We start from the raw sequence: 137,562 nt of genomic DNA, 5'->3' as shown, positions 1-137,562 counted from the left end.
AATGGAGCTCAGCCCCATGCAGAGGTCTGGGAGCAGCAATGGAGCTCAGCCCCATGCAGAGGTCTGGGAGCAGCAATGGAGCTGCAGCCCCATGCAGAGGTCTGGGAGCAGCAATGGAGCTGCAGCCCCATGCAGAGGTCTGGGAGCAGCAATGGAGCTCATCCCATGCAGAGGTCTGGGAGCAGCAATGGCGCTGCAGCCCCATGCAGAGGTCTGGGAGCAGCAATGGAGCTCATCCCGTGCAGAGGTCTGGGAGCAGCAATGGCGCTCAGCCCCATGCAGAGGTCTGGGAGCAGCAATGGAGCTCATCCCATGCAGAGGTCTGGGAGCAGCAATGGCGCTCAGCCCCATGCAGAGGTCCGGGAGCAGCGCGGAGCTCATCCCGTGCAGACCGAGGCCGGGGTGCGGCAGCTCCGGGGGCGCAGAGCAGCCTCGGCACCGCGCTGCTCCCACTGCGGGCTCAGCTCCAGCCCTGGCAGAGAACGGGAGGGGATGCGTCCCCCTGCAGGAGTGGGTGCTCTGCCCCCACCTCGCCGTCCTCCCCACCCCTCCATGCCCGCCATCTCCTCCCACTGCAGGGGGATCATTGGAACGGGGCGGCCAGAGCCCCCGCGGTGGTCACGCTGCCCCGGCTGGCGGGGCGGATCCCGCAGGCGGCCCCCGCCCGGCCCCCGCCCGGCCCGGACCAGCGGCCCCCCCCGCCTCGGGCGGCTCCCGGCAGAGCCGGCGGCTCCAGCGCGCGGCCCCGGCACACCCGGCCGGGCCCGCGGCTCCCGGAGCACGGACCGCCCGGCGGGGCCTGCGGGGCCGGGGCCGCGCTCCCCGGGCAGCGGCGGCTCCTGGCGGCGGGAGCGGGCACGGGCGGGCTGCAGCGGGGACCCCGCAGCGGCACACACCGACACACGGGCCGTCAGCACATCAACACACCGACACACGGTGCGTCAGCACACCGCACACATCAACACACCGACACACGGTGCATCAGCACACCGCACATCAACACACCGACACACGGGCCGTCAGCACACCGCACATCAACACACCGACACACGGGCCGTCAGCACACCGCACATCAACACACCGACACATGGTGCGTCAGCACACCGCACATCAACACACCGACACACGGTGCATCAGCACACCGCACATCAACACACCGACACATGGTGCGTCAGCACACCGCACATCAACACACCGACACACGGTGCATCAGCACACCGCACACACCAACACACCGACACACGGTGCATCAGCACACCGCACATCAACACACCGACACACGGTGCATCAGCACACCGCACATCAACACACCGACACACGGTGCATCAGCACACCGCACATCAACACACCGACACACGGGCCGTCAGCACACCGCACATCAACACACCGACACATGGTGCGTCAGCACACCGCACATCAACACACCGACACACGGTGCATCAGCACACCGCACACACCAACACACCGACACACGGTGCATCAGCACACCGCACACACCAACACACTGACACACGGTGCATCAGCACACTGCACATCAACACACCGACACACGATGCATCAGCACACCGCACATCAACACACCGACACACGGTGCGTCAGCACACCGTACACACCAACACACTGACACACGGTGCATCAGCACACCGCACATCAACACACCGACACACGGTGCATCAGCACACCGCACATCAACACACCGACACACAGTGCATCAGCACACCGCACACACCAACACACTGACACACGGTGCATCAGCACACCGTACACACCAACACACCGACACACAGTGCATCAGCACACCGCACATCAACACACCGACACACGGTGCGTCAGCACACCGCACATCAACACACCGACACACGGTGCATCAGCACACCGCACACACCAACAGACCGACACATGGTGCATCAGCACACCCCAACACATGGCACACCAACACTCACGTGCACTGACACTCGCACACCAACAGACTGTGCACCAACACACTGCACACACACACCAACACACACCCCCCCCCCCAACGCACCATGCATACCCCAACACACTGCACACAACACGCACATGTGCACATGCACACTGCACACCAACGCTCACACATACCCCCCAGCACACTGTACACAAACACTGCACACATGCGGGCACACCAGTACACACATGCACATACACTGCACACAACACGTGTGCACACACAGTGCACGCAAACACTGCCTACCAGCACACGTGCACACACCCCACGCATGAACACACCAAGCAGTGCACATCCATGTCGTGCACAGTGGAAGGCATGCACGCTCAGCGTGCACACACACAAAATGCCCACACACAAAGCACACTGCCCTGTGAACACACGGGTATGGTGTGCACACCCACAGGCTCACTGTACCACACTGCAGGTGTACAGTGTGCATCAAGTGTGTGTAGAGTGTGCATCCACAGTGTATGTCCTCTGCATTCACTGCGTGTGTATGGTGTGCACACACAGTGTGTACAGCATGCATACAGTGTGTACAGCATGCATACAGTGTGTACAGCAAGCATACAGTGTGTGCACAGTGTGCATCAAGTGTGTGTGCACTGTGCATCCAGCGTGTGCACTGTGTGCATCCACAGTGTGTGCACTGTGCATCCAGCGTGTGCACTGTGTGCATCCACAGTGTGTGTGCGCTGTGCATCCAGCGTGTGCACTGTGTGCATCCACAGTGTGTGTGCGCTGTGCATCCAGCGTGTGCACAGTGTGCATCCACAGTGTGTGTGCACAGCGTGTATCCAGTGTGTGCACAGCGTGTATCCACAGTGTGTGCACTGTGCATTCAGCGTGTGCACTGTGTGCATCCACAGTGTGTGTGCGCTGTGCATCCAGCGTGTGCACAGCGTGTATCCACAGTGCATTATGCATAGATGGAAAGTGCAAGGAGACACTGACTGCACCCACACGTGGTGCACATGGGCACACACACACAGAGCACACCAGCACACCGCACAGACAGATGTACCAGCACATGTACTCCCACACGTGTGTGCACCGCGGGGAATGCCGGGCTCGTCCTGCTCACATGTCACCGCGCGCCTGCTGCGGCTGTAACCAGATGGGCTCCGGCAGCCCCACGCGTGTGCACACTGCCGGCAGGAGCTGTGTTCTGTGGTGTGTGATTCGGGGAAGGACCTGGTGGCACAGGCTGCAGCGAGCAGCGTGGCAGCGAACCTCCCGAAGAGGCCGCGGTGCCACTCTTGGGTTTCTCCGCCGGCTCGCAGTGGGCAGTGCTCGGAGCCGGGCGCTGCTGCCGGCAACGGGGCCCGCACGTGCTCATCGTGCAAGCAGAGCGTCCGGCGGGTCTGACGGGGGGTCCGATCCCAGCTGCTGCCTCCCCTCCTGCTTGGAACCCCCCGTGTCACCCCTCCCCCCCAGGCCAGCGTGCCCAGCACCCGGAACCAGCAACTCTGTGACATCAGCCGCAGGGCCACGGGCACCGCGGGCAACGCCAGAACTGTGGGCACTTGGTTGCTGCACGGGTGGCAACGAGCTCTCGGTCCCTGCGGCTGCCACGTGCTGCTGGCAGCCATGAACCTGCTGCCCCTCCTCGTCCTGCTGGCCGCGTGCTGGCCCGCGCACGGGTGGGACAACTGCGGGTGAGTGGCCCCAGGCTCTGGGAGGGAGCGTGGGAGCCCTGATGGGGTTCACTGGATCACTTGTCCCCCGCGGCCACGCCACGGCTTTCCAAACCGCTTTGGGGGAACCTCAGGTCCTGCCAGCGCTCCGGCTGCTGCACAACCTGTCAGTGCGGCTGCGGCAGGAACGGGGCAGATGGACACACACCCATGGGGTTCCCTGGCCCGTCAGCGCTTGTGGGGAGGGCAGGCACTGAGCGTCAGCACGGACAGCAGCACGCCACGGGGTAGGACAGTCACGGGTTTCTGCTTACAGAACCTGCGGGCTCCGGCCCAGGGCTTCTTACGGCTCGTCACGCGTTGTGGGGGGCACGGACGCCCAGCCAGGGGCCTGGCCCTGGATCGTCAGCATCCAAAAACCCTGGAGAACAGCCACAACACATGTATGTGGAGGGTCCCTCATCAGCTCACAGTGGGTCCTCACAGCAGCCCACTGCTTCTTCAACGTCTGGTAAGGAGCCACCGCTTCCGAGCAGCCTGCAGCCGCACGTTCCTCCAGCCCAAGGCGCGCCAGGGCACTCGCGCCCCGCAGCGCTGCTTTCCTCGCAGCCGCGCGGCGCAGCTGGCGGGAGCTGCTGGGCTGTGCAGACCAGGCTCCGCTCCTCTGACCCGCTCTCCATCTGCCTTCAGGAACCTCACGAAGTGGCGCGTGGTGCTCGGGGCCACCCAGCTGTCCCGGCTGGGCCCCGAGGCGCAAGTGCGTCGTATCAGGCAGTTACTGTCTCACCAACATTACGACAGTAACACGGACAGGAATGACATTGCGCTGCTGGAACTGGACCAGCCTGTCCAGTGCAACGACTACATACAGCTCGCTTGTGTGGCCGACTCCACGGTGAGAGTGTCCGAGCTGACATCCTGCTACGTCAGTGGCTGGGGTTCCACGTCGGCCAGAAGTGAGTTCCCGAAAGCACTCGTGTGCGGAGGGCACCGGGCACGGCGGGGAGCCGGCTGGGCTTCCTGACAGAGCCAGGGCTGCGGGGACGGGTCTCCGTGGAGAGATGGGCCTGACCCGCTGCCCAGGGCGAGGCGGGAGGGAAACTCGGTGTGCGGGTGCAGAGCGCAGCCCTGGGGACGAGGTTCACCCGACGGGGAGAACGGGGAACCAGCAGCTGCGTGTCAACTCCTTTCTGTGCCCACAGATGCAAAAGCCAGTGACGTGCTGCAGGAGGCCCAGGTCCACCTGATCGATCTGCAGCTCTGCAACAGCACGTGGTGGTACGGAGGGGCCATCCACTCCCACAACGTGTGTGCGGGCTACCCGCAGGGCGGCATCGACACCTGCCAGGTAGGAGCGCGCTGCCAGTGTCCCAGCGGCGCTGCCAGTGTCCCAGCGGCGCTGCCAGTGTCCCAGCGGCGCAGGCAGCCCCGTCACAGCCGCCCCAGCGCTCCCAGCGCCGGCTCTGCCCGGCACAGCACCTCCCAGCGCCGGCTCTGCCTGGCACAGAGCTCCCAGCACTGGCTCTGCCCGGCACAGCACCTCCCAGCGCCGGCTCTGCCTGGCACAGAGCTCCCAGCGCCAGCTCTGTCCGGCACAGCACCTCCCGGCACCGGCTCTGCCTGGCACAGCACCTCCCAGCGCCAGCTCTGCCTGGCACAGCACGTCCCGGTGCCGGCTTTGCCCAGCACAGCACCTCCTGGCGCCAGCTCTGCCCAGCACAGCACGTCCCGGCACCAGCTCTGCCCGGCACAGCACCTCCTGGCACCGGCTCTGCCTGGCACAGAGCTCCCAGCACTGGCTCTGCCCGGCACAGCACCTCCCAGCGCCGACTCTGCCTGGCACAGCACGTCCCGGCACCAGCTCTGCCCGGCACAGCACCTCCCGGCTCTGGCTCTGCCCGGCACAGCACCTCCCGGCGCCGGCTCCCATCGCCCCTTCCCAGCTGCAGCTCCTTGCCCAGGGCCCCCTTGTCCCACAGCCCTGGGTCCCTGCCCAGAAAGCCCCTCCAGGCCCCGCCTGACCGCGCTCTCCCGCTGCAGGGGGACAGCGGGGGCCCTCTCGTCTGCAAAGACAACAACGCTGAGTACTTCTGGCTGGTTGGAGTGACCAGCTGGGGGGAAGGTTGTGCCAGACCCTTCCAGCCCGGAGTCTACACCTCCACCCAGCACTTCTACGACTGGATCCTGGTGCAGACGGGGCTGCACGCTGCAGAGACCGCTGCTCCAACACCACAGCACTTTGTCACCTCAGCCCCCCCTCAGACACAGAGGCCCACACAGGGCACATTTAAGCCCTGTCTATTTCCACGCGAGAAGCTGGATGAATTCTTTAAGAAGCTGCAGGAGCTCCTGCAGTACCTGCAGGGGAAAACTGCCTGATCAGCAGGATGGACAAGATCCAGCGCAGGCTGCAGCGCAGCACAACCGTTTCCTTCTGGGCTGTGTCTGTGGATCCAAAGGCACCTCGGTGCCCAAGGCCAGCTCTGTCCTGCCCGCTCTCTGCTGAGTGCGCTCAAATGCTGAAGCTGACTTAGTTCTTGAAATAAAGTTTCCGTTTTTCACAGCTACCCACGGTTCTGTCCAGTCCAGCGCCCTGTGCAAGGCAAGGGCTCCCTTCCCCGTCCCTGCAGGACCGGGCTGCAGGCGGACACGTGGGGCACGCAGCGCTGGAACCGTGCCCGCGCAGACAGGAGGGTGCTCGGAGCCACCATGGGACGGACAGGGTGGCACATCATGGCTGGAAAAAATGATGCGAGTTGCAGAGAACTTTGAGGGTGCGCGTACGGCACAGCGCGGGTGGTTAGGGCCCGGCACGAGCCTCGTCTGCCCCAACAGGGCCAGGGACCTCCTGAGCGTGGCAAGAGAAACAGCTGCCCATGGCAAACAGGGTGAGAAGCTGGAGGAGGTTCAGTGCCACAAGAGCCAGTTGCACAGGCGGTGAAGGGGAACCGATGTGAGAGGCGGCCACCGTCACAGATAATTGACGGAAGAGTTGGGGTCACGCTGGGGAGAGGGATCTGGCAGGGACAGCAGCACCCAGGAACTGTCACACCGTGGCAGCCCAAGGTGACCTGGCAAACAGCACCTGAAACGCCAAATCTGTTCACAGATGTAGCAACCCGGGAGCAAGCAGGGGAACAATAACTGGGGATAGATCCCTTGTTTGGGGGGAAGGTTGTGCCAGATTGTTTGGCAGGTGACGGGTGGAGAAAGGGAGGGGCCAGGGAAGATGAGGAGGGTGTACCAGCATGGCAATGGTGAGAAGGCGGGGATGAAGGAGCCAGTCATATATAAGCAAGTTGCTGTTCGGTTTGTTTGACAGCTCTGCATCTGATCACCACACTGTGTCCCACCTTCTTTTCTAGAGTGATTCCAAATCCTTTTCTGGGTGGCCCCACTCTGTACTGGGCGGGGGTGGCTCCAGAGGCAGCAATGGCAGAGGGGACGCAGGTCACAGGGACCCAGCAGCTGGAAACTCCAGCGCCATGCTCGTCCAATTCACTTCTGAGCTTTCAGCCGGACTAGCTCAGGGGCAAGAGGCCGTTTCGGTCACGAGGACGGCGTGCGGGCGCAGCCCACCTGTCTGATCAGCCCCATCCACAGACTCGCCAGCCACATCCCCACCCCTGCAGTCCCAGAGGACGTGCGGGTGCCTGAGCACGCACACCCTGAGCTGCTCCCCACCCAGGCACGTCCCCTCCGCTCCAGCTGCACCAGGTGCTGCCGCTGCAGGTGCCAGGACCATCCAGCCCACCCTCCTCTTGCTGTGCTCTTGGCCCTGGAAAGTCCCCAGCCAGGGGTGCGCAGCGCGCCTCCCGCTGAGCTGGGTCCCCGCACACTGGAACGTGTCCTTGGCTTCATCTTGGTCACAGTTTGAAAGGAGCCATTCTGGCTCTGGACATGATGTTGTAGCACAGTCCCTCCCTAAACAGCTCTGGGTTTCTCTGTCAAGCAGTCGCAGCTTGATCGCCCAGCACAGGGTCTGCGGACCCACGCTCCCGGCAGGGCTGGTAACGTCCCCAGCCCGCAGTGCGTGACCCCAGTGCTCCGTTAGTCAGGGTGTCACTGAGCCACAGCTCTGGGGTAGCTCTGCGGCTGAGCTTGGTTAGTCAGGGGCTGGGGGCACGTCTGGTGTGTTTGGGATAGGGCTGCAGTGTGGGTGACGGGGCAGCGAGAGGCTAGGAGCAGCGGCAGCAGGAAGGCTTAGGAGTGCAGCTCGGCGCGCAGCAGGGCTGCAGGGCAGGATCCTTGCCCTTCCTTATCTGGCTTTCCCCAAACTCCATGCGCTGTTCAAAAAGCACTTTCTGCAGCTCGATCTCCTTGAGGACTTGCAGAACCTCTGGCCCTGCGCCGCTCTGCAGCAGATCATAGTTCTCGGCTGGGTCTGACTCCAGGTCGAAGAGCAGTGGTGGCAAGTGAGGGGTCAGCGGGGTCAGTCCGTGGCAAGCCTGGTCTGGGGTCGTGTCACTGTGAAAGGAACCTGCAAAGAAACCCCCAGCTGGTGTGGCTCAGTTTCTTCCCTTTGAGCTTTGGGCAGCCAGGCCATAAAGAACTTCACAAAGCTGCCGCGCAGAGACGAGGAGGCAGCACCAACCTTGTGTGAAGTAGTGGGCCTTGTACTTCCCAAGCCTGACAGCAAAGGCGCCGTGCAGCACATCAGGGGACGGCGGGTAGAAGAACATCGCCTGACGGGGGCTCTGTGGGAAGCAGCAGAGCTGAGCTCACCTGTGCAGCCACGAGGCCAAAGAGCCTGGAACGGGACCAGGCAGAGAGCCCAGGGAGTCACGCAGGAGCCCTGATACCCCAGACAGAACACGGCCAGAGAGGGGGAAGCCAATGAGCAGTAGCACCCCCTTTGCTCCCTACTCAAAGCTGCTGGGGCTGGGCCCATCCACCGTAGCCACGGGGCTTGGGTGTGAGCGCTGAGCAGCCTGGGGAAGCCAAGAACCCCATGGCACCCCCCGGGCCTGACAAAGTCCCAGCTCATGGATCCCCCCCGACCTCCCGCTGGTTCTCCTCATCAGGCACACAGCTCCAGCCCCACACCAGCCTTTGTGCAGCCACAGGACTCACCTTCCCTGACCCAAACAGCACTGGACTCAGGTCATAGCCATCCAGGGCAACTTTGGGAAGAGCTGCTCCAGCCAGGGTAGCCAGTGTTGGCAGGATGTCCAGGGTGCTTGCCAGCTCATGTGTCACTCCTGTCACTCATGACAACAAGGCACAAGGAAAGGTTCGAGCACCTGATATCGCTCCCATTCCTGCCACACTCACTTCTCTCCCACCCTCCGCTTGCCCCGGGGTGGTCGAGGTGCCACGACACCCCTGCCTTGGCTGGCACCAGCACCGAAGGCACAAGCAGTGCCAAGTCGCACCTGGGCTGATACGGCCTGGCCAATAAGCCACTGCTGGTTCCCGCACGCCGCCTTCATATGTTGTGCCTTTCCCACACTTCAGAAGGCCAGAGCTGCCCCCACGCGCCATCCGCATGGTGGAAGGGCTGTGGAAGAGAAGAACCACCTACCATCAGCGCCACAGGTTCCCGCCAGCCCTTCCCTGGCACTGCCAACGCGGCCATGGCGCCAGCGAGCGGCACCGTCACCCTGCTCGGGCTCGCCAGGCAGGCCTGGGGCAGGTGACGGGGCCAAGGTGTGCGAGGCGTTTGAGCAGGGCTCCAGAGACCGACAGCGCCCACACGAGAAGGGCACAGGGGTGCACTGGGGCTGCAGGCTCCTGGCCCGAACCCTGTGAGGTTCCTGCCCATGAGGGGCACAACTGAGCCACAGGAACACGGGGCACATTGTGCACTGGCTCCTCTCCCAAGCAGCATTCACCTCTTACTCACTTCAGGTCACGGGGGTCTCACCTGGCAATGCCACAGCACATCCCCTTCGCCCCAGTCAACCAATGCCCCGCTCCAGTCCCCCCACACCAGGGCAGCAGAACCTCACCCGTGAGGAAGTGCCCCGCCGAGCCCACTCACCCGTTGTCAGAGGTGAAAAACACCAAGGTTGTGTTGGCGAGACCATTTTCCTGCAGTGCCTGCAGCAGCTCTCCCACCGAACCATCAAACTCCGAGAGCGCGTCACCAAACGGCCCACGCCGCGACTGCCCTGCGTACTCCCGGCTTGCAAACTGCGGGTAGTGTGTGTGCTGGGGAAAGGGCAGAGAAGACTGATGCACAAAATCCCAGAGCTGCATCTGGTTCCCAGTTCACGTGGGGACAGTGAGCACCGCAGCGGGGACATGGAGCCATGTGACAACAGCCGTGAGATAAGGCTTGTTCCCGAGCTTCAGACGCGTCTCTGGGAAATGGCACAAAGGAGCTGAGCCCCAGGAGGGGCTGCGGAGACCCGGAGTGGGGAGTTCTCCCAGGTGGACTCCTGGTCCAGAGAAATGGGCAAAGCTCCAGAAAGAAGCAGCTTGATAACGTTATCGGAATGGTGCTGCCACAAGCCCTGCGCATGGGAACAGCAACGCCAGGTCATCCACCGGCAGGTAACGAGGGCTCGGCACAGCCTGGGGCTGCAGGAGCAGAGGTGCCTCCTCGCTTTCCCCACAGGACAAAGGTTCCCTTCCCCACCCCTGGGCACGGAGCAGCCCTCCCCTTCTCCTACGTGTGAGGCGTAGTAGAGCAGGAAGGGGACACCTCGTCGGGCACAGTCAGCAATGAAGTCCCGTGAGAATTTGTTGTAGCGTGGCACCAGATCAGGGAAGGAGACCGGCTGCTGTACAATGCTCTGGTTCCAGAGCAGCGGGACTGGCACTAAGCCTTGGTCGCAAGTCCCAAAACACTTGATGTCGGGTGGGAAGCAGGTGAGATTCTGGCAGGGGCCCTAGAAAGAACAAACAACACTTTGTCTTTTATCTGTGTTGCAGGACACTGAGGGGAGCAAAGGGTCTCACAGCGGCCCAGCACCAGGTCCTACAGACATCCTTTGGGCAGCCACTTCCAGGTGTGTGCCCACCCTGGAAGTGCCCAAGGACCACGCTGCTCCAACATCATTTTCCCCTGGCAGCAATTCAGGTGTTTGTTTTTAGCCCAGAAGCAGATGCTCCCTCCCTTCACAAAGAGCCTATGTCTGTACGCACAGCTACCCACCACGTTCTGCAAGGCTGCTCTCACAGGAGCGCCTCGGGCAGCCTTTCCTCCCCAGCGCCCGCAGCCCCACAGCCAGGCAGGCACCGACCCGCGCGCTCTCACACACGCCACCTTTCAGCCGTGCGCCCCAGCTGGCCCCGGGACACCCGTCAGCGCTTGACGGGCCTCTCACCTGGTCATGGGAGTAGGGCACCCCCAAGAAGTGGTCAAAGCCCTGGTGGATGGGCAGGAAGGAGCCGTTAATCCCTAGACCCAGGTGCCACTTGCCAACCATGGCTGTGGCGTAGCCCTCAGCCTTCAGCAGCTCGGCGATGGTGACCTCGGACAGCGGCAGGCCCCCCCGCGACCCGGGGTCGAACACGCCGGGGTAAACTCCCGAGCGCATCTGGAAGCGGCCGGTCAGCAGCGCGGCGCTGCGGAGAGAGGAGCGGGAGAGGAGCGGAGAGAGGAGCAGGGAGAGGAGCGGGAGAGGAGCGGGGAGAGGAGCGGGGAGAGGAGCGGGGAGAGGAGCGGAGGAGGAGCGGGGAGAGGAGCGGGGAGAGGAGCGGGAGAGGAGCGGAGGAGGAGCGGGGAGAGGAGCGGGAGAGGAACGGGGAGAGGAGCGGGAGAGGAACGGGGAGAGGAGCGGGAGAGGAACGGGGAGAGGAGCGGGAGAGGAACGGGGAGAGGAGCGGGAGAGGAGCGGGGAGAGGAGCGGGGAGAGGAGCGGGAGAGGAGCGGGGAGAGGAACGGGGAGAGGAACGGGAGAGGAGCGGGGAGAGGAGCGGGAGAGGAGCGGGGAGAGGAGCGGGAGAGGAGCGGGGAGAGGAGCGGGGAGAGGAGCGGAAGAGGAACGGGGAGAGGAGCGGGAGAGGAACGGGGAGAGGAGCGGGAGAGGAGCGGGGAGAGGAGCGGGAGAGGAGCGGGGAGAGGAGCGGGAGAGGAGCGGGAGAGGAGCGGGGAGAGGAGCGGGGAGAGGAGCGGCGCTGGGCTGAGCCCGGCGGGACCGCGCCCGCCAGCCCGGCCCCCGGGCCCACAGCCGCCTCCGCCCCGTCTGCCGGGACACACGGCTCAGAAACCCGCCGGACCTCCGGGCCCCCCGGGACACCGCGGGTTCATCGCCCCCCGCGCCCCCAGCCCCGCGGCTCCCGAGCGGTGTCCCAGCCCTGCCTGACACCGCCGCCCCCCGGGGCCCTGCGCAGCGGGGCGGGCACGTACCGGGACGGGCTGCACACCGGGGAGCTGCTGTAGAAGCTGGTGAAGCGCAGCCCGCGGGCGGCCATGCGGTCCAGGCTGGGGGTGGCAGAGGACGGGTGCCCGTAGCTGCCCAGGTCCCCGAAGCCCAGGTCGTCTGCGAGTATCAGGACGAAGCTGGGGGGCGCACCGGCCGCTCCGCGAAGGGCCAACAGCACCAGGACCCACGGCAGCACCGGGACCCGCGGCAGCACCGGGACCCGCGGCAGCACCGGGACCCGCGGCAGCACCGAGACCCGCGGCAGCACCGGGACCCGCGGCCCCATGGCGCTGCCGCGCGTGGAGGCCCCGCAGACACGCGCGCAGCACGGGGCACGGCGCTGCCCTCCGCGGTGCGCTCGGTGCGCTCGGTGCCCGGCAGGACCCGCAGCCCCGTTCCGGCCCCGGCCGAGCGCTTCCCCGAACCGCGCCCCACGGCGCGGCCACGTGACCGACCACGTGACCGGCCCTGCCGCGGGGCACGCCGGGAAGTGCAGTCCGCCCGGGACAGTTCCAGCGAGGGGCCGCGCGCGGTCGGTTCCTCACGGCGCGTCGGTCCCTCGGGCCGGGTCGGTCCCTCACACCGGGTCGGTTCCTCACGGCGGGTCGGTCCCTCGCAGCCCCTCCCGCGCCCCGTGCCCGCCCCAGGCCGTCTCCCGGCACCGGGCCCGGCCCGGTTCATTAACACGGGGTTCCCCACAGAACCCGCCGCGCTGCCCGCTCGGGCGCTGAGGGCTCGGCCGTGTGTCCGCCCCGGTGCCGGGGAAAGGCCCCGCGGCCCGGCTGCCCCGCACACGCACCGGGGCTGCCCCGGGACCAGAGCGGCGGCCCGGCGGGCGGTGTCCCCTGTGCCGGCGGATGGCCCTGCCCCCCCCTGCGGTGCCAGCAGCCCGGCTGCCGCGGGCACAGCGAGCGGAGCAGGAGTGCGCATGGAGCCGTCCTGCTCCAGGTGTGCGCAGGTGCGAATGGAGCCGTCCTGCTCCAGGTGTGCGCAGGTGTGAAGGGAGCCGTCCTGCTCCAGGTGTGCGCAGGTGTGCAGGGAGCGTTCTGATCCAGATGTGCGCAGGTGCGAATGGAGCCGTCCTGCTCCAGGTGTGCGCAGGTGCGAATGGAGCCGTCCTGCTCCAGGTGTGCGCAGGTGTGAAGGGAGCGTTCTGCTCCAGGTGTGCGCAGGTGTGAAGGGAGCCGTCCTGTTCCAGGTGTGCGCAGGTGTGCAGGGAGCGTTCTGCTCCAGATGTGCGCAGGTGCGAATGGAGCCGTCCTGCTCCAGGTGTGCGCAGGTGCGAATGGAGCCGTCCTGCTCCAGGTGTGCGCAGGTGTGCAGGGAGCCGTCCTGCTCCAGGTGTGCGCAGGTGTGAATGGAGCGTTCTGCTCCAGGTGTGCGCAGGTGCGAATGGAGCCGTCCTGCTCCAGGTGTGCGCAGGTGTGAACGGAGCCGGTCTGCTCCAGATGTGCGCAGGCTGTGAAGGGAGCCGCAATGCTACAGATGTGCGTGGGGTTGCCCATGGAGCCGTTCTGCTCCAGATGTGCACATGTGTGAAGAGAACAGCGCTGCTCCAGATGTGCGTGGGGTTGCCCATGGAGCCGTTCTGCTCCAGATGTGCGCAGGCTGTGAAGTGAGCTGCGCTGCTCCAGATGTGTGCATGTTGTGAATGATCCACGCTTATCCAGATGTGCGTGGGGGTGTGAATGGAGCCGCTCTGCTCCAGATGTGCTCACGGTGTGAATGGAGCCTTTCTGTTCCAGATGTGCACATAGTGTGAATGGCGCTGCTCTGCTCCAGGTGTCCACCTGTTATGAACGAATCTGCTCTGTTCCAGATGTGGGCCAGATGTGAGTGGGGCTGCTCTGGTCCAGGTGTGCACAGGGTGCAGATTCCCAGGAGGGTGAGCAGCGTGGCATTGTCTGGGGCTCCCTGTGGGAGCCTGGGCACTTTTCAAGCAAAGTGTTTTTGTGCAGCAATGGCAGCTTTGTGTTCAGGCTCAGGGACTGCTGGCTGTGCCTGAACATAGCAGCCCGATTTCTACAGATCGATGACTCATAATCAGAGTGAGGAAGGGACAGTGCAAAGAGCAACAGCAATTCTCTGGTGGAAGGAAGTGATAGGGAGAAACACGGGGAGGTTCTGCACCCCGGGAAGGCCGTACCCTATTGCTGTGTCTGCTCTGAAAACCAGAGAAACCTCAGAAGACAAGCACAGGAAGGAACTGGGGTCTAATGTTCTGGAGACCTCCATCTGCTCAGTTTATCCAAAAGGAGATTAAAGCAAGGCCAGAGGTGGTGTACAAGCACAGGCGCGGTGGCGGTGGTTTAGGATTGAGGAGTCTCAGCCCAAAGGAGCAGGGTAAGACTGACTAACGCCCTAGTCTGGATGTGCTCATGTAGATGCGCACGTGTTTTGCATCCACCCCGTGTGATCACTCAGTTCTGGATTTTCCTGTTATTATTATTCAGCATTTCTTAAGACCCATCACACTGTTACAACCACTTTCCAATGTGCCAGTGAACTCTGCTTTCCATTGCTCCCTGTCCACCCCAGTTCAGCCTGTCCCCACAGCCCCGGCCCCCTGCGTGTCGAGCCCCGTGCCTCTGAGCAGCCTGGCCCTGGCACGTGAGGATGCTGCTGCTGCTGCTGCTGCTGCTGCTGCTGCTGCTGCTGCTGCTGCTGCTGCTACTGCATCAGTTATTCAGGGCAAGATGCAGAGCGAGGAGGCTGGTGCTGAAGCAGGACGCGAAACTGCTGCATAATTCATGGGCCCATTTTGCTTTGTGCCTGGCCACAGCAATCTGGGCACTCCCAGGTTCACTGCATCTGCGTGCACAGCGTGGCAGCGAACCTCCCGAAGAGGCCGCGGTGCCACACTTGGGTTTCTCCGCCGGCTCACAGTGGGCAGTGCTCGGAGCCGGGCGCTGCTGCCGGCAACGGGGCCCGCACGTGCTCATCGTGCAAGCAGAGCGTCCGGCGGGTCTGACGGGGGGTCCGATCCCAGCTGCTGCCTCCCCTCCTGCTTGGAACCCCCCGTGTCACCCCTCCCCCCCAGGCCAGCGTGCCCAGCACCCGGAACCAGCAACTCTGTGACATCAGCCGCAGGGCCACGGGCACCGCGGGCAACGCCAGAACTGTGGGCACTTGGCTGCTGCACGGGTGGCAACGAGCCCTCGGTCCCTGCGGCTGCCACGTGCTGCTGGCAGCCATGAACCTGCTGCCCCTCCTCGTCCTGCTGGCCGCGTGCTGGCCCGCGCACGGGTGGGACAACTGCGGGTGAGTGGCCCCAGGCTCTGGGAGGGAGCGTGGGAGCCCTGATGGGGTTCACTGGATCACTTGTCCCCCGCGGCCACGCCACGGCTTTCCAAACCGCTTTGGGGGAGCCTCAGGTCCTGCCAGCGCTCCGGCTGCTGCACAACCTGTCAGTGCGGCTGCGGCAGGAACGGGGCAGATGGACACACACCCATGGGGTTCCCTGGCCCGTCAGCGCTTGTGGGGAGGGCAGGCACTGAGCGTCAGCACGGACAGCAGCACGCCACGGGGCAGGACAGTCACGGGTTTCTGCTTACAGAACCTGCGGGCTCCGGCCCAGGGCTTCTTACGGCTCGTCACGCGTTGTGGGGGGCACAGACGCCCAGCCAGGGGCCTGGCCCTGGATCGTCAGCGTCCAGGAACTCTGGGAACACGGCGCAGCGCACATATGCGGAGGGTCCCTCATCAGCTCACAGTGGGTCCTCACAGCAGCCCACTGCTTTGTCACGGTCAGGTAAGGAGCACAGGGAACAGGGATGTCCCCGCAGCACGGGTGGGTTCCATGTCCCCACACCACGCTGCTCCCATCCCACCACCCTGCAGCATGTCCAGTGCCCAGGCTCTCCCTAGCCCCGCTGGGACAGCTCGGGAGGAGGGCTCAGGCCACCGCTTCCGAGCAGCCTGCAGCCGCACGTCCCTCCAGCCCAAGGCGCGCCAGGGCACTCGCGCCCCGCAGCGCTGCTTTCCTCGCAGCCGCGCGGCGCAGCCGGCGGGAGCTGCTGGGCTGTGCAGACCAGGCTCCGCTCCTCTGACCCGCTCTCCATCTGCCTTCAGGACCGACGCGATGTGGCGAGTGGTGGCTGGGGCCACCCAGCTGTCCCGGCTGGGCCCCGAGGCGCAAGTGCGTCACGTCAGGCGGGTCCTGCCTCACAAATATTATGACTATGGAACGCAGGAGAATGACATTGCGCTGCTGGAACTGGACCACCCTATCCAGTGCAACGACTACATACAGCTCGCTTGTGTGGCCGACTCCACGGTGAGAGTGTCCGAGCTGACATCCTGCTACGTCAGTGGCTGGGGTTCCACGTCGGCCAGAAGTGAGTTCCCGAAAGCACTTGTGTGCGGAGGGCACCGGGCACGGCGGGGAGCCGGCTGGGCTTCCTGACAGAGCCAGGGCTGCGGGGACGGGTCTCCGTGGAGAGATGGGCCTGACCCGCTGCCCAGGGCGAGGCGGGAGGGAAACTCGGTGTGCGGGTGCAGAGCGCAGCCCTGGGGACGAGGTTCACCCGACAGGGAGAACGGGGAACCAGCAGCTGCGTGTCAACTCCTTTCTGTGCCCACAGATGCAAAAGCCAGTGACGTGCTGCAGGAGGCCCAGGTCCACCTGATCGATCTGCAGCTCTGCAACAGCACGTGGTGGTACGGAGGGGCCATCCACTCCCACAACGTGTGTGCGGGCTACCCGCAGGGCGGCATCGACACCTGCCAGGTAGGAGCGCGCTGCCAGTGTCCCAGCGGCGCTGCCAGTGTCCCAGCAGCACAGGCAGCCCCGTCACAGCCGCCCCAGCGCTCCCAGCGCCGGCTCTGCCCGGCACAGCACCTCCCAGCGCCGGCTCTGCCTGGCACAGAGCTCCCAGCACTGGCTCTGCCCGGCACAGCACCTCCCGGCGCCGACTCTGCCCGGCACAGCACCTCCCGGCACCGACTCTGCCTGGCACAGCACCTCCCGGCTCTGGCTCTGCCCGGCACAGCACCTCCCGGCGCCGGCTCCCATCGCCCCTTCCCAGCTGCAGCTCCTTGCCCAGGGCCCCCTTGTCCCACAGCCCTGGGTCCCTGCCCAGAAAGCCTCTCCAGGCCCCGCCTGACCGCGCTCTCCCGCTGCAGGGGGACAGCGGGGGCCCTCTCGTCTGCAAAGACAACAACGCTGAGTACTTCTGGCTGGTTGGAGTGACCAGCTGGGGGTATGGCTGTGCCAGACCCTTCCAGCCCGGAGTCTACACCTCCACCCGGCACTTCTACGACTGGATCCTGGTGCAGACGGGGCTGCACCACGAAGTAACCTCTGCTCCAACACCACAGCACTTTGTCACCTCAGCCGCCCCTCAGACACAGAGGCCCACACAGGGCACATTTAAGCCCTGTCCATATCCAGAGAACAAGTTGGTGGAATTCTTTAAGAAGGTGCAGAAGCTCCTGCAGTACCTGCAGGGGAAAACTGCCTGATCAGCAGGATGGACAAGATCCAGCGCAGGCTGCAGCGCAGCACAACCGTTTCCTTCTGGGCTGTGTCTGTGGATCCAAAGGCACCTCGGTGCCCAAGGCCAGCTCTGTCCTGCCCGCTCTCTGCTGAGTGCGCTCAAATGCTGAAGCTGACTTAGTTCTTGAAATAAAGTTTCCGTTTTTCACAGCTACCCACGGTTCTGTCCAGTCCAGCGCCCTGTGCAAGGCGAGGGCTCCCTTCCCCGTCCCTGCAGGACCGGGCTGCAGGCGGACACGTGGGGCACACAGCGCTGGAACCGTGCCCGCGCAGACAGGAGGGTGGGGGTGCGCTGCGAGGAGGGAGCACAGATCATAGGGGCGATAGGTTTTGGGACAGCAGCTGGAAACCAGGAGTGTGTTGGGCCCGTGTGTGTGTGTGTGTCTGTGTGTGTGTGTGTGTGTGTCTGTGTGTGCACCATGCACCGGTGAACCTGAAAGTGTCTGTCTCATGACCCAGGAGATGTGGATCTAGAAAGACTCCAAATCTGCACCAGTGCCTAGATAAGGAGCTGGACCTCCATCCACAGAGATGACGTGGACTTAATCTCCATACTGTTATTTGAGGAATCTATGAACACGGTCTGCTGATCAATCTAGGAAGTGAAGGCGTGATATATTTCGGTACTAAACATCCAGTCCTGATCATCTGGAAAGGCAGAAAAGGACCCAGCTGTGTTCACGTTTATGTAAGCGGTGGTCACCTATACGTGGGTGCTGGTAAAGGCATTGCTCTGCCTACGCCCCCCGGTTTTGCATCCACATTAACTGTGTAGGTCTCGGCGTGTGGATCTGGCTCTTTGGAACGCAGCTCTCTTGAACACCAACAGCAGCAGCTGCATCGGCCAGGCTGGGACAGGACAAGCCTCCTGGGCGTGAGGCCGCCTGATTCAGCTCCAGAGGACCTGAAAGGGCAATCCCCTGTGTTCACAAGGCTGCTGCCTCTGGCTGCTCCGCAACCAAACGGGGACGGAAGCCCAAAGCAGCTCTGCAGCAGAGATCGGGGCAGACAGGGAGGCTGGACTCCGGAAGCGATGGGGAGAGCTGGTGGTTGGACTCACGCTGTGTGCTGACCGGACGGCCTTATAACAGCATAGGAAGGATGCGGACTCACAGCTTTAGAAAAGCAATTCTTTAGTGTTTGTTTTCTCCAGCAGGTACCACTAAAGCATCTGGGCAGGACCCTTCCCTGCAGGCCCGAGAGCAGCTCAGCCCTGCTGGCAAGCGTTGCCTTGCCGCGCCACGCGGTGCCCTCGCCCCTGCCTTGGCCGCGGCTGCGCCGAGCCAGGGGGGTCGTGCCCAGGCTCCCACGGGCAGGGGGAGGCCCTGCTGCCCAGCGCCAGAGCCCTCAGGGCGCGGCCAAACTCACTGTCCCCTGTGAAGCCTGGGGCCAACCGGCCCCAGAAACCCAGAGCAAAGAGCAGACAGCATCCCGGGCCTAGGCAGACGGGGGCTTCTCGTCAGGGCAGCTCTCCTCTTTATCTGACAAACTCTCACTCTTCTGCAGGTCGAAGCTCTGAAAGGAGCAGAAGGAACGGCTGAGAAGCGTGAGAGCAACAGCTGTCCGCCACCGTGGTTCTTTCCAATTCGGTCTAGGGCAGCGAGGGTTCTTCAGACCATCACCACCTCACCCCTTCCACCCTGGACACGAGCAGCACACAAACCCAGCGGTGCCACCAGCATCAAGCAAACCTTTCCGTGCCTACAAAGCTTCGCCCTTTGCCGCAGACTCTGCTTTCCCAAGGGAAAAAGAGCACAGCGCCCATCGCTTCGGAGGAGCGCGGGAGGCGGCGCCTTTCTCACCTCCAGCTCTCGCAGGACCTGGTCCATGAAATCTCCCGAATTCTGCTTGTAAGTGACCGCCAGTTTGACGGCATCATTGAAGAGCTAAAGAGGAGGAGAATGTTTGTCACTCAGAGTAAGGGGCACTGTGTTCCTGCAACATATGGAAACTGTAACATATGGAAACTGTTCCCTCACCCAAGAAAAACAGCTACCTGTAGCTACCAGGACTCTAGCCTGTTTCTGCTCCATGCCTACCACAGTCTCCACATGCTTGGACTGGACAGGGGTCTCACGGATGCTGAGCCAAATAACTATTTTACCTTCACTACATTGGTGCCGTCTGCAGCAGACACAAAGTAAAACGGCAAACCGAGCTTCCGGGCAAAGCTGAAGTTTTTTTGGGTCATTGTCATATCCGCTGGAGGAAAAGAAAAGGAGAAGTGGTCAGTAGGCGTCCCCGGAGGCAGAACGGCAGCGCGCGGGAGCGGAACGGACCCGAGCGCGACGCTGCTGCCAGGGCCGCCGCGCTGGAGCACACGGCGAGGAGGGCCCTTGGCAAAGCTACAGGCGTTTAAAAGCAACAGCATCCGCAAACAAATTGATAAGAAGACACAAAAAGAAAAGAGTTCTTGTTGGTTTATCCATGGTGCTTCACTAAATTGTAGATAGATTCTGATGTGCTATAAATGAATGCGGGCTTGCAGCTCAGAGCACGAGCGCCGTCGCGGTGCAGCAGCCGTGAACATTCCCCAGGCGCGCCCTGACACTGCTGCTGTGTCCACACGGCCTGGACGCTGTTGCCAGCACCGCTCACGCGTCTCTCTCCAGTTTGGCCTTTTTAACCAGAACTCGCTGCCCTTGTGCCCGTTACCGGTGTCCTGCGAGTCGAGGGAATGCTGTCAGCGCGCAGACGGCTCGGCTCTTACAGATTTTCACTGAACGGGCAGTTGGGCCCAGCAGCCCCAGCCTCACTAGCCACAGAATTTATTTCAGTTTTGGAACAAATTATGGCACATTTGCAGACGTGCTGACACAGCAGGAACGGCACACAGTTCTGGTGGGCCGCCAGCCTGCGTGCCGGCACGGGAGGGCGATGCCAGACCAGCCACCTTGTCTCAGAAGCCACAGTTGTGGCTCGAGCGCCGGAGCCGCGCTGTCTGCGCTGCGGGAGGCTGCATCAGCCTCCTCTGGCCGGGGCGCGAGCGCGGCGCCGCGGGCGCACGGTTTACGGGCGCGGCAGAGGCTCTCCCGGGCAGGGCCCGCGCGCAGGGCACCGCCAGCACGAGGCGCCTGCGATCTATCCACAGCGTGGCTGCCAACACCAGCCCCTGTGCCTGGGGCTTCTGTGCAGCCCACGCGATTGGCAGGTTCACAGCCGGGAGCCCGGACGCCCCGTCCAGCTGTTCACACTTGTTCATCGCTGCCGTTATTTCTAGCAGGAACATCAGCAGGGAAGCCCCATCTGACTGGGGTCCCCGGGTACGTGTTCCCTCAGTGCTGTGCAGAAGGCGGGTGCGTTACGCGCTCTCCCGGGGTGCGGATCGCAATTCGGGTGACAGCAATCACGAATGCCTGGCTGCCATTCCCGAGAGGTGGGAACCATCCAGCCACCTCCAGGGGAAGGTGAACCGTCCTGCCAGCAGGTACATTAGACACCTTAGTGCAGGGAGCCCCACAGGACCCTGAAGGCCGAATCAGCGACACAGAGGCCGATACTGACTGTATCAGGGACACCCTGTGCTCCTTTTCCAACAGGACACGCTGCGATTTTTGACTGGGTACTGCTCTAATCAGCTTCCAGGTCCTGCTGGATGAAACGGGCAGCGTGGTAAGGACAGAACTGGAAGGACATCACTTGAATAAACTTTAAATGGATCTAATTTGTATTTTTAACCACTAATTAAACAAGGACAAGAGCCTCTAATACAGGTCAGTAGAGGACCCAGCTATTTGGTAAAATAAAGCCCTGAGAGACTAATACCCAAGAACCCACCTGGACCTAACAGATGAATGACACTCTTCCTCAGCAAGACCAGAAGAGCGTCACATCATGATCCTGCGAGGCTGAAAGCAGCAGATACACTCACCGTCGATCTTGTTGGCCGCCACAATGCAGGGAATCTCTGGGCGGAATTCTCTCAGCTCCTGGTACCAGCTGTTCAGGTTCCTGTAGGTGACTTTCCGCTGCACGTCAAACACCTTCCGAAAAGAACCAGCTGCTGTGGGACCCACAGCGGGACAGCTGCCGATCGGCGCTCCGCACCAGACGCCAGCACAGAACCCGGGGTTTCCCAGGACGCCCCAAAGGAGGCTGCCTTTGTCAGACGGGTGAAGGAGACAAGGGAGGACAGCCAGCAAGTCTGGAAACACGCAGCCAGCCCCTTTCCTTGTGTGATACGGGAAACAGTCCCTCATGTTCCTTCACACTCGTGTTTTCTGCTATGACAAGCCGTCACCCATGGTGGTGAACAAGCACGGGCAAAGTCCTGTTCTGCTAAGTAGGGTCAGACATGAGGCTTCTCTACTTTAACGATTAAAAACTGGATGAAGCTGACTGATGCGCACGAGCGATGAGAAACAGTGGAAAGTTAGAGCAACAGTACAAACCAAGAGAGCCGAGCCAGCTAGAAGGCAGGAATCACGACCATTTTAAGCTAATAAATGGGAAACATAAAGTATAGGAAAACAGAAAGGGCAGAAGACCAGAGAAGAAAGTCTGATGTGGAACCCCCGCCGAGCACGTCGGAACAGTTGTGTCCTACGTAACCCAACAGTCCCACCGCAGAACACGGGGGGAACGCCCCATCCCTCAGCTCCGGCAGCGCTGCTCCCAAAGGACCTCCAGGGTACCCACCACCTGACTGGGAACACAGCCACAAAAGCGAGGAGGTTTGGGAAACAGCAAAGCCAGGGAATACAGTAAGAGTGCTATCAGGAACGACAAAAGAGAGCTAAACGAGCCCAACTATGATGCTTTTATCTGGCGAGGGAAGAAAGAACATAGGAAGTTTCTTAAATGACTGGAAGAGACAAGAAATATGGGCTGGTTCAGTCAGAAGTCCAGCAGGCCGCAGCTGAGACAGCACCTTACCATGATGCACGCGTGAGCCTTGTGGTAGTAGGAGGCGTGCATGCTCTGGAACCGCTCCTGGCCCGCCGTGTCCCAGAAGTCTGCAGGACGTAAAACACCAGCTTAGAATGACACAGCTTTCCAGGTTCTGTTTTCCTCACAACTTAGAGCCACGACACAAAGCCTGGTCCGTCTACTCAGCGTCACAAATTAGGTTTCACCTCACTAATCTGAAACATTCCGGAGCTAAGAGACTATGTAAAACTAGGACCTGTTCTCAGCTAGGCTTAGCTATGAATTGTACTGACCCTGAACATTGCTACAAACATATTAGAACAAGAGAAGTCAACAGTACATATGGCTTATAAAGCAAAGAGTGGTAACAATGTTCGGTACTTTGTCACTAGAGATGACAACAGGAAACAAAGTCTAAGTGTCTTGAAAGAACCTGATTTCTAACAGAGTGTAAAGATGGATCCGGGCTCCTTGCAGTGGTGCTCAGTGACAGGACCAGAGGCCACGGGCACACGCTGGAACACGGGAGCTTCCCTCAGCATCAGGAAACACGTGTTCCACTGTGAGGGCGACTGAGCACGGGCACAGGTTGCACAGGGAGGCTGTGGAGTCTCCCTCCTCGCGGATACTGAGCAGCCATCTAGACAGTGTCCTGGGCGATGGCTCTGGGGGTCCCGCTTGAACAGGGGCCTGGACGGGATGACGTCCCGAGGCACTTCCAACCTCAACCATTCTGGAACTGTGATCCCCATTTCCCCGCCTACAAAGCACTGCTTGGCATCCCCTCGCCCAGCGCAAGGAGCTCCCTGCCGCGCTCCTGGGTCCACACGCCGCCGATACACCGGCAGCACCACCGCTGCTTCCCCCTGTCCCCAAACACCCCGCAGGGCGCCCCGCACTCACCCACGAGCACGGTCTGCCCGCCCAGCCGCGCGCGGTGCCGGTGGAGCGTCAGGGCGAAGGTGGAGAGCTGCTGGGGGCGGCTGCGCCCGCGCTAAGGACCCGGCGAGGAGCGGGCGTCCCCGCAGCGACCCGCGGCACCGGGCTGCGCGCCCCCCCGGGCCGGGCCCGCCACAGCCCCCCGGGCGGCCCACCGCCCCGCTCCGGCCGGGCCCGCCACAGCCCCCCGGGCGGCCCACCGCCCCCTCCGGCCGGGCCCGCCACAGCCCCCCGGGCGGCCCACCGCCCCGCTCCGGCCGGGCCCGCCACAGCCCCCCGGGCGGCCCACCGCCCCCTCCGGCCGGGCCCGCCACAGCCCCCCGGGCGGCCCACCACCCCCTCCGGCCGGGCCCGCCACAGCCTCCCGGGCCGCCCACCGCCCCGCTCCGGCCGGGCCCGCCACAGCCCCCCGGGCGGCCCACCGCCCCGCTCCGGCCGGGCCCGCCACAGCCCCCCGGGCCGGCACCCGCTCCCTCGCCGCGCCCCGCCGGGCCGGGCACACAAGGATACAAGCCATCGAGCAGGAACCGCTCCAGCAGCCTGCAGGGAGAGCATCGGACACCCGTTAGGCCGCAGGACCGAGCTGCCCCCGCCCCGCGGGAACCGGCCGGGCCCGCGCGGCCACGCACTTGGACTTGCCCACGGCGCTGTCCCCCAGGCAGATGATTTTCACCGTCTCCTCGGCGCCGACCGCGGCCTCGTCCCCGGGCTGCTCCGCCGCCTCGTGCCCGGGCTGCTCGGCCGCCTCGTCCCGGGGCTGCTCCGCCGCTTCATCCCGGGGCTGCTCCGCCGCGTCCGCCATAACCCGCCCCAGCGTCTCCGCTGCTACGCGACACGGCGGCCCCGCCCCGGGCCCCGCCCCCTTCTCCTCGGACCACGCCCCCTTCGCCCTGGACCACGCCCCCTTCGCCCCGGACCCCGCCTCCTTCGCCCCGGGCCACGCCCCCTTCGCCCCGGGCCCCGCCTCCCTCGGGCCCCTCCCCTTCCCGGAGCTCTCCTTCCCTCAGACCACGCCCTTGCATGACCACGCCCCGCCCCAGACCCCGCCTCGCGCCCCTCCTGCGTCACGGAGCGCTCTGCCCCGCCCTCTCCCCGCAATGCGTCACGCGCGCGACGTCCCGCCCCATGTGACGTCACGGCCGCGCCGGCAGGCGGGCGCGATGGTCGCGGGGCGCTCGGCGCGGCCGCTGACGCTGACGCTGGCGCTGCTGAAGCCGGACGCCGTGGCGCACCCGCTGGTGCTGGAGGTGAGCGGGGCGGCGGGCGGCGGGCCGGACCCGCTGGTGCTGGAGGGGAGCGGAGCGGCAGGCCGGCCCTGCTGCTGGAGGGGAGCGTGGCGGCGGGCGGCTGGCCGGACCCGCTGCTGGAGGGGAGCGCGGAGCGCGGCGGCGGGCGGCGGGCCGGCCCTGGCCCGCTCTGTCGGTCCCGGCCGCCCAGCGCTGCGCCTCTGCCCGCAGGCCGTGACCGAGACCATCCTCAGCAACCAGTTCCTGATCGTGCGCTCCCGGGAGCTGCGCTGCGGGCGGGAGCAGAGCGGCCGCTTCTACCGGGAGCACGCGGGTAGGCGGCGGGGCCGCGGGCGGGCCGGGCTGCGGGACTCGGGTCTGTAGCCTGGAGGAGGCTGAGCGGGGACTCGTTCATGGGATCAGTGTGGAAAGGGGCAGTGTCAGGAGGATGGAGCCAGGCTCTGCTGGTGACAACCAGGGACAGGACAAGGGGCAATGGGTGCAAACTGGAACACAGGAGGTTCCACTGAAAGAGGAGAAGCAACTTGTTGGGGTGAGGGTGGCAGAGCCTGGCCCAGGCTGCCCAGAGGGTTGTGGAGTCTCCTTCTGTGCAGACATTCCAACCCCCTGGACACCTTCCTGTGTAACCTCATCTGGGTGTTCCTGCTCCATGGGGGGATTGCACTGGATGAGCTTTCCAGGGCCCGCCAAGCCCTGACATTCTGTGATCTTGTTTCTCTCCCCAGGGCGGTTCTTCTACCAGCGGCTGGTGGAGTTCATGGCCAGGTACCGGCCGGGGAAGCGGCTTTGCTGTGCGGGGGCCCCTGGTGCTCCTGGGCAGTGCGTGTGCAGCGGTTGCTGGTTCTGCTTAGGGCCGCTCGGCGGGGATGTGTCCGGTCAGGAGCTGGTGCAGAGGGGCCGGGCCCTGGGCTCGGGGGGTGCCGGGAGCCGGCTCTGCCGCGGCAGCACTGTGGTGACAGCCCCGGCGGCTGTGGGTGCCGTCACCCGGGAGGTCATTCCTGCAGGTGCTTTGCTTGTGAGCCGTGGTCTCAGTGTTTGGTGTCACAGTAGCTCTGCATCCCCTCTCGGAAAGCACTGCACAGCTGTTGCATTTCTTTGCTTCTTTGCACTTGCTTTATGTAAAGGAATGAAACTCTGCCCTTTTGTAACCTGTTCTACTTCTGCTTTTCCCTGGTCCTTTACTCAGTGGCCCCATGTGGGCTTATATCTTGGCCCATGAGAATGCCATCCCCCTCTGGAGATCCCTGATGGGACCCACCAAAGTGTTCCGAGCCCGAAACAGCGTCCCGGACTCCATCCGCGGAGCCTACGGCCTCACCGACACCAGGAACACCACTCACGGCTCAGGTAGGCCGGTCCGTAGCTGAGCGGCGGGCAGCTGGCGGGAGTGAATGGTGGTGTTTTGTCCGCCTCTACTTGCTTTCTGTTCTGGGAGTCAAGGTTAATGATTTTCTCACTTCTGCAGACTCCAATCACCCCTGTCCTGGTGTGACCAAGCCTGGTGCTTTTCTTTACGCCTTCTGCCTTTGCCTTTGGAACACAGAACATATTTGTGATGCCAGATTGGCATTTCTCATCTTCCTTCCCTCTATTTTCTAACAGACTCGCCAGCATCAGCCAGCAGAGAAATTGCCTTTTTCTTCCCTGAGTTCAACGAACGTCTCTGGTACGAGCAGGAGGAGCCGCGTCTGCGCCGCGGGCGGGTGTTTTACAACGCGGAGGAGCGCGTCCACTGCGCGCTCGCGGACGGAGAGTCGGAGCTGACCTGAGTTCCCGGGGTAATGTTTGCTGAGCTGGAAGGAGCCGCTGGGCCCGCGACTCAGCCTGCAGCGACACAGAGCACGGGGAGGGAGGGGCCCAGTGTACGCTGTGCGGTGCTGCCTGGGGCTAGGGACAGGTGCTGGGCTGGTTTAGGGAGCACTTCTCCAGTAGCAGCGCTCCAGCTTGCTGCAGAGGTCTGGCCATGCGGTTTGTTGGTCCCTGGCGTTTATCTGTGTTTGAGCGGTGCAGGCGAGTTCACCAAAGGGCTGGGTGCAAAGGTGGTTGCTTGTTCTGCTTAGGAAGTGATTGGTTTTGCTTATAGTAGGGCTCAGATCCTTAATATTTGTTCTGTGCTCACAGTCCCTTCAGGAGAAATGAGAGGAAAAGGAATACATAAAAAGCAGCGATAAGCAGGGCAGCATGAGCTCTCCCATCCTTGCTCTCGTGGGTCTGAGCGGAGAAGCAAGGCTGTCCTCAAGGCTGTGTCAGACTCGTGCCTCCAGCGTGTGTTGGAGGGCACGGCCGGCAGCCGCGCTCGGGAACGCCGCGTGTCCGGCCGGCTCGGCGTCCCTGGGCTGAGGAGCCTGTGACAGGTGCGGGGAGCTGCACAGGGGTGCGAACAGTCCAGTGCCCGGGAAGGATCTCTGTTTGTGCTTTGAGATTGCTGGGGCGTGAGCTTGGTGCTGCTGGAACCCGACAGCGCTGGTAGAGCTGCGGATTTCTCGAATCCGTAATAAAAGGCCAGAGAAGTTCATTTGAATGCTGGTGGGCAGAGGCTGTTTCTGCCAGGAGCTCTGCGTGTTAAGCTCAGGGACTTCGTTGCCTATAGACCTACCGGGCATCGAAGCACCGAGTTCCATGTACTTCGTAAATCATATGGACAAAGTAACTTAATTATTCAGATAATTGATAATATATGGTGGTGCACAAGAACTTGGTTCGGAGGTACAGAGCAATGCTCTGACCTGCTTGCTTGTTTTCCCATTTCATGGATTTTGAGGCCTGTTCCTGTATGAGTTTTAATCTGTTTAAACTACCCTCCAGATAGCTTCTTACAGTGCTGATTTTCAATTTTAATTAAGATGCCTTGTTGTACGGAGTGAATTCGTTTTGGATCATTTGAAATGCGCTGTCCTGCTGCAGGTGCCTTTGTAACGTGCCTGGCAGAGCGTCAGCTCGCTGCCGTTCTGCAGCGCGCGGGGCCCGCGCCGCTGTCACCGCTCGCCGAAGCTGCGGCCAAGTCCCAGATTCACTGGTGTGCTACTGTGTCACAGGTCAAACGCAAGTTACTCCTTGGCCAGTTTAAGACAACGATGTGAAATGTTGGACATTGATTGAAAGATGTTTAATTGTAGAGAGTGCTGCTGTAGAGCTTCCTTGATTAAACACATCAACGTTTTTGTTCCTTCCTTACTATTGCACGAGATTAAATGCAGTTGTTGTTTTGTTCCAGGTACAGATCAAAGGATCTGCGGAATAGTTCCGCGTTTTTGCGTTGCTGCTTTTATTTTCACCAGCAGTGTCCCAAGGTTGATCTACTCCCCATCGAGTGTGTGTGTACAGGTCTGTCCTTAGTGCCGTTGTCGGGTGACATTTTGTTGATCCTGAGTTTATCTAAGTTATGTATGTTTTTCTTATACCCATTAACCCTTACTGGTTTTTCACCTTTCTGCTTTACGTTGTGCTTTCTTTATTTGATATCAATTTGGGATATCATTGAATGATAATTCCTAGCTTGCGCATCTCATTATAAATGTTGTGGGGGTTTTCGCGGTTGGTTTGGTTTTAGGGCTTTTTTCTAGTCGCTTGCAGTGATTACATTTGGGAGAACTGACCCTTTTAAGATGTGAAGTACCGGCAGCACTGGCTCGGTGACGCGGTGTTTTCACAGAACGGTTCTCGCAGTTACAATCAGTCACCGTGACTTGGAGAGCTGCCCGTCTTTACGTCCATTCTGCGTTTCTTTGGTCCTCCAAGACGGAACCCGAGCAGGGGTGGTCAGGCCTCTGCAGAGTGTTTATTTTGTGACTAAAGATGTTCTGCGAACTTTCTCAGAAGATTTAATGTTGGAATATGTGGCATTAGATGCAGGAGGTAGTGTCAGAATTTTGTACTATCAAGGGCAGGCTTTGGGTCTGTGGGGTGGGAGCAGCTGCCCTCTGTTTGAGGACTATTATGAAAGTCGTTTTTTTCCAACACCCTCAATTTAAGTGTTTAAATGTTTTTAACTTCTCTAGTGCCACTCAGTGTGTTTTCTGTACCTCCTGGTGCCCCTCGGTCCTGCGGTGAATCACCTTTGATTTTCTGACTTCCAGTGACTAATACAAAACAATGTCTTGTGTCCTTGCTGTTCCCTTTCCTGTCCCAGCCTGTCTTTACAGAACCAGTTGAAACTTCTCATTACTGTGGTTTTGTTATTTACACCAGAGTCAAACAATTCTGAAGAAATTCTGGTAATGCCAAGCATATGCTATTTATTCTCTTTCATAAAGATTTTTGGTTGCTTTGAGTTCCTGTGTTGTAAAAGAATAAAGGCAAGTTATCTGAATACTGGTTTGACTTAACTTTGTGATGTCTGGTGCTGCCACACTCTCGTGCTCAGTAGACACCTGTATTTTGGTCGTTCTCTTTTTACTAACACTGAAACGCCTCCTGCCTGTGGTTTACTTGCACAGAACCGTGGTGCCCGAATATTAAACTGGAGGATGCTGAACCATACGGTTTCTTCTTTGTGCGGGGAGCGCTGCAGTGTTGCACGGGAGCCCCGCAGTCCTGCTCACAGCACTCACGCCCGGCCCTCGGGAGCTGCGACAGACGTCAGGAGAGTTTCTTCTCTGGAAAGTTAAACACAGTCCCATTTTAAACTGAAGTGCTCAGCTTCACAGCCGCTGGCATAACTGACCGCTTTCCTAACTTGTTTCTTTTTCCTAGGTATTGTGTGAAAATACAGAAGCCAGGTTCTGTTTATCTGGGATACTGTGGAAGGAAGGGAAGCAAATAGAGAGGAAATCAGGCTCATAAAAGTACTGGATAGGCAGCGTGGACCCTGATGTGAAGATGTTTGAATGTGAGGGCAGCTCGTGTCCCGGACACGTCAGTGACTGATCAGGATCTGAGGAAGAGCGGTGGAACCTGGTGGCTCTTGGAATGCACCAGGCTCTGCGCTGGTCAGGTAGAGGTGGTTGTTTCACTTCTCTACGGCACGAGCCCGCCAGGCCGACGTGGATCGTTCCGCAGGCGAGGGTGCCGTCTGCCCTGTGGTTGTAATTGCCTCTGCTTCTACCTTGTCAAGCCCAAGATCAAGTTTGGTTAGTAAGTCCAAATCTAACCCCTACTAGACCTGTCTTGGGCATAAGGTGGGAGATCATTAATTTTCTGTGATATGGAAAAAACAGTCATGGTCTATTTTTTTTCTGCAGTTTGATGTTCCTCTTTGGCCTTTGTGTTCTGTGTGCACAGAGTTCAGGTTCTTGAGGACTGAACTGCTTGGAGCTAATGGGCTCAATTGGCTCAGTGATCTGAAAGGTCTTTTCCAATCAAAATTACTCTATGATTCTGTAATTAGCCAGGACGTCAATGGGACGTGATGCAAGTGCAGACTGTGAGGCACAGCGGTGTCTCCTGGCATTACACTTTTCCATTACTGGGGATAGAACTGCCATGGCTTTCAGTGGGAAATTGGATAAAGAGACTGGCGTTGGAGCCGGGCCTGTGGCACCCATGGTAAAAATGTCTCAGCGCTCGTCTGTCTCAGGATTTTGCTGCCAGAAGGCTACACGGCCCTGTGGGGCAGGGCAGGCGTGGAGTGGCCGTGTGCTGTGGTGTCAGGTAGCCCTTGTGCACTGGAGGTGTCTCAGATGCAAGAGCGGCTCCTTAGTGGCTTATTTCTCTCCAGGAGATCCATCCATAGTGTTGGTGTTGATACAGGAAATCGCATGACCAACAAATGCAGCCCAAGAGTTGCCCCAAAGCCACCGGTCGCTCTGCATTGACGGATGAGGGCACCCGTGACGGGTGCGGGTGAGGCTGTCGCTCTGTGCTGCGCCAGCGTCACGCTGAGCGGGTCAGGGAGTCGGCGCTGGTGTCTGCTGAGTTCTGCCAACCGAACCAGCGCCGCCCTTGCCTGTGAAGCCTTCCTGGGGCTCGTGCCGTGCTCCCCAGCACGCTGCGTACCGCCCTCCGGCGCTGCACAGACACTCGGGTCACGTCTAAGACTGAAACGCACATTTCTGTGAAGGACTCGGGCCCGGTTTCGCACCGTGCGAGGGCTCTCGGGCGTTCGGGCGCCGGCAGCAGCCGATGTGCCTTTGCTCGGCGCCCGCAGCGGCGCCCGCTCCACAGCCACCCGTGGGTCTCGCACTGAATCCGGACCCGCAGGGTCAGCCCTGCAGGGCCCGCGGAAGCCGGCGCTGTCGCACCCGTGCCGCACCTGGCCGCGCGCCCTGCGTGCGTGCTGTGAGCACGCTGCCGCGGGACAGCGGGAACGGGGCAGGGTGGCACAACTGGGACAACAAACGGCCGTGGAACTTCATATTCCCGGATGCGGTAACTCAAGTTTTTCATAAAGTTTAATGTCATTCAAGTATTTTATATTGACTGCTAAGGAACTGTTGAGTTATTTACCTTTTTCTCCTTTGTTACTCCAACAACGATGTTTTTGTCTAGAGTGTGAACATTTCAAAGATGGGAACCCTGTATAGAACAAAGACTTTTCTTCTCCAGGTACCGTTCTGTGCTTCTAAGTTATGATGCAATTCATTGTAGCAGAAGTAAACAGCTTAGAAGTTATTGCCCTGACGGCCTCAACTTTTAATAGCCCACTTTGTGCCTTGTTTGCGCGTCTCACACCAGCACGCCGGAGAGGGAGTGAAGCGCTCTAGGCTGTCGGTAATTGGCACTGAAACCCTGGTGGCGTTTTCTCTGCGGAGAGAAGCCTGTGGGGAGTGGGCACCAAGCGGGAAAACTGGAAACAAGGAAACTTCTCTCAAACTTCAGCCTTCTATTTAAAGCATCTTGTTAAAAGTGCAGTAATTGGCCCCTAGGGCAGGCGTGGAGGGCGGCGGGGTGCGCGGTGTGCCGCCTGCCCTGCGCAGCGCGGTGGGGCTGCAGGTGGGGCTGCAGACGGGGAGCAGGTGCCGCAGCTGTCCTGGAGGCTGCGGGCAGCGTGACGGCAGCAGTGCTGCCCCGTGGCCGTGGGGACGTCTTCCCGTGTCGCTTTCTGAGCTCGAGCTGGCCAGGACGGAACGGGCCCTGCGGCTGGAGCCAGGACCACGCTCTGGCTGCCCAGGACTCAGCGGGTGTCACACCTGCCCCAAACCCCACAATCCGGGGCCGACAGCGCGGGGTACCAAGTCACCTTGTGCTGCTTCGTCGCGGTGTTTGGGTTTGTGTGAGCTCTCAGCTCGTGACGAACGCGAGTAAATCAGGTCAGCTTTCGACAGCTTTGTTGTTGGATCATGTGGGTACAGCCCTCATTGCCTTTTTTTCTAAAATATGAATACCAATGGCCAATTAAACTGAATAAAAGTTTGAGACAACGCAATTTTCTTCGGCCAAAAATGTCTCCTGGTCAAGTTTTAAGGAAGGAAATTCAGGCAGAAAGCCGTTGCCGCTCACAACGCGTGAGGCTTCGTCTTGTCTTGGGCGGCTAGATGGAAATGCCGAGCTCTGCTCGTTCCTGTTTCTTGCCTGGTCTGGGTAACAGGCCGCTCTGGCAGCTCCCCCCGAGAAAGGCTTCCCGAAGGAAACTCTTTATCTGGGGAAATCGATGGGAAACACCTCTGGAATATCGTCCAGCTCATCCCAGCAGCGCATGGGGGGAGGACGAGGGCAGCAGGAAAGCGTGTCAGACCGGAGGTTTCGAGCTCCTAGAACGGTAGAATATTCTCGGTTGAAGGACCCGCGAGGATCGTTGGGTCCAGCTCTTGGCTTCACGCAGGGCAACCTGAGAGTTGAACCGTATGTGTTATATAGGCATTGTCCAAATACTGAACGCTGACAGGGCTGGAGCTGTGACCATTTCCTGGGAAGCTCGTTCAAGTGCTTGACCACCCTCTCGGTGAAGAACTTTTCTCTAATGTCCAATCTGACCTGCCCTTGACACGACTTTAAGACATTCCCTCACATGTTATCACCGGGGATAAATCAGCATCTCTTAACACTTCACTCTCTTAACACTTCACAAATTCATGGAGATTGGATTTCTCCCTGGACCCCCGATGCTGGAATTTGTGTGCATCCGCAGACCAGAGAAGGTTGTAAACACTGATACATCTTCTCATAACGGCTGTTCTGAAGACTTTACCACAGAAAATGGCCATGGGCTACCAGAACTGAAGGGCAGGTTTCTGGCAAGATTCCAGTATATTTTAGTATCTGTGCCAGGCGTTGATGGTCTCGGCAAACCCCTATTTCGGACATCGGTGCGGGAGGGTTTGTCCGAGCGCCGCAGCAGGGCCCGGTGCTGGCACAGCAGCCGCGTTACCCGGGACGCCGTGCCCCGCGTCTGTTCGGAACAGGGAAGGGTTCGTCATTGCCGCACGAGGAAGGCGGATTGTGTAAACCCAAACCAAACGGCTGTGTCACAACGTCCTCTTGTCATGGTCCTTCTGCCCCGTCAGCCCAGCCTCCCTGAAAACACGCTCTTCGGTGTCAGTGCTCGTAATTACTGCTCTTCATCTTGCACATCCTCTCCAACACGGATTTTCCCTCATTGCCGTAGATGTCCATGCTGAACTTCCACACGGGTTTCCTTCCCGTGCCCGGGCTTTCCCTGCTCCCCAAAGGGCGATGCTGCTCAGCTTCTCAACCCTGGAATTTCAGATACAGAGCTTATTAGAGGATCGGCTCCTATTTCCCAATCATCAGGAAGCAGAGGTTGCAAAGAGATTGCGATAAGCCATGTTGTATCTGTGCTGCAGACCCAGTCACATCTCGGGTCGGCCGCCCTGCTGCAGTCTTCACGTTCCCATGGCGCGGCATGGTGAAGCGCAGCCGGACCCGCTGTTCGGCGCGGGAGCGGCGGCAGCCCCGGGCACGCCGTGTCCTCCGCCAGGGCCCTGCAGTCCTGCTGCCGCTTCTCCGAGGGCTCGCAGGACCGCTGCTGTAACCAAGCACAGCCAGAGCTGCTGCCAGAGCACAGTCCCGCTGCGGACCGTGGGCCGTGGTCTCCAGGCTGCCTGCACAGCCTGGGCTGTGGGCACGGTCACTGCAGAGGGAGCGGGGATGCCGTGCGGACACCGTGCCGTCACCTCACCGCTGCGCAGCCCTCGGCTTTGTCACTGTGAGCGTGGCCAATGGCCAGACCTCCTCTCTGCTGGTATCGGACAGTGTGGGCACCTCATAACCCTGCAATAGATAAATGGGATCACAGAGAAGGACTTGGGGCACAGGGACAACAGCGCTCAGCCTCCCCAGCCAGACACCCTCCTGTGGCCTGGGGCGCCTGGTGTGGGCAGCTGCGCTGCCCAAGGGCCAGAGGAGCAGGACAGGAGCTGTGCTGGAGCAGGACAGGAGCTGTGCTGGAGCAGGACAGGAGCTGGGCTGGAGCAGGACAGGAGCTGGGCTGTGCTCAGAACCTGGAGCAGGACAGGAGCTGGGCTGGAGCAGGACAGGAGCTGGGCTGTGCTCAGAACCTGGAGCAGGACAGGAGCTGGGCTGGAGCAGGACAGGAGCTGGGCTGTGCTCAGAACCTGGAGCAGGACAGGAGCTGGGCTGGAGCAGGACAGGAGCTGGGCTGTGCTCAGAACCTGGAGCAGGACAGGAGCTGGGCTGGAGCAGGACAGGAGCTGGGCTGTGCTCAGAACCTGGAGCAGGACAGGAGCTGGGCTGGAGCAGGACAGGAGCTGGGCTGTGCTCAGAACCTGGAGCAGGACAGGAGCTGGGCTGGAGCAGGACAGGAGCTGGGCTGGGCTGTGCTCACAGCCTGGAGCAGGACAGGAGCTGTGCTGGAGCAGGACAGGAGCTGGGCTGGAGCAGGACAGGAGCTGGGCTGTGCTCAGAACCTGGAGCAGGACAGGAGCTGGGCTGGAGCAGGACAGGAGCTGGGCTGTGCTCAGAACCTGGAGCAGGACAGGAGCTGGCTGGGCTGTGCTCAGAACCTGGAGCAGGACAGGAGCCGGGCTGGGCTGTGCTGGAGCAGGACAGGAGCTGGCTGGGCTGTGCTCAGAACCTGGAGCAGGACAGGAGCTGGGCTGGAGCAGGACAGGAGCTGAGCTGGGCTGTGCTGGAGCAGGACAGGAGCTGGGCTGGGCTCAGAACCTGGAGCAGGACAGGAGCTCGAGTGTGTCCTGTGCCAGGAGGACTTGTTCCTGTGGGCTCAGCGCTCGCCCTGCAGGCTGACGGGGGATGCTCCTCTGCTCCTCGCTCCCGCCGCTGCACCAGCGCTGCGTCTGGAAGCGGCTCCCCAGGGCCGCGCAGGGTTAAAACCCGTCCCTGCTCGCGGGCGCGAGGACGCACAGGCTGTCCCCGGCAGGTAAGGCAGACGTAAGGGCACCTGGGGACATCGCGAGTGTTCCCTTTCGTCAGCAAGCACTGGATGGTGTCGGCTGTTTGCTCTTGCAGGGGAGGTAGGGCAGGACAGCTGCCCGCGGTGGGACCCTCGCCGGGGTCCCCAGCAGCGCGGCGCGTGGGGCAAACCCGAACGGGCAGCGGGGCTGCTGGGCGCCTGGCGGGTGCGCGGGCTGCGGCGGCCGCCCCACACAGAACAGCCCGGTCCTTTCGGCACGAGCTGGTCCTGCATTGTTGCCGGCTCCCTCAGTCCAGCCACCACCTCAGGCTGGGACTGGACCATCCCCAGGGCTCAGGACCTTTCCTTCCATGGCTACATGCTCCAGGATACCTTGTCCGCTCACCTGAGTGCAAACAGGACGAACAGTCCGTCCTCCTGCAGGAGCAGCCGGCTTGCTGGGTGGGCACGGAGCACAGGTGGTTCCCGTGGGAGGAAGGGGGACAGTGCACCCCAAAATGCTGGACGTACGGCACCCCTTCAGGGACCCCGCCAGGGCTGAGCTGGGTCTCGGACGGCGGCATCGCCGTCGCTCCGGTCGGGGGCACCTTCCCTGTCCCAGGGAATGACAGCGACCAGCTGCCCCCAGCACACCAGGGCTCCCCCTGCCCCTTCTCTGCCCCGTCTGGGCTGGCCAGCAGAGGGCAAAGCTGCAGCCGCGCTGGGAATACTCGGCAAGCCGTTAGTTACCATGAGAAACCGCCTTCAGTGCACGTGGGAGAAGAAAGGCGCAGAGGTAAGATGGGTTTCAGGCTGTTTCAGGCCTCATTCCTGTGCAGTCCGAGGGACAGAGGGAGGTTTTGCCACCGTGCCTTCCTATTTCATTGTGTACAGAATGTCTGAGGACAGGGGGATTAAATCTGGCACTCGTCATGTGGCCGTGGCCGCTGGGTGCCACACTGGACCATGGTGAAAACCGAGGGTCCTTCCTCGGCACAGCTGCTGCGGCTGTACCCAGCTCTGCGGCTGTACCGAGCCCTGCGGCTGCACCCAGCCCTGCGGCTGTACCGAGCCCTGTGACTGTCCCCAGCCCTGCGGCTGTACCGAGCCCTGCGGCTGCACCCAGCCCTGCGGCTGTACCCAGCCCTGCAGCTCTACTGAGTCATGTGGCTGCACCCAGCCCTGCAGCTGTACCCAGCCCTGCGGCTGCACCCAGTCCTGTGGCTGTACCGAGCCCTGCGGCTGTACCCAGCCCTGCGGCTGTACCCAGCTCTGCGGCTGCACCCAGTCCTGTGGCTGTACCGAGCCCTGCAGCTGTACCCAGCCCTGTGGATGCACCCAGCCCAGCCCTGTGGCTGCACCCAGCCCTGCGGCTGTACCCAGCCCTGTGGCTGCACCCATCTCTGCAGCTGTACCCAGCCCTGTGGCTGCACCCAGCTCTGCAGCTGTACCCAGCCCTGTGGCTGTACCCAGCCCTGCGGCTGTACCCAGCCCTGCGGCTGTACCCAGCCCTGTGGCTGCACCCAGCTCTGCAGCTGTACCCAGCCCTGTGGCTGCACCCAGCTCTGCAGCTGTACTCAGCCCTGTGGCTACACTAATCTCTGCGGCTGTACTCAGCTCTGCGGCTGTACCCAGCCCTGTGACTGTCCCCAGCCCTGCGGCTCCAAGCCGGGTCCAGCTCGGGTTTGTCAGCGTGGGGACAGCACCGGCAGCAGCTCCCAGAACCCAACGTGCCCCGCAGCAGAACTGTCCCTGCGGCTGCAGATACGGTGACTCACGTGTCATCACTGCACCTGCATCCGACCAGGGGCTCGCCGGTAGCATGCGGTGGGCTCCCACCCTTACGCTCACCTGCTCTTATTTGCAAGTGTTGAGCCCCAGTTCAGAACATGAACGGGTGACTTACCCTTACACGTCAGACCTACTGTTAAATTTATCCTGGTCACTGGTTCCTGGTCACTCCTGATCACTCTGGTTCCTGAGGCCCCTGTTCTGTGCACTAGGCAGGTCCCACCCCGGCCGGTGCTGCTTCACCAGAACTCGTCAGCAGCCGCCTGGCCGGTGGTGCGGGCATCCGGCACGGCCCGGAGCGCTGGCCGGTGGTGCAGGCATTCGGCACGGCGCCGAGCGCTGGCCGATGGTGCGGGCATCCGGCACGGCCCGGAGCGCTGGCCGGTGGTGCGGGCATCCGGCACAGCCCGGAGCGCTGGCTGGTGGTGCGGGCATCCGGCACGGCCCGGAGCGCTGGCCGGTGGTGCAGGCATTCGGCACGGCGCCGAGCGCTGGCCGATGGTGCGGGCATCCGGCACGGCCCGGAGCGCTGGCCGGTGGTGCGGGCATCCGGCACAGCCCGGAGCGCTGGCTGGTGGTGCAGGCATCCGGCACGGCATGGAGCGCTGGCCGGTGGTGCGGGCATCCAGCACGGCCCGGAGCGCCGCCCAGCCTCCCTGCCGCAGCTGCACCGCGGGGGCACTGGTGCTGCGACCAAACCCCCTTAGCGCTGGGAAAGTCACACAGTAACCATGTGAAATGTGTACAGATCAATGTGCACGGGATGCAGCTTTGCAGACAGGGACAGAGGGGACAGGACGATTGGGGGACACTGCTGCCATCTCTTGTCACCCGCGCAGGGACTGCAGCGCCGGCCAAACAAGCCGGGCTGTTACTCCATCAGAATGCAGGCGGCTTTGGCTGGGGGAAGAGGGGTGGTCCAAGGTTTCAAGAGCACTGGATCATATCGTCCTTATGTACCTCTCCAGCGTATGCAAAACTAGCAAAAAACCACAAACCAAAACCACACAAACTGTAAAAAATCATGTGTGGGAAAGCGCAGGAGAGCTCGGGCAGGCAGCGGCTTCTCAGCCTTGGGCACCCTCGTCCAGGACAGAGCAACACGTGTGGGTGTCAGGCAGGAGAAGGGGACAAAGGAGGCTTGAACTATTACATGAAAGTTCTCTCAATATTAACAAAAAAACCCAAAACTGAAGAGTAAAAGAGAAATTAATCAGAACTTAGATCTGGTACTTAGCAAGCACCGATACTGCTCACAGTGCGTGAGTAGGAGAAAGGAGAAAATACTGTGAGAATAGAGGATCCTTAATGTGGAAGAGAAAGACCTGAAAATGCTGGATGAGCCAGAGCTGACGTTTGAGCAGCTCCAGCAGGAAAGCGTTGTTAACACGGCTGTTAACAGCACTGAACAGGTTCTCGTGGTGAGCAGCTGAAAGAAAAGCCTCCAACAGGAGCAGTGAATTTGCTGTTGCTCCATGTGTTAAAATCACGACTGAAGTGCAGATGCATGTTCTGGACAGAGACACAAAATACAGGTTAATGGGTATAAAGCATGGGTACCAATCTGAAATTTAACTGGTGAAGAGACGGGACAATTGACCTCAGCTGCTAAAAGCACATCTATAAAGAGGAAAGGGATGCTTTCTTTTCCACTTTGGTCTTATGCAATGGCAATGAACCTCTGCATAGCCAGCAGGTGACATCGCTAACCTTTAGTGAACGGAGAACGACGTGAATTGGCGCCTGGTCTGGGAACGCTGCTGGACCTTGCCCAGGTTTGTCACAGTTACCCGTGGAGAAGCTGCTTGTTTGGCAGCTCGTTTTGGAGGGTGCGAGTTTCAGGTCAGAGCGGCAGGGAAGGAGATCCCGAGCCCCCGACACGCAGGCTCCATCGCCACGCAGGCTCCATCGCCACGCAGGCTCCATCGCCCCATGCACAGCCCGTCCCGGTGAGAACTGCCCGCACGGCGCTGGTACCGCACACAGCCCGTCCCGGTGAGAACTGCCCGCACGGCGCCGGTACCGCACACAGCCCGTGCGGGTGAGAACTGCCCGCATGGCGCCGGTACCGCACACAACCCATCCCGGTGAGAACTGCCCGCACGGCGCCGGTACCGCACACAACCCGTGCGGGTGAGAACTGCCCGCACGGCGCCGGTACCGCACACAACCCGTCCCGGTGAGAACTGCCCGCACGGCGCCGGTACCGCACACAGCCCGTCCCGGTGAGAACTGCCCGCACGGCGCCGGTACCGCACACAGCCCGTCCCGGTGAGAACTGCCCGCACGGCGCCGGTACCGCACACAGCCCGTCCCGGTGAGAACTGCCCGCACGGCGCCGGTACCGCACACAGCCCGTCCCGGTGAGAACTGCCCGCACGGCGCCGGTACCGCACACAGCCCGTCCCGGTGAGAACTGCCCGCACGGCGCTGCTCCCGCCGCCTTGCTCAGCGATGGCCGGTGCACCAGCCAGGCAGCTCGTCCTCTGATTCGGGAACAGCTCAGAGCAATAACAGCTGCTGAGGCCATTGGAGACGAAGAAAAGGCTGCACAGGCAGAACAGGACTGTGTCCTGCACAGCTCCAAGGTCACCTGTGGTGCCCCGGGGTGCCCGGACTGTCACGCAGCCTGTAGCTGGTGCAGGGTGATGCCACATCCCCAGCCAGGCAGGGAGGAGTAAAGTTGGCGGCCATGGCATCTAAGGAGTGATGTGACCGTGTCCAGGGGACAGGGAAGCACGTTGTCACCGTGACTACAGCCGGGAGGGAAGGAGAGACATGGTATACTCATCAAGATGGGGCTGGGCGGGCAGCATTAGTCCAGATACACACTGGTTTTGGTTTCTTCTGTGTCATTTTCTTGCATTCAGGTATCCAAAGCTGAACGGCAGCTCTCTGGACTCTAACATCCTAATGTCTGTGAAATCCCAACATGGGAAGCTTCCAGCCATCATGGAGGTAGGACCAAACCCACCCCACCAGCGGAACCCTCGCCTCGCGGGTTGTGCCCCGGTGCCCCCAGCGCTCGTTTCTGCCCGCACACCAGCCAGCCGGCCCCATGGCAGGTGAGAACCAGACTGACGTGACCGAGTTCATCCTCCTGGGCTTTGCCCATGGCCGGTCCTTCCTCTTTGTGCTCTTCTTGGCCATCTACCTGGCCACGCTGCTGGGGAACTCCGCGATACTCGCCCTCGTGTCCCTGGATCCCCGTCTCCACAGCCCCATGTACTTCTTGCTCAGTCACCTGTCCTGCTTGGACATCTGCTACTCGTCGGTGACGGTGCCCAAGATCCTGGCGAACGCGCTGCGCGCGCGGGCCGCCATCTCGCGGCACGGGTGCCTGGCGCAGACGTTCTGCCTGATGGCGTGCGCGGGGGCCGAGTGCGCGCTCCTAGCCGTCATGGCCTACGACCGCTACGCCGCCATCTGCCAGCCCCTGCACTACACCCGCGCCATGAGCCGCGGCGTGTGCGCGGTGGCCGCCGCCGGCTGCTGGCTCTGGGGGCTGCTGGACTCGGCCGTGCACACCGTCCTGGCCTCCCGGCTCTCGTTCTGCGGCGCCGCGCGGCTCCAGCACATCTTCTGCGACGTGCCCCCGCTGCTCCGGGCCGCCTGCAGCGACACGCGCCCCAGCGAAGCGGCTCTGCGCGCCGCCAGCGTCTTCGTGGGCCTCGGCCCCTTCCTGCTCGTGGTCACCTCCTACCTCCGCATCCTGGCCACCGTCCTCAAGATGCCCGTGGCCGGCAGCTGGCAGAAGGCCCTCTCCACGTGCTCTGCCCACCTGCTCGTGGTCACCGTGTACTTTGTGACAGCCAACCTGAACTACACCCGGCCCAGCTCCGGCTACTCCGCGGCAGCCGACACGCTGGTGTCCGCACTGTACTGCATCGTCACCCCCATGCTGAACCCCCTCATCTACAGCCTCCACAACCAGGAGGTGCGCGGGGCCCTGCGGAAGGTTCTGCGGGGATGGAGCTTCCCTGGCAGCAGCGCATGAGCGGTGCAGTGCTGCATGGGAGCCGTGCGGTGCTGCATGGGAGCCATGCGGTGCTGCAGGGGAGCCGTGTGGTGCTGCATGGGAGCCATGCGGTGCTGCATGGGAGCCATGCGGTGCTGCATGGGAGCCGTGTGGTGCTGCAGGGGAGCCGTGGGGTGCTGCATGGGAGCCGTGCGGTGCTGCAGGGGAGCCATGCGGTGCTGCAGGGGAGCCGTGTGGTGCTGCATGGGAGCCGTGCGGTGCTGCATGGGAGCCATGCGGTGCTGCAGGGGAGCCGTGTGGTGCTGCATGGGAGCCGTGCGGTGCTGCAGGGGAGCCGTGTGGTGCTGCATGGGAGCCGTGCGGTGCTGCAGGGGAGCCGTGTGGTGCTGCATGGGAGCCGTGTGGTGCTGCAGGGGAGCCGTGCGGTGCTGCATGGGAGCCGTGCGGTGCTGCAGGGGAGCCGTGTGGTGCTGCAGGGGAGCTGTGCGGTGCCGCAGGGCAGCCGTGTGGTGCTGCAGGGGAGCCGTGCGGTGCTGCAGGAGAGCTGTGCGGTGCTGCAGGAGAGCTGTGCGGTGCTGCAGGGGAGCCGTGCGGTGCTGCAGGAGAGCTGTGCGGTGCTGCAGGAGAGCTGTGCGGTGCTGCAGGGGAGCCGTGCGGTGCTGCAGGGGAGCTGTGTGGTGCTGTGGTGGTGTTGCCATGTGTGCCAAACGGCTGCTGGGGGCAGCAGGCTCAGGGCTCCCTGCCCAGGCAGTGATTGCTTGTGGCACACTGACCATCAGCACATCCCTGATGGCCGAGTGGCTGAATAAGGTTGGGAACAAGGCTACCATTCCACAATTATGTCTTTATTTCGCAAGTGTCGTGTGCTGAGCTCAGCACAGGCCTTGCTGCAGCTTCGCTGCTGCCAGGGAGCACTGTAAACGGCGCTTTCACGTGGAACCAGACGCCGGCTGTCCCGGGCAAGGCTGTGAGCCCTGCGCCGGGTCTGCCCAGGGGCTGAGCCGGGCCCTGAACGGCACGAGGGCCAGTGCCTTGGTCTGCACAAGCCGCGCTCTGCAAGGGGCTGTCGCAGCTCCCGGCGCCCACCCCGGCTCCGGTGCCAGCTCCGCTGTCCGCTGCCTCCCTGCAGCCTGCCCCGAGCGCTCCGGAGCGCTTTGCGCATTAGCGCAGCAACCAGCAGTTTAGACAGACCACCTGTCATTCTCAGCGCTTTGGTCAAGCAGCAGGTAATTAGCACTGAGCTGTGAGCTGGCATCGCTTAAATCATCACCAGAAATGCTTTGCTTTATAGACATGAAAACCACAACGTGGCAATGCAGTTGTGCGCGGTGTGGCCATGGGCGGCAGCGGCTGGGGCTGGTGGCACGGGACAGCCACCCGAGTGCAGCCGCCTCACGGTGACTCCCTCAGGGGCTCTGCAGCCGGGGCCAAGCGCAAATGACTGCACGGGTGCCGGGGCAATCGCGCTGCCAGGCAGACCCGCAGGCGGCTGCAGCGTCAGCAGAGCCCAGCGCCACGGCAGAAACCAGGAGTGAGGAGCAGCCACCCAGTGCGCAGGGGCTGCGTGTGGAGGGAACAGGCACGGGCTGCACGGGAGCTGCAGAGGGAGCTGCACGGGAGCTGCGCAGGAGCTGCATGGGAGCTGCACGGGAGCTGCATGGGAGCTGCACAGGAGCTGCATGGGAGCTGCACGGGAGCTGCATGGGAGCTGCACAGGAGCTGCACGGGAGCTACACGGGGAGCTGCATATGGAGCTGCATGGGAGCTGCATGGAGAGCTGCACATGGAGCTGCACTGGAGCTGCATGGGGAGCTGCATGGGGAGCTGCACGGGGAGCTGCACGGAAGCTGCACAGGGAGCTGCATGGGAACTGCACAGGAGCTACACAGGGAGCTGCATTGGAGCTGCAAGGGAGCTGCACAGGGAGCTGCACTGGAGCTGCACAGGGAGCTGCATGGGGAGCTGCACAGGAGCTGCACATGGAGCTGCATGCGGAGCTGCACATGGAGCTGCACGGGAGCTGCATGGGGAGCTGCACAGGAGCTGCACAGGAGCTGCACATGGAGCTGCACTGGAGCTGCACATGGAGCTGCATGCCTGCAGCCACAGCGCATTTCTGCAGCTGTGCCACAGAGGGGCTGCAGGGGGCCCAGCCGTGCCCGTCCGTCGCTCCGTCACCGGGACACAGCCACCAGCGGCCGGGCTGCTCCCAAAGGACCCGCCGCGGGGTCAGCGGCGCAGGAGACGCAGCCCAGTGGGAGCAGTTCGACAGTTCTTAGTGTACAACACACACTGATTTTATTCTTTGGGGAAAAACCCTGTAAATCATGTTTGAAGGGCCTGTTGCTCGCACCTGAACAAGCTGCAAGGTTCTCAGTCGGCCCTGCTTGCTTACACCCTTCTGATTGTAAATTGTACTGAAACACCCCTGGTTGAGTCTCACTGGGACATGTAGCAGAGTCGCCAGGACACACATCTGGAGAGGCCCTGGAAGGGAACATCGGGAAATAAAGGGTGAACTGCAGGAGGGAAAATATTGGGAAAATTATTTCAGAGAAAAAACAAAACAAAAAAATCCAACCCCTGCAGCTCCCACCCCTGCAGCTCCCACCCCTGCAGCTCTCACCCCTGCAGCTCCCGTTCCTGCAGCTCCCATCCCTGCAGCTCCCACCCCTGCAGCTCTCACCCCTGCAGCTCCCGTCTCTGCAGCTCCCATCCCTGCAGCTCTCACCCCTGCAGCTCCCGTTCCTGCAGCTCCCATCCCTGCAGCTCTCACCCCTGCAGCTCCCATCCCTGCAGCTCCCATCCCTGCAGCTCTCACCCCTGCAGCTCCCGTTCCTGCAGCTCTCACTCCTGCAGCTCCCGTCCCTGCAGCTCCCATCCCTGCAGCTCCCACCCCTGCAGCTCCCACCCCTGCAGCTCTCACCCCTGCAGCTCCTGTCCCTGCAGCTCCCGTCCCTGCAGCTCCCACCCCTGCAGCTCCCACCCCTGTAGCTCCCGTCCCTGCAGCTCCCATCCCTGCAGCTCCCACCCCTGCAGCTCTCACCCCTGTAGCTCTCACCCCTGCAGCTCTCACCCCTGTAGCTCCCGTCCCTGCAGCTCCCATCCCTGCAGCTCCCACCCCTGCAGCTCTCACCCCTGCAGCTCTCACCCCTGCAGCTCTCACCCCTGCAGCTCCCGTCCTTGCAGCTCCCATCCCTGCAGCTCTCACCCCTGCAGCTCCCATCCCTGCAGCTCCCATCCCTGCAGCTCTCACCCCTGCAGCTCCCATCCCTGCAGCTCTCACCCCTGCAGCTCTCACCCCTGCAGCTCCCGTCCCTGCAGCTCCCATCCCTGCAGCTCCCGTCCCTGCAGCTCCCATCCCTGCAGCTCTCACCCCTGCAGCTCCCGTCCCTGCAGCTCCCATCCCTGCAGCTCCCGTCCCTGCAGCTCCCATCCCTGCAGCTCCCACCCCTGTAGCTCCCATCCCTGCAGCTCCCGTCCCTGCAGCTCCCATCCCTGCAGCTCTCACCCCTGCAGCTCCCATCCCTGCAGCTCTCACCCCTGCAGCTCTCACCCCTGCAGCTCCCATCCCTGCAGCTCTCACCCCTGCAGCTCCCGTCCCTGCAGCTCCCATCCCTGCAGCTCTCACCCCTGCAGCTCCCGTCCCTGCAGCTCCCATCCCTGCAGCTCTCACCCCTGCAGCTCCCGTCCCTGCAGCTCCCATCCCTGCAGCTCCCACCCCTGCAGCTCTCACCCCTGCAGCTCTCACCCCTGCAGCTCTCGTCCCTGCAGCTCCCGTCCCTGTAGCTCTCACCCCTGCAGCTCTCACCCCTGCAGCTCCCATCCCTGCAGCTCTCACCCCTGCAGCTCTCACCCCTGCAGCTCCCGTCCCTGCAGCTCCCATCCCTGCAGCTCCCACCCCTGCAGCTCTCACCCCTGCAGCTCCCACCCCTGCAGCTCCCGTCCCTGCAGCTCCCATCCCTGCAGCTCTCACCCCTGCAGCTCCCGTCCCTGCAGCTCCCATCCCTGCAGCTCCCACCCCTGCAGCTCTCACCCCTGCAGCTCCCATCCCTGCAGCTCCCGTCCCTGCAGCTCCCGTCCCTGCAGCTCTCACCCCTGCAGCTCCCGTCCCTGCAGCTCTCACCCCTGCAGCTCCCATCCCTGCAGCTCCCATCCCTGCAGCTCCCACCCCTGCAGCTCTCACCCCTGCAGCTCCTGTCCCTGCAGCTCTCACCCCTGCAGCTCTCACCCCTGCAGCTCCCGTCCCTGCAGCTCTCACCCCTGCAGCTCTCACCCCTGCAGCTCTCACCCCTGCAGCTCCCGTCCCTGCAGCTCTCACCCCTGCAGCTCCCGTCCCTGCAGCTCTCACCCCTGCAGCTCCCACCCCTGCAGCTCCCATCCCTGCAGCTCTCACCCCTGCAGCTCCCATCCCTGCAGCTCTCACCCCTGCAGCTCCCGTCCCTGCAGCTCTCACCCCTGCAGCTCCCACCCCTGCAGCTCCCATCCCTGCAGCTCTCACCCCTGCAGCTCCCATCCCTGCAGCTCTCACCCCTGCAGCTCCCACCCCTGCAGCTCCCATCCCTGCAGCTCTCACCCCTGCAGCTCCCATCCCTGCAGCTCTCACCCCTGCAGCTCCCGTCCCTGCAGCTCTCACCCCTGCAGCTCCCACCCCTGCAGCTCCCATCCCTGCAGCTCTCACCCCTGCAGCTCCCATCCCTGCAGCTCCCATCCCTGCAGCTCTCACCCCTGCAGCTCTCACCCCTGCAGCTCCCACCCCTGCAGCTCTCACCCCTGCAGCTCCCGTCCCTGCAGCTCTCACTCCTGCAGCTCTCACCCCTGCAGCTCTCACCCCTGCAGCTCCCGTCCCTGCAGCTCTCACCCCTGCAGCTCCCACCCCTGCAGCTCCCACCCCTGCAGCTCCCATCCCTGCAGCTCCCATCCCTGCAGCTCTCACCCCTGCAGCTCCCGTTCCTGCAGCTCCCGTCCCTGCAGCTCCTCACATGCTGGGCTGCTCAGCATGTCCCGATTCGTTCCTGTTGTGGTGGGTCTGGCCCTGTGCAAAGGAAGCACCAGCTCCTGCAGTGGCACGTTGAGATGGAGCCTGCAATGCACTGGTTCAGGGGAGGGCTCCAGTTTGCACTGCAATATTACTGAAAACTGACCTAAGCATTAGCAATGACCCATTTTCTCTCGTCCTGCTCCCCCGCCCAGCCGTCTCCTCGGCTGTGTGCTGGGGACAGTCGGGTCGGTCGCTGTGGGGAGCCAGGCCTGCGCAGGGCTCGTGCTGTCCGTCGGGATGCGGCTGCACTCGGCGGAACAGCGGCGGTTCATCATCACAGCGACCAGGGCCGCGCGGCGCAGCGGTGACAGACGCTGCTGGCACGAAGTCTGCTCGCATGGGGCACTTACACAGTTTATTCACCCGTAGGTTACACAACTCACTCTTCACAAACTGTGTCACATAAGCAGGATATTGTAAATATGATCGTATAGGCTCTAGCCAGCACAGCCTTTAACAAATAATTCACGCCTTTAACTAAACTGGACACCATTACCCACAAATGGTTCTTACCCAGCGAGTCACAGACTCACAGGCCCGAGCGTCCCCTCTGCCCGCGTGGCCGCGGGTACCGGAGGGGATCCCGGGGTCCTGCACCCGAGGCGCAGCGCCCGCCCTGGCTGGTCTGGAGGCTGACAGGACCGCCCTAGCAGGACGCTCCTCCGATGGGCGCCCGGGTGAGGACCAGCAGATACTGACACAAGCTTTGTTAAGTGAAGCCTTTTGGTATTTTTCTCTTGCTCCAAATCAGATTTTCCAGAATAATTTTTCTCAGAAAATAAGATAATTTTTACGCTTCCAAAGCTTAACCCAGAAGTTACGCATCTCCTGATGTTGTTCTTGGCACACAGAGAACCACACGAGCAATCTCCTACCACAGCAAGGTCATCCTATATTTTCATGGAGCCAGCACACTCTTCTCGTGTTGAACGAACAGCTCATCACAGCCAGGCCTGTGTCTGTGTCCACTGGACGGTAAATGTTCCCAGGCCCCGGTCCTGAAATCTGCCCCAAAAGAGCAGGTTCACGTTTCTCTGCCCTGTTCTGCAAACATGGTCCATCCTGCAACTGGAAACCCTTCCTGGAACAGAGGCAAGTTTGGTCTTTTCCCCGCGCCCCGGGCAGGATGAGACCCAGGGCCACAGCGTCCCACAGCTCACGGCCCTCCTGCCTTGACTGGGCTGGGGCTGGCGTGTCTGAGTCGCCGTGCGGGGAACAGGAGTGGACACGCGAGCTTGCCGGTCGATAGGAGGGACAGCCTGGGTAGAACAGACGTCTTACACCACACTCACATGCTCTTAAACCACCTCAGCTTTCCCACCTGGAGGTGGATGGGAACCAAAGTCCTCTTGAACACAGGATAAACATCCCTCAGGCACTGCCAGTTTGCTCCCTGGTAATTCTCGCATGCAGACCTGCCAGGCTGAGTCAAATTAAGCTAATAACAAGTAAAAAGCTAAAGCAGAGAGAAGCAAAAGCTGGGAAGGAAGCACTTGGCCAATCCTGGTTTCACTGCAGAAGCTTCACGTAATTCGCTGGGAAGAGGCCGACTTTGCCCCGGCACTGCCCCCGCCACCAGCCTTCGTCCACCATCTCGATGTGCGTGATCGTGTCGTCAGGATCGAAAGAAATCTCATCATCTCCATCTGCAAAAGTCGTTCAGAAAGACAGTCACAATGCACAGCCAGCCCCAGAGAGGCTGGGTTTACACCCCCTCCTGCCACCCAGAGGGAGGATACCAAGCAGCATTCTGATAACCCTCAGAGTTCATCTCGTCCAAGCCCCTATTGAACAGCTGAAAACATCTTTGTGCCGAGGAAAGGCTGAGAGAGCTGGGGCTGCTGAGTGGAGAAGAGAAGCTGAGAGGGATGTGATCAATGATCAATATGTCAGGGTGGTGTCAGGATGGAGCAGACTCTGTTCATGGTGCCCAAGGCCAGGGTGAGGGGCAGCGGGCACAGACTGAAGCACAGGAGGCTCCATGTGAACATGAGCAGACACTTGTTTGCTGGAGGTGCCAGAGCCTGGCCCAGGCTGCCCAGAGCAGGTGTGGAGTCTCCTTCTGTGAGCCATTCCAGCCCTGGGATCCTGTGTGATCTGCTCTGGGGACCTGCAGGGGACCCTCCAACCACAACCACCCTGTGAAATCCTTTCACCGCTGCTGGCGGTACAGGCCACCACCTCGCTGCTGCACCGCCCAGGCCGGCTCCCCGAGCCCGTCCCAGCGCCCGGACGGCAGACCCACCTCCCTGGTAGTCGTAGAGAGCCACTGCACAGATCCCAGCACTCTCCCCCTCATAAGCATCGTCCGTTTCCCCTGCAGGAGACAAGACAGGCAGAAGATAAAGCAGCCATAAAGATCTGCTCAGTGCCACCCTCAGGGTGAGCTGCATCCCACCCCTGTCAACACGGAGAGGTGTGCCCTGGCTCAGAGCAAGGCCGGACTTCCCTACCCTCTGCAAGCAGAGGGGCAGCGTCCTGATGCTTCATGTTCATGTTCATTAACTCCAGACTTTCCACTTACCGTCTCCAGTACCAGTGAAGCTGCAACAGAAACACCAACAGCAGCCCATGCAGTTTGCTCATGTGCTTGAGGAAGACTACCCTGTACTCCACGTGCCCAGGAGACACCACCAGATCAGGTCTCGTGAGCACCAGCAGTTTGAGCAACAGGCTGAACTAAGGGGGCAGCCCCAGGGCCCCGTGCAGCACTGGCAGTCGCTTGCCAGGAAACTGCACCAGGAGCATCAGTCCAGGTCCAGCTGCTTCCGAGCCCGTGCAGCCCTCTGGTCCCGCCTGGGTCCTGCTCCACCACGGACAGCTGCTGCCTGGCGCAGCCTTCCATGGAGCTGGGCACGGGACTGGGAGACGACCAAGCCTCCATCATCACGGGCTGCTACCCTGACCACAGTAGGTTTGAGGATACGAATTCCCTCTGTAGTCTGTCCCATACATTTAGTGAGGTGAGTGGACAGAGAGAAGCTCCCCAGGACATGGGCTCTTCCGTCAATACTCACGCGGGTGGCGCTGGCTCTGGCTGGGCTCCTCAGGAAGGATCTCCTCATAGTCGTCACCTCCATCTCCCCCATTGTCATAGATGGCATCCGGCTCGCCCAGGGTCGCGGGCAGCTCCTCGTAGTCAGCACCCGCACTGGTGCTGTCGCAGTAGTCAGAAGGCTCTGGCAGCTCCTCATAGTCTCCAACATCCAGACCTTCACTGTAGACAGGCTGATTCTGGCTGGGGCCCTTGCACAGCTCTTTGTCCAGATCTGCTGGTCTTGGTGGCAAAGTGGGTGCTGTTTCCTCATCCTCCCTTATTGCCTCCTGCTATGAGGTGAGGAAATGACAGGAAGGTCACCTGCGAGGCGCTCAGTTCAGGCAGCGCCCCCGCGACCACACACACCCCGCGCAACGGGCTCGCTGCACTGCGGGCGCCTGTAGCGCTGCCGTGACAAACGGAGCGCCATCCTGCACCATGTGGGAACGGTCCAGCCAGCAGCGCCGTGCTGAGCTGGCCGCTGGGGTGGCTGTGAAGACCCTCACGGCTCACACATTCCAGCCGCTCTCATACTTGGCCACAGCTCACCGAACAGCCGCTGCTCTGACCCATCTCACGGTGAGAGGTGCTGTGCAGCCATGCCCCATCACCACCCCAACGCTTCCCGTTTCCAGAGCCCGTCCCACGCTGCGGTGCACCCCACGTCTTTCTGCAGGGCTGCAAAGCCCCTCGGGTGGATCCCGCGCCGCTGCCCAGCCCACCTGCTGCCCGTGCCCCACGGGCCCGGCCGCGGGGGCGGCGGCTGCCTCGGCGTGCTCCCGCCCTCTCTGTGGGATTTCCTGCGAGAAAAGCCACCAGGTTGCCTCAGTCCCTCCGAATGAGGCCCAGAGCAACGTCTGTTCCCATTCCCAGCAACGCAACTCAGAAACTTTTCCTTGAGCTGAGATCTGCTCCATCTCCCACGAACCCGCCCTGGGGGTCAGACACCAGCAGGGCTGTGACGACTGCGGGACTGCAGAGAGCAGCCCCCAGGAGGGGAAGCATCAGGACTGCTTCACTGTCGGGACCTTATCTGCCCACTGAACGCAGAAACAGCACAATGCAGGAGGAGGCCTTGTAAACATTGAGGGTTTGGATGCAGCCTCCAGTTTGGAAACCCTGGATGCAGAGCGGTGGGACGGCAATGCCGGGGAGCTGTGACGGCCCCGTGCGCGGCACCGGAGGCAAGGAGGAGCTTAGGGCAGAGCACGGGGGTCACGGGTGGGTGCAGGCACGTCCTGATCCGTGTGCTGAGGGAAACCCCAGGCACAGCTGTGAAGTTTAATGGCAGTCTCTGGCAGCAGAGAGACAGTTTAGGCAAGAGACCAGGCAGAAGGACAGGGAGCTGCCGGCCCTGAGGAAAGCTCTGCGTGGCAAGCCCCGGAGGACACAGCGGGACGGCCACGGGTCACCTTCCGCCGGGGCGCCTGGCGCTCCCGAGCCTGCCGCCGGGCCCGCTCCTCCGCCTGCCTCCGGCTCTCCTCCTCCGCCGACCTGGCCATGCTCTCAAACCGCGACCGCAGGCTGCTGGTGCCGCTGGAAGCTTCTGTGGAGGAGACGGCTGACGAAGGCTGCTCGGTGGCGACCTCCATCCACCCCAGGCATCCAGGAGAAACCCAGACCCCTGCCCCTCCCAGAGAAACCTGCGCCCCCGCCACCCTGTCCTGCCCCGCAGCCCGGGTTAAACCCACGGCACAGCGCCTGCAGCTCCCAAACCACAGCTCCCGAACCACAGCTCCCGAACCACAGCTCCCGAACCACAGCTCCCGAACCACAGCTCCTGAACCACAGCTCCCAAACCACAGCTCCCGAACCACAGCTCCCGAACCACAGCTCCCAAACCACAGCTCCCGAGCCACAGCTCCCGAACCACAGCTCCCAAACCACAGCTCCCGAACCACAGCTCCCGAACCACAGCTCCGCCCGGCCCAGGGCTGCTGCTCTGCTGTCTCACCTGCCTCCACGGGCCTTGTTTTCTCATACGAGGAGGTGGGAGCTGCCATCTCACCGAAGCCAGCAGCACTCTGCAAGAGGAAGGGAAGAGGTGTCCAGAGATGCCCTGCTGGGTTTGGTTACTGCTGGCAGCTGCCCTTGTTCCCAGCTGCGTCTGCCTCCACCGGCACCACTGACACAGCCCGTGGAGGCTGCTGGTGCCGCCCTGCGCTGCTGGAGGGCCTGCGGCCCCAGCCAAGGACGCGGCTGCTCCTGTTGGGGTGGCACTCGAGGGCTGGAAAGGCCACTTGGAACCAAGTGCAGGAGGCTGCACGACAGCAAGACAACCGCTGCACGGGACAGCGCGGGTGGCCGCCCCGGGCAGCAGCGCTCACCCGTGACACGGCAGCGCTGAGCGGGGCCTGGCCTGAGCTCCTCCCGAGGTGCAGGGACCCGACGCGTCCCTGAGCGGCGCTCCGGGGGCACGAGGCGCAGCAGCGCTTCCCTGCTGGGCGCACGGCTGCCGAACCGGGAAGACACGCTGCAGCGGGTGCCTGGGGTATTGTGTGCAGTGGTGTAGGCTGGGAGACACCAAGTGAAAACCTGCACAAGCACCTAGGAAAACACCGGCTGCATGAGGCGCGAGGAGGTGGCTAAACTGGTAGTAGCATCAATTAAGTGTCTGCAGCAAAGAGAAAGTGAGATAGAGGGAGCTTATCTACTTTAATGAGAGAACTATTTCACATGGAAAGGAAAGCACAGGTAGGATCCAGCTTTCAGACTAACACAGCTGCACTTGGGGCTCTACCTGGGGGTGTCACCAGTGGGTGGGTGGCCCCGTTGCCACTGCAGTCAGTGGGGCCCAGACAGCAGCTCTGCCCTTTGGAGACAGCACACCGGAGCAGGCGACCAGCACCGCCAGCCCAGCCAGCGCCACGCACACCACGGCGGAGCCTGCACGCGACGTTTGTAACAGCCTTTAAATTCAGGAGTCTTGCTGTGAAAGCTGAATCCTACGCTTATTGTTCAAAACTTTATCGAAGGGGCGTTAAGATTGCCTGGTGGTATATTATGCTCTACTCTGGAGCAATTAATTCAGCACTACTCTGGTGCCTGAAAACCAGGCAACCAAGAATGTAGGTACCTGCCCATATATCCTTATTTTCACCAACTTTGATTATGCTTCAACATTCTCAAAATGCACAGGCTCATGTTCCACTTTGAGGTGATCAAGAACTGCTTACCCTCTCTGCACCCCGCTCCTCGCATGACCCACAGCCCTGAGTTCTCCACGAGTTCATCCGATTTCACAGTCTTTTTCGGCCACACTCGGTGCCTCGCCCTCCCACAACACAGCTGCGTCCGCGGCTGCTCAGCGCACAGCCCGCGCTGCTCTCTTCCACGGGCAGGACGCCGCTCCCGCGCTGCTGCCGCCCAGCCGCGCAGCACGGAGAACACGCTCGGCCGTTACAGGTACATGTTTGTCCTTCCCTTTCTAGGCCCTGCAGAAAGGTCCTCACCTGCTTCCCCCAGCTCCTGAGTACAGGGACGTTGGTTCTGTGCCACTGGCACTGTCCCCAGCCACAGAACATGTGCGGTTCAGGGAAGGCACCCTCGCTTCCTCCTCCACATTCTACAGACCTGTTAGTCTGGCCTCCTCGGTGCCAGATGATCTTGAGTAACATCACACAGCACATACAACAGAACCATATGATCAGGCCCAGTCAACATGGGTTTGTGAAAGGCAGGTCCTGTCTGACCAACCTGATCTCCTACGACACGGTGACCCACCTGCTAGGTGAGGGAAAGGCTGTGGGTGTTGTGTACTTAGACCGCAGAAAAGCCTTGGACACCGTGTCCCACAGCATCTCCTGGAGAAGCTGCAGCTCATGGCCTGGACGGTGTATCTGCCATGGGTGAAGAACCGTCTGGAGGGCCAGGACGGAGCTGTGCTGAACAGAGCCCAATCCAGCTGGTGGCCCGTCACGAGTGGTGTCCCCAGGGCTCAGCACTGGGGACAGTTCTGTTTAATATCTGTATCAATGATCTGGATGAGGGCATCGAGTGCACGCTCAGTCAGCTTGCAGACGACACCAAGCTGGGTGGCAGTGTTGACCTGCTGGAGGGTGGGGAGGCCACACGGAGGGACCTGGACCAGCTGGATCGAGGGGCTGAGGCCAATTGTCTGAGGTTCAACGGGGTCCGGCCCTTGGGTCACAACAACCCCATGGACGCTGCAGCTGGGGAACAGCGGCTGGAAAAGGCCCTGGGGGTGTTGGTGCCAGCGGCTGAACATGAGCCAGCGTGTGCCCAGGTGGCCAAGAGGCCACAGCACCCTGGCTGGTATCAGGAACGGTGTGGCCAGCAGGACTAAAGAAGTGATTGTGCCGCTGTACTCAGCACCGGTGAGGCCAGACCTTAAAGCCTGTGTTCAGTTTTGGGACTCTCATCATCATCAGGACATTGAGGGACAAGAGTGAGTGCAGAGAAGGGAACGGAGCTGGTGAGGGGCTGGAGCACAATGTGATGGAGCAGCTGAGGGACCTGGGGGCTCACTGGAGAACAGGAGCTGAGGGGAGACCTTCTGATCTCCGAACTGCCTGAAAGGAGCTTGGAGCCAGCGAGGTCGGGCTCTGCTCCCCAGGAACAAGCGCCAGGAGCAGAGGAAACGGCCTCAAGTTGCGCCAGGGGAGGTTGAGGTTGGATGTGGGAACAATTTCTTCCCCAAAGGGCTGTGGGGCATTGGAACAGGCTGCCCAGGGCAGTGCTGGAGTCACCATCCCTGGAGGGGTTTACAAGGTGTTTAGACGAGGTCCTTAGGGACATGGTTTAGTGCTAGAGCTACATTAGGTTATGGCTGGACTTGGTGATCCTCAGGGTCTCTTCCAACTGAAATGATTCTATGATTCTACACTCCAAATCCGCACCATCATCCAGGATTCTCATCTTCTAGGTTATCCCCATCCGTGCAGATCATCCTCTATTGGCAAGACCCCATTTCCTGAACAAGCTTGCAGGGCAGCCTGCCAAAGCACAACGTTAATTCAAATGCCTGAGACAATCTGCATTTTGACCACAGATGAGCCTTTGCCTGGTTTCAGATCAGACAGAAGACTGGACGACCTCATGCAAGGCTGATCCCTGCCAATCCCACCCCTGCTGGGTTTTGGGAAGGTTTGCAGGCAGATGACTATGCCCTGGTCTGAGATTTGGCTAATGGAACAGACCATAGGAGGCTCCTGGGCAGGACAGAAAAAGCTGCAGAAGGTAACAAGTAACAGAGAAGCTGAGAGTTACAGACAGTGCGTGAGGAATGGCCAGACTTCACCTGCAGCCAGGCAGGGCTGACACGGGGCCAGTCACTCACACAGCCGTACCACCTGGTGGTGCAGGAGACACCGCAGGGGCCACGGGTCTGTGTCAGGTACTGGAGAGACCGAGATCGGCAAGTTGGCTCCCTGAGGGATCAGAGCTCAAGCCGGCTTCTGGGAAGCCGTGGTTACATGAGCGTGACGGCCGCTAACAAACCTTCCACCTCCAACAGGAGCAGCTGGAGGAGCGGCAGCCCAGGGCTCCCGCCTTCCCGCGGGGCAGCGCAAGGCACGCGCGCTCCGTAGCACCCCGCTCGCTGCACCATCGTCACCAGCGCTGGGGACGCGACACCGGCTGGGCCTCCAGTCTGATCCAGCACCCCTCCCGGTGACAGACAGTCCCCGCACGGTGTAACGGCCCGTGGCCTCTCAGACAGCTCACAAGAGTCCATCTCCAAGGAGCTACCACTGCCCGTCCTGAGCGCACTGGTACGCGCAGGAGGGACGGCAAGCCGCCAGGCAGAACACTCCGAGCATACTCGAATGGTGCTCAGCGCTTCACCGGCTCTGCTACATCCCGACCCAAGGGAAAGCAGGGGTATGACTGCGCAGTCCAAGCATGGCATGGTTCAAAAGCAGCTGAGAAGGGAAAAAGCTTTTTCCCCCTTTCATGACGGGATCCCCAGGCTGCGCTCCTCTGCGCCCCTCGCCCTCGCGGCCGCTGCGCCGGCAGCAGGACCTCATCCCCGCGGCAGAGCCTCCTCTCCCGCAGCGGCACGAGGAGCAGTGATTAGCAGGAAGCACTGCAGGCTGCAGTACGCAGTCTTACCTTATCTACTCTGTCCTTCTGGACACCGTAACGGCCTCCAAACCCCTTGGCATAGTCTGTAGGGAAAAAATGAGGCTATCTTACAATATTTTATATTCTGAGTGCACCCCTGACTTCCGTATGCTGTGAGCAGTGAAGTGAGTTAGGTTTGCCTGCATCTTACCACATATGGAACTAAACAGAGATAATACATGCAAAATGAAGAGTAGCTTTTAAGACTAATCCTTCATTCCTTTCAGTGCAGCGCACAGGTGCTCGGTGCCATGCACCAGCAAACCTGCTCCCAAGGCACTGGGTGAGGAGCCAGCCGTGCCGTTGTCACTGAAGTTAAACACACAGTAGCCAAGCCATCCCTGGAACTGCTTTGCCTCATCCCCATGCGCTCACCGCTCAAATGAGTTATGCTCAGGAACGTACCTCGCAGAGCAAGCACAGTAGAGTCTGGGAAGCCCAATTCAGGGCCTCACATTCGATGTCTCCCACCAATCCAAGTGCACACTTACTATGGCAGAATTTACCCTTGTGCTCTGGGGGCTCACGATGTCCCAGCTGCTCCAGAACATGCTGCACACACCCAGTGCTCGGCAGCTGGATCTCCATCAAATATGAGCCACTGGTTCTCTGTGTGTGCACCTAGGGAACTGAGCAGCATTGCCCTACCTGTTTGGGATTCGTGGGGTTGCATTTCCTCCTGATGGTCCCAGCCAAGCGCACTCTTGTCCTGACGATCCCTCTGGATCCCGAACTTCCCACCAAAGCCCACAGAATAATCTTCAGCCACGGGGATCCAGATCACGGCACGGAAGAGAACAGACAAGGGAGGGAGAGAGAGATCATACAGGGGGAATGGTTCTCGCTGCTGAAGACTTGAAGAAAGATATGGAGAAAGGCCGGATTTCCCCGCTGGTGGCTGCAGACAGCCCGCCCTCCTCCCCGGCACATGTCACCTGCTATTAGCACCTGCCTGGGTTTTGCCCGCACCCTTCGTTTGGTGACACGCTGCCCTGGAGATCCCTGTGCCAACACAAATCGGCTCCTCTTCATTTAGCCCGAACTTCTTCCAGCAGCCGTGGCTTTCCCACCCGCCCCGTCCCCTGCTGCAAGCAGCGGGCTCCCCGCAGCTCCCCGCAGCTCCCCGTAGCTCTCCGCAGCTCCCCGCAGCTCCCCGTAGCTCCCCGCAGCTCCCCGCAGCTCCCCGCAGCTCCCCGCAGCTCCCCGCAGCTCCCCGCAGCTCCCCGCAGCTCCCCCGCAGCACAGCGTCCCGCAGCCCCGCGGCGCGGTCCCGCTGCAGCCTGGCACGGCCGCTGCACGGAGCTGCCGGCTCACCTTTCTGAGAGTCGTGCTTCTCTGCCTGGCTCTTGTAGTCAAACCCCACTGCCGCTTTGTCCACCTTGTCCCTCTCCACACCGTAACGGCCACCAAAGCCCTTGGAGTAATCTGAGGTGGTGCATGGGGTGAAACGCTGCCCCGAGCATGGGGCTGGAGGGGGGAAGGTGGGGAGCAGCGCTGGGGAGGAGGAAAAGCAGCAACGATGACAGAAAACACCAGAAAAACCAAGGGTTTGTCGGGGACACAGGGGGTGGCAGGGAGCACCATGGGGACCAGCAAGGTCAAGGGCCCATGGGAACGGGTGTGCAGGGCAAGCGTGGGTCACGGAAGCCAAAGAACCTGAGGGCCGTGGGCAGCAGGAGACGCTGCAGGACGAGGGGGCGAGGAAGAAAAGTGACACGCCAAGGGCAGCCGGGGGCGGTGCGAGCTCAGCCCCAGGGGCGCAAAGCCAGGGCCAGACCTGGGCACCGACGGCCTGGACTCACTCACACGCCCCCAGAGCCGGGACCTCAGGGGCTGTGAGGAAGGACATTCAGCCCTTGAAGGCACGGAAGAAGCGGCAAACCTTTGTTATACGACTTACACTTGCTACAATGGAATCTCAGCTTCTGCGGGGAAACGCCAGCTCTGGATGCTGCAGCCAAGGCTGAACCCCCATTTCTGGTGCCCTGCTCCAGCGCAGAGCGCCCGCACGCTGTGCCACGGAGGCGCGGTACGTCTCCCACACACTCGCCCTTCTCCATGTTCCAGAACATTACATTAACTACTTCAGCCATGGTCTGTTATTCTCTAAGGACTATCTTCTTATTATTGGCTGACATCCTAGGAAATGTCAGCGTGTGTCGCAGGTGCTGGCTGTACAGAGACACTTCCAGCTGTTTCCAGCCTGCCGTCCAGGAGCACGTCACAGGCTCCTGCGCTCCCGCCCGCTCTGACAGGTCCGCGCTGCTCGGGGTGGAGCTGCGGCTCCTCCGGCGCTGCAGCCCCGTCAGTCCGCGAGGACCGCGACCCAGAGGAACCGGCACGAACGCACCCTGTGTCAAGAGCGGCTCTCCGCTTCATGGACGCTCAGCCACGTCAGGATCAATCCGTCAGTTCTAGAAATTTCTTGAGCTTATATCGATCAAACTATTATTTACCTGTTAGGCTATTATGAAACGGACCTTTTGGGATGCTCTTTTCAGCAAATATAGGTTTTATGACTGTTACCTCGATAATGGAGTTGCCAGTATGGACACAGTTCAATGAAAAACAATCCAAACACCCTATTTCTAACGTTTTCATTTTGTCCTGAGTGATTTCTGTGGTTTTACACAGCCTGATGAATTTCAGCGTCTACAATCCAGTATACAGTCTGCGTTAATGTAGCACAACCGCATGTGATACGTTAATTTAAGATCAACCAGGAAGGCTTCAAAAGCTCCTCATTCTCTTAAGGTTTCCTCTGAAACGAACGACTCAGTTCTTCTTCTCTTGGTAATACAGTATTCCTCACATTTCCCTGAACCAGACTTTGCCCTCTCATCTTCTCTTGTTGCAGAATACTTAAAATATCTTTAGTTTAAGTTCTTGCAATGTTCTTAATGAATATAGCTCCTTTTATGTACTTTTTAAAGTCTGGTTGCATAATCTTCAGAATTCTGCAAAAGTCTGGGTGCTGTGTAGAGGCTTTTATTTCCATATCTATTGCTGTGCCTTTTCTTACGCGTTGCTTTCTCAGAAGTCACGCTCATGCCCTACAGTGCCTGGGTCCCCTCTGGAGCGGTCGCTCGGGACTTTACAGGAAGGGAAGGAGCATCAGCCGCCCGCCGGGTGCGCCTGGGGGTGTCTTCTCTGCTCAGCCATCTCGTGCTTTGCGTCAACGCAAAACGCAGAGACAATGCACACCCGGAAGGTGTGACAGGAGAGCAGGGGATGGGGCTGCAAGGGACTGACCGCGAACGGGAATCTGCAGTGAGTGACAAAGGGGTAAGGAGCAGCCTGCGCACAGCAGACAGCACAGGACGTCGGGGGCAGAACGGACGCTGGACAAAGCGACAAGGGGCCACACATGCCCATGGACTTGCCTTTCTGGGACGAGTGTTTCTCCACCTCACCCTTGTATTCAAAGCCCAGTGCTGACTGGAACACGAAAGGGAGGAACGTGAGCCGTCCCGAGGGCCGAGCCAGGCCCGCCCGCCCTGCGCTGGGCTGGGACTCGGGTCCCGGTCCTGCTGGCGCCGGGTCAGCCCTGGCTGGCACAGGCCCCCGGGCGCGCACCTCAGCCCTGCTGCCACGGCAGCGTGCTCGGCCACAGCCCCCGCGCCCCGGGGAAGGGGCCGCCGTGCCCACCCCACGGTCTGCCGGCTGGGCGGCGTCCGACACCGGATGTGCGCGGGACAGACGGCATCCTGCTGTCCCACCCCGTCCTGCCGCGGACTGTGCATCGCACCGGCTGCGGTCTGGAAATGCAAAACACCGCAGCCCGAATCAAACCCAGTGCTCTTGGACAGGACAGTGCGAGCACGTTCGTGCGCACCAGGGAGTGACCTCCACAGGCTTCCCAGCCCGTCACCGGTCACTGTCCCGCACACGGGGTGAGCTGCGCGTCGGTGCAGACCGTGGTGCGTGGCCTGTCAGACCTGCACCCCCAGCACCCCGAAAACCGCAGCCACGATCCTGAATGCAGCACAGTGCCTCAGGGGCGGCACTGAGCACAGGCTCCAAGTTCCCATTTCAGCTGCCCTGTCCAACATACCTTGTCAGCTCGGTCCCGCTGGACTCCGTACTTCCCCCCAAAACCCTGGGCTGCATCTGTCTGCGAGGAGTGCTTCCCAACGTCAGCAACGTACTCGTGTCCCACTGCACACTGAGGAGAGAGACAGCACCACATGAGCACCCTTGGCCAGCCGGGCAGGCTGGGCAGACACAGCACCACCCCAGAGCTGCTCTGCCCCGCTGCCGGCACAGCCACGGCCACGAGGCGACGGGCCTGAGCAATCCATGCTGCTGCTGGCGACGCCTCTTGCACAGCCCGTGCCAGCGCAGCCCTGCTGGCGACGCCTCCTGCATAGCTCGCGCCAGCGCAGCCCTGCTGGCGACGCCTCCTGCACAGCCCGCGCCAGCGCAGCCCTGCTGGCGATGCCTCCTGCACAGCCCGCGCCAGCGCAGCCCTGCTGGCGACGCCTCCTGCACAGCCCGCGCCAGCGCAGCCCTGCTGGCGACGCCTCCTGCACAGTCCGCGCCAGCGCAGCCCTGCTGGCGACGCCTCCTGCACAGCCCGCGCCAGCGCAGCCCTGCTGGCGATGCCTCCTGCACAGTCCGCGCCAGCGCAGCCCTGCTGGCGACGCCTCCTGCATAGCCCGCGCCAGCGCAGCCCTGCTCTGCGGCCGGTGACGCAGCTCCAGGCAGCCAGCCCGCAGAACCGGCCCCACGCAGCCCAGGGGACGCTGAGTACCCGCTGCTCCCAAATACAACCCAGGGGATGCTGAACACCCGCTGCTCCCAAATACAACCCAGGGGATGCTGAACACCCGCTGCTCTCAAATGCCACTGAGTGGTGGATAATCACATGGGGAAACTGCGGAGAGATGTGTGGCCAGGCACGCGTAGCTGAGACCCCCAGGCAGCGGGTGTGCCACTTGCGCCCTGTTTCCTGTGTCCCAAAGCGAGGGCCAGCAGAGCTGGCGGGGTCACTCTCCCCAGGGTCCCGCTGCTCCCTGCGGAGTCGGCGTGGCCGCGCATCGCACACGCCCTCAGAAGGGCCAGAGGCCAAACACTTGCACCGTTCTGGTAAGACGGTGAAGGCCGAGGAGCCGCCCAACAAAAACACCCACCCCGTGCTGCAGCAGAAGCGGCTGAGCGTGGCTGCTCCCCTTGGGCCTCTGGAAATGTCCGTTTCTCACCCTGCCACCCTGGTGTCACGCACACCCACAGTGACCCCGTATATTGAATACTATCGCAATCTTACAATCTCACTTCTGAAAACAAAGAAGTATTAGATTCTGAAAGGCACAGGAAGAAGCATGATGATGATGATCAGAAAACTTAGATTTGATGTGAGAACAGAGAATATGAACTAAGGCTTAATCCTCGGGAGATACGATAGAGGTGTCTAATGGAAAAATATGAGGAGGGAATTATTATTCATCAGTTCTCCATGCACAAGTAGGGAGGCACCCGATTTAGCTGTTATGCAGCAGGCTTGAAACAAGCCACAGAAAGTCCTTGTTCACAGCTACGGAAAGTGTCGCCAGGAGGTTGTAGAGACAAATTACAGAAACGGGTTCAGATGGATCCTGGAGACAGATTATGGGCTGGCTGGACACGCTGGATCTGCGCGGCCATGCAGCTCCGTTCTCTCCCTTCGGGGTCAGGCCAGAAAACGCTTTATGAGAATAAGACTTTTCCACTGGGGCCCGAGGAAGCCCTCTACAACTGTTACCTTATCCATTCGGTCCCGCTCTGTTCCAAATTTGCCCCCATAGCCATAGGACGCCTTGGGCCCAGTCTCCAGCTCCTTCTTCTTGATGACCTCATGTTCCTCTGACACCTTGTTCCTCAGCTGATGGATGCTGGTGAGACAGTTAGAGCAAGTCCCTGGGGACGGTGCAGACCAGGCAGCCAGTGTCCCTGTGCACCGCACCAGCCAGAGCCCCGCACACAGCAGGACACGAACCCAGCGCCAGCTGCCACTGTGCGCCACACTGCACTCTGAGTGACAGCCACACACGTGCAGCCACTGCGCAGTGACAGAGGGTGCTGCCCTGGGGGCTTAGGAAGGATCCAGAGCCACAAGCTCAGCAGGTGCATCCAGCCCGCACCCAGCAGCCCCATTCAGGGTTAACCCATCTTCACCGGCAGCCCACGCCTTCCTTTATCTGTGCTGCACTGGCCAGGCCGCGCAGGGCAGCACTGCTGGGATGGGACCGGCCTTGGACCAGGAAGGAGCAGGAATCTGTGCCACGGGGACAGCCGCTGTCCCGAGGTACGAGCAGGTTCACAGCACCTCGCTGCGCCACCCGTGAAAGCCGCCTCTGGTGCAAGACCAGCACCTCGCACCCGGGCGCCGGATGCAGCCGCAGAGCCCGCGCAGGGCAGCGCGGCCGCAGGGGCTGCTGGCCCGGGCCGGGCCCGCACGGCCCCGCGGGGGGAGCCCCGAGAGGGGTCCGGGCAGCCGCCCCCGCCCGGCCCGCCCGCCGAGCTCTGCCGCCCGCCCGGCCCCCCCCGCCGAGCTCTGCCGCCCGCCCGGCCCCCCCGCCGAGCTCTGCCGCCCCTCCGCGCCGGGCTCTGCCGCCCCTCCGCGCCGGGCTCTGCCGCCCCCCCCGCCGAGCTCCGCCGCCCGCCCGGCCCGCCCCGCCGCGCTCGCGCCCGTACTGGGCCGGTTTCGGCCGGCGCTGCCGCGCCCCGCCCGCGGGCTCGGGTGCCCGCAGCCCCGCGGCTGCTCCGCCCGCCGCTCCGCGCGGCCGCACTTACTCGATGTGCTCGGCGCGGCCGGAGCCCTCGATGGTTTTGGCTCCCCAGCGCTGCTCCTGCTCGGAGATGTCGTTCTGCGGAGCGAAGCGCAGCCGTCAGCGGCCGCGCCCGCCCCGCGGCGCGGGCTCCGGGGCCGCCCCGGCCGGGCAGGAGCGGCGGGCGGGCCCGGCGGAGCCCGCGGTCCCGGGCGCTCGGGCTGCCGGAGCCCCGTCGCTCTTCCTCAGAAGGAGCCGCTAAATGGAAACGCTGTGGAAACTGCGCAGGAAAAGAGTGGAAGGACGCGGGAGGGGACGGTCCGTCCGAGCTGCGCTGCTCTGCCCGCGCTGTGCTGCGACGGCATTTGTTCTGTCTTCTTTTTGGAGGTCTGAGCACGTATTTGATAAATTGAAGCATCAATAAACTTTCCTAATGTAAGGTAAAGCTAAAAATAGATATATACAAAATAGAATAAAAAATAATACAAAGTGTTATTCTGTCCAGGCTTATTTAAAATGCTTCCACAAATAGAAGAAATGAAGTAAAAAAAAAAAAAACCAAACTTTGAACTTTTTTTGAACATTAATAATTTGGGGCTTTGAGGAGGGGACTTGCTTTTCTGTCTTGAATTATTTATTACTGGACATAACCAGGCAAGACTGAACCTTGAAAACACAGGACTCTTGTATAACAGAAGAGACTGTCTACTAAGAAACTATCTCGGAAAGAGAACGAAAATCTCGAGAGAGCCCGGAGTGGCCCGCGGCTGCGAAGCAGGGCGGTCGCCCCGAGGCGCCAGCCGGAGCAGGGCTGTGCCGTGCGCTCCCGCGGGTTTGGAGGGGCGTGAAGAACCAGATGTCAAAGCCTCGAGACAGCGAAGCACTGCTCGGGTTGGCCAAACGCAGGACACAGAGCAGTGCGGAAAATCCTGTGATGCCGAATCAGTGGGGGATGAAATTGTAAATTAAGGTTAGTAAGTACAAAAGTAAAGCACATGGAACAAAAATCCTAATTATATCCACACAATGATGGTTCACAAATATTTACCATTCAGGAAGGAGTACAAAATACAGAATTATGTGCAATTTTGTGGAAGAGTAGCAAATACAGAACTGGCCAAAAAGCCAAAGTGTGAGTTACTTACTAGGAAAGGAATAAAGAATCAAACAGAAAATGAAAATCGTGACACTGTGAACGCATGGGGTTCCCACAGGCTGAGCTCTCCTGTCCTTGCGCCATTCCACCTAGAGAGCTGGGCTAGGTAGAAAACAAGGCTGTTCAGGGGCACGGAGCCGCACCAGCAGGGTGGGATTCCTCGTGTGACAGAAGACGGGCGAGGGCAGTGCTGGAATCCTGCACAGTTACAGTGCGGGAAAGAGAGCACGTACGTGCACACTATTTCTTGTAACGTAAGTTGTGGAGGAGATTCAGGGGAGTTACCAGGGAGCAGATTTAAAAGAAACTAAATATTCTGTACTCAAGTCATTTTACTTGTAGTCAGATGTGAGGTACATTAATGTGGGAAGCCCTGGAGACAACACAGATACGGGTCAGAGCTGGCTCATATGGCCTGACAGTACCTGTGAGGGGCTGGTGTGACTGGGCTGACCCTGCACAGTCTGCGGTGCCGCCGGCCGTGCTGTGCCCTGAGCCCCGAGTCCTGTGCCCTGAGCCTTGTGCCCCGAGCCCTGTGCCCTGAGCCCTGTGTCCTGAGCCCTGAGCCCTGTGCCCTGAGCCCTGTGTCCTGAGCCCTGTATCCTGAGCCCTATGTCCTGTGCCCCGAGCCCTGTGCCCTGTGCCCTGAGCCCTGTGCCCCGAGCCCTGTGTCCTGAGCCCTATGTCCTGTGCCCTGAGCCCTGTGCCCCGAGCCCTGTGCCCCAAGCCCTGAGCCCCAAGCCCTGTGTCCTGAGGCCTGTGTCCTGAGCCCTGTGCCCTGAGCCCTGTGCCCCGAGCCCTGTGTCCTGAGCCTTGTGCCCTGAGCCGTGTCCTGAGCCCTGTGTCCTGAGCCCTGTGCCCTGAGCCCTGTGTCCCGAGCCCTGTGCCCCGAGCCCTGTGTCCTGAGCCCTGTGCCCTGAGCCCTATGTCCTGTGCCCCGAGCCCTGTGTCCTGTGCCCCGAGCCCTGTGTCCTGAGCCCTGTGCCCTGAGCCCTGTGCCCTGAGCCCTGTGTCCCGAGCCCTGTGCCCCGAGCCCTGCGTCCTGAGCCCTGAGCCCTGTGTCCTGAGCCCTGAGCCCTGTGCCCCGAGCCCTGTGTCCTGTGTCCTGAGCCCTGAGCCCCGAGCCAACTGTCCAGCGTGTGCCGGGGGCCTGTGAGCCCTCCACACCAGCAGCGCCAGCACTGCCACCTTATGCGTTACCACACCAGACACTCACCACGAAATCAGGGTCGGTGTCCCAGTCGTCTCCCTGAGCCTCAACCTTCACGGACACGTCGTGTCCCACGACTGCTTTCCACATCTGCACAGGAGGACACAGCGTCAGGTGGGGCCTGGCCTGCAGCCATTGCACGGCACAGCGCGGCCATCGCACGGCGCAGCGTGGCCATCACACGGTGCAGTGTGGCCATTGCACGGCACAGCGCGGCCATCGCACGGCGCAGCGTGGCCATCGCACAGCACAGCGCGGCCATCACACGGCGCAGCGTGGCCATTGCACTGTGCAGCGTGGCCATCACACGGCGCAGCGTGGCCATCGCACAGTGCAGTGTGGCCATTGCACAGTGCAGCGTGGCAGCCGTGGCTCAGCGTGGCCGCCATGGCTCAGCATGGCCATCGCACGGCCCAGCGTGGCAGCCGTGGCTCAGCGTGGCCATCGCACAGCGCAGCGTGGCCATCGCACGGCGCAGCGCGGCAGCCGTGGCTCAGCGTGGCCATCGCACAGCGCAGCGTGGCCATCGCACGGCGCAGCGCGGCAGCCGTGGCTCAGCGTGGCCATCGCACGGCGCAGCTCGGGCCAGGTCTGCCCTGCGGATTGCTGTGTCTCATACAGCACAGGGCACCCCAAAACAGCTGCTCCTGAGATCCAGCACCTCTTTCAGCAAAACACACAGGGATTTTAAGTGTAAACAACAGTCCTCATGAACGCTGACTCCATAGTTAAAATGCGCAGCTGATTTTAATGTTAATTAGTGCTGGCATCCAACTACCAGATGCGGCTTTTCCAACAGACACTGGTTTTCTCTGCTGTGGAGGCTGCTCCCTGCTTTAGCCTCCCTGGGCACACCCCGGGGGCTGCGGTTCGTCTGCCACCCTGATGGGGTGTTCGTGTATCTGCAGCTGGACCCCTGCAGCCTCTTGCCCGTTCCCAGCGCTCGGGTCGCTGCCCGGCGCGCCGTGAGGGCGCAGAGGAAAGCGCACGCGGGGCTGCCGGCGCGGCGCAGAGCGCTCTGTGCAGGGCCGGGGAGCGGTCGGCCCAGGAAGAGGAAGTTCAATATGAGTAATGTGAAATCTAAACTCCTGCGTTTCATTTTCAAAGTGATGGAGAAGAAGATGATGAAAAAGCCCCTCCCAGACAACAGTTGATACAAAATGAGAGACAGATTACGTGGCTTGCTGCCCCGACACAACAGAGCTGCTGTTCTGCACAGAGCGCTGATGCCCCAGCACCTGTGACCGCCCGCGGTGTCAGGGAAGCCCACATGGCTCTTACTGTCACCTAAAGCAGCTTTTCACAGGGCAGAGAGACTGAGCGGAACGTGCAGCAGGGACTGGGCTCCGAGCCCCGTTCCCGTCCCTGCGCACGTCACGTAGACCGGGAGCAGACCGGGAGCAGAGCCCTGCGACGGGCCCTCGTTTCACAGCACGCCTGCCTTAGTGCTCCCAGCAGCACCGGCCCCTCCGCGCACAGCCGCGCGGCCACAGCCGCGGCCCCGCTGCCAAGGGCAGCTGCTTTCTGCACAAGCGGAATGTTTATGCGGAACAAGTAATTAACTGTACAACACGAAGGGCTGCCGAGTGAATAACCTTCCAGTTCAGCACAGTTTAGTTCCGTTTCCAGCTGCCCTTACCAGTTGTGTAGAGAATCAGCAGCAGGGAGCAGAGACAACAGGAACTGCAGAGCACAGCAGCGCTGAGCAAAAGCCAGACAGTGAGCTAAGGGGAGGATGCAGGACAGGGCAGATCTACCGTGAGGATGCGGCCATAGGCCTTCCCCAGGAAAATCCCCAAACCCAGAAGCTGCATCGGCTCTGTGACATACGCCACAGCCCGCGCACACACTGACAGCACAGCATTCTTGTGTGCTGATCGCAAACAGAAGCGGGGAAGCAGGAAGGCCCATGTGGACAACGCAGCAGAATCGAACACCACCTTTCATCTCCTTTTCCCCTCCCTAATTTATTAGCATCTCTCACTCCAAAGACTTTTAAAGTTTATGGCACATTTTTGTTAGCGATGAAACAGCAGCAGTAACCAACCAGAACAGGGCTGTTCAGCAGGGCCGCTGACCTGAGCAGCTGCTCAGTGCAGGTGGTCTGGGGTTTAAATCCTGCTGTAAATGGTTCTCGACCACTGCTCTGCAAAACCGCCCACCAGGCACCTTGGGAACGGTGCAAAGCACGGACCAGCCACAGCGCGGGGCCCCGGGCGCCCTCTGCGGTAGCAGGACCGGCCAGGGCAGCACCGCAGCCCTTTGCTGTGTCCCGCTCTTCCCCTTGGGAGCATCTGCTGCAGCACGAACACGGGGTTACCACGCTCCGCACAGCCGCGCTGGCTCGTTCGGAAATGTTGTTCTTTAGAGCCTCAGAGAGCAACAACCGTGACCGAAGAACAGGCAGAGAAGCGAACGCTGAGCACTGTCAGCTCACACATGAGGGGTCAGGAAGGAGTTGCCCACCAAAGCCCTACGTTTTTTTGTTGTTTCTCGCTTTCTTCTCTCAGAATCCGCTCAGCTTTCTTACCTCCAGAGGCTCACCAGCTCCTGACGGAAAACTCGCTGCGTTTTGCTCAGGCACCTGTTGCAAGCGACGGCTGTCGGGCCCTGCGCTCCGGTTCCTGTTTCAGCTTCAGCGATCTTCACTTCCTCCGTCCCAGCCCCCAGCGCTGCCCGAGCCACGCCAGGAAACCTGCCCGTCCCCTTGCACGCTGCAGTCCCCTTGCACGCTGCAGTCCTCTTGCACACTGCTGTACCCTTGCACACTGCAGTCCCCTTGCACGCTGCAGTCTCCTTGCGTGCTGAGGTTCCCTTGCACGCTGAGGTTCCCTTGCACACTGGAGTCCCCTTGCACGCTGGAGTTCCCTTGCACTCTGCAGTCCCCTTGCACGCTGCAGTCCCCTTGCACGCTGCGGTTTCCTTGCATGTTGCTGTCCCCTTGCACGCTGCAGTTTCCTTGCACGCTGGCGTCCCCTTGCACGCTGAGGTTCCCTTGCATGTTGCAGTTCCCTCTCTAGGAAGCCTGTACGGGTGTGTGGCCACCATCTTGGTAAATAAGTGTTTCCTAATGTAAGGTCTGAACGTCCCCTGCACGGTGTGACGCCCAGGGGTCCTGTCCCTGGACCCCAGAGCAGAGCTGGGCCGCTCCCTCTCCACGTCCCTCCCCAGGAGCTGCGGAGCCAGCAGGTCGCTGCTCAGCCGCCTCCTCTCCAGACCACACGTTCCTTCCAGCCCTTCCCGGCGCTGTTGGTCTCCCCTGGACATGTCTGTTGAAACCGTGGGGCCCAGCGCTGCACACAGTACCCAAGCTGAGGCTGCAGCAGCACCGAGTACCGTCCCGTGTCCGGCCCAGCTGGCTGTGTGCGGTTTGATGCCCCAGGATGGGTTTGTCCTCTTGCTGCCAGGGTCACTGCTGGCTCTCTCGATCTGCTGCCGACCAGCACCCAGGCCCCGTCCTGCAGGGCAGCTCCTGCCACTGCTCTCCCGGTTTACACTCATGCCCGCTGTCCCTCTGCCTCGGACAGAGAATCTGGCGTTTGGTCCTGTTAAGCTCCATGTCCCTGACTGGCCCGTGCTCCTGCCACCGCGCCCGTTCGCCCTTCCCTGCCCGGTGAATCCTCCCGCCCACGCGGCTCGTGACGCAGCTGCTGCCGCTCGCCTCGGTGGGCGCACGGAGCGCACGGAGCGCACGGAGCGCACGGAGCGCATGGAGTGCACAGAGCGCACGGAGCGCACGGTTCCCGCGTCCGGCGCCTCTGACTCGGGCGCCGGCAGCCAGAGGCCCGTCAGTGTTATCAAAGACTGAGGCAAAACCAGCATGGAGGGCCTCCTCCTCTCCTCCATCCCTGTTCGTCAGGTGACCGTCTTCAACAGGGATTGCTCCAAGAACTTCTCTTGCTATAAATGTACTTAAAAGTGCCTTTCTTGTTGTTTGACATAATACTGACCGGTTTATACTCTAAGATTCGGCCCTCTGTGCCTTCTCCCTGCATACCCAGGCACGGTTCTGCTCCTGCGAACTCTGAGCTGGCTTCCGCAGGCCCACGGGTCCGTTTGCCGGGGGCCGCCTCGAGGAGCTCCCATTCGGCCGAGGGGGTGTCTGCGCCTCGCTGGGCGCTGGCCCCGCGGGGCCGCCCGTGCCCGTCCTGTCACAGGCGCCGCTGAGACACCGACCGGCTCTCGCTGACTCCTCAGCCCTCAAAGCAGATTCTCAGAGGACACGGATAAGTAGCTCCCCAAATAGCTTAACGTTTGCTCTCTTGAAATCCAGGGAGCAACTCTGCTGAGGTTATTTTCTCATTACACTGAGATTTTAAGCTCAACGGTCCAGCGATCACGGGGACAAGGCAGCCCCCCCGCCTCCCTGAGCCCTTCTGCTCCCTCACGAGCCTGCGCGCGGCTTCCCCGGCTGCCTCAGCCGGGCTTGTGACGAGAAGAGATCGGCGAGCCCGAGGAACTTCCCAGCACAGTCACAGCAGTGACTCCCGTGCCTGGGGAGATCAAATCTCCCATAAGGACAAGGGCCACTGCTCCAGAGATTCCTGCTAATTGCCTGTAGAATAATTAATCGTGCGATCATCCCGGCTGGGCAGTCGATAGCAGACACCCGCCATGAGCTCTGCTTCGTTTTCCCAGCCCTGATCCTCACCCAGCGGCTTTAACCCGCGTCCTCCCCGCAGGGCTGCCCCGTCACACCGCTCCGCGCGTGGTGCAGCCGCCCCGCGCTCCCGACCCCGAACAGCCCGTCACCTCCGTCGCAGTGCGGACTCGTTCCACCAGCTCCTATGCCGACGATATCGTAGCTCCAGAACTGCCCAGCGCTTCCAGTTCATCGTATCTGTTTCTCATTGCATGCACTGCTGTGCCGCCATTTCAGATGCGCTCCCTGGAGCAGCGTGACTGTTCCCGTTAGTGTCGCCATTCCACCTCTCCTGTTGGGATCCCAGTTTAAAGCCCCCTCAACGAGTCCCACCAGTTTACGACAGACGCGTTTTCCGCGCTGGGACGGGTGAATCCCGGGGGGCCCAGCGCACCGCGTGCTCCGTAAGGAAAGCTGTGGCACAGGCCTGGCTCCGGAGCCACGTGCCGGCGTCTTGCTCACGGCTTCTTCTTCCAGCGTGTCTCCGGACTGCTGGGCTGAGGAAAACACCGCCTGTGCTCCCAAAGCTTTCGGCGTTCTTCCCAGGGCCCCAAAATCTCTTCTTGTTGCAACACCATTAGTTCCCACGTGAAAAAGCTGGAGTGGGTCATAGTCCAAGGCTGTACTAAGCTTGTCACTCGCCCGGTGACACCCCTTGGGCCTCGGGCAGACAGCAAGCTCCCCCGAGCAGAGGGCCTGTCTGCCAGCGGGCGCCTCTGATCGCTCAGCGGGGCCTCCCCGACCACCGCAACGTGCGCCGGTCTCATCGCAGCTCCTGTTGCAAGGAGTCGGTCGATCTCACCTGGGTGAGAACTTGCACAGGTTCCTCCCCTCCATCTCGCCGTGTGTTTTGTCCAGCGCGCCTGTGGAGGGGCTGAGCTGTGAGGGTTCGTCCGGCTGCCCCGTCTCTGGTGCCGCTGCCCGATCCGGACCCGGCTCAGCAGTGGCCGCGGGGACGGCAGGGACAGCTCCACGGGCCAGCGTCCTCTGCTGCAGACACACCGAACCCCCGGGCACCACGGGTCCGTCAGAGGAGAAACACGGGTTGGAATGTTTGAAACAGGAAACACCGGCTAAAATGCCACATCTTTGATTAGGTCACACCACAAAGCTCAGACTATGATTATCAGATCAGGAGTTCCTTCTGAGGTTGCTATTTATGTATTTAATCTCAGCTGCAACTGTTCCATCTGAAGGTATAAAATATTTAAATGTCTCTGAACCAGCACAAGCCTGTGTTATTTCAGGTCAGGAGAACCTGCACCACGGGCTCTAAGGAAACGTACTTTGCTTACAACTCTTGCTCCTGTTACAGCTGAAACGTTGTCCGTGGTCTCACAACACCCATTTCTGGCTCTTGTAGCGGTGCTGGTGGACGGCAGCAGGGAACGCGAACCAAGGCGCCTGCCTTTGGGTGGAGCTGGACGAGGACAGCACGTGTCGGCTCATCCCCCCCGAGGCCGCTGCTGACCCCCGCCTCGCACAACTCTGCGTTCGGTCAAATACGCCTAAACGCAGAGAAAAGTAAACCCCAGCAGAACTGGGTTTATGGGAGTTGCTTTCACTATTAAAGTGCTATTTCCTTATTTGGTCATTGCAGCAAAACACGAAAAAAGGCTGAGAGGTGAGATAAGGGAAAAACATCATCTCTGCGAAGAAACGGAGCTGCTGCAATGGACACACACACAGCTCACACAAAGCAGCCAGTCCCACGGTGGTCCTGTAAAAGGTAAGACACAGCAGCACAATACCCTCGAGAGACCCTTGACATTTACTTGACAACATTATACAAATTCCATCTGAAAAATAATCTTTATTATATATACAGGAGCACATGCTCCAGGAAGGCATAGGCCAAGTGTTTGGTCACTGGGTTTATGCAGTTGAAGTCCCCGTGGATAACCGGGGCAGTGCACAAATGGGTACACAGTGCTCGTGTTCGGGACCTGCCAGAGATCCAGCGGCTTTAATGCCACAACGAAATCAACCCATCCTCAAACAGGCTGGAGAACCTTCCTTTACCAGCAGTATCAACGGAACAGCTGCTTTCCCATGGGAAAAATGTGACGGATAACGCTCTAGCAAAGGCAGGTACGACCCTCTGCACAGAGTGACCGCTTGGTCTCTGACGGGGAACTGGAATCATCTTCTTCGCACTCGCCCTTCTCCCGTCGGAACAGAGTAGTCTCAATTCCAGGATGTATTCGGGATTTCTTTAGAAAACATGGCATTCCATATATTCTATAAGATCAAGTCCATTTGCATCAGGTTGCTTTAGATTCTACCACGTCTAATGACCAGCACTAGCTTTCTGCAACCGGCTTTTCCTGAAGCCGAGATGCCAGAAGGTTCCAGAACTCTATTCCCTTCCTCAGTTTATTTCTGGAGCCTCTACCTTTGGTACCGTTGTTGTGGGCGCACATACCACGCTATGGACCCTTCAACGCAGCCCTTACGGGTCTCACCTCACGGCCGTTCCAGGACGAGGACGCAGGATCGCGGCCGCGCTCAGCCCAAGAGGTGCGGAAGCACCTTCCGTCATCGCAGGTGCACAAAGTTATAAAAAGCAAGGGTATAACTTATTCCTTTTCGGCTACTGAATCACTGACGTTATTTTACAGGCTCGTCAGGGGAGATATATGACTGGTTTTAAATGGAATGCTTAGCAGGTCCAGATACATTAATTATATACTAATTTTGGCCTTTCTTCAACATGAGAAGCAACTGAGCAGGAAACACAAATCTGAAATTCAATTCATGTTCCTTAAAGTGTCTGCAGCTTCCTTAGGATTTGCATTTCAAACGGAGCTGAGCCACGGAGCACATCCGGGGATGGAGGGAAGGAAGGAAGCTTCTCTTTCTTACAGCAGCTGCAGGGATCCCCAGCCCAGGTCACTGATCCGGTCTCGGAGGGGGAAGATCCTGCAGCTCCGGGAAGTGTTGAAGTACGGCAGCAACTCAAGAGTATTTTTCTTATTCCCACCAGCACTATTCCTATTCCTGCACAACACCACATGACGAGTGGTGCTAGCTCCGGGTGCAGGAGCAGAATCTGTCCTTGAAGCCTGTAGCATGGGGACCCCAACTCAAAGATGCACCACTCCTTTGGGAAACACCAAAGGAACGGCACGTCCCGGCAGCAGCCCGAGCAGCAGCGCCCGCTGCCGCCTCCTCAGCACACCCGGGGACGCTGCTGGGTGCAGCTGCGCCCCGAGGGCTGACCTGGGAAGGGAGGTGAAGCGCTGCCCTGCGGACAGGGAACGCGGGCCCGGGGGCACACGGGGCTGCGGCTCACGAGGAGGCCGCTATTCCTGTTCAGAGGTGGCCTGTAAAGCACAGGAGGAGCAGGACGTGGACAGCGAGCAGATACGTGGCCACTAGCAGAGGCAAGCGGGTCCGGGACCGGAACAGAGCGCGTAACAGGCGCCGCAGTCCAGCGACGTTCCGAGCCTGGAGGAGTAACAGAGAAAGCGGTCAGTGCCAGCAGCGGAGGCGTCCCCAGCGTCACCCGCAGCTCTCCAGGTGACGAGCACCAGTTTAAGCTCATGAGCACGAGCCTTCCCAAACCCACTCCGCTGCCAGGTTCAGCCTCTAGAGCCAGCCCTCGGTGGGATATTCCTTCTGCCCTCTGCAGGCTCCTCGTGAGCTGGCTCTGTCCAATTCTAACTGAGAAGGAGCAACAGAATGCAGAATATTTCCCCCTCCAGCATTTGGCCCCTATGAATTTTTAGCTCATCCAAGTGAAATATAAACCAACGGATCAACGGCACTTTTCTGCTACAGCACAGAGCTACTAGGAGTCCTGATTCACAACCTGGCCTAGAAGAAGAGTATTTTTATTTATTTGTTGTGTTCTTTCCTCCTTGGAGCTGAACGGACTTTGGAACCATTGAACAAGTTGCCATGGAGTGACCCTGCTCTACAGTGGCTCCTCCAGGAGTCCGCAGACTAAAACGTGTCTGCTACAGTACAAAACCCCAGCACGAGCCCAGAGCAGCATCCGGGTTCGGCTCTCGGCGCCGTTCCGCGGAGATCACCGGCCCCAAGGCCCGGCGAGACCAGGGGGCGAACTGCTGCGCGGGGCAAACGCCTGTGCGGGGCAAACGCCTGCGCGGGGCAAACTGCTCTGCAGGGCAAACTGCTCTGCAGGGCAAACGCCTGCGCGGGGCAAACTGCTCTGCAGGGCAAACGCCTGCGCGGGGCAAACTGCTCTGCAGGGCAAACGCCTGCGCGGGGCGGGACAGGCGGCTGTGAGACAGGGAACAGCAGCTCCCGGCCCGGCCGAGCTGGCCTGAGAGACGCAGAGTGCGGAGAAACCGCGACGGTCGCTGAGCAAAGGGCAGAGTCCAGACATGGCGGGTGCTGGGGCCAGTAACGTCTACTCCTCATGCGTGAGATCTCACGTCATTTCACATGCTCTGCCTGTCTGCTTACCACCGAGGCCCTGAATATTCCACAAGGAACAAGAGACCATGTTTGAGGCACAACGCTGACCTACATTTTAGCTACCCTGTTTCCCTGAAAATAAGACAGGGTCTTATACAATTTTTGTTCCAAGAGATGCTTACATTTAATATGAATAGCTGCCTGGACACCATTTAAATAGACTTTTAAAATAAACTGTAACTAGGGTTAATTTTTGGAGTAGGGCTTATATTTTGAGCATCCTAAAAATTCTGAGAAATCATGCTAGGGCTTATTTTCAGGGTAGGTCTTATTTTCAGGGAAACAGGGTACCTCTGAAATTTAGTCTGCTTATGCAGACTGTAGTAAAGCCTTGATCACAACAGTTACGTGGCTTTTGGCACAGAAAACACAGCAAGACAAGAGCGGAAACCTACACAAACCTGAAAAAATGTAAATGTGCCTACAGAAGGATTTAGCTGCTATAGGTCCCCAGTTTTCAGTTCACACTTCTTGCATCAGCCACGGCTCACATCATTGACAGCCACAAATGTCAATTCTTACTTTGCTGAAAGTGTTATCCGCGGACTCAATCAGCAAGGAGTGCTCATGACCCGGCGTCATGTCAACGCTGGTGCCGGAGGAAGACGTCCACTCGTTCGACTGCAACCTGCCGCAAAACACATAACATCAAATTCAGTTTCTTATGATCCCCAAATCAGCACTGCAGACACGCTTAGGAAACCAGGTGTTTCTTCAGGAAGTCGTCAGCCATTGCCAGCAAGCCGTGGCCTCACTGACAAGCGCTGGTTTCGTCTATGCAGCTGCGGTGCCCCCTGCGCCCCGGCTGAGCAGGATGGGCTGGCCCGGCCAGCAGGACCCTCCTTTCCCAACGTGAGTGTGGCGGCACCAGGGCAGGGCAGGACAGGGGCAGGGGCAGGGGCAGGGGCAGGGACAGGGGCAGGGGCAGGGGCAGGGGCAGGGGCAGGGGCAGGGGCAGGGCAGGGGCAGGGGCAGGGGCAGGGGCAGGGGCAGGGGCAGGGAGCGACAGGGGCAGCGAGCGACAGGGGCAGCGAGCGACAGGGGCAGCGAGCGACAGGGGCAGCGAGCGACAGGGGCAGCGAGCGACAGGGGCAGCGAGCGACAGGGGCAGCGAGCGGCAGGGGCAGGGGCAGCGGCAGGGGCAGCGGCAGGGGCAGCGACAGGGGCAGCGACAGGGGCAGCGACAGGGGCAGCGACAGGGGCAGCGACAGCGACAGGGCAGGCTCTGCTCTCCCTGCACGTTGTACTCCCAGTGCCCAAGCCATAGAGAAAGTGACGCCCCCATCCCGCTCGATGAGCGATGACCACCTCTCTCCAGCAGAGCGAGACCCCAGCGGTGGGCAGCGGAGACGCTGCTCGCCTGAGTTAGATCCCCTCACTCATAATATTCTTGTGCTGTTTTTTCTTTGAGTCTTTCAGGAATTTTAAACACTTTAACTTAACTGAGGTCTCTGTGTTTTACATGAGAGCTTTCCAGTGAAATTTCCTAGTGTGTGACTTGGAAGACGCTAGGGCAGAAGATTTAACTGTGTATTTTAAATTCTATGAATTATTTTGGAAGCCAGCCCTGGTCTCAATAGCACTGGTTCTTGCTGTTTTCTAGTGGCAGATGTTCCAGATTGCCAAGATACGGTTAAGGGACGAGCGCAGAAGCAGCACCGTCCACCTCCAGGCGAGCACCCGTCGGTGAGATCAGCTGCAGGATCTCACCGGCGTCGATGCTGCACGTGCCTGAGCTGTGCGGCAATTACTAAGGAACTTCATCCAGAGTTCTTCCACACAGACCTTCTTTTCAGATGAACCATGATGTGTGTCAGAAGAAAGGCATTGTTTTTATGTAGAAGAATCCAATAGTGAGCTTTACTTCAACCGAGATACACAGTGTATTGGGTATAAATGGCAAGGTTTCGGTAACAGGGATCTGCAGAGGTCCCTTCCAGCCCCAACCGTTCTGTGGTTCTGAAACAGACACAGTGTAGCCGTTTCTGTGCCCCCAGTGCCATTGGCAGAGGATTCAATGAAGCGCAGATGAACAAGGAACGCGGGTCACCGTACTGCAGTGACCCCGCGGGTCCGCTCGCGCTCCCTCACCTCCTGAGCTGGTCCTGTGCCGCACAGAGCGCCTCCTCTGCAGCAAGACGACGGTCCCGTTCTTCCTCCAGCTGCTCCTCCAGGTACCTCAGATCCTGCTTCGTGCTGCTATGTAAGTGTTCGGTTTCAGACAGCCTGTCAGAAAATAACCAAGTGTATGTCAAAAAAGGGCTAATTAACAGACTATTTTGTTTCTATTATATTCAATGATGCTGTATGGGAACAGATTCCAATTCCGTTCCACTTCACACAGAAGGCCTAGTTATCTTTTACAAATATATTTAAACTAATTGGAAAGCAAGAAAGCAGATAAATCTCTTGAAGCTTCTGTGTCACATCAGGAAGGAGTTCCTTGGCTCTATCGTCCCTGGCCCCACCTTCTGAAAATGATTTTGAAAGGGTACACGGAGTCATGTGCTAGATCTCAGTTCCAGAAGGCTACGAGGAACCATTCGCTAGGTCTCAACTCCAGACTTTCTCAGGCTAATGACCTTGAGACCAGGACTGTCGATATACCTAAGCAGTTACGGAGGATGCAACCCATCAAATCAAAGATGCTAATTTGGCTGGTGACGGTCAACTGGAATTGCTGCCGCATGGTGTCTCTTCAGTTCTTGGAGCTCTGACCAAAGAGATAACTAACAACAGCTGTCAAGTGCCTGTGACAGTCCCTCCACTTCTGCAAGGTCCGAGTCTGGAACTGAGCTCTTCCAACTCTGTGACACAGACTAACAGGACTAGGCTCAGCAGTGGCCCAAGGAGCACTCAGCACTGACGCCCCATCCCTCTTTACCTCAGCTGCAGCTCCTGCAGTTCTGGTGTGTAACTGCCGCTCTGAGGCTCGTTCTTCTCTTGGGGCGCTCCTGGGGCAGTGTCTGTTGCAAACAGCTCCTGAAAGAGGCAACAATGCGGGGCAGGTTGCACTGAACGAAGAGACAGGGCAGCTGTAACGCTGCCCAGCCAGTGCAGCCCTCTGCAGTGAGGTTTCCCGTCACTCACACCAGGAAGCCCGGGAAGCCCGCCCTTACCGTGCCCTGCTCTGCAGGCTGCAGCTCCCGGAGCTCCCTCTGCAGCAGCAGGCGGCTCAGCGCCTCGCTGCGGTGCCGCTGGCTCTCGCCGCTCCGGCCGCCGCCGCGCAGCTGCAGGGACAGCGCGTTTTTCTCCTCGAAGACCTGGGAGAGCTGCGGAGAGAACACAACCGCTGGGAACTCGTGTTTCTGTGGAAGCGAGACTGTTCTCTGTGTAACTGAGAGTAAGAGTCCTGTAGAGAACATGGGAACTGCCACACTGCACTTGCTAACATCCAAAAACCAGTGACAATCTCCAACAGTAGCTTGTGGCTAAGGTCTCAGGAGTCCAAAAGCATCAACACGATGTACAGAATGACACGCTTCCAAAACAAGATTTCTGAAGTGCCGAGATTGACCTAAACCTTTCAGAAATACTGTCAGTAAATCATGATTTTATATTCTTGCTTGCTTCTTGAATGCAACACTTTCTGAAGACTGCTAAATCCTGAGTCCTCCATTTCAACGTGGGAATCAGACTGCCTGTGATTTGGCACTGAAACGCACTTTTTCAAGATCACCAGCGTGCCTTCCCGAGTCTGGAAAGAACTCTCAGCAACAGAAATGAACCTGGGAACCTCTTCATGTAATCTTGCTCTCTGGTCCCTGTGACTGGTCTCCCTCTCTCTCCCCTTCATCCTTTCTCCATTGTCCCCCCAGTCTGTCCTCTCTCTGCCCTTCTCTCGTCCATTCCTCCGCTCCTTCACCCTCCTCCATCCTCCCTCCGGTCCCCTTAGGGACGGGGCACTCAGTTCAGTGGCAGGCAAGTCGCCAGCTCAGACACACTGTCACTGATCCTCCTGAGGACGATCCACACGTGGCTGGAGTGTCCCCCGCCCACCCAGTCCAGCTGTGCCAGCTGTCACCTCTGCCAGGCCCCTGCGCACCCCAGTCTGCTCACTGCAGGGAGAGCAGAGGAACGGGAACGGCCCCAGTGCTGTGCAAGCGCTTTTCAGTGGCAGTTGACACACTGGTGTGTTACCGACACCGCTCCAGTCACAAACCCGTAACAGCGCCCAGGGAACAGCGCCTTTCCTGCTGCGAGGAAATTAACTGCAGCCCAGCCAGCTCCAGCACACGGAGCTTTTAACATCATCACCACGGTATACACATTTGGAAACGGAGCTATGAACCAGACAAATGAACTACCACACAGTCACAAATTGGCTGCACTGCTGGACTCAAAGGCAACAAGAGGTGGTTTAACAGCCAGCAATGATCACAGTACTCCTGGGGCACACATTGCTCCACGCTAAGAGCAATGTAAGGTGTGACACAGAGTATAGCAGCAGCAAATCTGCAGTCAGTACTGAATTTGGGGGAGCCGCTGACATTACAAAGACCAAAATTTCAGTCTAGAGGGACCTTGAGAAACTTTAGGATTGGGCCAGTGTGAGTCCTAAGCTCAGCAAGAAGTGTAAAACTGCGCCTGAAGCAAAACCCGTGTGCCGGTACGGGGCGGGACGAGGCTGCCGAGGCAGCGGCTCTGCTGGGGACCAGCAGTCCCAGCCGCGCACCAGGAGCACGTCCTCGCCGTGACCGCGGCGCCCGGGAGAGGCACGGACTGAGGGCCTTACCGACGCCAGGCAGAGCGGGCAACGGGACTGCGCCTGCGCTACTGCGACTGGAACTAGGGCTCATTTTCAGCTGCGGAGGTCCCAGGTGCCTGGACCTGTGCAAATGTGACACCCATCCACAAGAAGGGCAGGAGGAGGATGTGGGGAACTACAAAGGTAGGCAGCGTGACTTTGGTGCCAGGGAAGGCCATGGAGTAGATCATCTTGAATGTCATCACACAGCACGTACAGGACAACCAGGCGATCAGCACGGGTTTATAAAAGACGGGTCCTCCTTGACCAACCTGATCTCCTTCTATGACAAGGTGATCTGCCTAGTGGATGAGGAAAAGGCCATGGATGTTGTCTACCGGGACGTCAGTAAAGCCTTGGTGCTGTTCCTGCCAGCATCTCCTGCAGAAACTGGCTGCTTATGGCCCGGAGGAGCGAACTGTTCGGTGGGTAAAGAACCGGCTGGAGGGCCGGGACGGAGCTGTGCTGAACGGAGCCCAATCCAGCTGGTGGCCCGTCACGAGTGGTGTCCCCAGGGCTCAGCACTGGGGACAGTTCTGTTTAACATCTGTATCAATGACCTGGATGAGGGCATCGAGTGCACGCTCAGTCAGTTTGCAGATGACACCAAGCTGGGTGGCAGCGTTGACCTGCTGGAGGGTGGGGAGGCCACACGGAGGGACCTGGACCAGCTGGATCGAGGGGCTGAGGCCAATTGTCTGAGGTTCAACAGGGTCCTGCACTGGGTCACAACAACCCCATGGACGCTGTAGCTGGGGAACAGCGGCTGGAAAATGCCCTGGGGGTGTTGGTGACAGCGGCTGAACATGAGCCAGCGTGTGCCCAGGTGGCCAAGAGGCCACAGCACCCTGGCTGGTGCCAGCACTGGTGTGGCCAGCAGGCCCAGGGCAGTGATGTCCCTGTGCTGGGACCTGGGGAGGACAAACCATGAATCCTGGGGGCAGTTTTGGACCCCTCATGCCAAGAAAAGCCTTGAGGTGCTGGAGCGAGTGGAGAGAAGGGAACGGAGCTGGTTTTGTGAGGTTTTGTGCGGAGCGGCTGAGGGAACTGGGGCTGTTAAGTCTCGGGGAGGGCAGGCAGAGGGGAGACATCGCTGTCCACAGCTGCCCAAAAGGAGGTTCTAGCGAGGCGGGTGCCAGTCTCCTTTCCCAGGTAACAAGTGACAGGGTGACAGCAAACGGCCTCAGGCTGTGCCGGGGGAAGTTTAGATTCAATGTTATGAAAAACTCTTCACCAAATGGTTGTCAGGCATTGGAACAGGCTGCCCAGGGAGCGGTTGAGTCACCATCCCTGGAGGGGTTTGAAAAGACGTGCGGACGTGGCACTCAGGGACATGGCCTAGTGGTGGACTTGGCAGCGTGATGTTCACGGTTTGACTCGGTAATCTTCAGCGTGTTTTCTGGTGCTAAAATGGACACAGAAATGGGAAGGAGTCCAGGAAAAGGCTGCTGAGATCATCAAGTGCCTGGAGCACATGGCGCCTGTGAGAGCTGGGCTGCTTCAGCCTGCTAAAGGGTCATTTTAAAATAGCTTACAATTAAATTAAAGGGAGTCATAAAACAGACAGAGCCAAACTTTTTCTGATGGGGCAGAAAATACAAAAAGGGGTCACAGCCACATATTGTGGGTTGCAAGAGTCAGACAGGACATTAAGGAAAGCATCTGCATTAACAGTGCAGAGCAGCACTGGGAAAGGCCCAGAGAGGCTCTGGCATCTCCATTCTTCAGCGCTCAGCTGGGAAAGCTGAGACTGACCTGGTCTGATGTTGGCGACAGTGCTGCTCTGAGCAGCAGAGGGTGTGCTAGATCATCTCCACAAGTCTCTTCTGACCATCATTTTTGGGTTTGTGTTACTCTACTAATGCCCACAAGAACAGAACGGTCCACTCCTGCTCCCTCAGCCACATTCAAGCCTCCCCACATCCCTCACCCCAGACTCCGCAAGCCGGTGTGAGATACAATCAGTACCTTGCTGTTCAGTTGCTGGATTCTGAGCTCTTTTTGGTGCAGTTCTTTCAGGCTGTCACTCAGCTGGGCTTGGAGATGTTTCCTTTCTGTTTCTATGCTTGACAAGTCGCCTCTCAGAACTTCTGCAGAAATCTGCCGGGGAAGGGACAATGAAAGACGCTGCACACACGACAGCCCCTCTCACATCAGCCCTCTCTGCTCAGCATTGGTCAAAGCCCAACATTATTCACAGGTCTGGAGGTTGATCTGCTCAAGCAAAACATAAAATGGCAAACAAACAGAAATAGCCATCTGGGCTTTTAGGAGAGATCCCTGAACCTGCACATACAATGGAGTGGGTCCTTCTCAACAGTTGTGTTAAAGCTGCCTGCAATACAGGAAGGAAAAAATGTATGAATGAGAACAAGAAAAACAAACAAAACCCAAAGCAATGTCCACGCTGCTCTCATGCGACACAGACTAAAAGGTCAGCACAGGAGCATTCTCCTGGAAAGCATCACCTGCACATTGTTATAGCTTTTTCTTTGCAAGTATGCATATGTGTGTCAGAGAAAAGGGCAGATTTCCTCCCTCTCCACTGACACAGGAGCTTCGCACTGGAACGTTACAGACACGGACAGGAAGGTCCTGTCCTTGCTCACAACGCAATGGGTCGTACACGCAGCAGTCCCTCCTCACACCGAGCAGAACACTCCGGGTACTCCGCTCCACTCTTAGGACTGTGATACATGGGGAAGGAGGCAGAGAGTGCAATGTTCAATCCTCAGCCTTTCTAGGCTGGAGTCAGGATTGCAGACCCTTGTCGTGGTAAAAACAGCAATAAAAACTCAATAGGAAACTCAAAAATTAGAACGTGACATTAAAAGGAAAACTAAATCAGAAGATCTGAGATTCAAATACAGTGCAAGAAGCAATTCTAAAATAGCCAGCAAGACCTGAAAAGTTCCATAGTGACTGGAAGAACTAAGGTGCCAGAAGCCCTGTCTCTCCCGCTGTCTCTCTAAAACATGAGGAACCGTGAGCTACTGGAAGAGCACATATGGGCATGTCAGAGCTCTCCCGAGGTTTTCAGTGGCTCAAGTGGCGTTGCTGCTATAGCCCTCGGAATCCTCACATCAAAACCCGATACTGCAACCTGTACAAGCTGGATACAAGCGACACACGCTGCTTTGACTGAATTTCACACCGCACACTTCCAGGCAGTAAAGGAACCGTACGTGCCCCCACCTTCGCCGGGCGCGGCTCCGCGGCAGCCTGGGACCCGCCGAGGGGTGCGCTCACTTCCTGCACGATGCCCCGCAAACGGCTCAGCCGCTCGTCCTGCTCCGCCGGGCGCTGCTCCTTCACGGCGCTGTCCTGCCTCCCCCAGGCCGCCTTCTCTCGTCTGCCCAGAACCGCACAAAGGAAACAACCAGAAAGTTACCGGTGTCACTTATGATATCCAGGTCAGAACACGCTGAGGATGATTCTATTTCCTATCATTACTCCATACCAGAAAACAAGGTTTATAACTAAACCAGAACAAAACAACCCACTTAGGTGCACGAACCTAAAAGGCAGGTTTAAGGAAGTATTCTCTATTCGGCTCGGCACTGCAGATTGTTCAACGCTCATACTTTTGGTACCCCGGACATTGTTTCGACCTTGCTGTACAGAGCATTTTGTCAAGCAAGTCATTGCCAATGCCACTTGCCATTGTAACGTTGTCACTGCCTCAGTCAGATGTGCACCAGGACCACAACATGGATCCCAACGTGCAAATGTGAGGCCTTGGCTTCATTTACAGTTCAGAAGCCAAACAGGAGATAGAGAAAACTCGTCAGCTGCTTCAGACTGCAGGAGATCTGAGGCTGGCTGGTCAGGCTGGCGGGGAGGGAGGAGGGACACGGGTTTTGTCACTCTGGACAAGAACCAGCTGTTCTTCTTCCCACAACAGCCCCGCGCCTCTCGCCCGGGTTCAGCCGTTCCAGATGATCCCTGGAGCGCCTGGAAGGGTCTTCCCTGTTTTTACAGCAGAGCACGTTTGTCTGACCAGTTTTAGTCCAGCTGGAGATGGCGATTTACTAGACTTGACTTACAGACTTTTTAAAAATAGAAGACATAAAGCAAGTGAAACAGAGGACTAGACAGTCACAGAGAATCTTCTCAACAGTGACATCAGTGCCATAATAAAGGGTGTTCATCATCTGGAATGTAGAGTTCTGTAAGCATATACACAAGCTCCAATACAAGAAACAGCCTAAGTTTCCTATCAAATAGATAATATCTTTACCACTGGGTAAAGGAAATAAAAGGCCATGGATCTATTTCACACAGGCGTTTCCGTCCAACACGCGGGGCGGACACCCCTCACCGCGGGGCCGAGGCGCGGTGACGCGGTGACGTGGTGACACGGTGACAGCTGGCGGGTGCCCAGGGATTCCTGCTCTTTGAATGAAAGAAATGGCACTTTTGCGTCCCCGAGGCAGTGAGGAAACAGCAATGCTCACCTGAGCTGCTGGAGCTCCTGCTGGCAGGAAACACTCTCGCGCCTCAGCTGCTCGTGCAGACGGCGCTGCTCCTCCGCGTCCCGCCGACATTCCTGCAGCTGTGCTTTTAAGCGAGAATTTTCAGCGGATTCTACCCCAACCAGTATGTATTGCTGCTGCAGATTCTTCAGCTCTCTCACCTTGAATTAAAGCGAAATATCAGAGTGTGTGACAACTGAGCAAGCGGCTGGCTTACTGCTTCTCCGTGCTTAAGAGCATTTCTCACTGTGGCATGTGCAGAAAAAAGCCACATTCAGACAGAGAAACTCTAAATGGAGTCAGTGATTACAGCCGCCTACTGAAAACTGCCCAGAAATAGAAAACCTCAGAGAATTCTATTGTCAATGAGCAGTGAGCTTTGAGACCTTCTGTGAGGGTTTAATATACATTAACAAAAAGAGTATCATATTTTAAATCAAGTCAAACAAGATAAACCACCCTGCAAAGCTAACAATAAAACCACAGTTTCCTGCGTCAGAGAAGGTACCACGCGCGGCACTCTGAGCGCACGGGAGGGAATGGAGCAGGCCCACCAGAGCGGAGGCCGCTGGGAGGCGGCTCCACTGCCTGTGGAAGGTCACGGTGACCGTGAGGGGCGCCTGCAGACTGGAAGAAATCAAATGTCGTCCCTGCCTACAAGAAGGGAAGGAGGAGGAACTGGGGACCTGCGAGCTGGTCGGCCTCATCTCCATCACGGGAAAGCGATGGAGCAACGAACTCTGGAAACCATTTCCAGAGACATGGAAAAAGGTTGTCCAGTGAAGCTGTGGAATAGCCACCAATGGAGACAACAAATATCTGAGAGGACGCTGCCCTGGGCACCTACTCAGCTGACCCTCTCTGAGCAGGAGGGCTGGGCTAGAAGATCCCCACAAGTCCCTTCCAACCTCAACTACTCTGTGAAGACAGTGATCTGTGTTTCACGCTGCAAATACCAGATCTAAGTGTGCTGAATTTTAAGATCTGAAGATCCAAATCTCCTATGGGGCTTTAAGTAAGAGCAGGAAGAGAGAACAAGGACTTACCACTCTGTCTCTGTCATCCTGCAAGGAGGACAGTGCCTTCTTCAGACTCTGCACCTCCGAAGGAGCAGCGGGAGCGCCCCCTTCTCCTTGCTGCTTCCCTTCGTGCACTTCGCGCGTTCGGCCCCGTTCCCGCAGCAGGCGGTCTCGCTCGTCCTGGAGGCTCCCCATCGCCCTGGAGAAAGACGCGAGCTGGGAGGAAGCGCCCTGCAGCTCCGAGGACAAACGGAGCAGCTCACCGTCTTTGGCTCTGAGCTGCTGGCGAAGCTCCTCAACCCGGGCCAAGAGACCTCTTTCATCAGCGGCTTTCTGCAGTTCCGTGAGCTCAGATCTCACCTTATCCCGGTCCCTGGCAGTGGAATGTTGCTCCTCTTGGAGCTGAATCACCTGTTTCTGAAGACTCTGCACCAGGGACTTTTGTTCCTCTAGGTCTGCAGAGTATTTATGTTTCAAACCACGCAGCTCTTCATTGGCCTGGTCGCGGCTATCCTGAAGAGAGCTCATGGACTTCCCGAAAGACTGAATTTGAGCTCTGAGATCTTTGTTTTCATCTGTGACCGCAAGAAATTTCTGTTCCATTTCCATCAAGTCCCGTGCCAGCTCTGCTACTCTCTCTTCTGCTGTTTCTGTCTCGTTCCTCATTATCCCTGCATCGTGATGCAGGTGCTTCAGCTCCTTTCGCAGCCTGTCCTCCGCCTCTCCCACCCTCTTGGCTGCGTCCCTTTGAACACGCGCTAATTCTGCCTCCAGCTCCGTTACCCTTTTCTGCGAGAGGGAAAGCTCACGACCCAGTTCTTGCGTCTCTTCCTCTCGGGCCTTCAGCTGCGCTTGACACTCCGCGACAGGACCCCCCTCACGTAGCGCTGTCACCTCGCCCTGCGCCCGAGACAGGGAGGACGTCAGGGTGTCGATCTCCTCGGACATTCTGGCTTTATCCCCCGCCAGCGCTTCCACGCGCTCCCGGAGACCATCCTGCGCGCGCTCAGACTCCCTCAGCTGGGCCTCTGCCGTTGCCTTCTCCTTCTCCAGAGCCTGGATGCGCTGAAGCTGCGTCTTGAGAAGTTGTTTCTGCTGGGAGTCCTTGATCGAAATGACCTGGTTCAGGTCTTCTCTATACCGCACCAGCTCCGCGTTCAGCTTGGCGTTCTCAGAGTTGAGGTCGTCCATCCGGCTGTGGAAACTCCTGATCTCTTCCTTGAGCTTATTGTTTTCGGCAGCGGACTCTTGAATTAACTGGTCTTTTTCCAAGATGATAACGAGATGACGTTCCTCAAGTTGCTTGTAGTCTCTCAGTACGCGGTCTCTGTCATCTTGCAAAGACGACATGGCCTTGGTGAAGGAGTCCAGCTGTGCCTTCTGCTGCTTACTTTCTTCTCTGCTTATCTGCATCTTTTCAGTGAGACGATCAAGCTTGTCAAGAAATGTGTTCTTCTCATTTTCCAAGGCTTTTTTATCTTCTTCCTCCTTACTGAGCCTCTGCTCCAGCTCCTTCATCTCTTCAGAATGTTGCTGCTGTAACTCAGATAGAGCAGCCATAACCGCTTCTTCCTTGGCAGACAGCAAACTAACGATCTTCTGATCCTTGGCACTGGTTTCTTCATGCAGCTTATTGGTTAGGTCCTTGGAAGCTTGCAGATCAGCCTGAAGCTGTTCGCAGCTGAACCTGAGGTTCTGGATGCTGGTCTCTTGCTGCCTAACGGTGGCTGCCAGCTCCTCCCTGTCCAGCTCACAGCTGGTGAGGCAGTTCTGCGAGTCCGCCAGCTGCTCCCTCAGGCCGCCCATGTCCCGCTCCAGCCTGTGCCGCTCGTGCTGGCACTCGCTGTGCAGCTGCCGAGAGGCGTCCAGCTGAGCCAGCAGCTCCTGCTTCTCCTCCTGCAGCGCTCCACACGTCTGCTGGTGACGCTGAATCTCCCTCCGGGACTCAGACTCCCGCTCCTCCTTGTCGAGTTCCAGCCTGAAAGCAGAGAAGAGAAAGTCAGTTACAAATCAATGAAGAATATCAGTATCCAAAAATCACAGCAATCGTTTTCATTGATTATTCTAATTCAGAAGAGCCACAAAATTAGTTTTACTTTAAGAAAGCAAACTGGAAATACCCAGATGATCAGTTTTCCCTCAATTTAAAATTCAAGGCATGTTTTGAAGTCCTGACTGCGGGGAGTGGTGCTGGGGGAATGTACTTGAAAAGCTGTCCAGTGAGATATATCTTTATATCAGTATTGAAAACATGGAGGGGGTTAAACACTGAATGTTGCAACCTGTTCACTAAAATACTACTATTCTCTCACTCACTGTAACTAACAACGAGTCACTGTTCTCCCGCGCTTGATGTCCATCTCAGGTTCCAGCACGCATTTTGATCACGAACTTTAAAGAACCATTTTCCTCATGCACGAACAGTGTGGTTCTGGAGTTTAAATTCCCAGATGTACCTTTTGGTACAGCTCCATTTTCCCTCAAAATCAATTTTGGGATGAAACTGGAATTAAGTACCCAATGCTCTCTTGATTTGCCAAGTTTAATTTCTGAATGCAACGATGTTACGCAAAAGCGCCTGTTTCAAATTTCAAATGAATAACGACTCCAGGTAGTACTCGGGTGGCTACTGCTTGTCACAGGGAGCAGATTCAGCGCAGGCACCCCAGGGATGGGAAGGAGGAATATTTTACTGTGTTAATCTCTCTGTACCCTGTACAGAGACAAACAGACAGTAACTCCCCACACATACCTCCAAACATCTTTTCTATCCAAATGTCGGTGATCCAGGAGATGAGCCTTACACTTATGGCTGTATTAGGAAGGCTAATTATGCTCTCCGTTTTATGCATTCACTAGTCTTGCCAAACACACATCACAGCATATTTACCTATCCAAAACTCTTCCTTTCGGGTACACAAAAGAAAAGGGGAATCCTCGCTCACCTCTGGCTGCTGCCTCGGCAAAGGGAAATACAAGAATACCAGCCGAGCCGTTATCACCTTTTACCTGGATATGTGAGTCTGAAGCTCTTCCACACGCACGGCCATCTGCTTCACCTGGTCCTTCAGCACAACGCAGGCGTCCTCTTTCAAACGGATTTCTTCCTCCTTCTTTTGAATAGCCTCTGAGAACGTCTTCTCCCAGGCCTTTGACTGGTCTATCACCCTGTCCCTGTCGTCCTGCAGGGCAGACATGCTCCCGGAGAAGGCTGCGAGCTGCGCCAGCGTTTTGTTGAGGCTGCCTTCCAGTTCCTTGGCCTCTTGATCCTTCGTCTTCAAGGAGCCCTGAAGATCACCAAGCATGGCTTCCAGAAGGTCCTTCTCCCTCTGCAAAGCTGCCAGCTTTTCTTCCATGTTTTTAATTGCCTTCAAGTGCTTGTCTTTCTCCTGTTCCAGTCTCCTCTCTAAGTCCTCCTCCTTTTTCTTCATCTGAACTCTAACATTCTCCCTGCTTGCCTGCAGCTCTCCCCTCACCCTCAGGCTCTCGGCTGCCACCCTGGCTGCCTCGCCCTGGGTGTCATCCAGCGCCTCCCTGCACAGCGCCAGCTCCGCCCGCGCCCGCCGCGCGTCTTCAGCTGCTCTGGCTGAAGCCGCCCTGGCCGCCTCCAGCTCCTTCTGCGACTCACTCTGCACAAACTCCAGAGCCTTGACGGTTCTTTCCAAGCTACTGTTCTTCTCCTGGCCTTTAATGCAGTCCTTCTGCAGCTGCCGGATCTCCTGCTGTTTCTGTTTCAGCAGCTCCTGGAGCTCCTTTACATGTGTGCTGTCTCCTCTCCAGCTGCATTGTAGCTTTTCTACAAGTTCCCTTTGCTTTTCTGAACTTGCTTTGCTTTCCTCTTTTGCCATCTGACATTTCTTCTCCTCCTCCAGCTCATGCATCATTCTCTGCAGACTCTGAAGCTCACGTTTCAGCTCCTCGTTTTTAATCTGGAAGTCTGTTGCATCTTGCTGATAGTTGCCAATACTCCCATTAAGTTCCGCCAGCTGATTCATGAGCCTTTCTTCCAAATCGTCCTTCTCAGCCTCCAGCGTGTTCTTCAGTTCTGTCATCCTAACAAGGTCATCTTTGGTTTTTTGGACCGTTTGTTCCATCTTTGCTACTGTGTCCTTAAGAGCATCCAGCTCACGGACCTTCTCTTCCATCTGGGTCTCTAAAGCCCTTTTGTCACCCGTTAAAGCCTCGACACACGCGCGCATGTCCCGCAGCTGCTGCCCGGAGTGCCCCTCGTGCTCCTGCCACCCCGTGGTCTCAGCGCTCTGCCGCGCGGGGGAGCCGGGACCCTCCCCAGGGCCGCCGGGACCCTCGCCGGGACCCTCGCCGGGGCCGCCGGAACCCTCCCCGGGGCCGCCGGGACCCTCCCCGGGGCCGCCGCCTTCACCTGCCGTCCGCTCCAGCTCCGCAGCAGGACACTCTGCTCTAAACCTCACATCCACTCCATTCTGAGCCCCCTCCATTGGTGACGCTGTGTCAACTGCCCCGTTTGTTTCTTCCCCTCTTGTCTTCTGAGCAACATACTTGTCCACCAGCTCTCTGCTTTCCTTCAGCTCAGATTCTGTTAACTGCAAACGACACTTCAAGTCTGCGATCTCGTGAGTAAGAGACTCCTTTTCAGCCATCGCTGTGTCAAGCTGAGCAGAGAGAGACTGGTAATCCCTGCCCGAGCTCTCCGGACCTTCCTCCAGGCCGGTGCTGGTGAGGACATCTCCAGCCCTGCGCTGCTCCCCATCTGTGAAGCGCAACTCTGCTCGAAGCTTCTCATTCTCCTCCTCTAGCTCCAGGATCTTCTGCTGCTTTGATTTGGCAAATTTCCGCATTTTCTCCTTCATCCCATCAATCTCCTGTCCCGCCTCCTGTAACTGCTTATCCGTTTCCTCTTTTTCTGCTTCTACACTTTTCAGCTTAATGAAGATTTCCTGCTTTTCCTGCCTGGCGGCCTCCAGAACGCGCTGAATCCGCTCCGCCTCGTCACTCACGTTCTCATATGACTGCAGAAGAGTTTCATACTCTTTCTGGAGCTCCCTGTGTTTCTCGTGCCACTCAGAGCTCTCAGCGGCTTGAGAGCACTTCAGGGACTCCATCTCCGTCTCCAGCTTCTCCTTCTCGGCAACGGCCCTGTCCAGACTGACCGTCAGGTCTTCACAGCATCCAGCAAGGTTCCGATTTTCCGTTAGTGCTTTATCAACTTCTGCAATAAGTTTTTCTCGCTCTTCAGTAAGGCTCGCTAGCTTTTCTGTTAAAGTATCCGTTTCTTTAACATGGCCACATATTTGGCTTTCCATATCTGTCAACCTGACACGAAGATTTTCAATCGTAGCGTTAGCGTCAGCCAGCTCCTCTTTCAGAGCTTTGCTCTCCTTCAGCGCCTCTTTTCTAGAGATAAGCGCAGCCTGCAGTTTTCTCTGCATTTGGTTCTTCTGTTTAGCTGCTTCTGCACCACCATCCTGCTTCTCCTGGATTTCAAGCAACTCTGTTTGCAGCCGCTTGCGTTGCTCCTCGTGCGCCTGAGCCTGCAGCTCCAACTGACCACACAGTCTCTTCACTGCATCCTCTTTTTCCAGCAGCTGTGCCTGCACGTCACTGAGAGCTTCACTCCTCTCCCTTAACTGCAAGTTAAGAAGTTCCACCTCTTCATCCTTTTGGCGCAGAAGCGTTCGCGGCTCCTCCAGGGCGCCCTCTCCGGACGCTTGCGCTCGGCTCTCCTCCACTTGTGTCCGGAGACTCGCTGCCTCGGCTCCAGCTTGGCCAGAGGTTCTCTTCAGCCTTTCTATCTCCACAAACAACTGCTCTATGTGCTCTTGCAAACGAGAGACCAATTCTGATTTGCAAGCAAGTTCGCTCTGCATATGGCTAGCACTATATTCCAATTCCTCTTTCTCCATCCGCAATTTTTCAAGTTTTTTCTCAAACTCTTCCCCAGAAACATCTGCAACTTGTACAGGCTTGTTATTTGTTGTATTTTCTGCTTCCACGGGTGAAGAATCCCACCCGCCCTGATCCTCCCGGGCACGCTCCGCGGGCCCGTTCTGCTCCTGGAGCTGCCTGAGCCGGGCCTGCACGCTCTCCTTCTCCCGGCTCTGCCTCTCGAACCGCTCTTGCAGGACGCTGTACTCGTCCTTCTGCTGCTTCAGCTGTTCTCTGTGATGCCTGTCTTTTTCCTGAGCCTTTTTTATAGTGTCTTTGCGAGACGCCAGGGCTTCCTGAAGCTTTTTCTGAAGCTGTTCTTTCTCTTGCTCAAGGGTTGAAATCCTCTCTTTCAGCACAGACTTTTGGTTTTCTTCAGGATTCATAGCCGCTGAACTGTTTTCTTCATCTTCTTCATAATCTATTGGGCTTTCATTGGTTTCAGTTACTTTGTCAGCAATTGTCCGACTGTCCATGATTTCACCTTTAACTGAGACAACGCTGGTTTTACCATCCAAGCTTCGCCTCATTTCCTCGATCACTGCCTGCAACTGCGCTTCGGTCGTTTCTTTATCCAGCAGGTCCTTGCGGATCCTCTGCAGCTCAGCATCCTTTTCGGAAAGCAGCTGAACTAGATGCTCCTCGCTGGGCTGGCTTTCCAGATCCGCCTCTCTGCTCACCACGCTGCTTGTGTTTTCTTCCCGCTCAGCTTTCTGAGCCGCTGCGGTTTCTGGGTCACGTCCTCTCAGCCGCGCCAGCTCGTCCTGCAGGCTGCCCACCCTCCTCAGGAGCTCCTTCCTGCTGCCCAGCGCCGCCTGCAGCTTCCGCTTCACTCGCTCGTTCTCTCTTTCCAGAAGTTCCAGCTTATTTCCTAGTCCCTCCATTCCTTCGGACGCTGCCCCTGCCCCACGCGGCTGCTCAGACGCCACCCCTGCCCCACGCGGCTGCTCAGACGCCGCCCCTGCCCCACGCGGCTGCTCAGACGCCGCCCCTGCCCCACGCGGCTGCTCAGACGCCTCACATCTCAGAGATGTGTCTTTTGCTTCTACGTTGTGGTCTTTTTCTTCCTGCGCTTTCAATAACAGACTGGTTTGCTCTTTAAGACTCCTCAGCTCATTTCCCAGAGCAAACTTCTCCTCGTTCAGCAGGACCATTTTCTCGGACATGCTGATGCTGATCTCCGTCATCTGTTGGTCCTTCTCCAGTAAGGCCTGTTGCAGGCTCTCGATAGTCCTGGCGTGCCCAGCGACCAGCTGCTGCAGGCTCGCTGCGTCGCGGCTCTTTGAGGCCAAGTGTTGGGAAAGCTCTTCCGTCTCAGCTGTGTTCTTCCTCAGAAGTTGTTCTAGATCGAGTACTTCACGTTCCTTCTTCTCGTTCTGGCTCCTCAGATCTTTTAGTTGCATGTCCTGGTCAGAAAGCTGAAGTTGCGCTTCATCCAAGTCTTTCTGCAAAGCTTCTATTTTTACCTCCTTGGATTTAAACTCATTTTTAAGGCTCTGGATCTGTTCTTTGAGAAGACTGCTCTGACTGTCCGACAGCCTCTGCTTTTCTGAAAGAGCCAGGTTTTCCTCAAGCTGCTTCACTCGCTCTTTCAGTTCTGCTATGGTAGAAAGTTCTTTCATCTGATGCAGGAGCTGATCTCGCTCTTCGGTCAAAACACAAAACGCACTGTCCGAATCCTCTATTTTTTTTCTGTATTCCTCGGCCAACTCATTTAGCCTGTTAATTTCTGCACCTTTTTCTTCTAGATCTTTCTTATAGGATTCTTCCGATTTCTGCAGAATTATTTGCAGTTCTGTAATTCGGTTTTGTAAGTTTATCAGTTCTTGATCTTGAGAGGTGCCCGTCCCCGGTTGCGCTGCAGCGGCTGCTGGCATTGTCCCCGTCCCTGGTTGCGCTGCAGGGGCTGCTGGCATTGCCCCCATCCCTGGTTGCGCTGCAGGGGCTGCTGGCGTTGCCCCCGTCCCCGGTTGCGCTGCAGCGGCTGCTGGCATTGCCCCCGTCCCTGGTTGCGCTGCAGCGGCTGCTGGCATTGTCCCCGTCCCCGGTTGCGCTGCAGCGGCTGCTGGCATTGTCCCCGTCCCCGGTTGCGCTGCAGCGGCTGCTGGCATTGTCCCCGTCCCCGGTTGCGCTGCAGCGGCTGCTGGCATTGTCCCCGTCCCCGGTTGCGCTGCAGGGGCTGCTGGCATTGCCCCCGTCCCTGGTTGCGCTGCAGGGGCTACTGGCGTTGCCCCCGTTCCCGGCTGCGCTGCAGGGGCTGCTGGCATTGCCCCCATCCCTGGTTGCGCTGCAGGGGCTGCTGGCATTGCCCCCGTCCCTGGTTGCGCTGCAGGGGCTGCTGGCATTGCCCCCATCCCTGGTTGCGCTGCAGGGGCTGCTGGCATTGCCCCCGTCCCTGGTTGCGCTGCAGGGGCTGCTGGCGTTGCCCCCGTCCCCGGCTGCGCTGCAGGGGCTGCTGGCATTGCCCCCATGTCCCCCCCGCAGGGGACGGCGCTTCCCTGCGGCGCTTCCTGAAGACCGGTTCTGTGTGCCTGACACACACCAATTTGCTGCAATTCATTTTGTGTATCTGAAGCCTGTTGCTCTTCCCTCTCAAGAAACAGTATCTGGGAATCACCTTCCACCTGGTCATCGGCTCCTCCGGTTTGGCTGCCTGTAGAAGTTCGGCCATTTGGGCCCTTGAGCTGCCTCTTCAGAAAAGTTATTTCTTCTTGGGCTTCTTGCAGTTCCAGCAGCAAAACTGAGAGTTCTTTCTGTTTCTCTGCAGAAATATATTCTAGAATTGCAGGTGGACAACTTTCCTCAGAAAACTGCTCGCTTCCATTGGGAAAGCCATCTGCTCTTGCCTAAAAGAAAAGAACAGGTTTCAACTTTCCTTTGAATCCTGTGAAAGGGACACTTTTGGAGGTACCTGCTTCCCACACTGTGTACTTTAAGGATACCCTTTTCTGAGCTGGCTACTGCAATAAATAGATAAATAGCCTCTCTGAAAATTCCATTTATAAGTTAACACGAACCAAAACTGAATGGCAACATTTCTGGTTAGTTCCCAACACGCATTGTCTTTCACGACAACAAACACTTGGCACCATTAGTGCTACTCCCATGGGAAAAGGTTTGAACCAGAGTACGAGGAGACTACGAGTCAGAACTAAGTAAAGCGTCTCTAAAGCAGCGACTCCCTCCCGCCTCCGCAAGGGCAAGTGAAAAATCTCAGCCCAGCGACGGAACAACTGAAAACAAAGTGAAGTGTTCAGAATTAACACGGGCTGCAGTTACCGAGAGCGTAAGTGCAGGGCACTAGGAGGTCACACAATCGTAAGGAAACGGTCTCCAGCCCCAAGTTCTACAGCACGTTGCCTTTGCAAGCTCCAGTCACCCAAACGGGATGTATGGCGTGCATCCAAATAACCTGCGTACAGGACCCAAACCCCTGAAATGGCTTGATTCACATACATCCTGGCCTAAAGCCACAGGTCAGATGCACAGACAGCAGGACACGGCTGTCCAGGAGTAAATGCTGACAGGCGTGCTGGTGAGCTGGACTCTGTTCATGATTAAGACATTGAAACGGACAATTCCAGGGTTGGATTCACTGACCCATTTTCAACATCCAACTTGGTCCAGCTGAGCCATATGCTAAAGAACCCGTTATCTCCACTGTCTATAAAAGGGCTTTAGAAAACAGCCCCAAGGCTTTTATCTGTCCTTGAAAAGACCATGTGTCCGTGTGTGTCCCCGTGTCTGTGTGTGTCCCCGTGTCCGTGTGTCTGTCCATTGATCTTCCAGCATACTCCTTGACTACCGGCAGGTGGAATGCAGGAGTCTGAAGTCAAGCAGGATGAGCTGGCTCAAAATGCCTTCTCCAGTTCGAACGTGAGTCCCAAATGTCAACTTTTGCCCTAATACTTCAGAGTAATTCATATACTATGAAGTCTCTCTGTTGAGGAGGAATGTACTAGATGAAACCCAGCATCGTCACCATCTGCTGGCAGGCTGGAGCAGAGGGAGCAGTCTGGAAAGAGCCCCAGCCTTGCCCTGAGCCAACAAACAATTCCACAACAGATTCTTAGCACAGATATCCATAGGCAAAGCAGCAGGGGTCTAATCCTGCCTTATTCTCACCCATACACTGACTGCAATGGTACCTGCGGCTGCTCCCGGTGGAAGAGCACAGGACAGTCTGCTTGTGTCCACCTAACACGGAGAGCGCAGCTGCCTCCAGCATGTCAGATCCCCATCGGGGCGCTGGGAATGGACAGGCTCGGCGTGACAGCTGACACTTTGTATTTCCTGAGACTTGCCTCAGCTTACCCTACGGCTTTGCTGAAGGACTAACTCAAAAGAGGCAGAAAAGAGCACGAATATGGATCGGTCGGACCAAGGACACAAGAATTCCGCACAGATAAAGAGAAACGCGGTCTGATAAGAACACAGTACAAGCAGCATTTGAAAGCTATTTCTGTCTTTCATCATTAATCCTGTTAATAATAACCTTCCAAAGAGGATTGTTAAAAAAGGCCATAACAGCTTAGCTGTTTCAAAGTCAGCCCTTGACCTGTTTTAGTTTTACCTTGTTTCAGCTGCTTAAACATTACCTGCTTCGCATGTTCCGTGACCATCGGAGCGTCCCACTGCGGCGCCTGGAGAACACGTTCCGTGACCATCGGAGCGTCCCGCTGCGGCTGCTGGAGAACACGTTCCGTGACCATCGGAGCGTCCCGCTGCGGCGCCTGGAGAACACGTTCCGTGACGATCGGAGCGTCCCGCTGCGGCGCCTGGAGAACACGTTCCGTGACGATCGGAGCGTCCCGCTGCGGCGCCTGGAGAACACGTTCCGTGACCATCGGAGCGTCCCGCTGCGGCTGCTGCAGAACACGTTCCGTGACCATCGGAGCGTCCCGCTGCGGCTGCTGCAGAACACGTTCCGTGACCATCGGAGCGTCCCGCTGCGGCTGCTGCAGAACACGTTCCGTGACCATCGGAGCGTCCCGCTGCGGCTGCTGCAGAACACGTTCCGTGACCATCGGAGCGTCCCGCTGCGGCTGCTGCAGAACACGTTCCGTGACCATCAGAGCGTCCCGCTGCGGCTGCTGGAGAACACGTTCCGTGACCATCGGAGCGTCCCGCTGCGGCTGCTGCAGAACACGTTCCGTGACCATCGGAGCGTCCCGCTGCGGCGCCTGGAGAACACTTTCTAAGTGCGGTGTTTCTGAAACAGTCAAACACAAACAATTCCTCTACAATTAAAACTCTGATTTAGAGAGTGACGATATATTCTCCCAGGAGCTTTAGAGAGCAGGGCGCAGGGCTGTTAGTAGCACGCAGTGGAGATGTGTAACACTGTCACTGGATACTGCATATTGGGGCTTTTTTTTGAGGCAAAGCACCAAAACAACATGTTGTTTTAAGCATTTTTTAGAACAGAACAATTGCTGTTATACAGACTAAAATTAAAGGACAACTGACAGACTTTCAAGCTTTAAGAAACATTTTTATAAAGGAAGGGTAAGAAAGAACTATTGTAGCAAAATTTTCAAATCTCATTTGGATAAAACTGAAATGAGAAAATGTTAAAATTAGAGAAGAATAAAACACTCAAGGGCCACAGCCCAAGTCAAGATGGGTACAAGAACTCAGCTGCTGTTTGACTCGGGATGTTTATACACTCACGTTTCTGTGAACTGACACATAAACACCATTTGTCATAGGTACGTCGCTGTACATGATGGAATGACGGGGTGGGTAGATAAGGGCAGTGGATATCAGCAAGGCCTTCAGCAGTGTCTCCCGTAAAGGCCTCGCAGACAAGCTGTTGATGTACGGGCCGGATGAACAGTCAGTGGGGTGGGTTGACAATCGGCTGAACACCCGGCCGAGAGCCTGGTGACCAGCACCGTCAACTGCAGCTGGACTTGGCAGCGCCCCAGGGTCAATACTGGCCTGTTCAGTGTAGAATCACAGGCTGGTCTGGGTGGGAAGGGACCCCATAGCTCATCTGGCCGCACCCCCACATGGGCAGGGACACCCCCCAGCAGCCCTGGCTGCTCAGAGCCCGTCCAGCCCGGCGCTGAGCACTGCAGGGACGGGGCACCCCCAGCTGCGCTGGGCAGCCTGGGCCAGGCGACCGCCCTCGGGGAGCAGCTCCTTCCTTAGCCCTGAGCTGAATCCCCGCTCCCAGCCTTTCGGGTGTTTCTGCCTTCCCAAGTGTCCACTTCCCCACTCCGTTTGGTGTCATCAGCAAACTGCATCAAAGTACACTTGATTCCATCATTCAGGTCACTGATGAAGATGTCAAACAGTGTTGGGCCCAATATCACCCCCGGGCACCCACTTGTGACAGGCTGCTGGTGTGAAAAGCGGCCGTTTCCCGCCACCCTCTGGGTACGGCCCGTCCGCCAGCCGCCCACCCACAGGGCCGCTGGCCGGGACCGGAGCGCCGTGTGCCCAGGAGGCGGCTGTGGGACGCCGTGCTGAAACCTGGGAGGAACCCGGGTCACCAGCACCCACCACTCGCTGCACATGGACCCAGCACGTTACTTGTCTCGGGAGGCGCTCGGCGTGTCGAGCGCGACGTGCCCGTTGCACCCGTGCTGGTGTTCCCAGTCACTCCTTCAACCAACTTGTGACTGTCCCCGGGGGGATCCGTTCCCTAACTCTTCCCGGGGCTCACGTAAGACTATCGCGATAGACCGCGCATGCACACAAACCACACAATGAGCAGGTCCTACCCACTCTGCCTCATGGCCAAACACCAACCATCGCTCCGTACCACAATCAACACCATGAAGGCAAGCCTGCCATGCACAGCCCCATCTTTTAATCACTCCAGATGATTTACTCATTGGTTTCTATCAGTCTTTTCACTGTCTTAGATTCAAATAGTTCATTTTCCCTTTAGAATTAAAACCTACCTTAGCCACTGGAAAGAATTATATAGTATTTTTGAAGATCTTGACAACAAAAGCATAATGAACCAGTAGCCGCGGACGAGTTCATTATCTAAAAATAGGCAAGAATTCAAAAATAGGTAAGACAATCATGTTACCTTCAATCTTCTGTCCCTCCAAGTTTCCCGTGGGTAGGAGCGAAGTCCCGCTCTGACCTTCCTGATCTATTATTTTTTCCCGTGAAGTTCTCTCATCCTGTTCAAACATAGAACAGCGGGGACAAAGATAAATTTCAGTACAGTTTATACATATACAGTAGTCATTGATCTTTCACGTAACCTTTTAACCAATCAATTGGCAACTTTTACATTACTCAAACTGACTCCTGTTTCTTTCCAGGCTTCCACAACCATAACGTCTGCTGATCAGCTGAGAGCCCATGAGAGCCTTTCTCAAGCAATAACTCATAGAAAAGGAATTCAGATTCAGTTCCCCAACATATGCGAAAATTTCAGGAGACTCATGAGAAGATCATACCTGCTTCTCCAGCTCAGAGACCTGCACTACTGAATGGGACTTCAGCTCCGCCTGACAGCACGTAAATTCTTCAGATTTCTGTACAAGTTCATCTGATGGAGGGGAAAAGGGGAGTTAAGGTGTGTTCTTGCCTTTTTTACTGAAATATATCCAGTTTAGACATATGCACAATAATATATGAGATTCCTTATCTTTCAGTCACTGCTTCAGTTTTGGGCCATGAAAGAGCTGGAAGAAAATAAATTTGCAATAAGAGCTTGAGACAAGATCAATGTTATTGGCTTCAATACAAGCCTGCAGAGAAAATGGTACCGTTTGCTTTTCCTGGTTATTTCAATTTCAGTAGAAATTCAGAGTAAAGAATATGGCACATCTAATAAGAACTTACATAAGTCGATGGAAAAAATCCAGCAAGTTATAAAACTAATTGAAAAATGCCTCTGGCTCAATAAATCCATAAGCCTCGGAAGGTTATGGGCTGGGACAGCACCCACAGCACCCTGCTCGTGCTGCTCCTCTTGGTCACGGCCAAAGGAAAGGTGGGATCGCACCAGAGACACCTCCCGTTTGGTACAGAACAACCACTCTCGTGTTCCTACGCAATTAGGAATTGTTACATTAAGACTTCTACGAGCTATTATAAAAACAAAGCCAAGCAGAAGGCAACCCAATGATCCTTAGGCCCCCGAGAACCTGCCTCACCAAAGCACAGTGCTTGCTCACCCTGTAGTTTCTGTACCGTAGCACTGTTTTCAGCAGACACCACCAACAGCCGATCAACATCCTGCTTCAGCTGCTGGTTTTCAGCTGCAAGGGCAGCATGCCTGGATTGCAGCTCTTGCTCGGCCGCCTTCAGAAAACTGATCTGCAGGTTCTTCTCTTCCACCTCCAGCCTTTGTTGCTGCTCCAGGTCTTTACACTTCACCTCTAATGCAGCTTGTGCTCCTCTGGCCTCTTCCAGCTCTCCCAGGAGACACTGCAGCTCCTCCTGCAAGCGACGCGAGGACATCTTCCCCTCGGCCAGCTCCAGCTCCAGCTTCTCTCTGAGCTCCCGAGACTCTCGTCTCTCTGATTCCAGCACATCCCTCAGGGAGCCCAGGTCCACCTCCATCTTCTGGCACTGATCCAGGAGCATCTGTCAGAGAGTATGGAAATTAACTTCTCTCCCAACTTGTTCAATACATTGCCAAAGCAAAGTACCCCAATTATATTTTAAAATTGCCATTAAATAATTCTCAAATATCTAAGTAGCAGACAAGAGGAAATAACACCACTCCAGAAGCTGTCTCACCGTATTAGCAAGCTCTCAGCAAAACATGCCAAAGAGTATCTGTCTGTGCTCCAATCTGGCCTGGATACCGCACCCACAAACAGTGTAGCTACAGCAGCACTGTGTTATTCCCTTTTGCCGTGGGTAAAACATGTATTCGATGGCTTTGAATGCATCAGTCAGTGGTGGAGCATGGACAGATGTTGTCCCTCTGTGTCACTCGAGATGGCAGCTGCAGCGTCCCTGTCCCTGTTGTTTGGCTGGACCTGCCCTAAGCTCTGCAGACAGACCTGCAGCTCCAAAACCCGGCCCAAGGGAGCCCCTGCTCATTTCCTGCTGGAAACCTATGCCAGAAATAAGCTAACCTGGTATCTTCCGAGCTACTGAAAAAGGTCCTGTCCACCACTGACACAAGAGTGAGGCAATGAGCAAAGCACAGAACGGTACCTGGTTTTGTTGTTCGGCAGCACGTAACTGCTGCTGCAGCAGCTCCACCAGCTGAGCGTGCCCCAGCAGCGCCGCCTCCCGCTCCTCCAGCTGTCTCTGCAGCACCCGCAGGTTCTGTGGGACAGACGGTGCTTCACCAGGACCCGGGGGCTCACATCAGGAGCCAAGACTTCCCGGTGTCACCCACACACCCCGTTTCCATAACACAGTTAGTCTGATAGCCTGAATAACTTCATTTTTGTTGACACTTGTTCTGGTACAGTAGGAAGAGCTCACCATTGTTTCACAAATAGGGAACTGGAGCACAGTAATTTAATACTTCACTTTAACTGGCTTTTTCTTTTGAACTGACACCAAATCCGCAGACTGAATCCAGGACTCTCAAAGCCCAAACTTGTGTCCCAAAAAATCCCTAACAATCAAATCATCTCTCTCCTCTCCCCTTCCGAGTTACTTCAATGACAACTGCTCTCTCAAGGTGTTTTCAGACTGGTACAACTTCTTTGTCTTTCTCCTCCATAATAACATTATTATATCAACTATACCTGCTGCATCTCTGCTTCCAGATCTGACTGAGCCACTATCTTGAGTAATTCGGCTTGGTGCTGGTGAACCTGCTCTTCCAGGAGAGCTTCCTTCTCCCGCACCTCCTCCTGCAGGGAGCTCAGCTGGAGACGTACGCCGCAAAACGAAATGACAAACAAACAGGAAGGTTACAAGCCTGACAGACACGCTTGCTTTCACCGTGCATCAGCACATTATGTGTATGAGGTCTTCACCTTGATAATCTTATATGTCACCTTGGTCAAATCATATCTTTATCCTACTAATATCTACATATTAACTGATAATATTTCAGATCCCCACAGAATTTAATCTGCAAATATGCAGGAAGGCAAAATACATGGTTACTATATAATTACAAGTTGATGAAACTTCTAGGTTTTTATTTATACAGGATGTAGCCCAATTCACAGATCAAAAGCTAAACGAGCATTTCAGGGTATTAACAAAAATCTTTCCATAAATAAATAAAATGTACCGTAATAGCTGTTACATTACATGGTAAAAAGCTCCCCTGCACATCCAGGATAGAATGCGGGGAGGCAATGGCGGGTCTGGGAGCGGAGGGAACACTGTTCCAGCCATTCCAAAGCCCATCGCAGAACGGCCATGGCGGGCAGGGAAGAACCCAAATTCCACGCTGGAGGACGGGACCCCCTGCCCAGGCCCCCGGGGCTGTTCCCGCCTGCTCAGAGCGCCACCGTCCCGCCTTCCAGGTGTGAAACCCACACGATGACCTCACTGCGGGGCACCGTTCGCACCAGGGCGGTTACTGCCTAGGGGCGCAGGACACAGCGCGCGATGCAGGTCAGGAGCATTGTGGGGTTGCAAAAGACTTACAGAATGTTTAGAGGAAGAACCAAAGGCTGGGAAATGGATGGAACGAGCTGATTTGGGAGGGAACAAAAACTAAAAATACAGGGTAAGGGAATTAAAAAAGGTCAGTTGTGTAAACAGTGGCTGCTCAAAATGCTTGTCTGGCCAAACCCAAATCAGCAGTCTGTCCTGTCTTCTTACTAAACACCATTTCTAACTCTTCCATTGTGGGAGAGGGTGTCTGTTCAGTGTGCATCTGCACGTACGGTGTGTCTAAGCGCTAGTAACTGGAATGGGACTGCGGCAGAAGGGCCTGCGTGTCCACAGTGCCAACAGCCGGAGAGATTAGGGCAAGTGAACCGAAGCGCTGGCAACTGCCATGGGGCCGCAGGTCAGAGGGTCTGTGTCTGCACGGTGCCAGAAACCTGAACAAGCGCAAATGCGCAAGTGACGGTATGATCACCAGCCCGTACCAAGCTGGACTAGCTGGCAAGTAGGTGAAGTAGCCTGGAAGCCAGGACAGAGCAGGGACAGCGCCCAAGGGTAAGACCGCAGGCAGACTTGGCTACCTGTGGGGCCAGGGGAGCTCTGACCAGTTGCCAGAGACCGCGGGTCTTGGGGCTCTCGCCTGCTCTGCGTGCGTGAGTCCCGCGCGAGCTGGCTGTGGGCAGCCCTGGCCAGCTGCGTCCACGTGTGCGGTTCGGCTAACAGCGAGAGCACAGGGACGTCACCGACCCGAGGGGGGCAGGTGTGCTGTGTCTGTGTCCCAGGATAAGACCACAGGGGGCTGGCTACCAAATGGAGCAGGGGAGCTGGTCGGCTGTGCGGAGGGGCAGGGGTGTGCACATGCACTAACACGCTCGTTTTTCTAAAAGCAGGGCACAGGGCGCTGGCCATTGGAGGGACGGAGAGTCCTGGCCAGCTCTGCGCACACATGTAAGTGATGGGACTGTACCAGTAGCTGGAGTGGAGCTGTGGGCCCTGGGGCTTCGTGTGTCCACACACCAGCAACTGGAGAGACCTGGATCCACGGGCCAGTTACTGGGGTGATGGAGTGTCCGATCATAGCTGCTGTGAGATCCACAATGCACATCTGTACATATACTAACTATTCTGTCATCGGAGCTGCTCTAGAGGGGAACAGGGTGAGGCCGTTAGTGCTGTTTTAGACAATCACAGGCTGGTCTGGGTTGGAAGGGACCTCACAGCTCATCCGGCCGCACCCCCACATGGGCAGGGACACCCTCCAGCAGCCCCGGCTGCTCAGAGCCCCTCCAGCCCGGCGCTGAGCACTGCAGAGACGGGGCACCCACAGCTGCGCTGGGCAGCCTGGGCCAGGCGATCGCCCTCGGGGAGCAGCTTCTTCCTTAGCCCTGAGCTGAACCGCCCTCTTTCCCTTTAAAGCCATTGTCCCTTGTCCTGCCACCCCCTGCCCTTGTAAAACGTCCCTCTCCAGCTCTCCTGTCGGCCTCATTTAGGCGCTGGACGCGGCTCTCGGGTCTCCCTGCAGCTCCTGTTCTCCAGCTGCACAGCCCAGCGCTCTCAGCCCATCTCACATGAGGCGCTCCAGCCCAGTTTGTGTGCATGTGAGCGCTGGGCGCCTCTGTCTGCGTTATCAAGGGGGCTGGACAGCCATGCACGTACACAGGAGCTGTGGCTGTGCACCCGCTGGGAGCACACACAGGCACGGCCATGCCATGGCTGGACTCGGGGTCTCAGTGCTCGGGCACCCCCTGTCAGGCTGCAGGACTCAGCCACGTTCCAACAGCCGCACGTTCTCAGGAACAACTGTCTCTCTTAAACTGTCCAGTGACAAGGCGCAGGGAACAGTTCAAAGCTGCGTCAGGAGGGAGTCAAACTTGACATTAGGAATAATTTCTTTACCCAGAGTGCAGTCACACACTGGCGCAGGATTCCTAGGAAGGTGGTCAATGCCCCAAGCCTCTCGGTGTTCATGAGGAATTTGGGCAATGCCCTTAATAACACCCTGTAACCATCGGTCAGCCCTGAAGACGTCAGGCAGGTGGAACAGGTGACCACTGCAGGTCCCTTCCAGCTGAACTACTCTATTCTGTCGTGCTAGCGTAAGTGGGGGCTGGGAAACGGCACACAGACTGATGAACAGAAAAACGCTTCTGTACCTGTGTAGCATACTTGATTTCAGCGTCTTTGAGGCTGACTTCAGCCAGAGCCAGCTGCTCCTGCAGGTCCCGAACAGCCTCCTCTCGCGCCCTGAGCTGCTCTCTCAGTGCTTCAGCCTCCCCTCCACGCCTCTCGCTTCTCTTTTGCTGGTTATCCTGGCACTGCAAGAGGAAAGAAGTGGGAAGAAACAGAAGAAAGTAAACTGATCAGTATCAATTAAAAACAAACAAAGTAGAATGCTACTGCACTCCTGACTCCTGACCAGATGCTTATTTCTACTGCCTTTAAAAAATGTCTTCACTTTACATTTTGTTTATTTAAATGAAGTCCTATGTTAAGTAACTATTTTCCCTATTTCTGTGTAGATACGCACAAGATGTCTTTAATTGGGAAGTTTCAAAGCACTTTAGACCAGCTAATTATCTGTGAATGCTTACAATATAAACTAAGGTAAATTATGTTATTAAATAAAATATAATGCATAATCAACAATATGACCACCTTGATTTGTGAGGCTTTTAAATTTCACAGATTTCTCTAATACCAGAAATGAAACATTTTAAATTAGCAATACAAGAACATTCTCCACATGACAAAGGGGCAGACATCGAACATTCGAGATCACAGAAAATGCCAATGGAAATGTCTGAAGACATTTATGGCAATGGACCTCTTAGAAATAAGCAAATGAAACATGCAAAAAATCATCAGTTCTCCTCCAGCCGGAGGCACTAAAATCCTCTGTTTGAGACCATGAAGTTCAAACTCTGCCATGTCCCACAGAACAAGTGCCAAGGCTGCATCTCCTCGGACACGCCAGCACACGACACCGCACTCCTCGTCTCTAAGACCAGCTGCACGGCAGGCACTGCTCCTAAACGGCATCCCAACCCCAACCAGAAAGGCTCTGCTCCGCGCGATTCCCACCGCAGGCTGTACCAACACTTCACTCCTCTCATCAGAAGGCCATTATTCTTAATGGCTAATTTACACCAATCCCTTCACCCGTCAGCGCTGTCCTCTCAGTTCAGCCGTTCTCCCACTTCACCGGGCGCGCCTCCTTCACACAGCTGCAGAAACAAGCGGCGTCTCCCCGTGCCCGCGGCTGAGCAGCCAGGTCCTGAGCAACCGGTGAAAGCAGCTGCTGACGCCACGGGAGAACGGGAAATCTGCCGCTGCTCTCAGAATCCATCGCCTAATGCCAGGTGAACAGCACACAACAACACTCCCTGTGAGGTCTGGCCGCTCTTAGTACAATAGTTGGAAGGAGAACTGTTTGCCTTATATAAAAAGGAATAGGCCTCTTTTAAAATCTACATCACACTGATTAACTGATAAGCTTTCCCTCATTTTGCCTTCAACAGATACATTTGAATTTTGAAGCAAGAACACCCATTAGCTCAAAGCAACAAGTCCGCACAAGGTCACGTAACAGCACGCAGGTCTGCACGTGCCACACGTGGCGCAGCTGAAGGGGCCCGGGCAGCGGCGCACAGCAGCGCGGTCACACCGCCCCGGGACGCCCGCCCGCCACAGCGGCGAGAACCGGCACACGCCTGACCCGCGCTTGATCAGTTTCGCTCTATTTTTATATTGTGTCAATCCTCAAGATCATCCAGTTCTTCCTGTGTGAAAACCAAATGCTGTTCTGCAGTGAGAAAGACTCAAGATTGTATTGAATTATAGTAGCCTATTTCTATTGTTTTGTGATGCCATCAACCAAAAGCAGTAAGCACAAGTCACGGAGCCAATCTCGACTCCATCAGCAGTCACCTCTCACCTGACAGCTCTCACACTCACCCGTTGCTGTTTCCTATCATCTTCTAATCTTCTTTTCCGTTGTTTCAAACAACCTGTATCTTTTCTGGTTCAATAAACATCATCTGATGTCCTGCAACCTGTCTGGACTCCTATCACATTTCCCTTGCCTAATACCACAAACTTTTTAAAGAAAACTACACGGTCAGCAGAACAGTTTTAAGTTTTCAGAAGTTTCCAGCTCCGGTGGGAGTTTTTGGCGAGCAGTTAATAGCTTCTTTAAGGCTTGTACAGGACACTTTATCCTCATTTTTTACCTAGCTTTACACAACTATGGCTTGTTAACCATAAAACTCTGTGGTGGCACAGGAAGCTATGTGGCTAGAAAACAAAGTTACATCATTTTTTACATTGAAGTTAGTGCCTTTCAATTTTAATGACCTCCTTACTTCCTTGTTCTTACATTTCAGCCAACCTTCCCTCTCCTTTGTTGTACTAATACAACAGATAACACGTGAAACTTACAGCTCAGATGGATGTGTAATTTCTGCAGGAAGGAACTCTGCTAGAACAGATGGCTGAAGTCGTGCAAAACGAACCTGGCCTGTACTCTGAGAACAGGCTGCGCACTCCAGGGCACCTGCAGCACGAGGGAGCTGCACAGACCAGCTTCCCAGCAGGGACATCACTGCTGGAGCCGCGCGCGTCCTGTTAACAGCAGAGAGCCCCCGCTACTGCACTGGGACTGAAATGCAGGGTGGCGCCACATTATCAGCAGAGGCCAACAGCTTTGAGGGAGCCGTTCTCCCAGCCGCGGGACATACCTGCTCTTCGGACAGGGTCTGTGCGGGCAGTGCTGATCCCTTCTCTGTCAGCTCCTCAATGCGTTTGTTTAGAGAGGCCACTTTGGCTTTGGCCTGAAGCTTCAGCTTCATCAGCTTCGCGTCCGCAGCCTCTCGCTCTTCCTGCAAAAGAAGGACACAAATCAACCGCATTGAAAATTCCAGCGCTGCCGCCCTGAAAGCGTCACTTGGAAAAGTTACATTATTTGTCAGTCTGCTGTTCCCTGCCCAAACCTGCCTCCCCAGTAACAGCGCTAATTAAAGCGTGCACAGGAAACAGATTTGCTCTGAAGAATTATACATAGCAAAATAGGTGGCTCTAGTACTTCCTCCTCAAGGGACACATCCCCCAAGGGAGCTCCAGCAGTTACTGCAAATCAGTTCGATTTCCTCTGCTATATGCCGTCCCTCAACACTATCTCAAGTAACTGCACCTTTTCTCACATCGTGCCCCAAGGTACGCAATATATATCTTCAGTTATGTGCCATAAAATCACAGGCCTGCTCCTTGTCTCAAACACTCTGAAGCAGGAAAGAAAAGCCTCACACAAAATAGATCAGTAATTCTCAGAGCCACCATGAATCCGCATGGGCCTCGACGAGCTCCGAGACAAAATGCTACATAACTTGGATGTAACTCATCTAATCTAGAAGGAATTATTCCTACACAAAGTGAACCGAAGCTACCCTACACCTCTTGGGTTAGGGTCCATTCTTTGGATTCCAACAGTTCTCTGGAATTGACGCATTCAGTAGTGCAGGTGTCTCAACCACAGACTGGCTTGCACAGAAAGCTGAAGCAGCACATCCCTGTTGCTCCCAGGTCCCCAGTGACAGAAATGATACCTTGAGTGCAGTTTCTTTTTGCTGGAGCAGGGCATCCTTTTCCCGGATCAAATCCTTCAGCTGAACAACGAGCTGCTCTGTCTGGGCGAGGCGCTCCAGCAGCTCCTCAGGCGCCTCCGCCGCGCTCTGTGCCTGTGGCTCCGCAGCTTGGACCTGCAACGGCGAGATGAAGGGTCTGGAGGAAACGTCCAAATGCACTGCAGCACAGCACCTGCAGCCCCAGTCCTAAAGGCTGCACTCTGCTGCTTGCAAGCATTTCATGTAGCCTATCAAACTATACAAAATCAGGTGAAACCAGTAGGAAAGCTCAGGATACCCATGAGCCAACACACAGAAAAAGCAGCAGCAGATCTGCAATGCGCGGCACTGGAGAGACTCCACCATCCACACACTGCCCACAGTTCCAGGTACCAAAGGGCAACGTACAGATCAAGCCTTCCACTGCCACCGGGCAGGCAGAGCTCCCCTTTCTGCTACACAGAACAGTCTTTCGTCACCCTAACTCCAGTTTGTTTCCCAGGATCACCTTGAGATGTAGAAACTAAGGATTATGGTCTGTCCCACAAAAGCGCTGACTTAAGAGGTAAGGAAAACAGAAGCAAAGTGAAATGACAGCTGTGTCCAGCGGGAAACAGTTCTCACTGCAGCCAAATGACCCACACTCCCCAGCCTGAGACAACACCACACTTACTGCAACAAAGGATTCAGTAACGGGATCTCCACCATCTCTGTCATCACCTGACAGCTCTTGTATAACAGTGCTTGCTAAACCTGACAAACGGCTTAGCATCTTCAGCCTAAAACAAAACAAAGAATACAGTTAGAGAGGTAAAAGAGCCAAGAGGAACAAGCAGATGACCAGGCTCACAGGGAATGCGTCTCCTCTGCCCAGAGAGAAAAGCCAAAGTAAAACCTTGGGAATAAAGAAATGATCTTGTTAACAAAAGCAGCCAGACTCTGTGAACATAGGAGCCGAGCATGTGCTGATAAGACACATACAGATGCCCTCACTGCTCTACATATATGACCAAAGAATACATTTTTATACCAGATTTCAAGTCACTATCATAGTTTACTCTTCATCTTTCTTAACAATTACATTACAGAACAATGATCTGTTCAGTTTAATCAATAGAAGAGTAAGTGATTCTTAAATGAAGTCACTTCTTTACACCAAACATGGCCTGTAAATACAAAAAATAAGCTTTCTGTTAACAAGTAGTGGGAATGGTGAACTCAGTCCTGATGTTTGATAAACAGATGCAAGTGCGTCACATTAGAGAGATGATGAGACCTCCGCATGTCACACCTGTGACAGGACGGGACCTCGACACGGAGGGTCAGTCTGGAGAGGCCATACATTCTTCTCCTTCCTTGAAATTCAGGAGCCAAACTGCTCCAGCAAGTGGAGGTGAAGCAGTACCAGCCAGCAATACATCATTTGCCATTTTGAAGGAGAGTGGCAGATTAAATTCTCCATCATTAACCCGGACAATGGGATGCAATCCACCTCAACAAATCCACCAAATTCTAATGAGCAGTTGATAACCGAAGTATAGAGCTGCCAACCAGAGGGAGTCCAATGAGCTAGAGAAACAGATGGACAGAAACATCATGAGGTTCAGAAAAGACAGATACAGAGCCTGCACCGCGGAGGGAACAAACCTCTGCAGCGGCACAGGCTGGGGACCAAGGGGCTGTAAAACCGAGGGACGAGCTCAGCGCGAGCCGGCGCTGCCTCCCCCAGCACAGGGTCGGTGCCGGTGACAGCGACGGCGCAGCCTGACGCAGCCACTGTTCCGCTCCGTTCAGCACTGACAAGACGACACGTGCAGTACAGCGGCCCCTTTCAGGCCTCCTGATACACAAAAATGACAACGAACTAAAGCAAGCACGGCAGAAAGCCCCCAGGACCATCGGGTGTGGAATTACGAGACACAGGGAGACGCTAGAAACGCTGGACTTGTCCAGCCTTGAGAACAGCGGGCAAGGAGGGGATACAACTGCCACCTTCCCTCCAGCCGCCTGTTAGGCAGCTAAAGACAGAACCACACACTTCAGGGTACGCAGCAGACGGACACGAGGCACTGGACACAAGTGGCAGCATAAGAAATTTCAATCAGAGGAAAAAAAAAGCACAAGTAAAATGACAAAAAATACTGGAATAGGCTCATAGCAACCTGACATAACTTTGACATCAGCTGTGCTAAGAAGTTTGACCAAATGAACTCCCAATGTCCCTTAAGACCTAAATCTTTCTAACGTTCTATGAAGAAAGGTCACACATGACACCTGACATATTTCTTAACAGAAAAGTTACAGACCTGTCACAACTGTAAGTCCACGCCCTTAAATGGCAAAATAATTTGTACAAATGTAAAAGAACTCCAACACTGCAAGCTGAAACTAGGAAAACTCCCATTAGCCATAAGATCAATAATTATCTCCACCAAACAGAATCTTTTAATACGACAAGAAGCATCTGTTTAGCTAGAAGCAGGTTTGTAGAGCTGGCCACAATGATCCACTCACTCCAGACCTCCTTCCTCTTCGTAAGCAAATCCTTGCTCTTAGCTCGAAATACTGATAATAGGGAGGACAGCAATGCACTATTTTCCCGTAGCAGTCACACCTTCTAACCACCTGATTTTGCAGAAGCAGAAAAATGTCACAAAGCACATTAGAATATCCATAGCAGAAAATGCAGTGAGAACACCAACCTCTTCTGTGCACCGAGTAGCTCACAGGTCCGCTAGTTCAGTGGTGAAGGGGTTTCCAAGGCAGCGCAGTCACACACGGGTGCTTCATGCCGTTCTTTGTCCTGGGGCTCCTGACAGGCTGCATGAACAAGACTCTTGGTGAAGAGAAAGAGAAAAATAATCTATCCAACAGTAAAGAAACAAGGCCATTCTTCATCCTACACACTACATCTTGGGATTATTACAGTCAGCCATTTGCAACAAGCATAAGAAGTTAAACGTCTTCCCTGTTGTGCAGACTGGCTTTCTCCTGCTCTGACCCGCTCTGCTGGGTGGCGCAAGCTTGGCCGCAGCAACCTGCAGGACAAAACGCTGCGGGAGCAGCGACTGGAGCAGACGGGCAGGAGGGAGGGCGCCAGGCCTGGGACCGGCTCCTGCGCGGCGTCCAGGGGATGAAACCGCTTGAGTCGCTGCCAGAAAGCCAGCGCTGTCCACGTTCTGTATCAATGCAACAGTCAGTGGAAAACGCGGCAGTGCTTTGCTTACTCCTCAGGGCCAGTGAGACTGAGGCGTGGAATTCGGGAATAATGTAGTCTGACAGAGGAAATTTCTCTAGTAGGACCTGGAAATGTCAACTGTTCACCGAGCTGGTAAAACAAGAGACTCATTTAAACACCTGGAATATCCGGTTCATTATAAGGATAAAGTATTTCTAGCTTTGTAAACCACCACCCCACGACGCCGCAGCGAGGAACAGGACCTGCTGCCTTGGCAGTGCTAAAAACCGCCATCCAATATTTGAAGAGGAGGGACCCGATCTTCCCGTTGAGCATTTGGCCACAGCTTCTTCAAGTCACAAATGAGCAACATGCAGCTGAGAAGTCACATGAGGTCACACGAGAAAACATGACTTAGGGCTGACAGAACCAACAGATGATTTATCAGAAGTGGTATTATAAATGTGGAAAAAAGTAGAACCTAGGCACCCGCAGACACCCATTGCAACCAGCAACAGGTACGGGGCCCAGCACAGATCTGCATGCTGAAACATCACCATTTCAAGCATGTGTACACGGACTATGCTGAGAAATGATTCCCTGGCTTCTATCCAGGCTGGCTACATTAAGCCCACACTAAACTCAAGCTCATATGCCTCGCTGGGCTTGGCCCACAGCTGGCCCCAAAATGCAGAGGAACTGAGGCCTGACCGCACCTATCTGCACAGGCACGAACTTTAACAACCTGAGCTCAAGTCTCAGACTCGCATCTTTTGAACTCATTTTTAAATTACATTATCAGGCGAGCTGAATATGGCAAGGGATGAGAAGTGGAATGAAAAGTAACTCTGCAACTATACAAACAGCAAAAAGCAGCCCAGGGAGAACACGGGCACACCGCTGAATGTGGCAGGGGCCCTGGTCACACAAAAGGAGGAGGTACTCGCTGTCTTCTGTCCCACAGGTTTTAGTGGCAAGACCAGGCTTCAGGTGTTCCAGCCCACCACAACCTGACGGGATGTCTGGAGAAGAAGACGATACACCTTATGCGAAGAGGAGCAGGCAAGGGAGCACAACCTGGTCACACACGGCCACGCGGGGCTGGCGGGACGGACCGGCAGCGCGGAGCTGACGCAGAGCGGGGAGGAGGCTCAGGCCCCACAACAGGTACGCTGCCGCCCACGGGACCAGGACAGGCTGCGGAAATGGGCACTGGAACCTCGTGAAACTGAACAAGGGGAAACGCAAGTTTCTGCCCCCGGAAAGCAGCTCTGCAGGGAAGGACCTGAGGATGACGGTGAACAAGTAAACCATAATCCACAATGTACCTCATAACAAAGGCCAACAGCACCCTGAGCTGCATTAGGAGCGTTGCCAGGAGGAGGATGATCCTTCCTCTCTACTCAGCACTGGTGAGGCCACATCTGGGGTACTATGGCCAGTTCTGGGCTCCCCAGAACAAGAAAGGTGGGAACTTATTGGAACAAATGCAGTGGAGGACAAAGAGAAGGCTCAGGGAGGATCTTATCACAGAATGAGTGAGGTTGGAAGAAGAAACCTACAGCGGCCGTCTGGTCCAACCTCCTTGATCACACAGGGCCACCTAAGGCCAGTTGTGCAGGACCATGTCCAGATGGCTTTTGAACATCTCCAGAGGCTCCACAACCTCCCTGGGCAACCTGTGCCAGTGCTCGGTAACCCACACAGTAAAAAAGCTTTTACTGACGTTGCGAGGGAACCTCCTGTGCTCCAGTTTGTGCTCAATGCCTCTTCCTGTCACTGTGCCCCACTGTAAAGAGCCTAGCTCAGTCTTCTTTGAACCCTCCTGAGCAGAACTCCAGGAACAAGCAAAGCTTTAAATGCTGTCCCAAAGCCAACAGTCCATCCAGCGCCTGCAAGGTGGGAGCTGCCTCATGCGTCAGCCTCAAGGGCTCGGGGCAGGAACACCCTGGTGCTTGCACTTCATATTTACTTCTGAGCTTGTAGCAGGAAAGTATTATACAATGCTGATTGATTTCCTCATAAGCAGAAGTAGATAAACAGAAAAAAACATAGGTTATTCTGTGTTCCACCGCCTCACCCAAACAAAGTAAACAGAACAGCCCTCAAAGACAGACTGTTGTTGTACCAGGATCACACTGACTTTGGTATGGATTTCCATTTTTGTATTTAATAGCAGAACACAAAAGTCCTGCAATCTGTTACCGACCTAAGCCAGTACAGTTTGTGTTCTGTGTGTACCTGAAAATAATTTTTTGTTCAGTAGTGCTATGATTAATGAATTTTTGCCTGTAAGACTTTACTTTGAACACCGGGACTATCAGCAACGTTCCAGAAGAGGTTCCTTTGCTCTAAAATACACTTCCCTTACCGACCCAAGCAGCCTAAATCCACAACAAGTCATAGGACAGTCTGCATACGAGTGATAAGCAGTGCGTAAATCCATACTTTTCTGTCTCTAGGTGCCAGTCACAGGGAAGAAAGGCTTGACAGTGGTTTTCCCTAATTCATTCTATTATAAGTTTATCATACATAATTTAAGTTTAATTGCTTGCATTTCCCTTGTTTTGAAGGCAGGCAGAGCCCGCAGGCATTGCTGCTGCACTCAGGCCCTGGACGCAGCCCCACACGGTGCGGGGGGGCCGAAGGGATCAGCGACCACCAGCTCTGGGGCACCCGCAGCCCCGGGGCCAGCGCGGCCTCGCAGCCGGGAACGGGACGCCAGCGCCCACGGAGCTGCGGGACCGCGCGGAGCCCCGGGCCCCGCACACCCACCCACGGGGCCCCGCACACCCACTCGCGGAGCCCCGCACACCCACTCGCGGAGCCCCGCACACCCACTCGCGGGGCCCCGCGCACCCACTCGCGGGGCCCCGCGCACCCACTCGCGGGGCCCCGCGCACCCACTCGCGGGGCCCCGCGCACCCACTCGCGGAGCCCCGCGCACCCACTCGCGGGGCCCCGCACAGCCACTCGCGGAGCCCCGCGCACCCACTCCCGGGGCCCCGCGCACCCGCCCCCCGCAGCTCGGGCGGCGGGGCCGCCGGCACAGCCTCCCCGGGCCGGCCCCGCTGCAGTCACACCGGGCACGGCGCTCACCAGCGCGGCCGCAGCGGAGGCACCGCCGTGGCGGGGCCCGGGACACGGAGCCGCGAACCCGCCCCGGTGCCTCGGGCTCGGCCGGGCCGCTCCCGCGGGGCTGCACGCTGCAAGGAGCCCAGCCTGGGCCCCGGCCGAGAGCCAGAGGCCGCAGCTGGCGAAAGGACCAGAGCGCGGGGCGGGAACTCACCGACCGACGGACCGCTCCGCCACCTCAGCACCGGAACACGCCGCCGCGTCTTCCGCCCCGGTGCGGCCCCGCCTCCCCGCAGGACCACAGCCAGTCAACTACGGAGACTCGAAGATAGACGTGACCGTCAGCTAATCGCGGCGAAGCAGCCCCCTCGGCGTCATGGTTGTCCTGCAACATGGCACAAAGTCACCAATCACGAGTAGGGTTTGGGGACCCGCCCAATAACAAGGAAGCAGCCAATCAGCCACGGCTTTCCGAGGCAGGGCGTGGCGAAGGGGTGGGGGGGCGGAGCGTGTGCTGCGCGCGGGCGGCGACACGGGCGGTGACACTGGCGGGGCGATGGCAATGAGCGGGGAGGTGACACTGACCGGGACGGTGACACTGACCGGGACGGTGACAATGACCGGGGCGGTGACACTGATCGGGGAGGTGACAATGACCGAGGAGGTCACACTGACCGGTGACACTGACCGGGGAGGTGACACTGACCGATGACACTGACCGGTGACACTGACCGGGGCGGTGACACTGACCGAGGAGGTGACACTGGCGGGGCGGTGACAATGACCGGGGCGGTGACACTGACCGGGGAGGTGACACTGACCGGGGCGGTGATACTGACCGGTGACACTGACCGGGGCGGTGACACTGGCGGTGACACTGACCGGTAACACTGGCGGTGACACTGACCGGGGCGGTGACACAGGCGGTGACACTGACCGGGGCGGTGACACTGGCGGGCAGCGGCCTGAGCGCTGCCGAGTGACCGGGACACCGAGCGTTTGGTGGTTGGGACCTTCATGGTCCCCTGGTCCCAGCGCGGCCGCTCTCTCCGCGCCGGTCGCTCAGGGCCGGTCCGTCCCGGCCTTGGCGCTGCTGCAGGTGTCCGGGCGAAACCTCTTCCAGTGTGAAGTCTCCCCTTGTCCTGTGGCTGCAGCCTTGGTAAAGTCTTTCTCCTACGCCCGCTTTAGCTGTTGAAAGGCGGCACTAAGGTCCCTGGAGCTCCTGTTCTCCAGCTGAACCCCCCAGCCCTCCCACCTGTCCCAGCAGAGCTGTTCCAGCCTCGGGTCACTCCTGGGGCTGCTCGGGCCCCTCTCCAGCAGGTCCGTGTGTGTCCTGTGCTGGGGACCCAGAGCTGGACCAGCGCTGCAGGGGGGTCTCAGCAGAGCAGGTAGACAGACAGGATCCCCCAGACCTGCCGGTCGCTCCTGGAGACGCAGCGCGGAATCCAGGTGATTTCTGGCTGCAGCCGCAGGTTGCCGGCTCCTGTATGTTTTTGTTTACCAGTGTCTCCTGTCGTTCTACTCAAGCCCCCTCTCAATCCGTTCATCTCCTCGTCTGTATCGATACTGGGAATTGCCCAAGCCCAGGTGCAGGACATTGCACTTGGCTTTTTTTCACTTGATGAAGTTCATCAAGACTTCATTAAGTCTGAGCTGCACAATCCCATCTCCTCACACCTGTCCCCACCGTGTTTTAGCACATACACCCAAACGCGTTCGCGTCACCGCTGCTGCCGTGACCTCGCAGTCCGGTCGCAGGTGCCGCCGTGGGCTCTATACTGGGTCTGCAAGGCTTGCCAGGCCCGCTCGGACAGTTTCACAACCTGCCTGCAGCGTCATTTCACTTGGTTTGAATCAAAGAGAGCAGTTTCTCTAATTATCAGCTGTCTATGCCCGATTCATCGTACTTATTTATCCTTGTGTGGTACAACCACGGTTTAATATAGGTGGTATTAGCAAGCAGTTATTCTAGGTAGAATGAGATATTTACAACTCTAACACAATGACATAGAGAAATACGGGCCTGGTAAAACAGCTGAGGCCTTGAGAAGTGGGAGTGCAGGATTTCGCACAGAGCAGGACAGACGTGGGACAGTAAGAGATGGGGCGCAGGCTTCGTGCCAGACACCCCATGGCTATGAACAACTAAGAGTCGGTTAATAAAATGCAGACTCAGAGGAAGCCAAAACTGCTTTTAGGGATAATAAAGTAAATTTATCTAAGATATGTACAGCGTACCATACAGACTAAACTCATATAAATGTAGAAAGAATGAGAAAGGTGTAAATTTAAGTTAGCAAACTTATATACATAAGTGCAAGTGGAAGGAAAGAGAAGGAAAGGGGGGAGGAGGAAAGAAAAAAAAAGAAGATGAGGAAACCCTTAACAAGAGCATCAGATTTCTACCAGGGAAGGACTCCAGGTGCTGACAGCCCTGCCACAACACCCCTGCCACGACACCCCTGCCACGACACCCCTGCCACAGCACCCCTGCCACGACACCCCTGCCACGACACCCCTGCCACGACACCCCTGCCACGACACCCCTGCCATGACAGCCCTGCCATGACAGCCCTGCCACGACACCCCTGCCACGACACCCCTGCCACGACAGCCCTGCCATGACACCCCTGCCACAGCACCCCTGCCACGACACCCCTGCCACGACACCTCTGCCACGACACCCCTGCCACGACACCCCTGCCATGACAGCCCTGCCATGACAGCCCTGCCACGACACCCCTGCCACGACACCCCTGCCACGACAGCCCTGCCATGACACCCCTGCCACGACACCCCTGCCACGACACCCCTGCCACGACAGCCCTGCCACGACACCCCTGCCACGACACCCCTGCCACGACAGCCCTGCCACGACACCCCTGCCACGGCACCCCTGCCACGACACCCCTGCCATGACACCCCTGCCACGACACCCCTGCCACGACAGCCCTGCCACGACACCCCTGCCATGGCACCCCTGCCACGACACCCCTGCCACGACAGCCCTGCCACGACACCCCTGCCATGGCACCCCTGCCACGACAGCCGCGCCACGGACAGCAGTGAACCACAGATCCTCACGTCCCGAGGAGCAGCAGTCAGGTGAGCGTGACACCAGAAAACACACGGAATCTAAGTGTGTGTATTGCATTTTTAATTGTATTATTGCTATTGTGCAATTTTCCCCCTGTATATAAATGCTCGATCTACATTATTTTTCTTTGCTTTTCTGTAATTCGATCTAGACGAATGATGACTCTTGGACTAGACGGTTAGAATTTCTGTTATACTAAGCATAAATTATTGGGTTTAGACAGAAGTGTAAAGTGCCGTGGCTAATGCTCTAGAGGGAAGGGATGCCATCCATGGGGACCTGGGCAGGCTAGAGAGGTGAGTCCACGCAAAGCTCATGAAGTTCAACGAGGTCAAGTGCGAGGTCCTGCACATGGGTTGGTGCGACCCCAGACTCGGACACAGGCCGGGTGAGGAGTGGGTTGAGAGCAGCCCTGCGGAGAAGGACTTGGGGTATGGGCGGGTGAAAACCTGAATATGGCTGGCAACGCGAGCCCACAGCCCAGAAGCCAAGCGCGTCCCGGGCTGCGTGGAAAGCGGCGTGGCCAGCAGGCCAAGGGAGGTGGTGCTGTGCGACCTGCCTGGAGTCCTGCGTGCAGCTCTTGGGCCCGGCACGAGAACCTCTCAGACCTGCTGGAGCGCGTCCTGGGCCACGGGAGCGAGCAGCGGCTGCAGCACTTCCCTGCAGGGCCGGGTGTGCAGCTGGGGAGGAGCAGCCCCGGGGACCCCGGAGCAGCCGCTGGTACCTCAGGGGACCTGCGAGAAGACAGGAGAGGGACGTTGTACAAGGGCAGGGGGTGGCAGGACAAGGGACAGTGGCTTTAAAGGGAAAGAGGGCGGTTCAGCTCAGGGCTAAGGAAGAAGCTGCTCCCCGAGGGCGGTCGCCTGGCCCAGGCTGCCCAGCGCAGCTGGGGGTGCCCCGTCCCTGCAGTGCTCAGCGCCGGGCTGGACGGGCTCTGAGCAGCCAGGCTGCTGGAGGGTGTCCCTGCCCATGTCGGGGTGCGGCCGGATGAGCTGTGGGGTCCCTTCCAACCCAAACTGTGCTAAGATTTTGAACATAACACTGAGTTCTTAGTTTAAAATGTTTAGTGATGGTGTTTAACAGAGATAGAAATCCTATATGTCCTTTACATACTGTCCTTCTTATGTGGATTAACGGTGATAATTTTCAAGGGTCAGTTATGCTAGCATCTCACTGCATTTCAGTAACACAAACAATTTTTTAATTGCCTTAATGTTTATCTGCAGCTTCAGTATAGGCAGCTGAAGCACTTGTGTTACGTAGTCTGGTTGTATTGATTTACTGTGCTCTTGAGAAAGTCAAGTTGAGGCAGTACTACTTATATTGTTATATGATGCTGGTCACAAAAGATAAGTATATGGACTGTTTAGCACTGTTCATTGTTTCAGGATATAAAATTACTTCTCTTTGTTTTATTATAAAGTTTATGGGTTCGGATTTTTTTTTTAATTATGCTACAAAAATAAGCTATTACCGTGTTTTAGCAGATTCGAGTCTCTGCGGATAAGACACCGGAATGACATCCGTTCCCAGGTACAGACGGTGCTTTGCTCTGATTCCCGTTGCTCGGTGCTGTCGCTGGAATTTGCCGGGCCTGGTGACCTGACGGAGTGAGGCTGCTACGGCTGCTTCCCAGCCGCGCTCCGCTCGCTGGCCAGGCTGGCTGGGCGGCCAGGTGCCGACACACGTACGGTCAGTGCAGGTTCAGCACCCAGCACGTGCGGGACCCTGTGGGTCGTGGTCTGACACCAGCTGCTGGCACTTAGATCCTCACTGGTTCCAGTTGCCGGCTTCTGTGGCCCGTGGTCCCCACTCCACTTGTGGGCACTAAAGCCCCGTGCACGCACACCGAACAGAGCTGCACGGCCGGGAAAACAGTCAGAAACGTCGCAGACAGGAAATGCCGTGCCGATGAGGCACCGGGCACGGCCAGGCACTCACACCGACCAGAAACCATTCTACATGCAACGAGCCCCTCGGATCACCTTTCCCTCCATTTTCCATGCTTGTTCACCCCCAAACCACCCAGACCCATCCCTTTCCCCACCTTTGGTTTCTCCCCTAAGCATCCCATTGTAAGTCTCATGCAATCCTCAGAGGCTCTTCCTCTGCCCCCACGTCTCCCGTGTCCCTCACTGTAAGTCTCTGACGACCTCTCCCACCGACTCATTGTCGTGGGTGCCACCTCCAGCCCCACGGGGCTGATGGCTCCCCTGTAACAGCCTTAGCAGCAGGACAGGGGCTTCATTTCTGTTACTGGGCTATCCGGGTTCCCCAGCCTGTGATTCTCCTTTTGCTCCTCCCTGTTTGTGCAGATGAGCCTTTTATGGGTTCATTGCACGTATGTGGTAGTTCTGGGATTAGCCAGGTTAGGGGATTATTTGGTTTCCCCATCCACCACTGTTCCTCCGTGCCCCTTTTTGAGTGTGGAGATGAGCTCTCCCCCGCATAGCAAAACACTGATGATGGGCTACTTCCGTAAGTCTATACGCTGTGCGCTGGTCCTATACCCTAAGTTATCCAGCACTGCTGTTTGAGGAAACAGACTCTCAAATCCAGTTAGAGGAGCAGGTCTTCACTTCAAATCCCACCTCTTACACCTTTTCCTCATATCTTCATGTATAATTATATCCAAGTTAAAAATAGGGAAGTGTACCGAACCAGCATAGCTCCCGATGCCGGTATCTGATTAACCTTCTCACCCTTGCTGAACTGGCTCCTGAAATAGCAGTGATTATCTTGCACCTCCTTTCCATTCTAAGATGACTATCTCGTTGAAACTTTCAGGTTTGTCAAATCATCCTCTAAGCAGATTATCATCTGTAATTGGCTTGTGGAAATCTAGATCTCTCACTTATCTGACAGTAACGCTGAGCTGGGGCAGGAGCAGGTGGGCAGAGCCGCCAGAGAAACAGCAGGAAGAGCATCGTCCCCGAGCATCTTTCTTCTGACCGCACGTACACATGGGGAACAACAGCAGCTCCACGGTGGACGATCTGCAGGCTGTTGAGATCCACCACTGGTACAAGAAGTTCATGACAGAGTGTCCTTCTGGACAGCTGACGGAGCACGAGTTCAAACAGTTCTTCGGGCTGCGAGGGCTAGACCCGGAGGCCAATGAGTACATTGAGCAGATGTTCCGCACGTTCGATATGAACAAGGTGAGTTATCCGGCAAGGAAATTAACTATCTCACACTGCTTAAAGGCAAACGAGCTTCTGCGCTGTTAGAGTCTCTTACAGACTCTGGTGTGGAAAGCCGCTGAGTGACACTAACGTGGAGCAGCTAAATGCAAGGAGCAAATTAATGTGCATAGATAATGACAGGGATGACATAGCCATAGGTAATAGTACCTTATTATCTAACAACCTTGTGCAAGTTTGTCTTTAAATTTTGAGATCTTATTGTGTATTAATTGACTTGGCCTTGTTTGACTAGTAAAATACTAATGAAAGGAATAAGGGCAGGGAGTATTCTTAAGGGCAGGCATTATTCTTCATGTTCTTATTCTTACTATTCAAAATATAATATATATAAGATAGTAGAGACTCCGGGAATCAAACACAATAGCAATCACCGTGACGTTCACAGAAGCGGAGATTCCCAGGTGCTCGGCAGCCGAGGGGGGCTCTGCGCGGGCGGACGCGCTCTGCGTTGCGCGGGCGGACGCGCTCTGTGCGGTGCGGGCGGACGCGCTCTGTGCGGTGCGGGCGGACGCGCTCTGCGCTGCGTGGGCAGACGCGCTCTGTGCGGTGCGGACGGACACGCTCTGCGCTGCGTGGGCAGACGCGCTCTGCGCAGTGCGGGCGGACGCGCTCTGTGTGGTGCGGGCGGACGCGCTCTGTGCGGTGCGGGCGGACGCGCTCTGCGCGGTGTAGGCGGACGCGCTCTGTGCGGTACGGGAGGACGCGCTCTGTGCGGTGCGGGAGGACGTGCTCTGTGCGGTGCAGGCGGACGTGCTCTGCGCGGTGCAGGTGGAAGCGCTCTGTGCGGTGCGGGCAGACGCGCTCTGCGCGGTGTAGGCGGACGCGCTCTGTGCGGTACGGGAGGACGCGCTCTGTGTGGTGCGAGCGGACGCGCTCTGTGCGGTGCGGGCGGACGCGCTCTGTGCGGTACGGGAGGACGCGCTCTGTGCGGTACGGGAGGACGCGCTCTGTGCGGTGCGGGAGGACGTGCTCTGTGCGGTGCAGGCGGACGTGCTCTGCGCGGTGCAGGCGGAAGCGCTCTGTGCGGTGCGGGCGGACGCGCTCTGTGCGGTGCGGGTGGACGCGCTCTGCGCGGTGCGGGCGGACGCGCTCTGTGCGGTGCGGGCGGACGCGCTCTGCGCGGTGCGGGCGGCGCTCCCTGCCGCGGCAGCGGCACCGGCTGCCGCCAAGGCAAGAAACAGTAGCCCCCACAATTCTTTTAAGCATGCAATTCCCCCAACTTTTTCCTGTTATTTATCCATATATACTTAAGCCTGTGCTTGCAGGCCTTTAATAAAAATAATAGAGAAATTTGGTTTTATGGCAGCCTGGGAAAATTCAGCTTTGCTGTCTGCTCCGAGGCTCTGAAATGGCTGGAGCAAATGTCTGTGAGCCGAGGAGGAACCAGCCACGGAGATGTGAAACAGGGCCAGTTTTGAAGAAGGAAAGCCTAGGGACTGAGCAGAGAATGCTGGTTTGGACAACGTGCCAGAAGCCACGTGGAGTTAAGGAATGCTTGGGGAGATGATGGAACTCTCAGAGACACGAGCGGAACAGGGAGGCTCCGCTGGGCTGGCTGGGGCCTGTGGGCGCAGTGACTGCCCCAGAGCACGTCCCGCCTCGCCCTGCAGCTCCTGTGCCCGGTGAGCAGAGCCACGAGGAGCAGTTCTATGAACTAAACCAACACACTTACAGTCCTTGCACAAGTCTTGGCCTTCACCTCTGTCAACTCTTGGGATGTTTAAGGACTTCAACATTTGTTCAAGGATGTTAGGCATACCCAAGTTCTCCCGTGAGCCTCATGTTAAGCAGTAAACAATGTCCTAAGAAGACTAATGCAAATTTGGTCATACAGAGATTAAAAACTGTCTTCTAAATAAAGTTACAGTGATCTCAAGGAGAATGAAGTAAGAGTGTAGCAACCGGTGGAGATGGACCTACATCAGTTAATCTGAGCCCGTAATAGCCACTTAATCTAAGCTCCTTTTGTAAACAAGGGCAAGGAGCAAGAGCACCCGAGTAATTCCACCCTGCAGTAACACAGAGCGGGGCGGCGGGCGGAACCGTCTGCCCCTGGACCTGCAGGGTCTGAGGACCCTGCGGAGACACGTTACGAACCGCAGCCACAGCCGCCTTCCCGCCTCCGGTTCTGGGGACTGTGCTCAGGGGAGTTACAAAACATAACGACTGAGTGAGCGTTTTAAAGTGTCCTGATCCTGGCTGCAACACGGTAGCGCTCTGCTAGTCCATTCACCTTTACATACATTTACTTACATCCGTTCCAGAAAGACATCTGACTTCGTTTAAATACCTCAGTAAATTAAAGTTGGGGTTTTTTTCTCTGTAATTATTCAGAATTTTTGGCAGAGCACTTTCTTGCACTTTCTTTTTTGTTTCTTATTAACCACTTCAAATTTTAGTTGGTGTTAAATCCATAGATTATAAATCTTTAATGTCTGGCATTTTTCTGGCGGAGGAAACAAGAGCTTTTTGAGTTTCTTTGTAGATGCAAGAAATTGAATGTTTACAAAACCTAAATACAGAACAATTTTCCATCTGTCAGATCATGTTCTATGTATTTAAAATACGTCTTCAGTCACATTCTTCCAGAGGTGCAGGAGGGCCCTGTGGCCAGCGGAGCAGCGGGGACACAGGGACAGCGCAGACGGGTGCACAAACCCCAGGCACAGCCGCCTTCGGTCCTGCCCCGGGGCTCTGGGTCAGCGCCTGTCCCGCAGCACGTCCAGGCGGCGCTGGGGACACGGTGCGCGCTGGGGACAAACAGTCTGTGCTGGGGACAAACAGTCCGTGCTGGGGACACAGTGCGTGCTGGGGACACAGTGCGCGCTGGGGACAAACAGTCCGTGCTGGGGACAAACAGTCCATGCTGGAGACACAGTGTGTGCTGGGGACACACAGTCTGTGCTGGGGACACAGTGCGTGCTGGGGACACACAGTCTGTGCTGGGGACACAGTCCGTGCTGGGGACACAAGGTCTGTTCTGGGGACACAGTGCGCACTGGGGACACAGTGTGTGCTGGAGACACAGTCCACACTGGGGACACAGTGTGTGCTGGAGACACAGTCCCTGCTGGGGACACACAGTCTGTGCTGGGAACACAATCTGTGCTGGGGACACAGGCGGCACTGGGGAAACAGTCCATGCTGGGGACACAGTCCATGCTGGGGACACAGTGCGTGCTGAGGACACAGGCTGTGCTGAGGACGTGGTCCGTGCTGGGGACACAGGCTGTGCTGGGGACGCAGTCAATGCTGGGGACACAGTCCGTCCTGGGAACACAGTCCGTGCTGGGGACACAGTCCATGCTGGGGACACAGTCTGTGCTGGGGACAGTCCGTGCTGGGGATACAGTCCGCGCTGGGGACACAGTCCGCGCTGGGGACACAGTCCGTGCACACTGCTCATGTGCGGTAACGGGTTTCATCTCCGCAAGTGGAAACACAGATATGTAATAGATCATAACTACGGAATCCAGGCGTTCAGCAGATCTTAAAGGCGGACAGACATAGCGCATGTGTGTGCGTGTGTGTATGTGTGTGTATGTATGTGTGTATGTGTGTATGTGTGTGTGTGTATGTCTGTGTATGTGTGTGTATGTGTGTGTATGTCTGTGTATGTGTGTGTGTATGTCTATGTGTGTGTGTGTGTGTCTCTTTGTATGTGTGTGTGTGTATGTCTGTGTATGTCTGTGTGTGTGTGTGTATGTGTGTGTATGTGTGTGTATGTGTGTGTGTGTGTATGTGTGTGTACGTGTGTATGTATGTATGTCTGTGTATGTGTGTGTACTAAAGCTTTTTCCTAAGCCCAGGTCTCTGTGCCCCTTGTGAATCGGAGCGGTCAGGTAAAGCGCCTCTGCAGCCGCAAGTCCCTCATTCTGCTCCCGTCACGATCTGGGCTTTGTTTTCGCACAGGACGGATACATTGACTTCATGGAATACGTGGCCGCCCTCAGCCTCGTTCTCCGGGGGAAGATGGAGCAGAAGTTGCGGTGGTATTTCAAGCTCTATGATGTAGACGGCAACGGCTGCATTGATCGACATGAATTGCTCAACATCATTAAGGTGAGTCTCCAGGCATTTGTGCTCTTTCCTCTGTCCCTAAAGGCAGATTCCACCACGCAAATAAGAGTTTTGTTATTCCCCAAGGGGACGCGACCTCCTTCAACAGCGCTCTCGCTTTCAGCAGAGCTCCCCACGACCCCGTGGTGCAGTGAGCAGAGTCGACAGACCCCCTGCGCCGCGCGGCACGTTACAGCACAGCCAGCGCTGGCTTAGCTGCCTTGGACCTAAATGGTGCTCCAAGGTTTCACAGCCCGCGGCCGTCAGTCGCAGCCTCTGCACTGTGTCCGTGTGTCCTGTTCCCCACGTAAACACCAGTTGGAAAGTTACTCCCAGTTTGCTTTTTAGAACCAGCTCCTAACTGTCAATGTAATAAAACATTTTTGACTCTGGCAAATAGTTTAAAGAAGAACGACTGTTAATGAAAAAGATGGTATTGAAATGGCTGTTGTGGAAAGTGCTGGAACTGCAGGCAGAGACATGGCCTTGTGGATATCTCAGAATGAATTGTGCTGGGAGCTCAGGTTATTCTGCAGAGACCCGGAAACCAGAAAGATGCAGGAAAGGTTCAATGACCTAAATCATTTACATTTCTGAATAAGAAAGATCAGAAAATTGATTTGATAAAGATTTGAAGGCTTAGCTCTCCACAAATAAAACCACTAATAAGACATTAGTCATGCATTTTCATTTGAATATGGGTTTTAGTGCTGGGCATTGAAGAGACAAAGCCAGATCAACAGCTGTGATAACACCCAGCCGCCTGGTAAAATGCAGTAGGAGTGCTCAGGCGTCACAGTGAAGGGACAGATGGCAGAAACAAGTCCTGTGGGCGGTAAGCGTTGGCAGCCAGTTCACTGCCCCCTGAACCCTGCGGTGTGGTTCAGCGTCTCTTCCGCAGCCGCAGGAAGATGCTGAGGTGACACTTAGTTTTAGTGGAATTACATTTGAAAAGAATGAATAAAGTTACCAAAAATCAGAAGGTAAAAACTAGAAAATGAGTAGTCTTAAAATCAATATGAAGGCTGTGGAATCACATATTTCATGGACATCCTTAAACAGGTGAATCAATTATGCATGGAAAGAAAAGCGAGCTCTGCACTTTATGACTATGAATAAGATGATTTGCAGTAAACAGTAGTGAATAATGCTTAAACCTTCTCAAGCTGAAAATGCATTTCCAGTGAGCTTCAGGGAGAAGCGAGACACACAGGAATCGGTATATACATGGAAAGAGAGAAAGCAAGAACAGAAATAAATGGGCACAGCATATAACAAAAGAATTTCCTAATGTCAGATGCAGAGGGTGTTTGACAGAGTTTATTTGGCCTGGCAGACTATAGGGTGACAGAAAGTGGATCACTTAGGTGGATCCCGGTTCTGCCGTTTCTCCCTCAGCTGAGCAGATTCAGGGCAATCCTGTGGGTTTCACTGCTCGCTCCACGTTCCCTTTCACGTGCAGCGCCAGTTGCAGGGCCGATGATTCTGCTGTGTTTTGCTATGATGCTGGTTCATTTTTACGGGAAGGTACCAGGCACAGCTGTCTCGTTCCCAATCTGCGCTGGCAGGCGGCGGTGCCCTCAGCCCGTCCTGTCGGAGGCCATCGGCAGCTTCCTGTCCTTGCTCTTCTCTTTCAGGCTATTCGAGCTATTAATGGCGGTGACCATGAAACCACTGCAGAAGAGTTCACCAACAGGGTCTTCAACAAGATTGATGTGAATGGGGATGGTAAGATTCCTGTCTTTGTCCTCCGCCTCAGGCGGTCTCTGTGCTACAAAGAGACACCCATGTCACGTCATCCATTCTTGATTGAACACTGTGGATCTTCATTTCATATTTGCCTGTTGTATGAATTCTCAACCAGTAATGCATTCTCGGTGAATTTTGCTAAGGCTTTCTTTCCCATGAGTCGCATGTAATCAGTACGACAGGATTTGTTCCCTGCGCTGTTCTCAGCTGTATTCTGTCCCCATGAGTTTGGCAGTAGGGTCTTGGAGTGGGCTCTCCTGTTTTCCTTTCTGTATGTTGCTGTGCAGCTTATCTCAGAGTTAGAAGTGGGAAATATCAACAGAGGGCCCCACCTACTCCTAAATATCTCAGCGGCAGGGAAAGGACACGTGGAGTTCAGTGCTGGGGCTCAGTTTCCTTGCCAGGTCTGCTGCAGCAGCACGGCGAGCACGGGAGCGCTACAGCCCGCCAGAGCGCGGGAGCGCTACAGCCCGCCAGAGCGCGGGAGAGCTACAGCCCGCCAGAGCGCGGGAGCGCTACAGCCCGCCGGCCGAGCACGGGAGCGCTACAGCACGCCAGAGCACGGGAGCGCTACAGCCCACCAGAGCACGGGAGCGCTACAGCCCGCCGGCCGAGCATGGGAGCGCTACAGCCCGCCAGCCGAGCGCGGGAGCGCTACAGCCCGCCAGCCGAGCACGGGAGCGCTACAGCCTGCCAGAGCGCGGGAGCGCTACAGCCCGCCGGCCGAGCACGGGAGCGCTACAGCCCGCCAGAGCGCGGGAGCGCTACAGCCCGCCGGCCGAGCGCGGGAGCGCTACAGCCCGCCAGAGCACGGGAGCGCTACAGCCCGCCAGAGCGCGGGAGCGCTACAGCCCGCCGGCCGAGCGCGGGAGCGCTACAGCCCGCCAGAGCGCGGGAGCGCTACAGCCCGCCAGAGCACGGGAGCGCTACAGCCCGCCGGCCGAGCACGGGAGCGCTACAGCCCGCCAGCCGAGCGCGGGAGCGCTACAGCCCGCTGGCCGAGCACAGGAGCGCTACAGCCCGCCGGCCGAGCGCAGCCGATGCCCCAGTCACCGCGTCCCCGGCGGGTGTCGCCGCGCGGCCGCACGCGCCCGCTGTGTCAGAGCTCTGCCCAGCTGCGTCCCCGCACAACAGCGCCCTGGCCTAGGACAGAAACCCTGCTTCTGCCTGTCACAGCTCCCATCACTTCTAAACATAAACCCCAGCAAGGACGTGGCAGGTTAGCACTATAACACGTTAGGCCAAAAAGGAGGTGGCTGATCCAGCCCTATTTCTAGGACCCCATGATCCTACTCCTCAGCTGTGCACTCCCCTGTTATTGCTGATGGGCCCTTTCCCTTCTGTGGGGAAAACAAAGGGAAAAAGGGAGCTGGATATTAGGGAAGTTCCGTATACGCTTACAAAGACTGAGGCCTGTTGGTGCTTTAGAGCAGTGCACGTACAGCCAGTGTTCTCTAAAGTTAGACCACTGGACCCCTTTTCCTGGTCAATGGCGGCGGGCGTGATCCTGATGCCTTCTTGTCTGGGTCTGACTCAGGTGAACTTTCTCTGGACGAGTTTGTGGAGGGCGCAAGGAAAGACGAGGAGTTCATGGAGGTTATGATGAAGAGCTTGGACCTGTCGCACATCGTGGCCATGATCAACAACCGTCGCCATAGTGTATAAATCGGGCTGGGAGACACTGTGCCGACGGACAGAAGGGTGCGCACACCAGAGAGGGGAGACAGCATTTTAGAAACCAATCAGAATTTCCATAAACACGCATATGGAAGTGGGAAAGAGAGACGCTGCTATCTCTGTGTATCCGAGTGCATCTGTACCGATACTGAAGCTCAGCCACATACGTGCAGGGCACGTTCAGACAAAACGGATCTTGGGTGGCAGTACTTGCCTCGACTTCCTAAAATTTAAAGGCCAAGTTTCAGGGCAGAAATTTCCTCCTTATTCTGTGTCCTGGATTGTCACTTTGCGATGGACTAAAGGTAATGCTAAGTTTTGGAAGAGCACTAGCAAAATGGGATGATTGGGCGCGAATGATTTCTGACATGTCCAAAAGAAGAGCTTCAAACTGTTATCAAGGTAGAGAACTATGGAAAGAACGTAACTTCCCTGTTCTTGTAATGATATTAGATCATGAACACCAGCGTATTTGTCCATACCAGGTGTGTTTGGATTTGGTAGTCTCTACAAAAGCAGCTTTATTCATAAGATCTCAAGAGCTGCAAGAACACCGGTGCTTAAGGCTGGCAGTGACACATCTGTTCCCAGCGGCACTGTCAGTAATGCTGCTGTTTGCAGCTGTGGGTGATCAAAGAACTCCCCACCAAGCAAATCAATAGGTGAGGAGCAGCTTCTGTAACTAGAGACAATACGCTACTCGGTTTCCCAAAGCATAAGAATTACCTGAGAAACCAAATCCTTTTTACACTCATTGTCCTACTACTCTCCTCTCATACAACTGAATAAATGAAGCACGGGAAGATGATCCTAATATTGTTGCTTCACACATCCTTTTTTGTTCTTTCTTTTTATTCTTGGGGAGAAAACCTAAAAAGTAAAAGAGAGAATGCAGTAAGGTGACGTGTGAATTCTGCTGTTGCTGTGGACACTGGAGTTGTTGACACTGCCACAAATGACACGCAATGGGAAGAGTGACGTAGCACGGACAGAAGCTGAGAACAAAGCGTCTTGTTCGCTGGTGTTAGGTAAGGTCACGGTCAGAAGCTCCTTTGGATCTAGAGAGAGAAGCAGAAGGTGAAGAATGCAGAAGGTCAGCAGAGCACCCGTGCCACGGCTAGACGTGTTCTTCCTGTGCAGGAGGAAGAACGTGCAGACCTGGAACAGAAGATTCAGACTGGGCTTGCTCTCGCTTATATTTAAGCTTTGTGATGTACGTATGTATATTGAACAGTGTCTGGGCTTTCGTCCAAGTCAAGGGAGGTTTAGTCAGGACTGTCACCAGAGCTTGGGAAAGCGAGTGACCACGTTTAGATTGGGCCCCAGCACTTTGCCAGGTGGGCTCGCGCTCCGGGTCCCACTGACACGTACACGTCCGCAGTCGCGGAGCTCCCGAGCGGAGGCGTCACCTGGGAACGGCGGGCGCGGCCGAGCTCCCCGGAGCAGCTCCGAGCACGCGCTGCGCGCTCCGCTGTCCCCGGGCTGGAGGCGGCAGAGGGTGCTCGCCCAAGGCTGTTGAACCTGTCCCGTACCTGTTATCACACAAGTCCTCGGCCTCCTGCAGTTTCATGGGTCAGTTACATGTACAACTACATTTTTATCATCAGCAGCTGACATACAAAAATAACCCCTATTTTTATTTCTTAGGAAAGTAAAGAATTTTTGTAAGTGCAGCTGATGTATTAAAGAAATCACCAAGCATGTGTGGCTGGCAGCGGTGTTGCGGCAAGCTGCTATACACACTGTACAGAATCTTCGTGATGTACATAATGGAGAAGGGCACATACACGGGATATTGTCAATAAGAATCCTGAATATTTGTAAGCGGAGTTTAATTTTTTATTTTTTAACAGACACCGTAGAAAACTGGTCCTTCCTTGGCTGTCAGTGCTGATGGTGCTGGGACGGCTCCCATCTGAGATGCCGTTGTGACATCTGTAATAAACAAAAACCAACAACAACAAACATGCATCGTGCTGTCACTGCAGCAGGCTGCAGACCTGTGTTTCGTTCTTAGTGTTTCTGTTCTGCTACTGAACGTCACTGTTTCTTGCGGTCCACGTGCCTTTGTCAGAGCTCTGGGAAAGGGGCTGGGAGGGGAACACGAAATCTCTGTGAACGGGAGATACTTGTTTTCTGACCTACTTGTCTGTCTTTGTACAGTTAAGATAAAAAAATGTACAATAAACAATCTTGGAATTGTTCCCTTTGCCAGTAAAGAATTAGGATGAGGATAGAATCAAGAGCTCTGTTTTGGATTCAGCATGTTAGGGTTTTTAAGTATCTCCCAGGATGGGAACTCCACAGCTTCTCTGGGTTAGGGGGAGGGTTTGTGGGTTTAGGATTAGGGAATATGGTTAGGATGTTAAGTGTTGAAGTTATCATTTGGGATTATGTCAAGGTTTAGGGTTCAGGCTGGGGTTAGAATTAGGAATCTGGGCTTGGATTTGGGCTCAGGTTTGGGATTTGGGTTAATGCTGTAGTTTAAGGATTAGTAATTACAGTTCAGGGGGTTGGGTTGTGCGGTCAGGTGTTGGATTTAGGATTAGGACTTAGAGTTAGAATTTGAAGTGCTAGGGGTCAGGCTCACCTTTGTGGGTTAGGGCTTCGTGCACCGGGAGGCAGAGCGCTCTGGAAACGTCCCAGCGCCGTCCGGGGCCGCAGCGTCCCGCCGCGGAGCCGCGGGTGCTGGAGTGCCCCGAACCGCTGTCCCAGGAGTGGCGTTGGTGGCAGCGCAGCCCCGGACCTGCGCCAAGGCTGCGGCTCCGGCGCGCACGAGGGCGCTCGTGTGGGAGAAGTGGGGGATGAGGCCTCCTGCGCCTGCCAAGGTTTGGGGACTCGCCCTGTGGTTGTGGGTGTGCGAGGAGGGCACGTCCGTGTCCCACCAGCCTCTGAAATCCTTTGCCTGTATCCCCTTCCTCAGGCCACCATGCGGGTGACAGCGGACATGTCGCATCCTCAAGAATCATTTGAAAACCCTGCCTAGCACCTACCCCAGGACACAGTGGAAAGGGGCTCTATCTCTCTCTCTGTATATATATCTCTATATTCCTGCACACCACTCCTGTCCCTCTCTTTCTCTGTCCTTCAGTCCTTGTCCCCATCCCTCTTTATCTCATCTCTGTGCCCTGTTTTCTCTCCCTGTCTTTCTTTTAGTCTTCCTCCCTGTTCTTCATCCCTCTCTGTCCCTCTGTCTTTCTCCCTGTCCCAGGCTGCATCAGCAGCTCTTGTGTTCCGTTTCCACAGGGTGCTCTTCTGGGGTTTCTCCCCACACCATTATGGTCTCAGGGCCTGGCTGCTTTAGCATCCATCCTCCAGTTCGGACAGTAACTTTCCGTGACGGGCCGCAGCATTTGGCTGCGTGTCCTGGGCCTGCGGAGCATCCGCGCCAAGCTGGTGCAGCACCGCAGGGCTTCTTGTTCTGGGCACCACAGCATAAAAAGGAGATAAAGCTATTGGAGTGTCCAGAAGAGGCTACAAAGTTGGTGAAGGTTTGGAGGGGAAGCCGTGTGAGCAGCGGCTGCAGTCCCTGGGTTTGCTCAGCTGGAGCAGAGCAGCCTGAGCGCAGAGCTCATGGGCTGCAGGTTCAGCAGGAGCAGGAGGGGCAGGGTGAGCTCTGCTCTGGGACAGGGACAGAGCCCAGGGAACGGCAGCAGATGTGCTGGGGAGGGGCAGTGGGACATGGGGACAAGGTTCTTCCCCAGAGGTGCTGGACACTGAACAGGCTCCCAGGGAGGGGTCACGGCCCGACCTGACAGTGTTCAAGAGACTGGACACCGTCCTCAGACACACGGGGTGACCTGGGGGGTGTCCTGTGCAGGGACAGCAGTTGGAACTGATGATCCTGTGGGTCCTTCCAGCCCAGGACATCCCGTGATTCTGTGGTTCCCTCCCCCGGAGCTCGTCCGTTTCGTGCGGCGTTCCGCCCTCCGTGCGGTGCGCGTGCCCGGCCGATGTCCCGCGCGGGGCGGTCCGGGCTGTCTCGGGCACGCGCCAGCGCTCCCGCCCCCCGAGTCCCGCTCGTCCCGCTGAGCAGGCGGGTCAGCCTCGCCCGCCGCGCGCCCCGCTGCTCCCGGCGCCCGCACCCGGCTCGGCCCCGCACCCGGCTCAGCCCCGCACCCGGCTCGGCCCCGCACCCGGCTCGGCCCCGCACTGAGCTCAGCCCCGCACTGAGCTCGGCCCCGCACCCGGCTCGGCCCCGCACCCGGCTCAGCCCCGCACTGAGCTCAGCCCCGCACTGAGCTCAGCCCCGCACCCGGCTCAGCCCCGCACTGAGCTCAGCTCCGCACCCGGCTCGGCCCCGCACCCGGCTCAGCCCCGCACCCGGCTCAGCCCGCACCCGGCTCGGCCCCGCACCCGGCTCGGCCCCGCACCCGGCTCAGCCCGCACCCGGCTCGGCCCCGCACCCGGCTCGGCCCCGCACCCGGCTCAGCCCCGCACCCGGCTCAGCCCGCACCCGGCTCGGCCCCGCACCCGGCTCGGCCCCGCACTGAGCTCGGCCCCGCACTGAGCTCGGCCCCGCACCCGGCTCGGCCCCGCACCCGGCTCGGCCCCGCACTCGGCTCGGCCCCGCACCCGGCTCGGCCCCGCACCCGGCTCGGCCCCAGCAGCGAGTGCCGCTCGGCTCCGCGGCCGCCTCTGCGCGGCGGAAAGGAACCCGGGGCGAAGGGAGCGCTTCCGGGGCGGCGGCAGGAGGAGCGGCGGGAGCGGCAGGAGGAGCGGCGGGAGCGGCAGGAGGAGCGGCGGCGGCAGGAGGAGCGGCGGCGGCAGGAGGAGCGGCAGGAGCGGCGGCGGCAGGAGGAGCGGCGGCGGCAGGAGGAGCGGCAGGAGCGGCGGCGGCAGCACCAGCATCATCATGACGACGCTCCGCGCCTTCACCTGCGACGACCTTTTCCGCTTCAACAACATGTGAGCGCAGCCCTCTCCCAGCCCCTCTCCCAGCCCCTCTCCTTTCCCTCTCCCAGTCCCTCTCCTTTCCCTCTCCCAGCCCCTCTCCTTTCCCTCTCCCAGCCCCTCTCCTTTCCCTCTCCCAGTCCCTCTCCTTTCCCTCTCCCAGCCCCTCTCCTTTCCCTCTCCCAGCCCCTCTCCCAGTCCCTCTCCTTTCCATCTCCCAGCCCCTCTCCTTTCCCTCTCCTTTCCATCTCCCAGCCCCTCTCCTTTCCATCTCCCAGCCCCTCTCCTTTCCCTCTCCCAGCCCCTCTCCCAGTCCCTCTCCCAGCCCCTCTCCTTTCCATCTCCCAGCCCCTCTCCCAGTCCCTCTCCTTTCCCTCTCCCCGTCCCTCTCCCCGTCCCTCTCCCAGCCCCTCTCCTTTCCATCTCCCAGCCCCTCTCCCAGCCCCTCTCCCAGCCCCTCTCCTTTCCCTCTCCCCGTCCCTCTCCCAGCCCCTCTCCTTTCCCTCTCCCAGCCCCTCTCCCAGTCCCTCTCCCAGCCCCTCTCCCAGCCCCTCTCCCCATCCCTCTCCCCGTCCCTCTCCCCGTCCCTCTGCCCGTCCCTCTCCCCGTCCCTCTCCCAGCCCCTCTCCTTTCCATCTCCCAGCCCCTCTCCCAGCCCCTCTCCCAGCCCCTCTCCCAGCCCTCTCCTTTCCCTCTCCCAGCCCCTCTCCCAGCCCCTCTCCCAGCCCCTCTCCCAGTCCCTCTCCTTTCCCTCTCCCTGCCCTCTCCCAGCCCCTCGGGCCTGTCTCCCCGGTGATCTCGGCCGCCCATCAGGCCCCGGGCCGTGCTGAGCGTTGCTCTCCCCCCGCAGCAACCTGGACCCGCTGACAGAGACCGTATCCTTCCTGCTGCCGCCGGGGAGGGGGCCTGGGGATGGGCCGCCTCGGCTTCTCCTGAACCTGAGCCTGAGCCTGAGCCTGAGCCTGAGCCTGAACCTGAACCTTAACCTGAACCTTAACCTTAACCGCCTCGCAGTACGGGATCCCGTTCTACCTGCAGTACCTGGCCCACTGGCCCGAGTACTTCATCGTGGCCGAGGCGCCCGGCGGGGAGCTGATGGGTTACAGTGAGTGCGGCACAGGGCGCCCATGGCACCGCTCACGGGCTGGCGGGTCGGGGTTCTGACGCCGCGTGTCGGGGGTTCTGACGCCGCGTGTCGGGGGTTCTGACGCCGCGGGCCGGGGGTTCTGACGCCGCGTGTCAGGGGTTCTGACGCCACGTGTTGGGGATTATAACGCCACGTGTCAGGGGTTCTGACACCGCATGTCGGGGGTTCTAACGCTGCGTGTCTGGGGGTTCTAACGCTGCGTGTCTGGGGGTTCTAACGCTGCGTGTCTTAGGGTTCTAATGCTGCGTGTCTGGGGGTTCTGACGCCACGTGTCGGGGGTTCTAACGCTGCGTGTCTTGGGGTTCTAACACTGCGTGTCTTGGGGTTCTAACGCTGCATGTCTTGGGGTTCTAATGCTGCGTGTCGGGGGTTCTAATGCAGGAGCTCTTCTTGCTCTTCACGTTTTCCAAATACCCAACTGGGAAAGGAACGTTACGTGGCATCTTCGCATGTAATAAATGTGTAAGGGTATTATGTGAGACTTGCAGCAGCAGTTTTCAGTTTGATGTGCCTGGTGCGGCAAGGAGTCTCGGCTCTGGTAACACCCACACAGGTCTATACAGGTGAACATATGTATGTGAGCAGTTCTGTAATGCCGGAATTAAACCCTGCGCGCAGCTCTGATCTCACACACTGACAGGCATCAGGAAGTAAAAATGCTGGGCGTGGGTTTCGCGTTGTCCTGCAAGGGAAGGCTCTGGTGCGGACGTCATTTGCTTGTTTGTTGTGAAATATTCGTGCTTTTCAGAAGTTATTCCAAATACAGCTGTTAGTTTGCTTGTGCCTTCCAGGTTTTTCCCGTTTTGTCTGTGCAGAGGGGTGGGGGGGAGGGAGCAGGACAGGAGTCTTTGCAGGGACCCAGAAACTAAAGTACAGTAACGCTTACAGCATTTGCAGTACAGGTGTCTCCATACCCACCACATCAGTTGTTCATTAGCAGTGACTGAGGTGTTTCCAAGAGTACCGCATGGAAGTGTGAATATTGGTGAACTAACGCTGGTTTGACTCTGTGTAGAAAGGAGAGAAACTACAAAGAAACCTCCCAAAACAATGTTCACCTTTTCTTTTTCCTTCCTTAAACATACCATGTTTGCAGCGCCTCAGCTTTCCGTTGCCAGACTGGCAAAGTTTCCCAAGCTCTGTTCCCCCAGAGTCACCAAGAACCTCCAGCAGTTGCCAGGGTGGTGAGTTAGTGTTGGCCCTGTAGCCCTCCGTTGTTGTAGTCAGATCCTGAATTCCGTTCAGTTTAAGGCTCAGGAGAGTCGCTGAATTTTCCTTTGGGAGTCATGGAAGTCATGCAACATTTCTTTTTCTTTCCCCGCTGGCCAAGCAGCTGCTGTTACACTGGAGCAAAGTGAGAGCTGTGGTGATTTCTGAATCCCAGAGCGGCACGGCAGACGCTGGTGTTGGCGCCTTTGCCGCAGGGCGGCGACGCTGGTCCATGCCCGTCTGGCTGTTTTGTGAGGATGTGCAGCGTGAGTGGGTGTTCCAAAGCTGACGCTCTGTCTGTCCGCAGTAATGGGTAAAGCCGAGGGCTCCGTGGCCAGGGAGGAATGGCATGGACACGTTACTGCCCTCTCTGTTGCGCCAGAATTTCGACGGCTGGGCTTGGCTGCTAAATTGATGGAACTACTGGAAGAAATTTCAGAAAAGTGAGTACTGTGCTTATCTTTAAAGCAGAATTTAGCTTTAGGTAGTGTCCTGCTTCACTGAAGTTCCCTGTAGTTAGAGAAAAATAACGATTGATGTTGCTGGTGGTTTAAAATCTCAGGATTTTTCTGAAAGCTAACTTGCCAGAATCAGTAGGATGTAACCTGAATTCCAATAGAGATACTCTATAGAAGTTTCTCGACAGCTTCGCGAAACATCAACACTGTTTCCCATAGCGCCTCCAACATACTTGTCCAGTCATCATGGGCTTTGTGTACTTCCCTGAGGCACAATCTTGAGCAAATTTTACATGGCAGACAGTATCTTAATTTACTTTCCGTCTTGTGCTTGGTTACTTTTACCTGCAGAGAATGTAGTGTAGCGTCAATGAACAGGTGGGGAGGTGTCCCCAGCTCAGGCTGGTGGGGAACTGCAGAGCAGCACCGCGTGTTCACAACGGTGCTTTGAGGGAAGCGCCGCCTCCCGTTGGGCAGCCGAACTTTGGAGTGACTGCCCCCCGCACTGTGGCAGGGAGTCACTGGGCCACTGCAATCTGGATTGTGTTGTTGCTTTGGGTTTTTTTAATCATTTTTATGGATATGAAGCTGATACGGGTGATTAAACCTGTCCTGTGCTTTCTATTGATAATTCTGAAACCGCTGGCTGGTGTAGAAGAACAGTCGTGTGACAGAAATAAACTTGAATCGGTGCCTGTACACGATTTGTCCCTCGGTAACGCAGTGCACCTGTTGTCACAGTGTGAACCGTGTTTGCTTCGCGTGCCGTCAGCAGATCTGCTCTTGGTCTGGTTGCAAGGTATGGGTTATTGTTTAGAAATACATTCACCTGCTCTTCACCTTACTGTGGTTTTTTGGTTTTATTTTTTTCAAAGAAAGGGTGGATTTTTTGTCGATCTCTTTGTGAGGGTATCAAACCAGGTTGCAGTAAACATGTACAAGCAACTGGGCTACAGCGTGTACCGGACAGTATTGGAGTACTACTCTGCCAGCAGTGGAGAGCCGGATGAAGATGCTTATGGTAAGTACTTGTTCTGCCTCAGGCTGAATGGAAGGATTGTCATGTTGAGGATTCCTGGGCTTGTTTCCATTATTGTTGTATTTTTTATATGAAATGAGTTCAGATAGTTGTTGATGAATGGGATTTTGTGTACTCCTTTAGAGAGCTTTTCCTACTGAAGATTACATCAGTTACAAAACTTAATCTTGCAGTTCACACATTTTGTAGCATCTGTGGCAAAATAAACTACAAAACAAGAATAAATTAGTAAGTGCAAAGATATTTATCCTGTAGGTAAGCAAAGAATAAAAATGCAGTTTCCTATCTAACTTTTCTTTCTGGGAATGCTCGCACCCGGGGCTGGGATTTCACCAGTGTTGTTGGGGGAAGGAATCACAGAACGGTTTGGGTTGGAGGGACCTCCCCAGCCCCCCATCCCCCTGCCATGGGCAGGGACATCTGCACCAGCTCAGGGTGCTCAGACCCCGTCCAGCCTGGCCTGGGATGTCTCAGGGATGGTTCAGCCACCACCTCTCTGGGAACCTGGGCCAGGCTCTCACCACCCTCAGGGCAACAATTCCTTCCTCATGTCCAGCCTGAATCTCCCTCCTTTAGTTTAACCCATCACCCCTTGTCCTGTCACAACAGGCCCTGCTCAAAAGTCTGTCCCCATCTTTCTTATGGCCCCTTTTCAGTCTGGAAAGGCTGCACTAAGGTCTCCTGGAGCTCCTGTTCTCCAGCTGAACAGCCCAGCTCTCTCTCCTGTCCCAGCAGAGCTGTTCCAGCCTCGGGTCATTCCTGGGGCTGCTCTGGCCCCTCTCCAGCAGCTCCGTGTGTGTCCTGTGCTGAGTGCCCTCCAGACACTGAGCCATTGACCAGTACCCTCTGGATGCGACCAGCCAGCCAGTTCCTCATCCACCCATCAAACCCGTATTTCCCCAGTTTAGAGAGAAGGATGTTGTGGGGGACCGTGTCAAAGGCTTTACAGAAGTGCAGGCAGACGAGATCCATAGCCCTTCCTTTGTCCACTGATGTAGCTACTTCAAGGGGTCCTGTTGACTGGGAAAAGGGAAACAGCACACCCCTTTTTAAAAAGGGTAGAAAGGAGGATCCTGGGCACTGCCGACCTGTCAGCGTGACCCTGTGCCCGGGCAGGTCACGGAACAGGTCCCCGGGAAGCTGTGCTGCGGCACACGGGGGACGGCGCGATTCAGGGCAGCTTCACCAAGGGCAGGCCCTGCCTGAGCAGGCCGGGGGCCCCTGCGGCCGAGTGGCTACCCCCGCGACACAGGGGAGGAGAGGCGGCGGGCGTTGTCTGCCGGGGCTTCCGCAAGGCTGTGACAGAGCCAGGTTGATGGTGTTGCTGCCGAACAACACCAAGGACATCAGACTGCTGGTGTGTGCCCAAGGGCGACAGGTGGCGAAAGGCCTTGAGGGAAGACTTGGATAGGCTGAGCCTGGAGAGGAGGCGGAGGGTGACCCGGCCGCGCTCGGCGCCTCCTGCGGGCGAGCAGGCGCTGACCCTGAGCAGCGACGGGACGCGGGGACGGGACGGAACGGGGCCGGGGAAGGTCACCCCGTGACGGGACACGGGGACGGGGCCGGGGGAGGTCACCCCGCGACGGGACACGGGGACGGAGACGGGGGAGGTCACCCCACGACGGGACACGGGGACGGGGACGGGGGAGGTCACCCCGCGACGGGACACGAGGACAGAGACGGGGGAGGTCACCCCACGACGGGACACGAGGACGGAGACGGGGGAGGTCACCCCACGACGGGACACGGGGACGGGGACGGGGGAGGTCACCCCACGACGGGACACGGGGACGGGGACGGGGGAGGTCACCCCGCGACGGGACACGAGGACGGAGACGGGGGAGGTCACCCCACGACGGGACACGGGGACGGGGATGGGGGAGGTCACCCCGCGACGGGCAGGGCCGTGGGCTCGGTGAGCCTTGCGGGTCCCTTCCGACTCGAGATATTCTGTGATTCTAGGAAATCTTGATTAAAAAAGATATAATAGAGCATTCACTTTATGTGGCTTTGTGCAATGACTGTCTTGTTACAATGGCTTTTTTTTCTTCCACCACAGATATGAGAAAAGCTCTTTCCAGAGATACAGAGAAGAAATCAATTATACCTCTGCCTCACCCCGTGAGGCCGGAAGACATTGAATAGCGCAAGCTGCGGTTCTCAGGCGACGCTCAGCGTCGGGTTCCGTGTCCCCCAGCCCCAGGAACTCAGGGATGGGAAATCCCAGGCTCGATGTTTTTCCCCATGAAATAGCGAAAGGCAGTACTGAGAAGATTAGTAACGCTGCTCCTGTCGGTAATGGCTGCATATTCCTGCACTTACCCTATTATTTTCCTTTTCAAATATTGAGAATTCAGAGACTATTAAAATGGAATTGCCTCCTGGATTGTGTTTTCTTTGCTTTCTTTCAAACCAGAAATACCTAAAGACAGCAACAGTAAGAACTCTTTAAGTGATTTTTTTTTTCCCGACCAATGAAAACACTGTACAATAATGAAGAATCACGTCAGGGGAAGGCAATATATTAATACCTGCATAGAAGAGAAGTCTGTTGTACATAATGTAGAATGTCTCTCCCCTCTTCGTGGCACAGGACCGAGCTTGGGGTCACTGTTGATTTGAAGAAGCCAGACAGCCGAAGCAGTCGAGGGTTCCCATCCACCACGGACCAGATTCGGGACTAATTCTGTGTTCTGGTTACCCACACATACCTTAACATGAACTAACCTGCAGTTCATCCAGCGGGATCTGGATGGGCTGGAGAGTTGGGTGGGGAATAACATGATGAAATCTAACAAGGGCAGGTGTAGAGTCTTGAATCTGGGCAGGAACAGCCCCAGGTTCCAGTATAGGCTGGGAAATTACATATTAGAGAGCAATGTACCTGGGGGTCCTGGGGACAGCAGGGTGACCATGAGCCAGCACTGGCCCTTGTGGCCAGGAAGCCAATGGTACCTGGAGTGGGTTAGAAGGGGGTGGTCAGTAGGTCAGAGAGGTTCTCCTGCCCCTCTGCTCTGCCCTGGGGAGACCACACCTGGAATCTTGTGTCCAGCTGTGGCCCCTCAGTTCCAGCAGGACAGGGAACTGCTGCAGAGAGTCCAGCGCAGCCACCAAGATGCTGCAGGGAGTGGAGCATCTCCCGTGTGAGGAAAGGCTGAGGGAGCTGGGGCTCTGGAGCTGGACAAGAGGACACTGAGGGGGGACCTCATTAATGTTTATAAATATATAAAAGATGAGCGCCACGAGGATGGAGCCAGGCTCTTCTTGGTGGCAAACAATGATAGGACAAGGGGTAACGGGATCAAGCTGGGACACAAGAGGTTCCACTTAAATTTGAGAAGAAACTACTTCTCAGTGAGGGTGTCAGAGCCTGGAACAGGCTGCCCAGGGGGTTGTGGAGTCTCCTTCTGTGCAGACATTCCAACCCGCCTGGACACCTTCCTGTGTAACCTCATCTGGGTGTTCCTGCTCCATGGGGGGATTGCACTGGATGAGCTTTACAGGGCCCTTCCCATCCCAAACATCCTGTGATACCGTGTGAAGATTTCTTGATTTCTTGAACTCTTCCTGCTCAGTTTCAAGGTCAATGTAGGTTTTCCAAAGAACCTGCAAAGGGAAGCCTGTCCTTACGTTCACAGCATCTTCCGACAACTTCATATCTAACACTGAGATAATGCAATTTTTTTTT

At 57.5% G+C, this 137,562-nt stretch overlaps 7 protein-coding genes, 1 long non-coding RNA gene and 1 pseudogene across 11 annotated transcripts; 5 read left to right on the top strand and 4 right to left on the bottom strand.

The window, feature by feature from the left end:
* Window positions 1-7,708: 7,708 nt before the first annotated feature.
* On the bottom strand, window positions 7,709-12,255 carry ARSA (arylsulfatase A). The gene is made up of 8 exons (XM_080350673.1): window positions 11,906-12,255; window positions 10,881-11,121; window positions 10,224-10,442; window positions 9,590-9,759; window positions 8,982-9,106; window positions 8,680-8,807; window positions 8,201-8,303; window positions 7,709-8,086 (listed from the first exon to the last, which is right to left on the bottom strand). The coding sequence occupies exons 1-8, from the start codon at window positions 12,205-12,207 to the stop codon at window positions 7,785-7,787; spliced, it is 1,590 nt and encodes a 529-aa protein (XP_080206799.1). The 5' UTR covers window positions 12,208-12,255; the 3' UTR covers window positions 7,709-7,784.
* Window positions 12,206-17,384, top strand: ACR (acrosin; the record flags this gene model as incomplete). Its single annotated transcript, XM_080358116.1, has 5 exons — window positions 12,206-12,507; window positions 15,478-15,672; window positions 15,993-16,258; window positions 16,505-16,650; window positions 17,046-17,384. 5 exons carry the CDS (start codon window positions 12,206-12,208, stop codon window positions 17,382-17,384), a joined length of 1,248 nt encoding a protein of 415 aa, XP_080214242.1.
* Window positions 17,385-18,549: 1,165 nt separating this feature from the next.
* RABL2B (RAB, member of RAS oncogene family like 2B) lies at window positions 18,550-24,078 on the bottom strand. The gene is made up of 8 exons (XM_080362769.1): window positions 23,856-24,078; window positions 23,737-23,766; window positions 23,191-23,270; window positions 22,294-22,373; window positions 21,290-21,401; window positions 19,523-19,620; window positions 19,221-19,304; window positions 18,550-18,933 (listed from the first exon to the last, which is right to left on the bottom strand). The coding sequence occupies exons 1-8, from the start codon at window positions 24,026-24,028 to the stop codon at window positions 18,856-18,858; spliced, it is 735 nt and encodes a 244-aa protein (XP_080218895.1). The 5' UTR covers window positions 24,029-24,078; the 3' UTR covers window positions 18,550-18,855.
* Window positions 24,079-24,368: 290 nt separating this feature from the next.
* NME6 (NME/NM23 nucleoside diphosphate kinase 6) lies at window positions 24,369-28,782 on the top strand. Of its 3 annotated transcripts, none has more exons than XM_080363895.1 (6): window positions 24,369-24,473; window positions 24,684-24,786; window positions 25,199-25,238; window positions 25,660-25,820; window positions 26,076-26,251; window positions 27,688-28,782. In XM_080363895.1, exons 1-5 carry the CDS (start codon window positions 24,387-24,389, stop codon window positions 26,240-26,242), a joined length of 558 nt encoding a protein of 185 aa, XP_080220021.1. In that variant the 5' UTR covers window positions 24,369-24,386; the 3' UTR covers window positions 26,243-26,251; window positions 27,688-28,782. The 3 variants fall into 3 exon arrangements, with proteins under 3 accessions (XP_080220021.1, XP_080220023.1, XP_080220022.1); XM_080363897.1 differs by having other exon boundaries at window positions 27,378-28,782; XM_080363896.1 differs by having other exon boundaries at window positions 26,076-28,782.
* A 10,508-nt stretch (window positions 28,783-39,290) lies between these two features.
* Window positions 39,291-40,468, top strand: LOC308048797 (olfactory receptor 1F1-like; annotated as a pseudogene). The gene has a single exon. The product of its transcript is annotated as an olfactory receptor 1F1-like (transcript).
* A 6,375-nt stretch (window positions 40,469-46,843) lies between these two features.
* On the bottom strand, window positions 46,844-107,922 carry GOLGB1 (golgin B1). Its single transcript, XM_080358096.1, has 37 exons — window positions 107,790-107,922; window positions 105,761-105,866; window positions 105,070-105,222; window positions 104,206-104,346; window positions 101,623-101,784; window positions 98,647-98,769; window positions 98,102-98,215; window positions 97,108-97,519; window positions 96,385-96,476; window positions 96,006-96,102; window positions 93,556-94,169; window positions 86,063-91,803; window positions 83,081-85,031; window positions 82,017-82,195; window positions 80,755-80,911; window positions 79,528-79,659; window positions 75,932-76,084; window positions 75,697-75,794; window positions 74,904-75,038; window positions 73,335-73,440; window positions 71,685-71,816; window positions 69,169-69,356; window positions 67,722-67,923; window positions 63,731-63,814; window positions 61,384-61,457; window positions 60,353-60,482; window positions 58,667-58,777; window positions 57,996-58,050; window positions 55,927-56,037; window positions 55,261-55,371; window positions 54,601-54,656; window positions 50,483-50,552; window positions 49,941-50,074; window positions 49,251-49,328; window positions 48,509-48,818; window positions 47,737-47,808; window positions 46,844-47,137 (listed from the first exon to the last, which is right to left on the bottom strand). Exons 2-37 carry the CDS (start codon window positions 105,857-105,859, stop codon window positions 47,001-47,003), a joined length of 12,714 nt encoding a protein of 4,237 aa, XP_080214222.1. The 5' UTR covers window positions 105,860-105,866; window positions 107,790-107,922; the 3' UTR covers window positions 46,844-47,000.
* A 9,478-nt stretch (window positions 107,923-117,400) lies between these two features.
* Window positions 117,401-125,116, top strand: LOC308040837 (guanylyl cyclase-activating protein 1-like; the record flags this gene model as incomplete). The annotated part of the gene is made up of 4 exons (XM_080345211.1): window positions 117,401-117,598; window positions 121,556-121,705; window positions 123,340-123,430; window positions 124,989-125,116. 4 exons carry the CDS (start codon window positions 117,401-117,403, stop codon window positions 125,114-125,116), a joined length of 567 nt encoding a protein of 188 aa, XP_080201337.1.
* Window positions 125,117-126,945: 1,829 nt separating this feature from the next.
* On the bottom strand, window positions 126,946-129,457 carry LOC308052718. Its single transcript, XR_013923578.1, has 2 exons — window positions 127,719-129,457; window positions 126,946-127,063 (listed from the first exon to the last, which is right to left on the bottom strand). It is a non-coding gene; the product is annotated as an uncharacterized lncRNA (long non-coding RNA).
* Window positions 129,458-129,836: 379 nt separating this feature from the next.
* Window positions 129,837-136,217, top strand: NAA20 (N-alpha-acetyltransferase 20, NatB catalytic subunit). Its single transcript, XM_080344952.1, has 6 exons — window positions 129,837-130,036; window positions 130,872-130,896; window positions 131,036-131,126; window positions 132,685-132,820; window positions 133,711-133,856; window positions 135,934-136,217. The coding sequence occupies exons 1-6, from the start codon at window positions 129,984-129,986 to the stop codon at window positions 136,017-136,019; spliced, it is 537 nt and encodes a 178-aa protein (XP_080201078.1). The 5' UTR covers window positions 129,837-129,983; the 3' UTR covers window positions 136,020-136,217.
* The last annotated feature ends 1,345 nt before the right edge of the window (window positions 136,218-137,562 follow it).

Source organism: Nesoenas mayeri, assembly GCF_963082525.1.
Source record: "Nesoenas mayeri genome assembly, chromosome: 1".
Lineage (NCBI taxonomy): Eukaryota > Metazoa > Chordata > Aves > Columbiformes > Columbidae > Nesoenas > Nesoenas mayeri.
This window is presented reverse-complemented; position numbering and strand designations above follow the sequence as displayed.

What these genes read in the sequence shown, in the direction of transcription:
- ARSA (XM_080350673.1), bottom strand. Translation starts at nt 12,207, where the DNA reads ATGGGGCCGCGGGTCCCGGTGCTGCCGCGGGTCTCGGTGCTGCCGCGG. An exon ending in TGCTCTACTACGCCTCACAC is followed by an intron (nt 9,760 to 10,223) that starts GTAGGAGAAGGG and finishes CCCTTTCCCCAG; the next exon opens with CACACACACTACCCGCAGTT. An exon ending in TTTTTCACCTCTGACAACGG is followed by an intron (nt 9,107 to 9,589) that starts GTGAGTGGGCTC and finishes TCTCTTCCACAG; the next exon opens with CCCTTCCACCATGCGGATGG.
- RABL2B (XM_080362769.1), bottom strand. Translation starts at nt 24,028, where the DNA reads ATGGCGGACGCGGCGGAGCAGCCCCGGGATGAAGCGGCGGAGCAGCCC. An exon ending in GGCGGCCAACAAGATCGACG is followed by an intron (nt 19,621 to 21,289) that starts GTGAGTGTATCT and finishes CTTTTCCTCCAG; the next exon opens with CGGATATGACAATGACCCAA. An exon ending in AGGTCCTGCGAGAGCTGGAG is followed by an intron (nt 18,934 to 19,220) that starts GTGAGAAAGGCG and finishes TGCTCCTTTCAG; the next exon opens with AGCTTCGACCTGCAGAAGAG.
- NME6 (XM_080363895.1), top strand. Translation starts at nt 24,387, where the DNA reads ATGGTCGCGGGGCGCTCGGCGCGGCCGCTGACGCTGACGCTGGCGCTG. An exon ending in CTTCTACCGGGAGCACGCGG is followed by an intron (nt 24,787 to 25,198) that starts GTAGGCGGCGGG and finishes TTCTCTCCCCAG; the next exon opens with GGCGGTTCTTCTACCAGCGG. An exon ending in CTGGTGGAGTTCATGGCCAG is followed by an intron (nt 25,239 to 25,659) that starts GTACCGGCCGGG and finishes TCCTTTACTCAG; the next exon opens with TGGCCCCATGTGGGCTTATA.
- GOLGB1 (XM_080358096.1), bottom strand. Translation starts at nt 105,859, where the DNA reads ATGCTAAGCCGTTTGTCAGGTTTAGCAAGCACTGTTATACAAGAGCTG. An exon ending in AGGAGCAGAACCGTGCCTGG is followed by an intron (nt 63,815 to 67,721) that starts GTATGCAGGGAG and finishes CCTCCTGTGCAG; the next exon opens with ATGTGGAAAGCAGTCGTGGG. An exon ending in GGCCGCGCCGAGCACATCGA is followed by an intron (nt 60,483 to 61,383) that starts GTAAGTGCGGCC and finishes CTGTCTCACCAG; the next exon opens with CATCCATCAGCTGAGGAACA.
- NAA20 (XM_080344952.1), top strand. Translation starts at nt 129,984, where the DNA reads ATGACGACGCTCCGCGCCTTCACCTGCGACGACCTTTTCCGCTTCAAC. An exon ending in CTTTTCCGCTTCAACAACAT is followed by an intron (nt 130,037 to 130,871) that starts GTGAGCGCAGCC and finishes CTCCCCCCGCAG; the next exon opens with CAACCTGGACCCGCTGACAG. An exon ending in GCCGGATGAAGATGCTTATG is followed by an intron (nt 133,857 to 135,933) that starts GTAAGTACTTGT and finishes CTTCCACCACAG; the next exon opens with ATATGAGAAAAGCTCTTTCC.